Below are 136828 nucleotides of genomic sequence, written 5' to 3'. Positions count from 1 at the left end.
TTCACAAACCCATTATTATTGTAATCCGCACCCTGGACTCATGTTCTACTTGTCGTTCGCCAGACAGCATTCAAACCATAGCAGAGCAAAATTCAGAATTATTGCATTTCCTCTGCCTTAATGGGCTGCATCCCAATCTGCTTCAGTCATTATTAACTTTGTGGAAAGTACAGTCTTCCAATATGCCTTCATATGCCAATTCTGGGGCCTCAAAGTCAAGGTTTTGTCTGCTCCTCTCTCCTCGCCTTGATGTTCATAAGGCAGAAGTGCTAAAAACATGATTACAAGTAAATTATGAATTCCTTTCCTCAGTTGCTTTGTATCCAAGCTTAAGCGTGCCCAATAACTAATCCTCCAGGGAGAGAGCCCACTAATAATCAGGACTGCCAGTACATCTGTCAGATGCCATAGCACCAGTCTCCTGCAAGGCACTGCACTGCTGTTTAAATTAGTTCATGTGATCGGTCAATGAACACCCTCATCCCTCATATAGACAAATACATTAACACTATGGAAGTCCATATCAAGCACTAAGTATAGCACTGAATATAACATTGTCAACCTGCTTAAGAATATTTGTAATGCAAGATATTTCACTCACTCAGTAAATCAGAATTACCTTTGTGTCTCTGTCTTAAAAACAAAGGGCTCAAACCTGGATCTGTTGCTCCTCAGCGACATGGACCCAGACGACGCCGTCAACTGTGAACTAGACAGAAAAGAATTCATTTGAAACATTTTTCATCACAAATCTTCACAAATGCATTTGTCAGTCTTGGTTATTTCAACCCCCCAGAATGCAGCTGCAGTCCAACATGCTGGAGTCAGTGTACATTTGCAAGATGAGAGACTTAGTGCAGCAAGGACTGAATGGCAGTAATGACCTCCACAACAACAACCTCTCCACTGAAGATAGGATTAAATCAATAAACAACATGATAGGCTGAGAGTAGATAGTTAGGAGTGAGTGTTAGGTACTTTTAAAATAAATGAGAATTACCTTTGTGTCTTAAAACCGAGTGGCTCAAACTTGGATCTGTCGCTCTTCAATGACATGGACTCAGACGAAGCCGTCGACTGTGAACTAAACAGAAAATAATTCATATGAAACATTTTTTATAGCGATATCATTTCACTGAATGTGTCTCGTTGTGTCTTACTGTCTGACAGTTCAATCAAATTATGACAACAAACCCCAAACACACTTTTCATGGCTCATTCTTGTAGATATAAACATGTTCACAAATACATCACTCTTAGCAATTTCAACCCCCTGTACTAAAATGAAACAACGACCTCCACAACAACAACAACCTCTCCATTATGAAGATCGGCTTAAATCAATACACCACATGATGGGCTGAGAGTAGATAGGTAGTGGTGGCTGGAAAGTCCTTTTTTAATATAAATGAGAATTACCTTTGTGTCTTAAAACCAAGTGGCTCAAACTTGGATCTGTCGCTCTTTAAAGAAATATCGCTCGGAGCTGCAGGTCCCGTGGACTGTGAACTAAACAGAGAACAGTCTGTTTACTGACTGACATCAATTTATTAAATTTATACTGTTTGTCAGATATCAATTCACCAAAACTTTCAATATAATGAAGCATTGTAATTTTAATTTGAAGCATGTCCACAACTCCACATTCTTTTCAGAAGGTACAGTGACAAGACATTTGTTAGGGTTCATAGATTTACAACCTTTCAAAGCCGAGGGGCTCAAACTTGGATCTGTCGCTCTTACTCATGCTGGGAGTGGTACTCATCTGTGAACTAGAAGGAGATACGGTTTTAGGTCTCAAACATGCCACCCCCCCCAAGATGATCACTTTGATAAATGCCTTAATTCATAAATGTATGTTAGAGATAGATTTTTTTTGTGCTGGAGATGCTGGATGAGTTTCAGTAGGATTATCTATATTATAAGCTCTCTTTTTCAGCTGTAATAACACCAGCGAACAGCACAGATTGATTAATTCTCAACACACAATGTGCAACACCAATCTTACAATCTTACACCATAAAGTGAAGAACGGTTAATCAGAATTTGAAGAATCAGTACTTTTTTCAGACTGTTTCTCTATATGAAGATGCATTTGCTGAATACTGACAGTCTAATTACAAAAGGTCAAAATGGTGAGATCATCCATTAAGCTGTTTATTACCTGGTTGGAGTCTCACTGGACGACTCAACAGACACAGATCGCTTCCTTTTCTTCTCAGTCATTGTTGCTGCTGGGTTGGACAAACATGGCATTCATTGGAAATAGGTATGTAACACCTGTGCAGTTCTGTTCTTACCTGAGGTTTCGGCCACAGTCTTGTGGCCGAAATTTAGTGGTTTGCATTCTTGTGAATTCACAAGTAAATAATCAACTTGTAAAGCCCTTAAATCCAGAATCGTAAGTAATACTTTTGTTTATACTTTATCAGAATCTGTTCTCAAATGTTTTTGTACAATCTAGGGGGAAAAAGAATTAACCCCCCCCCCCCAAAAAAAAAAAAAAAAAGTCTGGTGAATCTACTGTTAATTGTGCAATAACAAATCACAAGCCAGAACAAACTGAGTAACAGCCAGGGTCTGATCCAGAAAGCATGTTTATCTAACAACTCTGACTTTGTTGATCAGATCTAGATCAAATCTGGTGGTTTCTTTTGCCCCGACACAATCTGTATTCATTATTTACAATGGCTCATGTTTCCCGAATTATACTGAAATATCTCAAATCTAGCCAAGTAACATGTAGACAGCCATATTAAAGCATTCACTTTCTCTAAAATGTTTGCCTTACTGATAAAACTTTACATTAAAGACTTGGTGCCTGCATGTGTTCTTTTAGTTTAATGTCTAACAGCTAATATTACTAAACTCTGACTGTTAACAGTGCCTCTGTTATCTGAGATCAGATCAAATTACAAACACTCACACTGGAGAACATTAAAGAAGTTCTTTTCTTTAAACCTCACAGGGGACTTTTTATCTACTAATGGCAGAAATAATGAAATCAGTAGATTTGATTTCTGCTGAACATTAATGAAACTGTCATGAACTGCAGCAAAAACAGCTCTTATTTAACAGAAAACTGACGTGAGCGTGGATCTGTCAGTGAACTGTGTTTCTCCATATTTTTATTTTTGGTTTCTGTTTCCTACATTTGTTTCTGTCAGGTTAGAGCCAAAAAATAACATTCAAAAATCAAATATGAAATTTGGATTCCAGCATTAAATAAACAAAATTCAATGAAACAGACAGCATAAAAACAAGTTACATGTTTTATTTAAAATTTTATTCATTCTATGGTACTAAAAAAGTAAACTTGAGTGATTAAAAAGACTCTTTTCTTCACTCTCGGCTTTTAAGATAAATATCATGGTCCTCACTGACACCTGTTTATATTCCCCGGTCTTCCCCTGTTCTTCATTTAAACACCTCGTCTGTAATCACACATGTCATTAACTCAGAGTTAATTGAGTTCACTCTAATCTGCCTTTTAGGAACATAAATATAAACAAGTCATCAAACAGGAAACTCGAAGTTATCAACCTCAGATTTTGTGTTTTGTTGAACTTGCTTCCTAGAATAGGGCCCAGTAGGATAAAGGCAATAAAATGCAGTCAGAAGGAGGAAAAGACAGGGAATCACTGAAGACAACAGGAAAATATAAACAGAAAAACTCAAGATTACAAATGAAACAAAAACATCATAAATACTGTGCAAAACCTGGAACCATGACACAGTTGTATGCTTCCTGTTACAACTGTTTCTCTGCTGGAGCATGACTCGATGATTGCGTTTACTCGTTTATATATGTTAATGCTAATTAATTCGCACATCCTAACTCATTATAGCTGTAAAAGTTCTAAAACAGATGAAAAATCTTGATGCGAATGTTCACAATGTCATGGCCCAACTGCAGGGAACCCTTATGAGGAGAAAAAAGTTCATAAAACTTAGGAGAAAAAAAATGCTATTTTTCTTTCTGGTGTTGCTCTTTCCTGAACGACTGATTTAAAGTGACTTAATTCAGTGTTTTACTTACCAGAGTTTGCCGGGTAGAAATAGGCAGATTAATCATCTAGGTACTGATGGAGTGTATTAGCTGGTTTCCTAGAAGAAAAAGAAGATCTGTATGATGATCCACAAAGAAAACTGAATATATGTCATATCAAATCGGAAACATATATTCTGATAGCTGAAACATTTGCACCTCTGCCTCACTTTATTCCTTATGAGGATAACATTAAGTAACGTGGTTGATTCTACAGGGTATCGAAAGGAACCTGCTTATTAAACGTGGCTTATCTCATTATTGCAGCTGCCTGATTTTATCAAAGGCAAACATACCCAGGAAAGCACCAAAAAAACAGAACTACAAGTCTAAATGCTGCACCATAAAAATAATGTACACAGAAAATATTAAATGCTCTGTCTGTAAGAATCGGATATGATGAAAACAGCTTAAAACAGAATTCTGTTGTTGTTTCTAAAGTTTATGTTACATAAAGTTTACTGACCACGTTAGATCTGAAGTCCTGTCCTCCTCTCTTTTCCTCTTTTAGTCTCAGAACTTATGAATTTTGATAAAAATGAGTTCAGAGTTTTGCAAAACACCTTCCTGTAACTGTTTCACAATAAAAGCTTTATAGTTACTCAAGCATTAAAAGAAATTGCATCTCTTCATAGGACTGAAATGGGGATATTTTGCTTTTTTGGTGAATGTGTAAACCGCTTTAGCTGAAGTAACTACAGTAAGTCACTGATTCTGAAAATTACTGCATTCTAACTGTGTTTTATACAGTATGAAACTGTAAATTCTACAGCGGTTTTCGATACAAACACTATTATCTAATTAATGCCTGTGCCTGTCTTCTCAATATATGAAATAGAATTAACAAATACAAAATTAGCATTATGATACTGTTAATCTGAATTACAGTAACTTAAATGTAAAAGGGAAAAAAACTAATCCTAGTAAAGTTCACATTTCCTTTTTATGCAGCATTCCAAACAATGAAAAGAATGAAAAGTTCTTTTAATTTGATTAACTAGTATGTAGATATGAAGAAAAAAAAAACAATTTGACTACAGAGGACAGCAGTTTTAATCCAAAATGTTTCAACTTGTGAAACAGCTCCAGCTTACAGGGTGCAGAAAATTCTCAGCCAGATCTGCTCCTTTGTGCAAGGAGCAACAGGATGAGCACTGACAGAGCTACAAAATGACCTCCAGCAGGTCACTGGTGTGAATGTCTCTGACCAAACGTTCTCTAGTGGGCCCTTCAGGCTAGGCAACGACACACTGACTGCCATTATGTATCCGGGTAAAATCCCCGGACCCACTGTCAGACTCTGGTGCAGTGGGTCCTGGGTTCCTCCTGGTGGCCTCATGTGGTGAGGGTATGTAGGCAGTACCTGGAGGATAAATTAATAGATACCACTCATGGCCTCCCACTCTCACCTGACCTAACACCTCTGAGACTTTTTGATTCTGTCCATCAAATGCAAGGTTGTACCTTAGACTGTCCAGCAGCTGAGTAATGCTTTGGTCCAGATCTAGGAGGAGATCCTCTAGGACACCACCCACAAGCACGTGGGGGCCACAGAAACTACTGAGTAGCATTCTGAGCTGCTGCAAATAAAATTGAGCACAATGCACAAGTCCACTGCAACCTTTTTTCAGTTTGATTTTCAGGGTGTCTGTAAATCGACTGGTTCGTATATACCGCTCATCCACCGATTCATGGAAACACTTTGCTTGCACAAGTACTTTCTATCTAACATTTAAACACATTTATACTCTGATAGATGCACTGGAGAGCTATTTGGACTAGAGAAGCCAGGGATCAAACCACCAACCTTACAATTAGTAGGTGACAATGCTTTACTTCCTGATCGTTTTACTTTCAATCAATGTGGCATCCTTTCATTTCTAACACATTACCTGGTACGTTCCAGTTCAGATATCCAGCTTGACTAATTTGAAGGCGACTTTACCAACGAGGAAATTCAATTGAGTGTCATGCAGTAGCATGAGGGAGAGGTCAGAAACCCCAAATTTCCCTAACCTCAGGTATTTTAGAGAAACCTGCCTCTTGAAATAAGGCTCTGGCCTACACTGAGAAGCCAACATATTAAATGTACCATGAGAAAAAATATAAGAAATAGATAAACAAAATACAATAAGAAAAACAACACTGGTTCAACCATGTTAAAATAAGCTGGGAGCAGGCATGCAGACGATGCCTTGATCGTGTAAATTGAGTACATAAACAGGGAAGTGGGAGGGCTCCCCGTATCTCTGCAGCAAATGCATGTGCGACACTGACATGGGTTTTTCCACATATCAGTCTCACGCTCAGTGTTGCCAACTCCACAGAAAGGAAAATCGCTATTGGCTGTCCTAAAAGTCGCTAAATGACCTCATCGCCTAATTTGCATAATTGGTCTTGCTAATGTAATTGTAACCTACGTTGTTGGAGAGTAAAAAATGTCCTAAATGCAATTTTTTTTTTAATGTAACAAGTCCAACCCTGCTCCTTTATCCGGGCTTGGACCTTGCAAAAGTGACCCGAAATTGGCACTCTGGTGGAGTTTGTGTGTTTATAAGTAGTTTTAAACCTTGTGATCCACAAAACAGCATAACAGTAAAAGAAGAACTGACTGCGTTACAGTCAGTGCGGGAGCAGCGGCTTCGCCCATGCGGGACTCATTTGCAGTTTGGACGCACAGGTGTGAAGGTCTCATGATAGCAGCTGGGGGAGGACTATCCTCCACCTGTGAGCGCTTTGGCACGGGTGAGGTGCACCGTGCTAAAGCACCGCTGCTTATTGAGAGTGAAAGCGATACACGCTTTCACGTCAAAAAGTCGTCATAAATAAGTCTCCAATAACACCAGAAAAAGTCGCCACATTTGTCGCTAGTCTCTTTTTAGAAAAAAAAGTCGCTAAGGGGGTCTGAAAACTCGCTAAATATAGCGACAAAGTCGCTAAGTTGGCAACACTGCTCACGTTTACCGCTGAAGACTTTTCACGCCTCGACTCTGTGCTGGTGACGCACTTTATAAAGCGCTCGCGAATGCAGGAAGCAAATCACGGAGGGATTTCCCGCGATCTTACCTCTTTGTTTACTATTTTTAATCCAAAACGTGCTCGTCTGCCTCTCTCTGCTCATCAGATAAGAAACGAAGGAGAATTCCGTGACGTGGGGAACAGTTCGCCTCGACTGCGTGTGACTGTTTGCAGCGGAGAGCCATCAAAAAGCCGTTCCGTTTATATACAGAGCTTTTGATAAAGAGAAGACAAAATCCCCCGAGGGAAACGAATAAAAAGCTCCAGTGTTGCTGGCTCGAGATGTCATCCTATGTTTACAAACGCCGCTCTGACGTATTGGCAAAACGCTAGTGATGTGACGTTCCGTAGTGATGGTCAGCTTGAAGCTGAAGCTCCGGTGCGTGTGTTAAAAAAATCAACACACTGCTTCAGAAGCACTGTGTCGAAGCTTGATTCGTTTGGCCAGAGTCACGTGATCAGTGACGTCCGAAGCTTCATTTAGAACCTAACTGCTTCGGTATCTGATTCAATGGTTTATAAGGAAGCGTTTGCTTTTGTTTTGTGCGTGTTTATTATATCTGAAAACTGGAAAAAGGTAAAATGTCAAAAATCTGCTTCCATAATATAAATATCATTAAATAACTTTAGAAAAACTTCCACTTAACTCTTTACATGTAATGTTGTAAAATATATATTTTATTGTTTAATTAATCTGAAAATGTTAGTCTGCCAAATGTGCAGCAATTGAATTTATTTATTCTCTTTAGCTGATAGTTTGTGGGGCCCAGGTAGACTGTATAACTGCATCTCTACCAGTTTCTCTGCACTCCAGCCTCCTCTGTGCCATGTGAAGGGATTTTCCTTAAGGCAGGAGAAATTATCTCCACGAAAAGGAACAGGTTCGGCCATCGCACACTAGAACAAATTCTCTTTTTAAATAAAAATGGAAAAGGGTTACCGTCAATGCATCATGTTTTTAATTTGCAAGTTCATAAGCATTTTCCTTTTCCATTTCACAATCAATTCTACCCCCAGCTCAAAAATATGTCTGGGAAAATGTCCTTAATATAATATTATTTATAAATACACCCCTCCGGCGATTAAATGCATACGTGCATGGAGGCAAGACCTCACAGCAGAAGCATACTCCATAATGTGTTGTACATTATTATATGTATATATAAGTAACGTGGTATTTTTCAATTATTGTATTTACCAACATCAAGAAGTCACAAGCAAAGAAAGACCACACCATGATGCATATTTAAACAAGGAGAGTTTACCAGTCAAAACTATTTATTAAACAAATAAAACACATTTTCTTAACCACCAAAAAATACACGTTCAAAGCAACACAACGGCGGCCCAATATCAGACAGGATTCCACTCTGTAGAGTGTGCAATCATAATGAAGCGGTTGGTTTTATTTTGTGGATTCAAGCTGCACTTCATATTTTTGGCCACCAGATGTCACCAGAGAGGACTGTGTTGAAAAGCTTCGAGTAATGAACCGTTTTTCAATACAAGCTTCAGTGCTTCAGAAAGCTTCATTTGGCCATCACTAACGTTCTGTATCGAGGCTTCGAAGCTTGTGCCGAGGAATGGAGGGGGCGTTTCCGCGATGCGCGTATCGAGGCTTGCTTCATTTATGGGAGGAGCTGAAAATGATGACGTCCGAAGCCTCGCTGCCCGGCTGTACCACGTGACTGGTTCATGAAGTGGTTCGAACTTTGTCGTGAGCTATGACAGCGATATAAACCCCTCAGACTTCAAAATGTGGGTGTTTGATGGAGAGTTGCGGTTAGTGAGAGTTTGGAGACAGTTTGGAGGTTTATGAGAGTGAGGAGAGAAAGTCAGGAGAGAATGGAGCCAGCTAAGAAGAGGAGGATGTCCTCCCCTGTGTGGGAACATTTTGATCTTATTCCTCCCAACAAGGTATGTAAATTTCTACAGAAGATGTATTTTCATAATACTGATGGTGCAATACAATTTATGTTAAGCTGTCTGTACTTTTGTACAAGGTGAAGTGTTTGCTCTGTGCCAGGGAGCTGGGATATAACAACAACACCTCATCCATGCTTAGGCACTACAGAGCTTTGCATGAGAATAAGGGGAACAGCGATTGTGGAGCAAGACCAGGTGAGCCATCAAATGCAATGATAATATAGCATGCAGTAATGTTACTAAATGATATAACAATATTATACAGCTGTAATAAGTTACGTGTGTGATATTTATATTTGTGCTTTATCTTTATTGTCTTTCCTCAGGAGAACAATCTCAAATAGATGAAGACCTGGTTAGCATGGTGATTGAGGACTCCCAGCCATTTAGCATTGTGGAGGACAAAGGATTCAAAAGATTTGTTAAATCATTAAATCCTAGCTATGTTCTCCCCACTAAAAAGGCCATAAAAGCAGTGAAAATTTAGTTTTTACAGAATAAAATATGGGCAGGACTGAGGCCTCAGTGTAGCTGTCCATACCTCAACGTTACAAAAGCACAACCACTGTCCACACCCCAACCACACCTCACCTCACAGTAAATGTAAATGATCATTTCCATTTTAAGCATTTCCAAATAATCATTTCCCATACTGCCAGTATAAATATACACAGTATGCTGCCATCACTACAATATACGTGTTTTACACACTCCTTTTGTTGTTGACATTTACAGGCTGTATGCAAAAGGCCACACTCTTCAAATTCATGCCAACTAATATTTTTACGTCCAGTAGGTGTCCTACTAGAGCAAATGAAGCTTCAAGAAGCTTTGCACTGGGGTGAACCAATTGGATGAAAAGCTTCAGTGCTTCATGAAGCTTCATCTGCCCATCACTACAAAACGCCCAGGTCACGTGATCACGCCATAGCTGGACTGGCCATCGGGCATACCGGGCATTTGCCCGGTGGGCCGCTGGCGATTTTTTGTTTTTATAGCCGATGGATTTATTTATTTATTTTTTTTTTTAGGAAGGGTTTAAATAATGAAAGGTGTTGGATTGGCCAATTGGTCATGATCGACTCTGGGCTGGACCAATTACAGCCGAGGAGGCTGGATGCACCCTCCCCCTTGTTTAGCAACCACGTGACTTTCGCGCATTGCATGCCGGGAACTCGTGGCAAAACAATCCAAGTACTGCATCAAATGCAAGCGTTTGCAGCACCGCAAAACGTTCATTCTCCTGTTACAATACCTTCTTGTTTTTTCTTTGCCGCACAAAAAAGGAATGTACAAAACAAAAGGAGAACAATGCCGGTCCGTAAAAAGACAGACTTGACGAAAAGACAAAGGAAAGATACGAGGAAAAAATCAAAGGAGTGAAAGGGTCAGACCCTTACGAGCACACAGAGTGGACAAAAGACGTCAGCGTGCTGCCCAACTTTCACCACGCTCATATTTATAATCATACGGTTCTTGGAGTGAGTGCATACACTCATGAAGTTTAGTAACTTCAGGTCACTGCAACAAGCCCAGGTACAGTTTACCGACGGATGGGTACAGGACCTTGAAATGTACCGTGTAGAACGAAAGACCATCGTACGAACAAAGGTAAGTTTTCCAGTCTCACAAATCGTCGTCATAAATACACATTCGTTAACCGTTTATTAATATAACCTTTGAGCTCAACGGTAATTAATTAGTAGTGGAAATAATTTCTGGTAGCATTACAGAAATGTAGCAGTGACAATAATATTGTATGTTGTAATCGTACTGGACAATTAGTGATACAAAACAACTGTTTTACCCTGTGAATAAAAGTATATGTTTTTGTCAATGTACCATAATAACAGAAGCGAAACGCAATATTGTGTCAGGACAATTCACTATTTATGCACAATAAATAAAGGAGCATAGCGCAACAATTTCTGTTCAGCGCCAGACTTGCTTGTAACCTATAACCTATAAGAAAAATGACATATTAACTACTACAAAACTCTGACCTTTGTGGGAATGCTTGGAGCAGACTAACATGTGAGCTGGAGTGTTCTGAGACGTTATATTTGGTATATCCAGACCATCCGTCGGCTCTTACTTCGGAAACATGGCTTAAAAAATTCCTCTTCAACGACGTAATCTCTTTATTGCAGTTAATAATACAACAGCTTCTTGGCATTTTTTGGGTTTCTTTTTATCGCTGTGTAACTGAGTTCAATTGAAAGCCTGCGTGCGCTAGTACCTCTTGCCACAAGTTCCCAGAATCCTTTGCAGTTTTACCCCTGAATGACGTCACATTTTCAATCTTTATCCTGGTGGGCCGGTCTCTAGTCAAAATGCCCGAGCCGATTTTTTGTCCCAGTCCAGCCTTGGATCACGCGTCACCCAGCTGCACCCACAGGCTGTGTCGCAATTCAGGGTCTGCACGCTTGAAGTACGCGCACTACTTTTCAGTCGGGCTACCAAAATCTATCTCTGCCCTGCCCGTCGGGCTATTGTAGGAAGGAAAAATATATGTCAATGCTTTTGCATTCTTTCAGAAATGTAGCTGGGTAATTATGTCATTTAATTTATTTTTGATTGAAATTGAATATTACTTAAACTCTCTTAAATTAACTTCCAATAAAAAAAGTTTATCATTGATTGAAGTTCATTCAGAAATGTTTAACGAATGAGCTGTCACAACTTTCAAGTACAAAGTTGTTATGAAGTCTGTCACATTCCCCTCCTTTTTTTTGTTTTTTTATCCTTTATTTATTTATCCTTCTTATTTCATTGTACTGTATATTGTTACTCTTATTTGCCTTGTATGTCTACTGTACAAACTGAACTGGAATGACTGACTGTTCGCTTTATAAGTTCAATAAAGTTTGGAAAAAAAAACCCTCTTCGGCCGCTCCCTTCTGCCGTATTTTGCGGCAAAATTATCCACACCCACCGCCGCGCTATGAATTGTGGGATATATGGGACCACGAAGCGTGCACCGGACCACGCTTGATATTTGGGGAAATCGACGGCGCCTTTGGAGTACGCATTTGAAGTACACTTCAAATTGGGACAGCCGTCGTCGCGTGGCGGTGACGTAACCGCACTTAAAATGCGTACTTCAAGCGTGCAGACCCTGAATTGGGACACAGCCACAGTCTTTCACAAAATGCATTATCAAACGTGATGACAACAAGAGTCCACTAGATGTCCCTGTGGAGACTGGTGTTTATTATTATTATTATTTTGAAGTGCTTATTTGGACTAAATAAATAAAATATAATATTTTGATGTTAATGGTTTTTATGTTAATATGATGAAAAGCAGATTTGTTCAGTGATTGTTTTCATGGTATTTTTATTGCAATAACACTAGTGCAGATTTAATCTCTATGACAGCGGCACACTAGACACACACACATAGACGCACACATGCAGGTGCTCTGAAATGTGTATGTTTGTGTGTGTTCATGCACACTGCACTCTCCAACTGACAAACCATCTGTTTCTTCCTCTGAGACTTTATCGGTTACCCACTCAGGAGATATTAGATGCCCCTAGAACCAAGTTTTAATTGAGTCTATTTGTGAATAAAACTAACGGCAGTAGGACTGCGCAGTGATTTTGTGGTCTGCATGCTTATTTAGGACAATTAAAAATAACATCAACAATCACATCAATGTACTTTGTTTTAAAAGCATCATGAGTTACAACACACTCCTTCCTTCCATGGGGCCCACTACTGGGGGTTTCAAAATGTCACATGAACATGCAACCAATTTACCCTCAAAATCACAGTTTTGTATGAGAATATCTCGCGCTGCCGGGAGTGAATTCTTGCACGAATGTGTTATCTCCCTGGGAGGCAGTCTTACTTGCTCGGGAACCCATAATAACAACAACAGCTGGCATCACAAACCATGTGTCTGACACAGACGTACACAAACAACACAAAATAGGCCTATAACTTTCCCCAGCCTGCGTGAATCCGCATGGCTGTTGCGCGCGTGGACTCGCGTGTGTACCCACGCAGTCACTGAGCTGCACCTGCCTGCGTGAAACCACACGGCATAGGCCCGTGTCAAACCGCGCGGCCGTACTAGCATGAACCCGCGCAATTAAGGAGCCATCGCTTTCTTTTGTTTATAAGCTTGCGATTAACCGCACGGCTCAGGTCCGTGTGAAACCGCGTGACCGTGCTCGCGTGAACCCGCACAGCTACAGCGCTCTTCTTTGTACAGTACTTACTTGGTGTTGCTCTTGCGTTAATCTCGAATCCCATCAATCATCATCCAGCGAGGAGAAAAAAAACAGACAGCTAATCCACCGGCCCGATGACGAATTCTCACGTCTCGGGACTTTACTACAGGAACTTCTATAAGTCCTGGCTGACGTCTTTCGGCGTGTCTCTTTTTCCCCTCGGTGAATGTCAATTCTAGGGATCCGGCTCGAAGGAACAATTAATGATGGGTTTGTAGCATAAACCCATTCACTGGAACGTTCAAGACAATTTACTACACAGCAAAAGCAAGACACAAGTAGGCAAAGTTCTTTGTGTTACTCATGCATGAGGGAGACCTGCCTGGAGCCAAGTCTCGTTCCACCCACTTGACCTCCGTCAGACTCTCAACCAGGTTCCCCATAGCACTCCTTTTATTGTAGTGACATGAATATGCATAGGTTCATTAACATATGACGTTTCATATAGGTACACATGTGGACAAAGAATACCTTGTCTGCATGTGTGTGTGGTCAGAGTGAGACCCTATAAAGACTTCCCTAAACCTGCTGGTCTGGAAGTCCAACAGTTCATCTAAACAAAAGGCACTTAGACTTAAACAGATATGCGTGTGTTTGCTATACCATATATCAGTAAGAGCAGATATAACCTCTCTCCTGACCTGAAGTTGTGTGTGCATGCCAGAGTGCTCTGGAAGGCACACAGAGTCTCCACAGACTACTAAGAATCAAACCTCTACCAACATGACATTGATTATAAAACTCTAAGTGTCATGGTCCGGAGTCTGCGACTCCGTGTTTATGTTTAGTTTATTAGTATTCTGTGGTTTTGGTTGCCTTGGGTGTTTGTACTCTTCTGTTTCATGGTTCATGTTCCTATGTTCTGTGTCCCCCAGTCTGTGTTAAGTTGGTGGGTTATGTCATTGCGTGTATGTGTTTCCTGTTTTATTGTGAAGGTCTGCGTCTTATGTGAGTGTTTTCAGTTTGCCTCCCTAGTCTCGTCACGTAATCACTCCCAGCTGTGTGTAATCTCCCTGTGTTCTCTGGTGTATTTAAGTTGTGTCTTCTGTCATGGTAGTTGCTGGTTTGTCTGTGTTGTTTCCCCACGGTCTCCCTGCATCTCTCCATGTGTATTTCCCCGGATCTCCCTGCATCTTCATTTCTGGTTTGTGTTGTTAGTTTACCCAGTTTAGGTTTCCGGTTTCATGTTCACCCACCATTGTTTGTACCCACTCCTGTAAGTAAATACTCACCTGCACCAGAGCTGCCGCCTTTTGGGTCCTTTCTCCAACTCCACACGGCTTGCCCCGGCAAACCGTGACAGTAAGCATATATGAGTAGACATTTCTAAGCATAAATGACAATCAACAATACAAATCTGACAAACGTGTTTGTGCAACACCTGGTACGGCGGTTTAGGAAGCAGTGCCTGACAATAGTTCTGCCACAAAGGTGCCACGGCAGGCTTAAGATTAAAGTAAATGAGTTGTTTTGCTCACTCTTTCTTTTGTAAATATGTGCTCAAATGATCTATAAATTTAAGACCATCGTGCTTCTCTGTAGTCAATGACGGACCCAGTGCTGTTGAGAACGCACAGGTAGTAGGATCTTTTTAAAAATAACACAAATAATGAAGAGAACAGAAAATGGCCAAACAACAACATTGGGAAAAAAAATCCTCTTCAGAAGACTGAAGTTTCACTGTACTTTTAACATAACTTTCACATCTAAAATGTTGAATATAAGCCCCTAAAAGTAGCAAGAAACTCAAATAAACATCAGTTTGCAATTTAAAAAAATGTTGTGGATACAACTACCAAATAGTTTCATAATACTTACAATAATATTGTTCATAAAAAAGAAAATACAAAGAAAATACTGGCAGCTGATTATGTTCCCTGATGTTAGTCCAATCTAGAGGGATGAACCTTAAATAATCCTTTATTTCTGCCTTAAAAACATCTTTGACAAAGCCGACCTGCCCCTGCTGCTATGGTTTGAAGTTCAAGGATGTTAATTATTTATTAAGGGTTCTTGAGGTAGCAACAAGGATACAAATGCTGATATAAAAGTACATCTATCCATCCATCTTCATCCGCTTTATCCGGGGCCGGGTCGCGGGGGCAGCAGTCTAAGCAGAGAGGCCCAGACCTCCCTCTCCCCAGCCACCTCCTCCAGCTTATCCGGGGGAACAACAAGGCGTTCCCAGGCCAGCCGAGAGATATAATCTCTCCAGCGTGTCCTGGGTCTGCCCCGGGGCCTCCTCCCAGTGGGACATGCCCGGAACACCTCACCCAGGGGGCATCCTTGTCAGATGCCCGAACCACCTCAGCTGGCTCCTTTCGATGTGGAGGAGCAGCGGCTCTACTCTGAGCCCCTCCCGGATGGCCAAACCTCTCACCCTATCTCTAAGGGAGAGGCCAGCCACCCTTCGGAGGAAGCCCATTTCCACCGCTTGTATCCGCGATCTCGTTCTTTCGGTCACTACCCACAGCTCGTGGCCATAGGCTTTTACACTCAGCTCCGTCTTCACGACGACAGACCAGTGCAGCGTCCGTATCACTGCAGCCGCCGCACCAATCCAAGTACATGATGAAGAAATACCAACAAATGACAGAGAGATGTGGATGAAGGAGGCTGTCGTTCTTTGATGATGAGACTAAAATGGTCAAAGTTTGCTTTTTTTGCTCTGACTCTATCTTGAATCACAACAGACTTCTGTAATCTGTATTTTAAAAAGCTGTTAGTGCATATCTGTTAACTGGTTTAATTTCCAGGATATGTAGAAACTCCCTACTAACCAACACTTTCGTTTTTCCGCTAAATGGTTTAACACACGGATAACTGATTGAATTATAGACTGTGCTGTTCTATGTGCTTCAGCAACTTGTTGCCTCTGTGTTTTTTTTTATCTGAACATCAGTGTTTGTAATGATCATTTGTAGTGAGTTATGCTTGAGAAAAACATCTTAAATAATGTGAACGCCCTCTAAGAGTTTGTTAGCACATTTCATTATACTTCAACTCAGTGTGTTAAAAACTTTATTTACCACTGGAAGACAATCACTTCAGATGGACAAACATTGATGAGGTTTAAAGCCAGCATTAACCTGATAGTACCTGAAAGGCACTGAGAGGAGACGTGCAAATAAACATTTGCCAAAGGAAGCCACATACATGCATTTGAGACGCTCACTAGCAAAACTTCAAATGGAGAATGGACACTCACACTAAGCAAGCACTCTACAATTTGAGCTAACTCCCCTGTGTCCTATGTGCTAGTTTGTACAGTCTACACTTTGCCCACACTTGATGTACCATCATATTAGGGAAGCGGCACAAATCCTGAAATCTGCAATTCGCCTAGTAGGGAGCTGAGAGCCTGACAAGACAGATCGCTGACAATCCACTCTGATGGAAACGTGACTGAATGCCATCAGCCGTAGAGACAGACTAAGGAGCTTCGACATCCAAGGGACTGTAGACTACAGCCACTGCTCTTTTACATTGAATGAAGCCAGCTGAGGGAGGTGGTTCTAATCAAGGTGCTTCCCGAGTTGCTTCCCTTGGTTTTCAGGGTAGGGCAAGTGGGCCATAAGGAACATTGCTATTCTGGAATCAGGATATCTTTTTTGCTATAGTATTAGCCGACCATTCTCTTTAACGTAACCTGTGCAACATTTGTGCAACATGTATCTTTATTTGAAGCCTGATGCTGGCTTAAGGGCTTCTTTAATGACTTTAACTCAAATCTAAACTAACTAATATCTGAACAAATCTGAAATGACGAGAAGCTAACAAGAAGCTGATCTTATCATGGTAAGGCGCTTTGTTGTCTTGATGTCAGTGGCTTCTGTCTCTCCTTTTGGCTTTCTTATTATCCCAGCAGGGTACCTGATCACATGCTGGGTGCAGGTGATGATTGACCAGATCTTGTTCTTCCCATTTAGCTGGTGGTTGCAGTTTTCCTCGCAGCCTCTTTGTAACTCCTATTTGCTGTGTGATTCCCAGGTACTTGTAGCTGTCCTCAGTGTCTGCTATGTGTCAGGGTTCCTGGGTCGGTGACCCAGTATTTTCAGTTCACGTTCACTGTTTATCTTCTGCCTGTTCCACTTCCTGTTTTATTGTGTTAGCCTTGGTCCATGTGCATTATGTTCCGTCCTCTTCCCGTTTATCATTAGTTCATTATGTTCAGCTGTGTACTCACCAGGTTCTAATCTCTCATCACTCAGCCTGTGTATTTATGTCCCTCAGTTCAACCAGTCCAATGTCGTGTCATTGATGTTATTGTGATGTTGTCTCTCCGTCTGTATGTTCAGTTAGTCAGTCAGTGCTTCAGTCAGTCGTCCAGCCAGCCATTTTCTCCCTTTGTTCTGTTCATCCACTCCTTATAATAAATCGTCACCTACCTGCGAGCCCTGCGTTTGGGTTCCTTCTTCCTTGCCTCCACCCAACCACTGACAGAATGACACGACCCGTGCCACGAAGACACGTTTGGAACCCAGCGGACTCGGACCTCTACGAGCGGCAGGAGGTAGCGCTCTCCTTGTGGGCGGAAAAGCTCAAGGAGAGACAGCGGCTCTTCGCGGAGCGAGAGCACGTCTTCGAGGGCACTCGCTTGGCTCTGGGCGGGCCTCGGAGACGCCGCGTTCCCCCACCTGCTGCCTCACCTGTACCGGAGCATTTGCCGTGGAGAGTGGACGTTCCACGCCGCGCTTCGGCCACTCCCTCTCTCGCCACTCCGCTCCTCGCTCCCACACCCGCCGCCTCATCCGCCGGACCTCCACCATCGCCGCGGCACAACGGCTACGCCTCCCACCTCGGCTCAACGGAGGCTACCGCGCCAGAGGCTCTGCTGTTTTCCCCGGCCGCTTCCGCTTCCCAGAGAAAGCGGCGCACACGCCGCCATAGAACGGACTACTTTCAGCCACTCCCGATGGTCCAGTGACTGTTTTTCGCACTCACCATCTGATTATTCACTTAAAACGCAGAATAAACCCATCTCTCATTCATGGGATGTTTCCCTCCTGGAGGATTCTGTGGACTGGGAAGATTTGTTCTGCTCTGCTCCCCCAAAGACTGTAAATAGTGGTGGCAGAAAAATCAGAACAATCTCCAATAAACCTGCCAGTAACACACACACCGTCACTATTTCCACACCCAGTATTCAGCCATTTCCCACCAGCACAGGGGCCCAGTCTACGCCCACACCAGTGCCAGCTCCCAGGAGGAGGGCAGCTGCGACCCGGTCTACCTCCACACCCGCTTCTGTTTCTCAGGTGGGGGTGACTGGTGTCCAGCCACCTTCCGTGCCCGTCCCAGTGCCCAGGTTGAGGGCAACCAGAACCCAGCTTGACCTCCCTGGAGGCTTGGAGGAGCTAACCGGTCCACCTGCTACTTCACCACTTCATCCACCTCCTGACCCAGCCTTTCACGCCCTCGCACTATCCCTAGTTAGATTAGCTGAACTGTCCCCTGCCCAGGCACCAGCCTTACGAGCCCAAGCCGTAATTTTATCTCCGTCACTAGCTCAATCTGTAGCTCAGCCAGCAGCCACGCCTGCCTCTGTTCCTCCCTTAGCATCTCCACTCCAGTCAGTTCCCTCACCTGCTGTTCAGCTTTCCCTCCAGTCAGTTCCCTCACCTGCTGTCCAGTCTCCTCCTGTCCTCCAGTCACCTCCTGTAGCTCAGTCCCCTCCTGTCCTCCAGTCAAATAATGAAGAGAACAGAAAATGGCCAAACAACAACATTGGGAAAAAAAATCCTCTTCAGAAGACTGAAGTTTCACTGTACTTTTAACATAACTTTCACATCTAAAATGTTGAATATAAGCCCCTAAAAGTAGCAAGAAACTCAAATAAACATCAGTTTGCAATTTAAAAAAATGTTGTGGATACAACTACCAAATAGTTTCATAATACTTACAATAATATTGTTCATAAAAAAGAAAATACAAAGAAAATACTGGCAGCTGATTATGTTCCCTGATGTTAGTCCAATCTAGAGGGATGAACCTTAAATAATCCTTTATTTCTGCCTTAAAAACATCTTTGACAAAGCCGACCTGCCCCTGCTGCTATGGTTTGAAGTTCAAGGATGTTAATTATTTATTAAGGGTTCTTGAGGTAGCAACAAGGATACAAATGCTGATATAAAAGTACATCTATCCATCCATCTTCATCCGCTTTATCCGGGGCCGGGTCGCGGGGGCAGCAGTCTAAGCAGAGAGGCCCAGACCTCCCTCTCCCCAGCCACCTCCTCCAGCTTATCCGGGGGAACAACAAGGCGTTCCCAGGCCAGCCGAGAGATATAATCTCTCCAGCGTGTCCTGGGTCTGCCCCGGGGCCTCCTCCCAGTGGGACATGCCCGGAACACCTCACCCAGGGGGCATCCTTGTCAGATGCCCGAACCACCTCAGCTGGCTCCTTTCGATGTGGAGGAGCAGCGGCTCTACTCTGAGCCCCTCCCGGATGGCCAAACCTCTCACCCTATCTCTAAGGGAGAGGCCAGCCACCCTTCGGAGGAAGCCCATTTCCACCGCTTGTATCCGCGATCTCGTTCTTTCGGTCACTACCCACAGCTCGTGGCCATAGGCTTTTACACTCAGCTCCGTCTTCACGACGACAGACCAGTGCAGCGTCCGTATCACTGCAGCCGCCGCACCAATCCAAGTACATGATGAAGAAATACCAACAAATGACAGAGAGATGTGGATGAAGGAGGCTGTCGTTCTTTGATGATGAGACTAAAATGGTCAAAGTTTGCTTTTTTTGCTCTGACTCTATCTTGAATCACAACAGACTTCTGTAATCTGTATTTTAAAAAGCTGTTAGTGCATATCTGTTAACTGGTTTAATTTCCAGGATATGTAGAAACTCCCTACTAACCAACACTTTCGTTTTTCCGCTAAATGGTTTAACACACGGATAACTGATTGAATTATAGACTGTGCTGTTCTATGTGCTTCAGCAACTTGTTGCCTCTGTGTTTTTTTTTATCTGAACATCAGTGTTTGTAATGATCATTTGTAGTGAGTTATGCTTGAGAAAAACATCTTAAATAATGTGAACGCCCTCTAAGAGTTTGTTAGCACATTTCATTATACTTCAACTCAGTGTGTTAAAAACTTTATTTACCACTGGAAGACAATCACTTCAGATGGACAAACATTGATGAGGTTTAAAGCCAGCATTAACCTGATAGTACCTGAAAGGCACTGAGAGGAGACGTGCAAATAAACATTTGCCAAAGGAAGCCACATACATGCATTTGAGACGCTCACTAGCAAAACTTCAAATGGAGAATGGACACTCACACTAAGCAAGCACTCTACAATTTGAGCTAACTCCCCTGTGTCCTATGTGCTAGTTTGTACAGTCTACACTTTGCCCACACTTGATGTACCATCATATTAGGGAAGCGGCACAAATCCTGAAATCTGCAATTCGCCTAGTAGGGAGCTGAGAGCCTGACAAGACAGATCGCTGACAATCCACTCTGATGGAAACGTGACTGAATGCCATCAGCCGTAGAGACAGACTAAGGAGCTTCGACATCCAAGGGACTGTAGACTACAGCCACTGCTCTTTTACATTGAATGAAGCCAGCTGAGGGAGGTGGTTCTAATCAAGGTGCTTCCCGAGTTGCTTCCCTTGGTTTTCAGGGTAGGGCAAGTGGGCCATAAGGAACATTGCTATTCTGGAATCAGGATATCTTTTTTGCTATAGTATTAGCCGACCATTCTCTTTAACGTAACCTGTGCAACATTTGTGCAACATGTATCTTTATTTGAAGCCTGATGCTGGCTTAAGGGCTTCTTTAATGACTTTAACTCAAATCTAAACTAACTAATATCTGAACAAATCTGAAATGACGAGAAGCTAACAAGAAGCTGATCTTATCATGGTAAGGCGCTTTGTTGTCTTGATGTCAGTGGCTTCTGTCTCTCCTTTTGGCTTTCTTATTATCCCAGCAGGGTACCTGATCACATGCTGGGTGCAGGTGATGATTGACCAGATCTTGTTCTTCCCATTTAGCTGGTGGTTGCAGTTTTCCTCGCAGCCTCTTTGTAACTCCTATTTGCTGTGTGATTCCCAGGTACTTGTAGCTGTCCTCAGTGTCTGCTATGTGTCAGGGTTCCTGGGTCGGTGACCCAGTATTTTCAGTTCACGTTCACTGTTTATCTTCTGCCTGTTCCACTTCCTGTTTTATTGTGTTAGCCTTGGTCCATGTGCATTATGTTCCGTCCTCTTCCCGTTTATCATTAGTTCATTATGTTCAGCTGTGTACTCACCAGGTTCTAATCTCTCATCACTCAGCCTGTGTATTTATGTCCCTCAGTTCAACCAGTCCAATGTCGTGTCATTGATGTTATTGTGATGTTGTCTCTCCGTCTGTATGTTCAGTTAGTCAGTCAGTGCTTCAGTCAGTCGTCCAGCCAGCCATTTTCTCCCTTTGTTCTGTTCATCCACTCCTTATAATAAATCGTCACCTACCTGCGAGCCCTGCGTTTGGGTTCCTTCTTCCTTGCCTCCACCCAACCACTGACAGAATGACACGACCCGTGCCACGAAGACACGTTTGGAACCCAGCGGACTCGGACCTCTACGAGCGGCAGGAGGTAGCGCTCTCCTTGTGGGCGGAAAAGCTCAAGGAGAGACAGCGGCTCTTCGCGGAGCGAGAGCACGTCTTCGAGGGCACTCGCTTGGCTCTGGGCGGGCCTCGGAGACGCCGCGTTCCCCCACCTGCTGCCTCACCTGTACCGGAGCATTTGCCGTGGAGAGTGGACGTTCCACGCCGCGCTTCGGCCACTCCCTCTCTCGCCACTCCGCTCCTCGCTCCCACACCCGCCGCCTCATCCGCCGGACCTCCACCATCGCCGCGGCACAACGGCTACGCCTCCCACCTCGGCTCAACGGAGGCTACCGCGCCAGAGGCTCTGCTGTTTTCCCCGGCCGCTTCCGCTTCCCAGAGAAAGCGGCGCACACGCCGCCATAGAACGGACTACTTTCAGCCACTCCCGATGGTCCAGTGACTGTTTTTCGCACTCACCATCTGATTATTCACTTAAAACGCAGAATAAACCCATCTCTCATTCATGGGATGTTTCCCTCCTGGAGGATTCTGTGGACTGGGAAGATTTGTTCTGCTCTGCTCCCCCAAAGACTGTAAATAGTGGTGGCAGAAAAATCAGAACAATCTCCAATAAACCTGCCAGTAACACACACACCGTCACTATTTCCACACCCAGTATTCAGCCATTTCCCACCAGCACAGGGGCCCAGTCTACGCCCACACCAGTGCCAGCTCCCAGGAGGAGGGCAGCTGCGACCCGGTCTACCTCCACACCCGCTTCTGTTTCTCAGGTGGGGGTGACTGGTGTCCAGCCACCTTCCGTGCCCGTCCCAGTGCCCAGGTTGAGGGCAACCAGAACCCAGCTTGACCTCCCTGGAGGCTTGGAGGAGCTAACCGGTCCACCTGCTACTTCACCACTTCATCCACCTCCTGACCCAGCCTTTCACGCCCTCGCACTATCCCTAGTTAGATTAGCTGAACTGTCCCCTGCCCAGGCACCAGCCTTACGAGCCCAAGCCGTAATTTTATCTCCGTCACTAGCTCAATCTGTAGCTCAGCCAGCAGCCACGCCTGCCTCTGTTCCTCCCTTAGCATCTCCACTCCAGTCAGTTCCCTCACCTGCTGTTCAGCTTTCCCTCCAGTCAGTTCCCTCACCTGCTGTCCAGTCTCCTCCTGTCCTCCAGTCACCTCCTGTAGCTCAGTCCCCTCCTGTCCTCCAGTCACCTCCTGTAGCTCAGTCCCCTGTCCAGTCAGTCCAGTCGCCCCCTGTTTCCCAGTCGCCGGTCTACCATCCTGTTCAGTTCCCGGACCTGCAGCCACAGCACCCAGAGCCAGCTGTGAGCCTTCCTGCTTCTCAGCCAGGGGTTTCCGCACCCGCTGGCCCGGCCGCTCCTCAGCCAGGGGTTTCCGCACCCGCTGGCCCGGCCGCTCCTCAGCCAGGGGTTTCCTCACCCGCTGGCCCGGCCGCTCCTCAGCCAGGGGTTTCCGCACCCGCTGGCCCGGCCGCTCCTCAGCCAGGGGCCTCCGCGCCTACTGGCCCGGCCGCTCTCCAGCCAGAGGCCACCGCGCCTACTGGCCCTGCCTGTCTCCAGCCAGAGGCCTCCGCGCCTACTGGCCCTGCCTGTCTCCAGCCAGAGGCCTCCGCGCCTGCTTCGCCTGGTCAGGCCTCTGCCTCAGCTGCATCCACGCCCGGTCCGGCCTCTGCATCAGCTGCACCCACGCCCGGTCCGGCCTCTGCATCAGCTGCACCCACGCCCGGTCCGGCCTCTGCATCTGCTTCTGCTCCGCCTGGTCCGGCTCCAGAGTCTTCGTCCTCGTCTGGCCCAGCCTCAGAGTCTTCGTCCTCGTCTGGCCCAGCCTCAGAGTCTTCGGCTTTTGTTTCGCCTGCTGCAGCTCCAGCCTGTGCTTCGCCTGGTCCGGCCCCGCCGTCGCCTGGTCCGGCCCCGTCGTCGCCTGGTCCTGCCTCGTCTGGTCCTGTGCCCACCAGGCCATGGCCAGCACGCCTAACACTGGAGAGCCGCCGCTGCCTTCCGCGCGGTCGGCCCCCTGAACTGCTCCGTCGTCTCCTTCGCCGCCGCCGTTGCCTTCCGCACGGCCGGCCCCCGGACCGCCTTCGCCTGAGTGGCCGCCGTTGCCTTCCGCACGGCCGGCCTCCCGAACTGTGTCCACGTCGCCGCCGTTGCCTTCCGCGCGGTCGGCCCCCGGACCAGTGCTGTCGCCGTTGCCTTCCGCACGGTCGGCCCCCGGACCAGTGCTGTCGCCGTTGCCGTCCGCACGGTCGGCCCCCTGAACTGTCTCGTCTCGGCCACGGGCCGCGTGGACGCCCACCTGAACTGTCTCGTCTCGGCCACGGGCCGCGTGGACGCCCACCTGCACTGTCTCGTCTCGGCCACGGGCCACGGGGGCGCCCACCTGAACTGTCTCGGTGTGGACTCCGTCCCTCCGTCCTGGGCCCCCTCCGCCCGCCCTGTTCTGGGGTTTTTTTCTTTCTCTTTTGGCCGTCGGGTGCCGGCCTTTGGAGGGGGGGTACTGTCAGGGTTCCTGGGTCGGTGACCCAGTATTTTCAGTTCACGTTCACTGTTTATCTTCTGCCTGTTCCACTTCCTGTTTTATTGTGTTAGCCTTGGTCCATGTGCATTATGTTCCGTCCTCTTCCCGTTTATCATTAGTTCATTATGTTCAGCTGTGTACTCACCAGGTTCTAATCTCTCATCACTCAGCCTGTGTATTTATGTCCCTCAGTTCAACCAGTCCAATGTCGTGTCATTGATGTTATTGTGATGTTGTCTCTCCGTCTGTATGTTCAGTTAGTCAGTCAGTGCTTCAGTCAGTCGTCCAGCCAGCCATTTTCTCCCTTTGTTCTGTTCATCCACTCCTTATAATAAATCGTCACCTACCTGCGAGCCCTGCGTTTGGGTTCCTTCTTCCTCGCCTCCACCCAACCGCTGACACTATGTTGCCTTCTGACAATGCAATCCCCTCAGTTCTGACTAGCTTCACTCTCTTTGTTAGCATCAAACTACCGTTTGATCTGCAGTATGCTAATGTCAAAGACACTTATGGAGCTAATGCCTTACCAAAACTTGGCAGATCAGACCATAACTTGTTTTGTTTTTGCAGACCTGTAATAATCCCTGTGTGCAGAGACAGCTTGCAGCTAAACCTATGGTAGGGAAATAGATACCCGATGGTACTGAGGCTCTACGGACCTCCTTTGAATGCACAGATTGGAATGTGTTTTTGGAAACAGATAAGAACAGAATGGACACTGGCAGGCAGGTTGCTTATTTTAGTACATCAGCTTCTATAGAGACACAGTCATATCTACAAAGACTGTACGCTGTTTTCACAATAACAAACCCTAGATCACAAGTGGCACAAGGCAATCCTCAACCATAAAAAGATATACAAAGAAGATAGAAAGGAATCTACAAGTTCATGTTCAAATTTTATTCGCCACATGCAGTGGCAGGTTGCCCTGCAGTGGAATGAACCTGCTCCCCGACCAGACACACACAACACATACATCACATGGGGATACAAGTCAGAGAACGGTTGCATTACAGAAAAAAACACTGAAATGTACACTACAATGGGAAAGTACAAGAGGAAAAAAAGAGACATCTACTCATGCTGGGCTCATGGGAGGACAGCATGAGAACAGGAAACAAAAAAAACCCTCCTCTGCACATAAAGCACATAAATGTCCACATCACAACATTATAGAGCACGTGACCAGCAACAGGGTTGGGTAGAGGATAAAGAGTAATCCCAGGCAACACAGCAGCCATCCTGCCACTGCACTGACTCTCCAGCGCGGGCCCAGACCCGCCTCGTGTTCCCAGGAGGCAACAAGCATCGAAGGCATTGGAAGGGGAGGGGGATGTGTGAGTGCTTATCAGTGTAAATGTATGTGTGTGCGTGTCCATAGTTCAGCTGAGACGGTGTTCTTCGCCCTATCAGGCTAAGTAAACAGTCTACCAGCCAACCCAGGTGGCCTTGCATAGAGTGGGAAGAACAGTCAACACACAGTCGTTATCAGGGAGTTTTTGTTCGGCTCCAGCCTTGAGCCCAAAGCTGGCGCCGAAGGGGTATCCGCATTGATGTTGATGTTGATTTTTACAATAAAGCAATACCTGTAAGGTGTGGAAAGGAATCAATACCATCATTGGCTACAACAACAACAAAAGACAATGACTTATGGGTGATGTGGAGGACTGTGCTGCCCAGCTGTGTCAAGTTCTCCACAGTATGTTCAGTCTAAGTTTAGGGGCAGGTGCCAGCACCGAAAAACATTCTGTATTGTGCCACTACCAAAAATAAAGTATCCAGCTAAATGAAACAACTGCAGAGCACTTATCCTTACATTGGCAAAAACCTTGGAATAGTGGATTCTTCACAGAGGTCAAAGACCAATTGATACCCTGATTTTTGTCATTGCAGTTCACCTTAGCCATTTCTGGAGATCAGGACTGTCCGTTCTTTGGTTGGGCATCCTGGGTGCATCTTCTCCACTAGCAGCTGGTTAATTTGTGCTGCCAGGTGCTGTTAGCTTCTTAGCTAGTATGTGTGAATCTTGTCAGGGTCTGGTGCTATATCGTAGAGCTTGTATTTTATTATATCACCTTTGTAACAATGAACTGAATAAAACAGCTAGACAAGGAAGTCAGAGAAACCAAGTGTTAATCAGTCCAACAATAGGAAAGAAAAATCCATCACAAACAAGCATGCAGTTCAAAGTTCCTTTATTATCTGATAGTATCACTGTCCCAGGGTGTAGTTTGTGGCCCAGGATGCCATGACCTGATGGGAGAGCTGTGTATGGGGCGCTGAACGAAGCAGATCCTCAAGCAGGAAACCAAAACACTGTAAAGAAAACATTCACTAACCTGCAACACTGTGGTCGTCAGGCTGTTTAGTATTGCAATCACTTACAGAAAAAGAATAAAAAGCTGCATTTAACAGAGGGACCGTATCCTGATTCTTTTTGGTCACAAGTCATCATTTCTACTCAGTGAGGCATGGTCATCAGAGAAGAGCAAAACATTCAAACCTAATAAAATAACTCAAATATAAGCAATGGATGTAAAAATAATAATAAATACAAACAGCTCTGGATCTCAAATCTGAAAACAGTTCGACGGCACAAAAATAATCAAAATTAGAAAGAAGATAGTTCGAATATCCTAAAAGTCACCTTCTTATTGTTTACTGTAGAAATGTTTTATACTAACTGCTAACTTTAGGGCAGTTTGATGAAACTGTGAGATAGAAAAATATGGGTCTTGTTCAAGACATAAGGCAAAACACAAAAAAGCTGTGCAAGAGTTTGTGGAATTCTAAGATACAATTTATAAGTACATATTAATTGTAGTTTTACATACCAAATCATATCACTTTAGCACAATTACTTATTTCAATGCAACAAAATCTATAGAAGTGGCTCAGTCTGTCAGTGGCAGAAATGTGAATTTATTAAAAGCAGGTCCATCTAATGATAGAACAGATGCATCTCAAAGTACAAACTGCTTCATGCTGATTATTTCACATTTACCTCCTGAAAGCAGCTCAGAAAAGTTTACAATTCAACTCAGCTTCAGAGAGAGCAATTTAAAATCTGAGCTCCATTTGGTAATGATGTTCAATTATCAGAGAAAACTGAAAACCTAGTAAACCTCAGAAATTGGCCTGTAATGAAACCTTCATGCAGTGAAGTTTCATAATGAGGATTTTGTTACATGTTTTACACTCAGTTATTGTATATATTCTGTAAATTAGGCCAATTATGTTATTTATGTTATTTGTTTGTAATGTATGGATCTTTTAAAAAGGATTCTTATGTTCACATAAAGGTACCTAAACAGTTAATGAGTGTCTACACTTCTACACCACAACACTTTGGCTAAAAACTATTGTTGCACTGCTGAAAGCTCACCAGCTGTTGATTGGCTTCACTTAAACTATGCTTTTGTAAAGTAAAGATCCTGCAATAATACAAAGAACATGGAGAAAACCTCAACAGTCAGATGAAGCTGTTTGAGCAAGCCAGTTGCTCACAACGGGAAACTCCCTTTTAAACAGAAAAAAACCTTTGGAAGAACCTGGCTCAGGGAGGGGCGGCCATCTGCCACAGGTGTTTGGGGATTGTGTATTTTTCTTATGTTATTTTACGATGTAGCATTTTATTTCGAGATGTTGGCAACTCCATGCTGTACATAAAGAATTCAATGAGAAACTCCAGTTTTGACCATTTTGGTGCCAAATGTCTTCACCATTGGTGGTTTGCTTGAGTGCAGTTCTAATTTTTTTTTTAATGTTACCTAACAAAACAGTGCAGAGGAATGAGTGTGAAGTGCAACAGCAGGGTAGAGAACATCAGTGAAGGTTGATTTGAAGGTGTGGAGGTGAACGAGACTGCCAGAGGAAATTCTGTAAAAGGACAAAATTTTGTCCTCCGAATCCAGATACACCCCGACACGACTGGAGCGCAAACACTGAGAAGATACACAGACCTTCTCTTTGTTGTGCTGAACAAAACAACCATCATCAGAGCAAATCAGACACCAAGACTTGTTGTTTTGTCCCAGCTTGCAGGCATCAACATCTCCTTTCCTGCCAATGTTTCTGTATGTTAACCCAACGCAGAAGGGCTCTGACACCTCCAACTCAAAGTAACAGCGTCCTTTTAGTCCCTGTTTACACAGAACCTGCTGACAGCAATCAAACCTCTCTGTATGATCAGGATATGGCTGCTCCTCCTCCACCCAGGTCACCTTTCTGTTCCCTTCAGAGAGCAGCAGGTTCTTGTGAGCTGTGCTGGAGTTCAGACTGAGCTCACAGGCATCTGGAGGTAAGAAAACACTTTATTCACAAATAGCACTGATTTCTAAGGTCAATCATCTAAAGCGGTTTTCAAAAAATTTAATTTCACACCTTCACTTTTAGGGGATGTGGGTTAGAATATTCTTTTCTTTTCTCTTCTACATTTCTTGAACTCATCAGTAAACAGTCACAGTGACAGGTTTCGTGTCTGAATGTTACCTGTGCAAGTAGCACAGGTAACATTCAGACATGAAAGCAACAAGTTGAAAACCCGCTAATGCCCAAAGCCACTGGACATTTGCATTTTCTTATGTACCTTTGTCAGGTAAATCCTAAACAGTTCAGACCTGACCAGAGTAATTAATATTAATAATTCAATCTTTCTATTTTTATTATTTTTATTTTCTGGTAAATGATCTAATTTACATAAAGAAAACCCAGTCAGGCAAATGATGAACACATTATTATATTTATTCATAAATTTATTAAAGAAATTATACAGTTTTACATTTCTGTGAGGGTCACATTTACTTCAATTTCAAGGATTAGCAGTTAAATGAAATATAAAATTAGTTTCAATCAGAGGAGTATGGGCACTCCTACAAGCTTATTAGGCATGTAGATTTTTTTAAACTGTGCAAAAACTGTGATGCAAACAATGAAGTAGAAAACCTCCTATTTTTTTTGTTTTTTTGTTTATTTTTTATATCCATAAAATGTTGACGGTAGGAACTTTTTTTTAAATAATCTACAAAATAGAGAAAACATAGATGACTAATTTCAAACTTCTGAGTGGTATGATATTATTGGTTATTAAGTAAATAAATATCCTGTTTGCACTTTCTTACTTGATCACAGCTTTCAGTCAAAAGCATTTTCACAGGTACTCACATTTCTTGAATCCTGGTTTCATCCGGTGATGTCCACCATGTTCAAAACTGAAAAAATATAGTTGAGAATTAGATGAAGCATATTAGCAATAGCCAAAATTTATAGATGCCATTTATAGCCTAAAACAAAAATGTTTTCATTGTTGCTTTTGACATTAATAATAATAATAATAATAATAATAATAATAAAAAAACATGCAGTTTTGCTATAGCTCAATAGTATTATATTTAGTTCTGTAGAAAATCAAAAAGATGGCACTCTTTGATCATGATCTGGAACGCTTATGAGAAAGGTCAGTGAAATAGCTGTGCACTGACAGGTGTTAAACCACAAAAACCACAAGTTCTAATAAGCTGCTTGCCTTTTTTCCCAGTGAGCCACAAGAGGCAATTATGAGCATATGTGTCTTTATAAGGTAGATACAGATGTCAAAGATAAAATAGTGAGCAGTGTGTGCGTGTTGTTTCTGAGCAATATTTCTTTTAAAAACACAATGTTTAAGGGTCAAAAATAAATTTCCAGTTTGACCCGCTAACCTGCCCACCTACATTAACGAGCCATACAAACATAGGTTCCGAGATTTCCTTTTTTCTCTTTGGTATTTGGGGGCTGTTTCTGAAACAGTGGATGACACAGGGCCAGAATTAAAATTACTTGAGTTGGCTGAGGTTGTATTTTGGATCATCCTTCAGCTCAGAGAGCTTCTTTTTCCCAACTCCTCCTGGATGGTTATAGCTCAGGTCCAGCTCTTTGAGATGAGAAGGATTAGCCTTAATGGATGTGGCCAAAAACCCACAGCCTTTTTCTGTCACCAGACAACCAGATAACCTGAGAAAACAATGTTTGGTATATATCAATGCAGGTTTTAAAAGTTATTTTAGAACTACATCAGCAGTAGTAAAATTGAAAGCATAAATTACAAGCACAAGAAAATTATGTGGATTGAGATGGGGGTTATAGTATTTCTCAAAACAAAATAAATAAAAAGATTTTACATTAACAGATGTTGGTTTTCAAAAATTTAGACAGAAAAACCTTAAACTGTCCAAAGAACATTTTCTGTGGACAGAGTTGAGTTGTAACTTGCAGCTGGTTTGGTGGGTTGTCCATCTATTTGTAAAATGGCACGGTATTTTAAACATGTACCTCAAAGTTTTCAGTCTGCAGCACTGATTCGACAGTCCTTTACACAGCAGCTCTACTCCTGAATCTTTCAGGTCATTGTTGCTCAGGTCCAGATGTCGTAGAGGTGAGAAGGGGAAGGTGAGACCAAAGGCCAGATGCTCAACCCACTCTTCAGTCACTTTACAGTCTGCTAGTCTAAAAGGGGTAATAAGGTTTTTTTATTTAAATAGAAATGAAGAATAAGTATGTAATTGCCACTGGGGGCAGATAGGATTTGTACCTTTCTTTTTGTATTATATCCTGTTCAACAGTATTGTTGATTCAGCTTTAAAGATGAACAAATAACAATGAAATAAAACTTACAAGGCTTTTCCGCTGCTCCTCACTGCTGGTATCAGCCTCCGTCTGCCCTCCTCTGATGTGTTGTAACTCTTCAAGTCCAAGACTTCCAGATCATTCTTCGATGCCTGCAGCATGTAGGCCAGTGCAGAGCAGTGCAGGGGAGTCAACTCTGTTTTTGAACGATCTGACAGTGCGAGATATTCCTGAATCTCATCTTTGACTTTGTGATCTCTCATCTCGACCATAGTCTGGAAAAGGTTGATGCAGCTGTCTGGAGAGAGGTTCTTCCTTCGCATAGACTTGAGGTAAGTCAAGATTTTCTTTTCAGTATCTTGACTTTGATCTGGTGAAGGCAGCAGACCATGAAGGACTCTGCGATTTGGTTCAACCAGGAGGCCAAGAAGGAATCTCAGGAAGAAGTCCAGGTGACCATTTTTCTTCTCCAGCACTTTGTCAACCATCATCTTTAAAAGATCAAGTAATGTATGTTCTTGGCTCTTTAGATCGAGGAAGCTGCTGAGCTCTCTGGTATCATTATTTATGAAACAGTCATAGATGTGGAGCGCTGCAAAGAACTCCTGCAGAGTCAGATGTACAAAGAAGAAGACCTTTTTCTGGGAAATGATTTCTTCTTCACGAAGTACTGTGGTGCAAAATCCAGAGTACATGGAGGCTTCTTTAATGTCAATGCCAAAGTCTTCCAGGTCTTCCTCATAGAAGATGAGGTTGCTCTTCAGCAGCTGCTCAAATGCAAGCTTGCCGAGTTTCAGAAGAAATTCTTTGTGTGTCTTCAGAAGCTTTTCTTTGTTTGTCTCAACCTTCTTGTCATATTTTCTGTTTCTACGCTTTGTTTGTGCAAACAGGAAGTGTGACATCATCTCTGTAAGAGTTTGAGGAATTGCAGTTTCAACATCTCCTCCAAAGACTTCCTGGAATAACACTGCAGAAATCCAGCAGAAGATCGGGATCTGACACATGATGTCGAGACTCTGTGAAGACTGAATATGTTTAATGATCCTGTCAGCAAGATCTGGATCGTGACTAAATCTCTTCCTGAAGTATTCAGCTTTTTGAGGATCATTGAACCCTCTTATTTCTGTCACCATGTCAACATGCTCAGCAGGGATCTGATTGGCTGCTACTGGACGGGAAGTAATCCAGAGGTTTGCATCAGGAAGAAGGTTACCCTGGATGATGTTTGCTAGGAGATCCCTCACAGGTGCTGCTTCCTTGACAGATGTTATAGTCTTAATGCCTTCAAAGTCCAGCTGAAACCTGCTTTCATCCAGACCGTCCAGGATCAGGACAAGCTTGGTTTTGGTATAATCCACTGAATCTTTGAGTTCAGACAGTGTGGGATGAAATAAAGTCAGGAGCTCATGTAGGCTTTTCTCACCTGTAATCAAATTCAGCTCTCTGAAAGCAAGACTGAAAACAAAGTCAAGATCCTGGTTTGCCTTCTCTTCGGCCCAGTCAAGAATGAATTTCTGCACAGAAAATGATTTGCCAATTCCTGCGACGCCCTTCGTCACAACTGTTCTGTGAGGTTTGTCTTGATCAGGCAACGGTTTCAACACATCATTTAGGTTGATTATTTGCTGTTCTGAAGTGTGTCTTATCCGTTTATGTTCGAGCAGCCTGACTTCATGCTCTTCACGTAACCTTTCACTCTCTCCAGTGGTTATGTGAAGCTCTGTGTAGATGTTGTTCAGTGAACTCGGCTTGTCACCATTACCTTCAGAGACTGAGGAATATTTCTCTTTCATTGCTTCTTTTAATTTCTTCTTTGCCTCTAAAAGATGAATTTTACCTGTAATGCAGTGAAACGCATCAAAGATGCTCAGGTGGTTAATACCAGATCGCTTTAATTTGGTCAGAGAAAAATGCAGGATAAGAAATTCCTGACCTGATTTGGGGACTTCCATTTTTCATTTTAAGTACTGGTTTGCAGATTGCTTTAAATGAGCAATAAGGTATAAAAGTTCTTTATAAATGCACCCAACTTAGCAAAACCCTGATACTCTTGCACTTAATGCATGTTTTCAGAATATAACTGCTTTTAAGCTCCCTAACAAACTTAACTTTATCATTAAAAGTTAAATTTAATAAAAGATTCCAACACTGACTCACTCTTGTCTGTAGCAAGTTTTTTTTTTCTTTTTTTGCAGTAGTAGAGATAGTAGTGATCTTAAGTATGTAAGCTTACCTGTGTCTCCCTCCTTGTCTTTCTCTTGTTTTAATGTTTTTCTGGATTTCTTCCCACACTGAGGACAAGGACAGTCTGCTGGTGACACAGACTCATCCAGGTCTGAGCTGAGACACAGTTTGCAGCACCAGTGTTCACAGCTGAGCTGAACTGGATTCTTCATAACATCTTTGCAAACTGGACAGGTGGATGGCTTCTCAGTTACTGGTCTGTAGGAGGGTTTACAAATTAGACCTTAATTTAATTACTATAGCACAATAATGGATATTTTTTCTCTGTTTTTCCATAACAATAAGTTGTCTGCATAGATTCTCAGTCATCCAGGTCATGGTAGTCTAAGACACGATCCCTGGTGGACCTGAGGTTAGGTAATTGATTGGAGCTTCATGTATAGAAGCTTTTTAATCTCTTCAAGCCTTTTAAAATACGGTTTTGCAGTGCGGTAGCTGAGTAACTGTAGTCCAAATACTCTTTTTTTAAAGCAGGATACACATACTCCAGCACACAGGTCATTTGAACAGGCAATTCTGCATTAAGTCAGTCAGAAGCACTGTGTCAGCAGACCATCAGTGTTCAAAACCTTCAGAATCTTGGAGGTAATATGATCAAACCCTGCTGCCTGGGTACATGATTAACACTCATCCCCTACTTGTCCTTCCTCAGTCATCATCGTTTGCCAGAACTTGCCTCCAAAAGTCCCCGATCCATGGCCTTCACAAACTGCTCTCCCACCTGGGTTACCCAATTTGAATCACTTCTGATCACCTGGTACTACTGCTGGAGATCCTTAAGGTTTGCTTTTAACTGCCTCACAGGGACAAATGCCCTGACTATGTTCATGACTATAATTATGATAGAAAGACCCATGTTCACAAATTGTCACAAATGGTTCAAAACTCAACTATTTCAAACCACAGTTCAAAATTTAGGATTTCTGTTTTAACCTTTCATCTTTAAAGTTGACTGGCTCGAACTTGGATCTGTTGCTCCTGAGGGACATCTTGCTAGGAGCAGTACTCATCTGTGAACTAGAGGGAAAGAAAGTTTTATGAGATCAAAACTTGTTAGAAGTTAATGTCACTCTTTAAAGAAATCTTCCTGGGAGCTGCAGATCTAGACGCCGTAGACTGTGAACTAGGCAAAGAATAATCTATTTACGGACTGACATTGACATTACTTAATTAGTTTTGTTTGTCAGGACTTTCAATATAATAGCACAAATGGGACATTTACGATCTTACTTAGAGTAACTTTTCAGAAAACAGTTTAGCATCAATTTCAGCAGTAAGGAATAACAAGACATTTCAGTTGAAGGAGAGATGTTTTTTTATCACTTTATTTTTCTCCTCTTACTGAAACTTCAACTTTAAATAGGATTGTCTGTTTTATAAGCTCTCTTAACCCTCTCAGGCTCAAATTAAGTTTTTGTTGCAAATGCACAACCAAGTCCTGCAGTGGTACTTCTGAGTTAAAAAAAAGTAAAAAAAAACCCATAAAATATGTATGTGGGGTAATCAGGTTGTTAGTTTTTAACTGTTGCAAATCGGCAACGCCTGCCTTGAGAGGGTTAATCAGCTTTAACAGCATGACCCAACAGCAAACTGACTATTTCTCAAAACACAATAATAAGGACTGATGCTTTTTCAGACTGTTTCTCTTAATTAAGATTAAATTACTGAAGACCAAAATGACCAAAGTTAAACATGTGAAATAACAAAGAAGAACAGACAATGTAAGAACTAATTTTTGTTAGTGACACTGTTCTCTCTCTCTCTCTCTCTCTCTCTCCCCCTCTCTCTCTCGCCCTGTGTGTGTGTGTGTGTGTGTGTGTGTGTGTGTGTGTGTGTGTGTGTGTGTGTGTGTGTGTGTCCCCTATACGGGTCATTTTTACCTGGCTTCAGTCTCACTGGATGACTGTCTGAATGTAGATCGCTTCCTTTTCTCCTCATCCATTTTTGCTGCTGATCTGAACAAACATAACAGTCATTGGAGATAAGAATGTAACACATACAGCGATACCTCAGTTTTTGGCTATAGTGTTGACTCATAGTCGGTCTCACCAACTGAGCAAATATGCAACTACTGGCATTTATCTAGTCCATCACTTGTTTTGTTTGTTTGTTTTGTTGTGGTTTTGTGGGATTTATGAATTTTATTTAGCTGATTTAGAGGTTTGACCTTTGTGAATTCAACAGTGTAAATAATCAACCTGTATTCAATTCAACTTTATTAATATCAATCAAAATAGCCGTCACCTCGGGGCACTCTATATTGTAAGGTAGTCCCTACAATAATAAAAATACAAATGGAGAAAAACCCAGCAATCATATGACCCTCTGTGAGCAAGCGCTTTGGTGACAGTGGTAAGGAAAAACTCCCTTTTAACAGGAAGAAACCAGGCTCAGGGCGGGGCGGCCATCTACTGTGACCAGTTGCCTCGAAGTGAGGCCAAAACCTATGCTGCATCCTTCGGAGGACCCAGCCTTCCCGGTCTATGTGGGCTTGGTCCTCGAAGACCGAAAAGGCTGGAAGTTCGAGGCTATGAAATGGGATGGTCTAGCATTCAGATTTGCATCACCGCTGTCTCTGTGAAGTTTAAAAAACTCAGCTGTCTGCTCCTTGCTATCTAAACTATAACAGGACATTGGAGTAAATTCTCTACCATCTCACACTTCTGATTAATCAGTTTTCTTTTTGACGTTTATTCAGCTGTGTGAAAACTCTAACTTTAGTCTCAGCCAAACCAATTTACTCAGGATCAAATAAAACACTGAAAAAAGCCAAACAATAAAGTTTTTAAGTTATCTGAATGACTCATAAATCACGTTCAACCTGAGAAGCGAAAGACCGTGGGGGTCTGAAAACTAGTCCACTATTCTCGCCGGCTTTAGTAAGCCTTGAACCCCGGCTAGCTGGTGGTAACACACGTCTCCAAAAACATCAGAGGCACTTTAACAAATATGTGATGTCTTGATAAACCAAGCAGATATTTGAAGTTTACACAGCTACATTGTTGCCTGAAAATATCTTAAAAGTTTATTTTGTGACCGAGAAAGAGTAATAAGAGTAATAGCTGTCGCCATTGTTGGAAAACTGGAATCGGCTGGGATATGGTGGGACATGAGAGATACCCCTGATCCATCCTTCAAATCTAGGGAAGGAGGACGCATGTGCTGGCTACATGTGGAGAAGTCTACGAATTTGGACAGCCTTCGTCGCGTCCCTTGTCCTTTGTCCCTCTTTGGGGGGAAACTCCCACTGGGTCTAAATCTGGGACTCCCCACCATTTGACCTTAGAACTGAAGAAGCTTCTCGGATGAGAGGTGAAACGTCTTCAAGCAACTTAAAGAAGTTCAGACGCTTTTCTTTCCAAGCTCCTTTGACTACTGCACGGAAACCCCAAACTGGTACTGGTGAAGGCTGACTGATATAGAAAGGAAAACAATGTTACACACCCCTTATATTATCACTGCAGCTGTCTGATTTCACAAACACACCCAGGGACAGCACATAAAATCAATGGTAGAAGTCTCCACTCTGTAAAACAAAGAAGGAAAGAAAAGGGTCCATTTATAAAACATATTTTATCCAGGACAAATTCTGCAATTGCATCATTGTAAATTTGCAGTTCATCATAAACATTTTCAATAGTCAATGTTTGGCCTCATATTGGAATAAATCCTTTTCAATATAAAAAAAACAGAAACAAAACAACAGAAATAGTTACAGTAAGGTATATGTGAATTAAAGTATTGCCAAAGTTGGTGTAGATCTCTGATAGTGTATTCATGTGAGTGTGATATATATATATATATATATATATATATATATATATATATATATATATATATATATATATATATATTCATTTATTATGCAAATGAATGTTATTGTTCATTCTCGGTGTCCTTTGTTCTAGTAGCTGCAGTCACCGCGGTGTAGAACAGACTGAGCAGCAGCTGAGAATCAAGTACAGCAGTATTTCTACATTTCTACCACAAACTTGTGGTGCTTTTTTCAGTGTTAGTCGTGTACAGCTTTGAACATGAAACGTTTTCCCCCAGCAGAGAATCTACGCTACATTTAAAACATGTGGCTCCTGCCTGCTTGGATTATTGCACATAAACAGCTTACCTCTCGGTTTGTTGTTGAGAGGAGCCCATTCAGCGACAGGTTGCTTCTCCCAAAGTCAAGAACCAACAGACTTAAAAACTCCTTTGTTCCCCCACGCCATCAGGGGACAAAGGAGGGCGGGAACAACTAAGCTGTAGTGCTTTTTTACACTGTGCAATATTTGCAATATTTTTTCTTATATTCGACTGTGCAACAGACTCACTCAAATGTGCAATCCTATGTATCCATATGATATATTCTGTATTTATATATATGTACAAGTGTATATATGGTATATTTATTTTATATCCTTACCATCATTCCCCTTATTGTATCTGTAACATGCAACTTCTGTCGGTGCTACTGGAAACGGAATTTCCTGGAGGAACCCACCCAGTGATTAATAAAGTTCCATCTAATCTAATCGAAAACCCGCTTCTTTCTCCCAGTTAGATCAGAAACTTCGGCGATTTCCGTGCTTTAATTTCCCTCCTCCTAGTCCGTAAAACGCAGCATTGCACTCGATTGACCAGATTTATTACCGAGCATGGAAAGAGGAGCCAAAGTCCTTAAATGAAGAATTGCCACACCTGAAACGATCCCTCAGCGCAAGATGAAATACAGTCAAAACGAATTTGGACAAAATGGAATTATTTTATAAAAACAAACATTGACAGTTACAGTCTGTTTTTAATTTTTTTAAGTTTCACTTTCGTTTTTATGCTCCTTTTCTGTCAGCTCAATTGCTGTAATTTGGAGCATTAGAGCCAGCAATCGAAATTCGGTTTGTTGTTTCAGGACAAACTGCCACAGCTGCTCATCTGTCTACAAAATGCCTTGTTTAGATGAGTTAGTGAAATCCTACTTCATAGTACGTTTTTCCAACAAGAAAAGAAATTATTTCTCTTTTAGCACATACCATACCATACCATACCAACTTTATTTCTAAAGCACTTTAACATAAAACCAGAGTTTCACAAAGTGCTGTACATGTTAATAGCATACGTAAAGAAAATTAAAATGAGATACGATAAAATAAATAGATACAATAATTGTGCTGATCAGTATAAAGACTTTGAAAAGAAAAACTGCAGAAAGATGCATCTTGGAAGAGTGGATTTGTACAAAATGAAAAGTCTGGTAATAGACAGATGCAAGTTTATCGATAATGAGGATCGTTAAACTCTCAGACAATAAAGAGAATGTTTGTTGCATCACAGACATGATCGTATGTTTTACTAACTAAACACAGCATGTTGTGGAGGGCATATCAGTTTGTCTTGAAACAATTTTACTGCACAAAGCAAAGGATTTTTGGAAAGTGCATTCACCCCTGTAATTTGTCCATACTGTAAATTATTTTTGCAGCAGTGATCCAACTGGGAAAAACTGACCAAAAGCAACAGCGATTTCTTTCAAACTTCCTTTTTGTCAGGGTCCCTGTGCCTACCCGGTCGGCTCAGTACGGCTACATATGTTTTGTATTCCTTTTTTTATTTTTTTCCTGCTCTCTCCTTTCCCCTCTTTCCCTCCTCCCTCTGCCTGGGCGGAGCTTACCTGCGGGCTCCTGCCCTTGGCCCACGCACCTGTGGCTCATCACGAGTGATCCAGCTCCTTTATAAGACGGCAGCCCTGTGTTTCTCGTCGCTGGACCGTTGCCGACCCTCGTCAGTGTAACCCCAGCTCAATGACTTCAGAAGTGTTTCATAGCGATTTACCTAACTACCCATTCGTGTCTCTGTGTACAGATTCCCTGGACCTACCCCTGTGTTACCCGAGTGCGTGGAGTGTGAGGAGGAGTGGACGGAGAGTGTGCGTGTCTTTCCCGTTCGTGTGTGGACCCCCGGAGCCCGGCTTTCCCCTCACTTTTGTAAATAATCACCTGGTGCATCATAATAAAGACTCTTGTGCTTTCAAGACCTAGAGCCTGCGCGTGAGTCCGTTCAGTCCCGTTGTGACACTTTTTTTTTTTTTTAACCGTTTGGTGGAACTGGCGATAAAAGGAAAAAAGGATTGTTTTCTGGAGAAAACATTAACTCAACAAAAGGTTAGTAGGTTCTTATTATGTTCTAGAAAACTAAGCTATTTTCTAGATTACTTCTAAACTGATTGGCTTTCTATCAACATTTTACAGTAGAATCTTTAGTCGTGGAACAGCCTTGTGTCACCCATGAAACATCTATGTCACCAGAAGCAAACATAATTTATTTATTTATTTATTAAGTTTTATTGTAAAAACGATCTCTTAATCACAGCAAATGCTTACTTCCATTGTTATGACAGCATACATGACCAAACAGTGATGATGCCTCATTGCCTGTTATTTGTCAAAGGTGTATTTAAACAAATCAACTTGTGTTCACGAGATTTTTGGTAAACTTCAGAGATGTGAAATCCTTTGAGATTTTCAGTAGCAGCACCTTTGCTATCAGTTTCAAAATCCTGCACCACTTTGTTCTTGAGTTTTTGTGTTTACAGAATTGGATTTCCACTCAGCCCACCCACCTGCCCGCAGTGTGGGGTGAAATACCCCTTAATAATAATAATAATAATAATTATAATAATACGACTAACACCACCCTGAATTTATACCCTTTCTTTTAAGTCCCAAACATCTCTTTGAAATTAGTTACTGGGCCTCATATTACATGTATGTACATGTATTACATGTATGTACCCAGCATTTCCGTGTTGTTGCTTCATTTCTGAATAAATTCACTAGATGCAGACCACTGTGTATTTTACATTTTCCTCTGTTCTTCATAATTCAGTTCTTGCTTTAACTTCGACTACTTTTTTTGTTTTCAGTGACAACTGGACCAGCAGTTCGTTAACTCCATCTGAGTAAAATGGCACTAACTTGTACGATACCTGCTATAGACTCTGCACTATGTGTTGATCAGTATAATGACACTGAAAAGAAAAACTGGTGCAGACAGCTGCATCTTGAAAGAGTGGAGTTGAACAAAATGAAAAGTCTGGTAATGGACAGATGCAGGTTTATCCATAATGAGGATGGTTAAAACAGGCAATAAAGAGGATGTTTGTTGCATCACAGACATGATAGGATGTTTCACTAATTCATCTAGACACGGCATGTTGTGGAGGGCATAGCAGTTTGTCTTGAAACAACTTTAATCTCGAAATTTTGACTTTATTCTCTTTTTTTGGGGGGGGGCTTAATACTCGGCCATAGTACACTGTAAATGGTTTTAGTAAATTTAACAGTATTTTTACAGGAATATGTATGTATAAGATACTCTAAGATGTTTTTACATTATTTTACTGCACAAAGCAAAGGATTGTGGGAGAGTGTACATTCACTGCTGTAATTTGTCTGTACTGTAAATTATTTTGCAGCAGTGATCCAACGCAGGAAAAACTGACCAATAACAACAGAGATTTCTTTCAAACTTCTTTTTTTTTTAAAAAAAAGTTTGGTGGAACCAACAGTAAAAGGAAAAAAGGATTATTTTCTGGAGAAAACATTAACTCAACAAAAGGTTAGTAGATTCTTATTATGTTTTAGAAAACGAAGCTATTTTCTAGAATCATTTACTTCTAAGCTGATTTCAACTTTTCACAGTAAACACTAAAGTAGTGTATAGTGGAGTAGTGCATTGTCATACACTGGTCATAGCTTACATTTGTTATTGAGACCATCAAATGTTTAAATAATAGTTTTTGGCCTTATTCTCTTCTGAAAATTTTTTTTTTTTTTAATGCCGTATTCCTACATGATGCTATAAAATATTTATATTTATAATTTTATATTAAGAAACAGAAACTAGCAGGAGTTGTGCAAGTGCAAGTGGCAAGGGAGGAGTTATGTAAGCATATTTTATATTTTCAAAAGCATCTTTTTTTTTTCCCTTCAAGCTTTTAGCCGACTCATCATTAGTGAGGTGTTCACTGGAGCCTTTTGTGGCTGGACTGGGTTGGGAACTCGATAAGCTAACATGACTGAATTAACTGAAGTAAACTGAAACTAATGACAAATCAAAAGTGCATCTGTGTTCTTTGCCTAATGAGTGTAGATGCTTTCTGCAAAAATGTAATTTGTCAAATAACTTTCATTCATTTCTGAATAAATTCACTAGATGCAGACCACTGTGTGTTTTACATTTTCTTCTGTTCTTCATAATTCAGTTCTTGCTTTAACTTCGACCTCTTTTTCTGTTTTCAGTGAAAACTGGACCAACACGTTTCTTAAGCACCATAAGCCATAGCAACCTTTAGCAGTTCATTAATGTCACCAACTTGCTCGATACCTGCTATAGACTCTGCACACATGGAAGCCAATCAGAGATCGTATACTGTTAAACTTCCAACATCTGAGTTCATTATTAGCTGTTGAGGTTAAGCATTCAGTCAACACAGAAACACTGAGGATGTTTTCTGTACTCTGTAAGGACCAGCGATGGATGTGGGGCTGAAGCCTTTAGGTTTATATTGTTAAAAAGTAATTATGAGAGAATTTGTTTCAGGTCGTTTTTCAGAGTAACATGAAAGTAACATAATGAATAATGTAACAAATTAACTTTTAGTAAACTACTGCATTACTTCTAAGAAAGGTGTTCTGTGTAATATGTTTATTTATTTCTCGAGTAATAACCTCAACAGCGGTAAGCACAGATAATTTTGTTGATAATGAGAACGCACTGCTCATTAAGTTTTAAAATTACATTTTAAAAGTCAAATGAACAAAATGTGTGTCAAAACAAGCATTTAGCTCGATTTCAACTTCTCTGGTCTCTGCAGTAACCTCTTTGTGGTGTATTTTTTTCCACTTTAACAGTCAAATATTAACCACAGGCACTAAAACTGTGTCCTTTACATCTGCTTCCTCTCTATTTTATGGCCTCACAGAGAGTAGTAGTAACATGTGGTGTAGCTTACTGATGGCCACTTTAACATGAATTCAAATTGAAATTTCCACAAGTCATAATAGCTAAACCCAGAGATTTAAATTCTTTTGGTACTTACAATCAAGGCCTGTGAGCACCAGTCAATTTACATGAAAGTAAATGAAGTGTAAAATATAACTGTGCACAGTTTGTAGATTTTCTGTGAGTTCCTTATTTTTTTCATTTCTTAGCAGTCATATAATGCTTATTTTCTTTGTCACTTATTTGTGTATTTACTGTGTAAATGTTTGTAATAGATAAGTCAGGGCAAGTTTGTTGACGGTGTAAGCCTCATTTATTCTCCAGGTTTCAGTACTGTTGTTTACTGTGGCTTGATTTTCTGTAGAAAGTGTAATGAAGAAAACTTCTGTTATGAAACAGCACATTCCTCATTTCAAAAGCGCAAATTAAAAAAATTATACAATTCATTTTTTTAAATTTATTTTTTAGAAAATAACATAATTAAATACAGAAATAAGACTGAGACTTTGCAGAGCTCTGCACAGAATCCAACATGAGCTCGGTTAGCACCAAAGAAAAAACCCTTGATATGGGCCCCCTGTTATGCTTCTATGTTCCTGTTTAAACTTGCCCTGTTTTCATTTCCTTTCCTTTCTTTTCACTTCATTTCAACATGTCTGAACACAAACGTTTTTTCTTTATTTCTAATTTCTCTTTTCTGTCATTCTTGCACACCCTTAAATCATTGCCGCACAGCAGAATGGCTGATTTTAGGTGGACATGGTTTTACAGTAAACTTTGTGCAGAATATTAACAAAACTATTAAATTTAGAAAAAACTGAAAAGAGGAAGTAAAAATAAAACCGTGCAGGGGAAAGAAGCTGTGGGGCCCAGTGCAAGAGGACCCCGATGTGAAACGTGAAGTAAAACTAAGGTGATTTTTTTAAGGTGAAATACACAGAAAATTCTCAAAGTTATTGATAATTTTTTTAAATTCTTCACAGAGAAATTCCTTGTGATGAAAGTTTTTAGAGTCTGACCTGGGTCAGATTATTCTGGTTACACTGGCCCACAGTTGGGCCCCCATCCAGGAAGCAAGAAAGAAAACTTTTTTTTTTTTTAAGGCACCAGGATTATATTTCCTTAAATATTCAGTTTTAAAACCAATTGGAGGACAGAATTTAGCAGTCTGTTACTAAACTGTCCAGACTGTCTGCCAGACTCAGCTGAGTTTCTGGTAAAACTTCTAGAATCAATGAAACAAGAAAATGAAAGAGGAATAAGACACCGACCTGCCTCCTTTAAGGAAAAAACACACCCTAAAAATGTATTTAATTTCTGAGTTACTGTTCAACAAGATTGAATGACGGCTGACCCAGAGGCTGCAGCAGCACATGTGCTCAGACTGCTTCATTTTCAGTTTTGAGATGTGATGGTTGCTTTTATTTTCCAGTGAGGTGGAAAAGGTTTGAGAAGCAGCATTTCAGAGGGAGTTAACCTTAAACACACTTTTATTCTAAAAGAACGAAACAGTTTAAACAATGTCAGAGGAGGTCTTCATTTTTATGGCAATGACTCACTGACAAGAAAACTTAATTTGAATAAAATATTTTGTGCGAACACTCGCTTTGGAAACTGCACATTTACAGCTGGCAAGTTCACAAATGTTGCACGAAATTTGGCAAAGTACGAAACAGTAATTATAGCTACAGGTAAAACTAGTTTTTGGTTAATGAAAATATCTAAAACATGTTTGCAGCAGTATGTGTTTATATGATGATTTTATATTTAATTTTTACAGTGAAAAAGATCATCTGTAATTAAATATTAATAACATTTACCATTATGTCCTCTCTCCTTTCCCTGCCAGTGTACTGAGCTGTACAACACGGCCTGTGGCTGTAATCTGGGGGAGTAAAACGTGACTAAATAATACAACAACTGCCATATGTGTGCACACGCATGGAAGGTCAGACACAGCATCCCATTAAGCTGCACAAATTTTATTGTAATTAGAGCTTTTGAGGTGAGTATTCGGGTTGCAGGACTTATTCTGGCACAGCTCCATACTGAAATATATTGAGGGTTGACCGCGTGCTGAACTGAAATACACTGCATGTGTCAACGTGCTCTGTGTGACTCTGACAAAGTATTTGTGGGAAATATTTTTTAAGCATTTTTTTTTTTAGTTAACTGAACAGCAACATGACAAAGACACAAAACACACCCCTAACATGCACCAAAAAGAATAAACTGCCTTCAAGTTTTAAGATCATCTTCTTAAAGTTGTAAAAGTGTACTTACGTCTTCAACAAGAGGCCTTCAGCTTGAGCTTTGTGGCTTTTCAAAGCGCGGTAATTTCTGCTTATCTCACATGAACACATTAACTGACATTTCCTTCTTCATGTTCAGTTTTTTTACTGTCTAAACTTTTCAGAGATCCTGCCGCACAGTGGACAAAGGGTTAACGGGTAATGTCACTGCTGAGACTCATAGCTAATCAAAAATCTTGGATTACAAAGATGATGTAATCTTGGTAGTTTGTAAAAAGTCTTCATATTGAAAAAACACACTAGGAATATCATAAAGATTTATTGACCTTTGATTTTTTTTTAAACATTAAAACCAGTTTGTTACTTTTTGTTCAAACGCCAGTTTGGTTCCTATTGACGATGCAAATCTCCTTAAAATAGTTCAAATGAAAAGATCTCGGTGCTTATTTAATCTTGTTCTTGTTCAAATCTAAGAATCTGAGGACTTTTCTCATAGATGTAAACATTTACAGTTGCTGGCCCCTTCATTAGGCACACCTTGCTGGTACATCCATGATGTGAATCTCCCGTTCCAGTAAATACTCTACTGGATTTAAATCTGGTGACAGTAGAAGCTGTTTGGGTACAGCGAGCTCATTGTCATGTTCAAGAAAGCACTTTGAGATAATTTGAGCTTTGTGACATGGTTTTTTATCCTGCTGGAAATAGCTGTCAGAAGATGGCAGTGCTGTGGTCATAAAGGGATGGACATGGACGCAAAGCGTGTGGAAATATCCCCCACACCATTACTATAGCCTGAGACGGTTAAACAAAGCAGGCTGGATCCATGCGTTCATCTTCTTTACACCAAATTCTGACCATCTCAAAGTTGTAGCAGGAACCTCTACTGTGCAGTTTTGGTGATGCCTCAGTTTCTTGCTCTTATTTGAGAGAAGCAGCACACATGGTTTCCTGCTGCCGTAGCACATTTGATTGAAGGTTCAACATTAAGTGGTTATTTGAGTTACTACCGCCTTCTGTTAAGCTCGAAGCAGTCTGCCCATTCTCCTTTGACCTCTGACATCAACAAAGGTGTTTTCTCTGCTGCACATGGGATAGTTTGTCCTTTTTCAGACCCTAGATTCCCATTAAAATCACTTCAGTCATCCATCTTCCTCATTCCGATGCTCACTTTGAACTTCAGCAGAATAAATGCACTGATTTTCTGCCTTGTGATTGGCTGATTAAATGTTTGATTTAGGAAGCAGTTGAACAGGGGTCCGAACAAAGTGAACAGCAAGCACAGACGCCAGAATCGTGTCTACATGGCCACCAGGATGCTCAGGGGGAGCCCGGCTTCATAATGCCTACATGTCTATGGAGCCAGGGGTCTACACACAAATTACAAATTATCTGAACTCGCTGAATTTTTGGCTGATTTTACAGAACTTTAGTTTATCACAAATATTAAAGTGTAGGCTATGGTTACGTTTCATATTTTAATGTGGACTTTAATACCAAAATGTTTATTTTTGTTGATAATTAGAGCTGCAGTTAGAAAGTGGAAGCTATGGACATTTGATGAAGAAGTGATTGATCTAAATGATAAATGACACATGAACTGGATTCATATTAACCACTGAAAGAAGCTCAAACCTGAGCTGGAGTGAAACTCTGTTTATGTGTGCATGTGTGAAGCACGTGCTCATATGGGTGGTTAGTGTAAACAGTGAAGTTCACAGAAAGGTGAGGTCATTAGAATAGAATAGAATAGAATAGAACAGAATTCAACTTTATTGTCATTGCACATGTCACAGGTACAGGGCAATGAAATGCAGTTTGCATCCATCCAGAAGTGCTTTAGCCATGATACAGATATATTACAATATATATTAGCAATAATATAGATATGAAATGGGTCTGTTATGGTATGTTATAATGTACATGGTATGAAGTATGTTATGAATATGAATATATGACTATAAGTATGTACAGGCTATGAACAGGATATAAATATGAAAAACTATACAGAAATATGAGATATACAGCTATACAGAAATGTGAACTATGCAAGTAATAAACAGCTGTAGAATTAAAATTATTGTATTTTACAGAATGATTATTTATACAGAATTATACAGTAGTGCAGTTAAGATAAGCAAGATATGTGGATAATTTCTACATTACTTCTCTGACTATCAAAGGGTTTGTGTCGGTGCTTCCTCATTCAGCTGGAGTCAGTGTGGAGAGAAAGTACACAGAGAGGTAAACTGGTAAACACACTGAGGAGATTTAAGCCAACTACACACTTCATATCTAACCAGGTCTTCCCATTAACCTCTGGCCTATCCAGAGGTTCAGTCAATGAGCTCGTCAATAGCTTCAATGCTAAAATGTTAAATGTAATGGACACTATTGCTCCCATTAAGGTGAAGGTTATCTCTGGAAGGAAGAAGTCTCCAAAACTCCATGGAGACTCCTCCTGTGTCAGTGGCAGCTGAACTTCATTCGACCATGGCCTGCAATGACTTTGCCAAATTCTTCACAGAAAAAATCCAAAAGATTAGACAAGCAATTGGTACATCAACAGCAGATCCAGGATATGTACTGTGTCCACCAAAAAACTGTTTAAACACCATGAAACAGTTTCACCCGATTAACAGCAAAGACCTGGAGGACATCTTTAGTCAACTGAACTCCTCCTCCTGCTGTTTAGATGTCCTGCCAACAAGTTTTTTCAAAAAGGTCTCAAAGACTTTAGAATCAGACCTGTTACAGATCGTCAACTTTTCCTTAATGTCAGGTGTGTTTTTAGAACAACTAAAAACTGCTGTAATTAAACCTATACTGAAAAAGGACAATCTTGACAAGACACAAATGAACAACTACAGGCCGATCTCAAATCTCCCATTTTTAAGTAAGATCATTGAAAAAGCAGTTTCTCAACAGCTCAGTTACTTCTTAAAACAGAATAACTGCTACGATGCCTTCCAGTCAGGTTTTAGACAGAACCACAGCACTGAAACCGCTCTGACCAAAGTGTTTAATGACATATGTCTGAATACAGACAGTGGAAAAATGTCAGTCCTAGTTTTACTGGATCTCAGTGCAGCATTTGATACAGTTGACCACAACATATTACTCAAACGACTGGAGAACTGGGAAGGTGTTTCAGGAACTGTACTAAACTGGTTCAAACATACTTAGAAAACAGGAAATACTTTGTATCAATAGGTAACTTCACATCTGAGCAGACAAGTATCACATGTGGAGTTCCCCAAGGTTCCATCTTGGGACCCCCTCTGTTTAACATTTACATGCTCCCACTGGCACAGATTATAAAGAACAACAAAATAAACTACCACAGCTATGCAGATGACACACAAATATATATCACAATGTCACCAGGAGACCAAGGCCCTGTGCAGGCTCTTGGTAAATGCATTGAGGAAATCAATGACTGGTTGTGCCAAAATTTTCTCCAGCTAAACAAAAACAAAACTGAGGTAATAGTCTTTGGCGCCAAAGAAAAACGATTACAGGTCACCAGAGAACTTCAATCTATACACGTGAAAACCACAAACCAGGCGAGAAATGTGGGTGTAGTGATGGATGCAGACCTAAACTTAGAAAAACACATTAAGACAATAACAAAGTCAGCTTACTATCACCTCAAGAATATTTCAAGGATAAAAGATCTGATGTCTCAACAGGACCTGGAAAAACTAGTCCATGCATTCATCTTTAGTAGGCTTGATTACTGTAACAGCATCTTTACAGGTCAACCTAAAAATACAGTCAGAAAACTACAGCTCATTCAGAACTCTGCTGCTCGAGTCCTCACTAAGACCAAAAAAGTGGACCACATCAGTCCAGCTCTGAGGTCCTTACACTGGCTGCCTGTCCGTCAGAGGATAGACTTTAAAGTTCTGATGCTGGTCTATAAAGCTCTGAATGGTTTAGGACCAAAATGCATCAGTGACCTCCTGACCCAGTATGAACCTTCCAGATCCCTCAGGTCATCTGGATCCGGTCTTTTATCAGTTCCCAGAGTCAGAACCAGACACGGAGAAGCTGCATTCAGCTTTTATGCTCCTTATATCTGGAACAAACTCCCAGAAAGCCTCAGATCAGCTGAAACACTCAGTTTATTTAAATCCAGGTTGAAGACTCACCTGTTCTCAGCTGCATTTGAATAAAGCACCAAATCCACACTTTTAAGCTTAAATTTCAAAACTAACATTTTAACTACTGATTTTATCTACTGTTCTGATTTTATCTGTTTTGATTTCATACACTGTTTTGTTTGTTTGTTTGTTAATTAGTTAGTTAGTTAGTTTGATTGTTTTAATCAATTTTAAATCATGCTTTTATTTGTTTTTGTTTCTAATGTCTCTGTAAAGCACTTTGAATCACCTTGTTGTTGAATTGTGCGATACAAATAAACTTGCCTTGCCTTACTGTATATAGTAACTGTTAAGTCTAATATACCCTAGTAAGCTATAGTATAGTACACTTTACAATAAGATAAAACACTTAGTAAAACAATGGCAGAATAAGAACAATAAAACAAAAGCACAAGATAAAATTAACAAACAGTGGGTTCACAGTGAATATGCAGATTTGAACAGATGAGTTTTGAGTTGGGATTTAAACTAAAATACCAGAATAGGGAGGATGGAGTAGGTTTAAGTTTATTAGATTATCAGCATTATTAGCATTATTAGCATGTCAGTGTTGCTGAACTATGAAATATTTTGGGTGCAGTGTATTTTTTGCATACAGGTATAACAGAATAGCTTTAGTGGTTTTTTTTTTATTTTTATTTTTTTAACTTGAGTATGAACTTATACAAAAAGCAGCAAGATATTTTAAAACAAAACAGTTTTATTGATTAAAAAAAACACACTATATCGGATTCATATCGGTATTGGCCGATATCCAAATTTATGATATCGGTACCGGTATCGGACATAAAAAAGTGGTATCGTGATTTTCTGTTAGCTGTTTTCATGCTTTAAATTTTGCCAGTTGCTGTTAAAACCCCAGAGAAGAAGAAAAAAGAAGACAAACTTTTGCCAGAGTAAAGAGTAAAGAAGCTCAGTTTTTATTATTTATTTATTTTTTATTTTGCCGTAGCAAAGATGAGGGTCTTTATCTCTCTTTTGATGTCAGCAGTGTTGGTCAAGTTACTTGAAAAAAGTAATCAGTAACTAATTACTGATTACTTCCCCAAAAAAGTAATCCCCTTACTTTACTGATTACTTATTTTCAAAAGTAATTAATTACTTAGTTACTTAGTTACTTTTTAAAAACACGATTTACAACCTGAATAGGTGATAAAGCGATAGATCTTTCAGCCCAATTCTACTTTTTCTACATAATCCATCATACAAAATGTAATCAAATGGAAAAGTCTCTTTTTTTAACTTGTTTTATCAGTTTTAATCTTTTAACTTTATGCATCAAGCAAAAATTTAATTATATGCAACATTCTCTGAGTTGAATAAATTAGTTTAACATTTAAACCTATTTTCTGCACATTCCAGCACATAAAATAAAATATTTTTTGTGTTTACACTCAGTCTTTCAAATAGATGCAAGTAAAACACAGCAGAAAATAAATAAAGTCAAAGACTCAGCGGTCCTGTTGCTCTATTTTCACCTGTAAAGCAGGACTGCGGTAGGCGGAGGTTTACCCTGGTGCAGGTGTGCCGCGGTCAGTTGAAGAATCCGCGAGTTTCTCTGTGAATTTCCCATTACGTCGTTGCGCACTCGGTGCTTGCTCGGAAGTTTAGGGGTTTTTCTCGCTGTAAAAAGAAGTTTTCTTCCCACGCACGACGGACGCTAATGTTTTTGTCACTTTTTATGGAATCAAACTCAAAGTAAGGTCAGTACTTCCACGCTTTAAACGCTGCACGCTCATACTCTCTCCCACAATCGATATGTGATCCATTGTTGATCTGCACACAGCTGTTGTCACTAACGGCGCACTCGCTTACGTCACTGTCGTGAGACATTCTCGCAAAAAATCACGGTTTTAGTAACGCAGTAATGCAGCGTTCCTACGGGAAAGTAACGGTAATCTAATTACCGTTTTTGCAATAGTAATCCCTTACTTTACTCGTTACTCGAAAAAAGTAATCAGATTACAGTAACGCGTTACTTGTAATGCGTTACTGCCCATCTCTGGATGTCAGACTTTCTATTGTGTTAGTTTTTGATATCCAGTTTGCTTCTGCGACTTTATTTAATTTTTTGACTTTATAGACTTTGTTTCATGGACTTTTGATACCTCAAACAAAGGTAGTTTAAAGATTCATCTTTTGCCTATTATGTGGAGTCTTGTACTTGAACCCAAAATATAACTAAATGTGGTCAGGACCTGAAAGTTCAGTCACTGCCAGCCAGAATCTCTCTCCTCATGTTTCTTTGCTTTAATGCTGGTTGCTATTCTGGTGATCTTCTCTTTCATTTAGTTGCCTCTTCATGGAGTCATTAATCAGACCCTGCCCCATGCCAAGTAAAAACTCTCCACCTCTTTTTATCAGAATCTAAGACATATAGCTGCTGTGGGTGCTGAAGGAAAAATGTCCATCCCGGTTTTCCCTCCAAGGCACGAGCGATAAGCAGAGTTCTGTCCTTTCCTTCTAAGATTCCTAATTATTTAAAGTAACACTCAGGTATGCCATTCAGCGTGTTAGTACGAGCTCGGGAGCAGCTTGGGAGAACAAGAAAACAGATACTGCTTTAGGTTGCCTTCCCAATCGACTCAAAGGTTTATTTAGTACATAACAGCTTATATAGAGGAAAAAAAGGTTCGTGTGTCAGCAAGTTCTCAGTTCAAACCGGTACAGACCAAATAAGGAAACGTCTTCCTGCCTTGTGAGCAAAGAAGTATCCTGTGTGTAGTTTATCAGTTCAGCTACAATTTATGATCATCCCAGCAAAATACACTCCTAGACATAGAATACAGAGTTCTTTCATTAGTGAATTCTGAAACAAACCACCTGGCCTTTAACGAGCCTTTTTCTAAGAGATAAAGAAAAAGGGAGGATGGGAGTAAGGAAGTGGTCTCGTCTCTGTGGTATTTTCGACCAGCTTGTACCAGCTTGTGAGTCTTACACATCAATTCTTGGGTCAGAGAGAAAGAGAAAAACAACTATTAAATGGGCCTTATTGAGTAACTCTTTTCTGTATAATATCACAATAAAACAATATCCTGTAAATGCTACCATGGTATCAAAATATCACAACAGGTGCTTCTGGCACTTGCCTATTAGTGTGACGAGTGTTTTCTTTATAAATCAGGTTACAAGGTGCCTGTGGATCCTCCTTATTGTGATCCCAACTTAGTTTTGGAGAGGTGCTGGCTTTTGCTCATGATAAACTGATCCCAGCCTCACAAAGACTCACAATCTCCTTGAGAGGCCAATATTTCTTTGTTTCTTTATAAGAGTCTCTTTAGATTACTGAGTAATATCTTACAGTAACAAAGACTTTCTCCTGCCTCATCATTAGCCTCAGATTAATCCATCAGCAATTTAAGATATTTTCCCTTACAGAAGAAATTAGACTTACCTTCTTGTCTCCATCTCAAACCCGAGTGGCTCAAACTTGGATCTTTCAGTCTTTAACGACATCTTACTGGGAGCTGCAGATCCTGAAGCATTTGACTGTGAACTAGAAAGTTGACATTGATGTAACCAATCAAAAAACACACTTTGATGAGTTATTTATTGTTAAACTCCATATATAAGCATGTTCACAAATTCATTCTTGGCCATTTCAGTGACCTGCAGTTACAGGACATTTCCATTATGTCCATTATGTACATTCCCATTAAACTGCTAAGTGCTGCATAAACTTAATGTCTAACCACAATGCTGGCATCTGTGTGACTTCCACTCATTTAAAAAAAAAAAAATTTTATTTTTGCTTTTACAACTGAACACAACATACTTATACAGATTTAATTGTAAACAATTACTACAATTAGCGTATGTGAACTTGTAAGCATGGAGAACAATGAATAAATGAAAAATAAAATAACTGAGGAAGTAAAGAAATTTAGAAAGAAACTATAACAATGATAAATAAATAAGTAATTAAATAAAATGGGGAAGTGCACGCGGAGGGGGAGGTATAAAATTAAGATCAATTAATTTTTAAAAATTATAGAAATGGCTGCCAAATCATGCAAAAACGCAATGTTTTCCCTTCCCTGTCAAATCTTATCTGTTCCACTCTGGCCACAGACACCATCTCATTAAGCCACCTCTTAAAACACAGAGCCGAAGGAGACCACCACTGTAAGAAAACACGTTTCTTTGCAGCAAGCATACCCATTGTAGTTATCTGTTTTTGTGAGCAGGAAAAGGATTCGATTGAGGCAGAAGATCCAAATATAGCCAGTGTAACATGAAGTGGTACTTTTTTCCTAAATTGGTTTGAAAGCCACGTAAAAATCTGGCACCAAAATACATTTAAGGCTGGGCAGTGCCAAAATAGATGTGCAAGGGAACCTTCATCAACATTACAACTATCACATAGAGGAGATACAGACTTATAAATCTGTTTAAGTTTGAGTTCAGAAAAATGTAGTCTGTGGATGACTTAAACTGAATTTGTTTGTATCTGGTGTTTATTGAGCCTTTCTGAATGCTGGACAAACAGTTTGACCATTGGTCATCAGACTGAGAGACACCGAGGTCTTCAGCCCATCTATTCCTGATTCGATCGGATTCTACTGAAATTGTAAAGCACTTAACAAACTGGGAAATCAGATGTTTAGAGTTTGATTTCAGAATTGTTTCAAGGTAAGTATGATTTAGTGGTTTCGGTGGAAAGTCTGAAAAGTTTCGTTGAACAAAATTCTTTATTTGTAGATAGCGGAAAAAATGTGATTGAGGTAGCTGAAAGTTTTGTTGAAGTTGAAGGAAAGAAGCAGTTTTCTCATCTATATATAAGTCCTTGATATGTTTCAATCCCTTTTCCCCCAATCTAAAAACACCCTGTCCATTTTTAAACAACTGGTTAGGTGTTATTGGCATTCTTACTGAGAGGTTAGGTAATTTAAGAAATTTCCTGATTTGACTTAATATCTTTAGAGAATGTTTAACAACAAAATTACAACTGATCCATTTATTAAAGGAGGTGTTAGAAAACAATAAGGCCGGTAATGAGGTTCCAGATACTGTTGCTGTATCTGAAGCCAGAGCGGGAGATTCTCATAACGGTGGTCATAGGCAAACCCCACTGCCAGTATAATAGAGCTCTTAAATTTGCAGCCCAGTAATAGTGTCTAAACACAGGGAGACCCAACCCCACCCACTGGAAGTACTTTGTTGAAGATGAGCTTTAGATATCTTTGGAGGTTTTCCTGTCCAGATAAATGGGAGAATTTAAGTGGCAAGTAAATAGGAAGGTTTTGAAAAAGATATAGAAATTGTGGCAAAGACATCATTCTAATTATTTATTCAACCAATCAAAGACAAAGGGAGCAATTTCCATTTTCTAATATCCTCTTTGAGCTTGTCCAGCATTTCCAAGAAGTTCAGTTTATAAAGGAGTTTGGGATTTTTAAGAATTTTGAGGCCAAGATAGGTAAAGGATATAGTCACTAATTTAAATGTGAGTGAGCTGAGAAACTTTGGGCAGAAATTATCTGTTATCGGCATGAATTCAGATTTCTCCCAATTAATCATAAATCCTGATAATTTCACGAAGTGTTTAATACAATTTAAAAGGTTAGGAAATGAAATTTCTGGTTCAGAAAGACAGATCAATAAATCATCTGTATACATATTAACAAGACTTTCAGCATTCCCAAATTTGACTCCCTGTATTCCTGGGTTGATTTCTTATGTTGATAGCAAGGGGCTCCAGAGCTATGTCAAAAAGAAGAGGTGAGAGGGGTTCCTCCTGTCTCACTCCGCGTTGTAATTGAAGGGGGGAAGATTTATCTGCATTTGTGAGGATGCAGGACACCGGACACAAATAAATCATTTTAATCCAATCCATGAAATATTCCCCGTTTAAGGGTTTCAAATATATAAAACCATTCAATCTGGTCAAACACTTTTTGGGTGTCAAGAGAGAGCATAGCTATTTTTGCCTCTTTTCCATAGCTTGAATACATTGTGTTTAGTAATAAACGAATGTTCTTAAATGACCATCTACCAGGAACAAATCCTGTTTGGTTGGGGTGTATAATTGGTGAAATGTTTTTTTTTTTAATCTTGTAGCTAAAACTTTGGTTATGATTTTATGATCACCATTTAAAAGAGCAATGGGTCTGTAATTTGCTGGGTCACCTTCTTCCTTTCCAGTTTTGTGAAGCAAGCAGATATTTGCATCATAAACTGAAGTCGGTAACCTTTTATTTTTAGTTGTGCAGCACTTTGTTCAGTGATTGTGGTTTAGACTTCATTATGCACCCATGGTTCCTGGTATTAGAAAAGAAATCTGTCCGACACATGAAAGAACACGTCTTTCATGTGTCGGACATGTTCTCAAGTACAAACTTTGCACTTACCATTTTATTTCTCATCTTTAAAGTGGAGAGAATACATCTTGGATCGATCACTCTTAATGGAGACACAGCTGGGATGTGCAACACTTTTCTGTGAACTAAAGCCCCTTTTCCATTAGTACCTACTTATAATATACAGAGATCGGCCAGGCAAACAAGTACAAACTTTACACTCACAATTTGGATTTCTGATCTCTAAAGATGGGCGGTTCCATCCTGGATCGATCACGTTTCATGGAGTCAGAGCTGGGACCCATGGACTCTTCTATAAGCTAAGAGGAAAGGTTGAGTTATTTAACATCACCTTTAGAGAGAAGCTGCTTACAAACTTAATTTACACATTTAATACAAACACTACAGGGGAAAAACAGAGAATCATTCAAGTATACTGCAAACATAAGCTGTGCCCCAGATTTCACACTTGAAATATGCTGTAAGCAAAACACACAGCGTACACATCACACGTACAATACTCATTATTTACTAAACGCTAATAAGTAAAACTTTAAAACTGACAGATAAAACATGCAGAGAGTATCCTCCATGGAGAAAAAAGGTTCAAAACCAATGTCAAGAATATGAGCTGGCGAAGTCCTGTCATGAAAGAGCTTCTAAGTGAGACACTGAACCGGAAACTGAAAGGAGAGATCATCTTACTCCCATATAACCTTTGCATCCACTCACTAGGACACTTAGGATAGTAGTATACTTTAAAAAAAAACCCTCTAGGTTATGTTTTTAGGGCTCAGAAGTGCTGATACAGACTGCATTTAACACATGTTAAGACACCCACTTTCATATTAGCTTCTTTTTTGCTTAACCATTTTTGTCCCTTAACTAAACATGAACATCACCTTTGTGTCTCCACGGAGTTGACTCGAATGTCGACAGATAAATCGCTCCTCATGGAGAAAATACTGGCAGCGCTGCACTCAGCTCTGCTGAATAAAGAGATCTTTTTACTCATGTACAACACTGACAACTAGTCAGCTAATCATTCACGATCAAACAAATCTGATTGGTTTCCAAGCTGAGTAAAAGAAGATGACCTCTCCATCCTTCCATCTCACCTGACCACCTGACTCCTCTTGTGCAATAGTTTTAGCATTTTTAATTAACTTGTGCTAAAATGATCTGTTTTACTGAGTGGACGTGCAGGCCTTCAGGTAGGACTAAGTTGAAATTTGGTGTTTTTTTTAAGTTGACAGCATTTTTGAGCCCTCTGAACTTCACAATTACAGAAACATGACATTTTTTAAAAGGCACCGAACTAGGACATCGACGTATGTGTGTATCGACGCAGGGAAATCTACTCCAGATCCCCCACGAGGGGCTGCGTAACACTTTGGTAGAAGCCTGGAGTGATGCTGGCTTCTTCTTTGAGCCTGTTCTTCTTGGGGGTTGCCAGAGTGGATCATCTGCCTCCATCTCACCCTGCCCCTAGCATTCTCCTCTGTCACAGCAACCCTCTTCATGTCCTCCTCAACTAGATCCATGAACTTTCTCTTCTGTATTTTTCTTTTCCTCCTGCCTAGCAGCTCCATATTTTACACCCTTTTCCCAGTATATCTTATTTTCCTCCTCTGCACATTTCCAAACCACCGCAGCCTTACCGGTCTAACTTTGTCTCCAAACCGCTCAACCCCAGCTGTCCCTCTGACATAGTCAGTTCTAATCTTTTTCCATCCTGGACACTCCCAACATAAAAAAACTTACCATCTTCAACTCTGACAACTCCATCTCGGCCTCTCGTCTTTTCCTCCGTGCCACAGTCATAAAACAATACATCAGAGCAGTTCTCACCACCGTCCTGTAAAGCTTGCCTTTCACACCTGCTGCTATCCTGGTGTCACAAATCACCCCTTTATTTGGTCTCCACCCACATCTTCCCTTCAAAGTACTCCTTCCCTTGTTAGCACATTACCATTTCCACCCTTAATGACTTTAAACTGCTGTCCATCCTTTCCAGCTTCATCTCTCTGCCATACCAATTGGTACAAGTCCCTTTCTCCATGCTTAGTGTCAAGGATCACCTTGAACTCACTATAAGGCTTTTCCTTTGCCATTGGTCTAGCACCCCTAGCATTCTTATTTACACGACAACATTACTTTTTCTTTTCCTTTGAATGCTTCCCTGAAGTGATGACACAAAGCCTTGAAAAGTGAGTATAATTAGTAAAGTCATAGACATAATGAGACAAAACCAATGGACTGGCTACAGAACCTGCTGGGGGGCTGCTCGGGGATGTGCAAAGGGTCACTGGAGAATGCGGGTATCGATCCCGCTACCTCTCGCATGCAAAGCGAGCGCTCTCCCATTTGAGCTAATTCCCCTTTGTCGGTTGGGGATTGTAGCTTCATCTTGTCATATGGACCTTTAACTCCGGCGGATCTAAAAAGGACGCCTCGCCTTCATGGGTTTCTGGGCATGCCAACTACAACAAGACCCCGTGGTAGAATCACTGCGCATACGAGACATTAAGGACCAACTCTAGTCTGGGCACTACACATTATGCTGGGAGACTGTCACCGTTTGTGGAAGCACCTTTCAGCTGCTTCTGGAGAAAAAGAGATGTCAGACTGGACTGGGGGCATTGCTGCGTGACTCTTGGCTGCCATCGGCCAGTATTGTGAAGGTAAGAGGGGAGACAATCACCTCAGATGGACAAACACTGATGAGGTTTAAAGCCAGCGTTAGCCTGACAGTACCTGAAAGGTACTCAGAGGAGACGTGCAAATAAACATTTGCCAAAGGAAGCCACATGCGTTCGTTTGGAGCACTGACTATTCTGGAAACAAAGTATCTTTTGGCCATTGTATTAGCAGACCATTCTCTTTAACGTGACCTGTGCAACAAGACACATGGTGAACTATAGGGAGTACTGAGCCAAAGAAGAGCTGAGGCATTGCATCATGCCTACTTTGGTAGCCAATCTCACAACATGCATTAAGATAAGTAGAAAGAGGACTCGACGAGGATGGGATTCGAACCCACGCGTGCAGAGCACAATGGATTAGCAGTCCATCGCCTTAACCTCTCGGCCACCTCATCTCGTGGCTGCAGTTTCTTTGCCAGCAGAATTGGGAATTTATTCTAGGACCATGTAGTCTGGATGGACAAAATGCGAGCTGAGCGCTAGTGTATCGACGCAGGGAAATCTACTCCAGATCCCCCACGAGGGGCTGCGTAACACTTTGGTAGAAGCCTGGAGTGATGCTGGCTTCTTCTTTGAGCCTGTTCTTCTTGGGGGTTGCCAGAGTGGATCATCTGCCTCCATCTCACCCTGCCCCTAGCATTCTCCTCTGTCACAGCAACCCTCTTCATGTCCTCCTCAACTAGATCCATGAACTTTCTCTTCTGTATTTTTCTTTTCCTCCTGCCTAGCAGCTCCATATTTTACACCCTTTTCCCAGTATATCTTATTTTCCTCCTCTGCACATTTCCAAACCACCGCAGCCTTACCGGTCTAACTTTGTCTCCAAACCGCTCAACCCCAGCTGTCCCTCTGACATAGTCAGTTCTAATCTTTTTCCATCCTGGACACTCCCAACATAAAAAAACTTACCATCTTCAACTCTGACAACTCCATCTCGGCCTCTCGTCTTTTCCTCCGTGCCACAGTCATAAAACAATACATCAGAGCAGTTCTCACCACCGTCCTGTAAAGCTTGCCTTTCACACCTGCTGCTATCCTGGTGTCACAAATCACCCCTTTATTTGGTCTCCACCCACATCTTCCCTTCAAAGTACTCCTTCCCTTGTTAGCACATTACCATTTCCACCCTTAATGACTTTAAACTGCTGTCCATCCTTTCCAGCTTCATCTCTCTGCCATACCAATTGGTACAAGTCCCTTTCTCCATGCTTAGTGTCAAGGCTCACCTTGAACTCACTATAAGGCTTTTCCTTTGCCATTGGTCTAGCACCCCTAGCATTCTTATTTACACGACAACATTACTTTTTCTTTTCCTTTGAATGCTTCCCTGAAGTGATGACACAAAGCCTTGAAAAGTGAGTATAATGAGTAAAGTCATAGACATAATGAGACAAAACCAATGGACTGGCTACAGAACCTGCTGGGGGGCTGCTCGGGGATGTGCAAAGGGTCACTGGAGAATGCGGGTATCGATCCCGCTACCTCTCGCATGCTAAGCGAGCGCTCTCCCATTTGAGCTAATTCCCCTTTGTCGGTTGGGGATTGTAGCTTCATCTTGTCATATGGACCTTTAACTCCGGCAGATCTAAAAAGGACGCCTCGCCTTCATGGGTTTCTGGGCATGCCAACTACAACAAGACCCCGTGGTAGAATCACTGCGCATACGAGACATTAAGGACCAACTCTAGTCTGGGCACTACACATTATGCTGGGAGACTGTCACCGTTTGTGGAAGCACCTTTCAGCTGCTTCTGGAGAAAAAGAGATGTCAGACTGGACTGGGGGCATTGCTGCGTGACTCTTGGCTGCCATGGGCCAGTATCATGAAGGTAAGAGGGGAGACAATCACCTCAGATGGACAAACACTGATGAGGTTTAAAGCCAGCGTTAACCTGACAGTACCTGAAAGGTACTCAGAGGAGACGTGCAAATAAACATTTGACAAAGGAAGCCACATGCGTTCGTTTGGAGCACTGACTATTCTGGAAACAAGGTATCTTTTGGCCATTGTATTAGCAGACCATTCTCTTTAACGTGACCTGTGCAACAAGACCACATGGTGAACTATAGGGAGTACTGAGCCAAAGAAGAGCTGAGGCATTGCATCATGCCTTCTTTGGCAGCCAATCTCACAACATGCATTAAGATAAGTAGAAAGAGGACTTGACGAGGATGGGATTCGAACCCACGCGTGCAGAGCACAATGGATTAGCAGTCCATCGCCTTAACCTCTCGGCCACCTCATCTCGTGGCTGCAGTTTCTTTGCCAGCAGAATTGGGAATTTATTCTGTGACCATGTAGTCTGGATGGACAAAATGCGAGCTGAGCGCTAGTGTATCGACGCAGGGAAATCTACTCCAGATCCCCGACGAGGGGCTGCGTAACACTTTGGTAGAAGCCTGGAGTGATGCTGCCTTCTTCTTTGAGCCTGTTCTTCTTGGGGGTTGCCAGAGTGGATCATCTGCCTCCATCTCACCCTGCCCCTAGCATTCTCCTCTGTCACAGCAACCCTCTTCATGTCCTCCTCAACTAGATCCATGAACTTTCTCTTCTGTATTTTTCTTTTCCTCCTGCCTAGCAGCTCCATATTTTACACCCTTTTCCCAGTATATCTTATTTTCCTCCTCTGCACATTTCCAAACCACCGCAGCCTTACCGGTCTAACTTTGTCTCCAAACCGCTCAACCCCAGCTGTCCCTCTGACATAGTCAGGTCTAATCTTTTTCCATCCTGGACACTCCCAACATAAAAAAACTTACCATCTTCAACTCTGACAACTCCATCTCGGCCTCTCGTCTTTTCCTCCGTGCCACAGTCATAAAACAATACATCAGAGCAGTTCTCACCACCGTCCTGTAAAGCTTGCCTTTCACACCTGCTGCTATCCTGGTGTCACAAATCACCCCTTTATTTGGTCTCCACCCACATCTTCCCTTCAAAGTACTCCTTCCCTTGTTAGCACATTACCATTTCCACCCTTAATGACTTTAAACTGCTGTCCATCCTTTCCAGCTTCATCTCTCTGCCATACCAATTGGTACAAGTCCCTTTCTCCATGCTTAGTGTCAAGGCTCACCTTGAACTCACTATAAGGCTTTTCCTTTGCCATTGGTCTAGCACCCCTAGCATTCTTATTTACACGACAACATTACTTTTTCTTTTCCTTTGAATGCTTCCCTGAAGTGATGACACAAAGCCTTGAAAAGTGAGTATAATGAGTAAAGTCATAGACATAATGAGACAAAACCAATGGATTGGATGCAGAATTTGCTGGTGGGCATCTCGGGGATGTGCAAAGGGTCACTGGAGAATGCGGGTATCGATCCCGCTACCTCTCGCATGCTAAGCGAGCGCTCTCCCATTTGAGCTAATTCCCCTTTGTCAGTTGGGGATTGTAGCTTCATCTTGTCATATGGACCTTTAACTCCGGCGGATCTAAAAAGGACGCCTCGCCTTCATGGGTTTCTGGGCATGCCAACTACAACAAGACCCCGTGGTAGAATCACTGCGCATACGAGACATTAAGGACCAACTCTAGTCTGGGCACTACACATTATGCTGGGAGACTGTCACCGTTTGTGGAAGCACCTTTCAGCTGCTTCTGGAGAAAAAGAGATGTCAGACTGGACTGGGGGCATTGCTGCGTGACTCTTGGCTGCCATCGGCCAGTATCGTGAAGGTAAGAGGGGAGACAATCACCTCAGATGGACAAACACTGATGAGGTTTAAAGCCAGCGTTAACCTGACAGTACCTGAAAGGTACTCAGAGGAGACGTGCAAATAAACATTTGCCAAAGGAAGCCACATGCGTTCGTTTGGAGCACTGACTATTCTGGAAACAAAGTATCTTTTGGCCATTGTATTAGCAGACCATTCTCTTTAACGTGACCTGTGCAACAAGACCACATGGTGAACTATAGGGAGTACTGAGCCAAAGAAGAGCTGAGGCATTACATCATGCCTACTTTGGCAGCCAATCTCACAACATGCATTAAGATAAGTAGAAAGAGGACTCGACGAGGATGGGAGTCGAACCCACGCGTGCAGAGCACAATGGATTAGCAGTCCATCGCCTTAACCTCTCGGCCACCTCATCTCGTGGCTGCAGTTTCTTTGCCAGCAGAATTGGGAATTTATTCTGTGACCATGTAGTCTGGATGGACAAAATGCGAGCTGAGCGCTAGTGTATCGACGCAGGGAAATCTACTCCAGATCCCCCACGAGGGGCTGCGTAACACTTTGGTAGAAGCCTGGAGTGATGCTGGCTTCTTCTTTGAGCCTGTTCTTCTTGGGGGTTGCCAGAGTGGATCATCTGCCTCCATCTCACCCTGCCCCTAGCATTCTCCTCTGTCACAGCAACCCTCTTCATGTCCTCCTCAACTAGATCCATGAACTTTCTCTTCTGTATTTTTCTTTTCCTCCTGCCTAGCAGCTCCATATTTTACACCCTTTTCCCAGTATATCTTATTTTCCTCCTCTGCACATTTCCAAACCACCGCAGCCTTACCGGTCTAACTTTGTCTCCAAACCGCTCAACCCCAGCTGTCCCTCTGACATAGTCAGTTCTAATCTTTTTCCATCCTGGACACTCCCAACATAAAAAAACTTACCATCTTCAACTCTGACAACTCCATCTCGGCCTCTCGTCTTTTCCTCCGTGCCACAGTCATAAAACAATACATCAGAGCAGTTCTCACCACCGTCCTGTAAAGCTTGCCTTTCACACCTGCTGCTATCCTGGTGTCACAAATCACCCCTTTATTTGGTCTCCACCCACATCTTCCCTTCAAAGTACTCCTTCCCTTGTTAGCACATTACCATTTCCACCCTTAATGACTTTAAACTGCTGTCCATCCTTTCCAGCTTCATCTCTCTGCCATGCCAATTGGTACAAGTCCCTTTCTCCATGCTTAGTGTCAAGGCTCACCTTGAACTCACTATAAGGCTTTTCCTTTGCCATTGGTCTAGCACCCCTAGCATTCTTATTTACACGACAACATTACTTTTTCTTTTCCTTTGAATGCTTCCCTGGAGTGATGACACAAAGCCTTGAAAAGTGAGTATAATGAGTAAAGTCATAGACATAATGAGACAAAACCAATGGATTGGATGCAGAATTTGCTGGTGGGCATCTCGGGGATGTGCAAAGGGTCACTGGAGAATGCGGTTATCGATCCCGCTACCTCTCGCATGCTAAGCGAGCGCTCTCCCATTTGAGCTAATTCCCCTTTGTCAGTTGGGGATTGTAGCTTCATCTTGTCATATGGACCTTTAACTCCGGCGGATCTAAAAAGGACGCCTCGCCTTCATGGGTTTCTGGGTATGCCAACTACAACAAGACCCCGTGGTAGAATCACTGCGCATACGAGACATTAAGGACCAACTCTAGTCTGGGCACTACACATTATGCTGGGAGACTGTCACCGTTTGTGGAAGCACCTTTCAGCTGCTTCTGGAGAAAAAGAGATGTCAGACTGGACTGGGGGCATTGCTGCGTGACTCTTGGCTGCCATGGGCCAGTATTGTGAAGGTAAGAGGGGAGACAATCACCTCAGATGGACAAACACTGATGAGGTTTAAAGCCAGCGTTAACCTGACAGTACCTGAAAGGTACTCAGAGGAGACGTGCAAATAAACATTTGCCAAAGGAAGCCACATGCGTTCGTTTGGAGCACTGACTATTCTGGAAACAAAGTATCTTTTGGCCATTGTATTAGCAGACCATTCTCTTTAACGTGACCTGTGCAACAAGACCACATGGTGAACTATAGGGAGTACTGAGCCAAAGAAGAGCTGAGGCATTACATCATGCCTACTTTGGCAGCCAATCTCACAACATGCATTAAGATAAGTAGAAAGAGGACTCGACGAGGATGGGAGTCGAACCCACGCGTGAAGAGCACAATGGATTAGCAGTCCATCGCCTTAACGTCTCGGCCACCTCATCTTGTTGCTGCAGTTTCTTTGCCAGCAGAATTGGGAATTTATTCTGTGACCATGTAGTCTGGATGGACAAAATGCGAGCTGAGCGCTAGTGTATCGACGCAGGGAAATCTACTCCAGATCCCCCACGAGGGGCTGCGTAACACTTTGGTAGAAGCCTGGAGTGATGCTGGCTTCTTCTTTGAGCCTGTTCTTCTTGGGGGTTGCCAGAGTGGATCATCTGCCTCCATCTCACCCTGCCCCTAGCATTCTCCTCTGTCACAGCAACCCTCTTCATGTCCTCCTCAACTAGATCCATGAACTTTCTCTTCTGTATTTTTCTTTTCCTCCTGCCTAGCAGCTCCATATTTTACACCCTTTTCCCAGTATATCTTATTTTCCTCCTCTGCACATTTCCAAACCACCGCAGCCTTACCGGTCTAACTTTGTCTCCAAACCGCTCAACCCCAGCTGTCCCTCTGACATAGTCAGTTCTAATCTTTTTCCATCCTGGACACTCCCAACATAAAAAAACTTACCATCTTCAACTCTGACAACTCCATCTCGGCCTCTCGTCTTTTCCTCCGTGCCACAGTCATAAAACAATACATCAGAGCAGTTCTCACCACCGTCCTGTAAAGCTTGCCTTTCACACCTGCTGCTATCCTGGTGTCACAAATCACCCCTTTATTTGGTCTCCACCCACATCTTCCCTTCAAAGTACTCCTTCCCTTGTTAGCACATTACCATTTCCACCCTTAATGACTTTAAACTGCTGTCCATCCTTTCCAGCTTCATCTCTCTGCCATACCAATTGGTACAAGTCCCTTTCTCCATGCTTAGTGTCAAGGCTCACCTTGAACTCACTATAAGGCTTTTCCTTTGCCATTGGTCTAGCACCCCTAGCATTCTTATTTACACGACAACATTACTTTATCTTTTCCTTCCTTTTCCTTTGAATGCTTCCCTGAAGTGATGACACAAAGTCTTGAAAAGTGAGTATAATGAGTAAAGTCATAGACATAATGAGACAAAACCAATGGATTGGATGCAGAATTTGCTGGTGGGCATCTCGGGGATGTGCAAAGGGTCACTGGAGAATGCGGGTATCGATCCCGCTACCTCTCGCATGCTAAGCGAGCGCTCTCCCATTTGAGCTAATTCCCCTTTGTCGGTTGGGGATTGTAGCTTCATCTTGTCATATGGACCTTTAACTCCGGCGGATCTAAAAAGGACGCCTCGCCTTCATGGGTTTCTGGGCATGCCAGCTACAACAAGACCCCGTGGTAGAATCACTGCGCATACGAGACATTAAGGACCAACTCTAGTCTGGGCACTACACATTATGCTGGGAGACTGTCACCGTTTGTGGAAGCACCTTTCAGCTGCTTCTGGAGAAAAAGAGATGTCAGACTGGACTGGGGGCATTGCTGCGTGACTCTTGGCTGCCATCGGCCAGTATTGTGAAGGTAAGAGGGGAGACAATCACCTCAGATGGACAAACACTGATGAGGTTTAAAGCCAGCGTTAACCTGACAGTACCTGAAAGGTACTCAGAGGAGACGTGCAAATAAACACTTGCCAAAGGAAGCCACATGCGTTCGTTTGGAGCACTGACTATTCTGGAAACAAAGTATCTTTTGGCCATTGCATTAGCAAACCATTCTCTTTAACGTGACCTGTGCAACAAGACCACATGGTGAACTATAGGGAGTACTGAGCCAAAGAAGAGCTGAGGCATTGCATCATGCCTACTTTGGAAGCCAATCTCACAACATGTATTAAGATAAGTAGAAAGAGGACTCGACGAGGATGGGATTCGAACCCACGCGTGCAGAGCACAATGGATTAGCAGTCCATCGCCTTAACCTCTCGGCCACCTCATCTCGTTGCTGCAGTTTCTTTGCCAGCAGAATTGGGAATTTATTCTGTGACCATGTAGTCTGGATGGACAAAATGCGAGCTGAGCGCTAGGGTATCGACGCAGGGAAATCTACTCCAGATCCCCCACGAGGGGCTGCGTAACACTTTGGTAGAAGCCTGGAGTGATGCTGGCTTCTTCTTTGAGCCTGTTCTTCTTGGGGGTTGCCAGAGTGGATCATCTGCCTCCATCTCACCCTGCCTCTTGCATTCTCCTCTGTCACAGCAACCCTCTTCATGTCCTCCTCAACTAGATCCATGAACTTTCTCTTCTGTATTTTTCTTTTCCTCCTGCCTAGCAGCTCCATATTTTACACCCTTTTCCCAGTATATCTTATTTTCCTCCTCTGCACATTTCCAAACCACTGCAGCCTTACCGGTCTAACTTTGTCTCCAAACCGCTCAACCCCAGCTGTCCCTCTGACATAGTCAGTTCTAATCTTTTTCCATCCTGGACACTCCCAACATAAAAAAACTTACCATCTTCAACTCTGACAACTCCATCTCGGCCTCTCGTCTTTTCCTCCGTGCCACAGTCATAAAACAATACATCAGAGCAGTTCTCACCACCGTCCTGTAAAGCTTGCCTTTCACACCTGCTGCTATCCTGGTGTCACAAATCACCCCTTTATTTGGTCTCCACCCACATCTTCCCTTCAAAGTACTCCTTCCCTTGTTAGCACATTACCATTTCCACCCTTAATGACTTTAAACTGCTGTCCATCTTTTCCAGCTTCATCTCTCTGCCATACCAATTGGTACAAGTCCCTTTCTCCATGCTTAGTGTCAAGGCTCACCTTGAACTCACTATAAGGCTTTTCCTTTGCCATTGGTCTAGCACCCCTAGCATTCTTATTTACACGACAACATTACTTTTTCTTTTCCTTTGAATGCTTCCCTGAAGTGATGACACAAAGTCTTGAAAAGTGAGTATAATGAGTAAAGTCATAGACATAATGAGACAAAACCAATGGATTGGATGCAGAATTTGCTGGTGGGCATCTCGGGGATGTGCAAAGGGTCACTGGAGAATGCGGGTATCGATCCCGCTACCTCTCGCATGCGAAGCGAGCGCTCTCCCATTTGAGCTAATTCCCCTTTGTCGGTTGGGGATTGTAGCTTCATCTTGTCATATGGACCTTTAACTCCGGGGGATCTAAAAAGGACGCCTCGCCTTCATGGGTTTCTGGGCATGCCAACTACAACAAGACCCCGTGGTAGAATCACTGCACATACGAGACATTAAGGACCAACTCTAGTCTGGGCACTACACATTATGCTGGGAGACTGTCACCGTTTGTGGAAGCACCTTTCAGCTGCTTCTGGAGAAAAAGAGATGTCAGACTGGACTGGGGGCATTGCTGCGTGACTCTTGGCTGCCATCGGCCAGTATCGTGAAGGTAAGAGGGGAGACAATCACCTCAGATGGACAAACACTGATGAGGTTTAAAGCCAGCGTTAACCTGACAGTACCTGAAAGGTACTCAGAGGAGACGTGCAAATAAACATTTGCCAAAGGAAGCCACATGCGTTCGTTTGGAGCACTGACTATTGTGGAAACAAAGTATCTTTTGGCCATTGCATTAGCAGACCATTCTCTTTAACGTGACCTGTGCAACAAGACCACATGGTGAACTATAGGGAGTACTGAGCCAAAGAAGAGCTGAGGCATTGCATCATGCCTACTTTGGCAGCCAATCTCACAACATGCATTAAGATAAGTAGAAAGAGGACTCGACGAGGATGGGATTCGAACCCACGCGTGCAGAGCACAATGGATTAGCAGTCCATCGCCTTAACCTCTCGGCCACCTCATCTCTTTGCTGCAGTTTCTTTGCCAGCAGAATTGGGAATTTATTCTGTGACCATGTAGTCTGGATGGACAAAATGCGAGCTGAGCGCTAGTGTATCGACGCAGGGAAATCTACTCCAGATCCCCCACGAGGGGCTGCGTAACACTTTGGTAGAAGCCTGGAGTGATGCTGGCTTCTTCTTTGAGCCTGTTCTTCTTGGGGGTTGCCAGAGTGGATCATCTGCCTCCATCTCACCCTGCCCCTAGCATTCTCCTCTGTCACAGCAACCCTCTTCATGTCCTCCTCAACTAGATCCATGAACTTTCTCTTCTGTATTTTTCTTTTCCTCCTGCCTAGCAGCTCCATATTTTACACCCTTTTCCCAGTATATCTTATTTTCCTCCTCTGCACATTTCCAAACCACCGCAGCCTTACCGGTCTAACTTTGTCTCCAAACCGCTCAACCCCAGCTGTCCCTCTGACATAGTCAGTTCTAATCTTTTTCCATCCTGGACACTCCCAACATAAAAAAAACTTACCATCTTCAACTCTGACAACTCCATCTCGGCCTCTCGTCTTTTCCTCCGTGCCACAGTCATAAAACAATACATCAGAGCAGTTCTCACCACCGTCCTGTAAAGCTTGCCTTTCACACCTGCTGCTATCCTGGTGTCACAAATCACCCCTTTATTTGGTCTCCACCCACATCTTCCCTTCAAAGTACTCCTTCCCTTGTTAGCACATTACCATTTCCACCCTTAATGATTTTAAACTGCTGTCCATCCTTTCCAGCTTCATCTCTCTGCCATACCAATTGGTACAAGTCCCTTTCTCCATGCTTAGTGTCAAGGCTCACCTTGAACTCACTATAAGGCTTTTCCTTTGCCATTGGTCTAGCACCCCTAGCATTCTTATTTACACGACAACATTACTTTTTCTTTTCCTTTGAATGCTTCCCTGAAGTGATGACACAAAGCCTTGAAAAGTGAGTATAATGAGTAAAGTCATAGACATAATGAGACAAAACCAATGGATTGGATGCAGAATTTGCTGGTGGGCATCTCGGGGATGTGCAAAGGGTCACTGGAGAATGCGGGTATCGATCCCGCTACCTCTCGCATGCAAAGCGAGCGCTCTCCCATTTGAGCTAATTCCCCTTTGTCAGTTGGGGATTGTAGCTTCATCTTGTCATATGGACCTTTAACTCCGGGGGATCTAAAAAGGACGCCTCGCCTTCATGGGTTTCTGGGCATGCCAACTACAACAAGACCCCGTGGTAGAATCACTGCGCATACGTGACATTAAGGACCAACTCTAGTCTGGGCACTACACATTATGCTGGGAGACTGTCACCGTTTGTGGAAGCACCTTTCAGCTGCTTCTGGAGAAAAAGAGATGTCAGACTGGACTGGGGGCATTGCTGCGTGACTCTTGGCTGCCATCGGCCAGTATTGTGAAGGTAAGAGGGGAGACAATCACCTCAGATGGACAAACACTGATGAGGTTTAAAGCCAGCGTTAGCCTGACAGTACCTGAAAGGTACTCAGAGGAGACGTGCAAATAAACATTTGCCAAAGGAAGCCACATGCGTTCGTTTGGAGCACTGACTATTCTGGAAACAAAGTATCTTTTGGCCATTGTATTAGCAGACCATTCTCTTTAACGTGACCTGTGCAACAAGACCACATGGTGAACTATAGGGAGTACTGAGCCAAAGAAGAGCTGAGGCATTGCATCATGCCTACTTTGGCAGCCAATCTCACAACATGCATTAAGATAAGTAGAAAGAGGACTCGACGAGGATGGGATTCGAACCCACGCGTGCAGAGCACAATGGATTAGCAGTCCATCGCCTTAACCTCTCGGCCACCTCATCTCGTTGCTGCAGTTTCTTTGCCAGCAGAATTGGGAATTTATTCTGTGACCATGTAGTCTGGATGGACAAAATGCGAGCTGAGCGCTAGTGTATCGACGCAGGGAAATCTACTCCAGATCCCCCACGAGGGGCTGCGTAACACTTTGGTAGAAGCCTGGAGTGATGCTGGCTTCTTCTTTGAGCCTGTTCTTCTTGGGGGTTGCCAGAGTGGATCATCTGCCTCCATCTCACCCTGCCCCTAGCATTCTCCTCTGTCACAGCAACCCTCTTCATGTCCTCCTCAACTAGATCCATGAACTTTCTCTTCTGTATTTTTCTTTTCCTCCTGCCTAGCAGCTCCATATTTTACACCCTTTTCCCAGTATATCTTATTTTCCTCCTCTGCACATTTCCAAACCACCGCAGCCTTACCGGTCTAACTTTGTCTCCAAACCGCTCAACCCCAGCTGTCCCTCTGACATAGTCAGTTCTAATCTTTTTCCATCCTGGACACTCCCAACATAAAAAAACTTACCATCTTCAACTCTGACAACTCCATCTCGGCCTCTCGTCTTTTCCTCCGTGCCACAGTCATAAAACAATACATCAGAGCAGTTCTCACCACCGTCCTGTAAAGCTTGCCTTTCACACCTGCTGCTATCCTGGTGTCACAAATCACCCCTTTATTTGGTCTCCACCCACATCTTCCCTTCAAAGTACTCCTTCCCTTGTTAGCACATTACCATTTCCACCCTTAATGACTTTAAACTGCTGTCCATCCTTTCCAGCTTCATCTCTCTGCCATACCAATTGGTACAAGTCCCTTTCTCCATGCTTAGTGTCAAGGCTCACCTTGAACTCACTATAAGGCTTTTCCTTTGCCATTGGTCTAGCACCCCTAGCATTCTTATTTACACGACAACATTACTTTTTCTTTTCCTTCCTTTTCCTTTGAATGCTTCCCTGAAGTGATGACACAAAGCCTTGAAAAGTGAGTATAATGAGTAAAGTCATAGACATAATGAGACAAAACCAATGGATTGGATGCAGAATTTGCTGGTGGGCATCTCGGGGATGTGCAAAGGGTCACTGGAGAATGCGGGTATCGATCCCGCTACCTCTCGCATGCGAAGCGAGCGCTCTCCCATTTGAGCTAATTCCCCTTTGTCGGTTGGGGATTGTAGCTTCATCTTGTCATATGGACCTTTAACTCCGGGGGATCTAAAAAGGACGCCTCGCCTTCATGGGTTTCTGGGCATGCCAACTACAACAAGACCCCGTGGTAGAATCACTGCGCATACGAGACATTAAGGACCAACTCTAGTCTGGGCACTACACATTATGCTGGGAGACTGTCACCGTTTGTGGAAGCACCTTTCAGCTGCTTCTGGAGAAAAAGAGATGTCAGACTGGACTGGGGGCATTGCTGCGTGACTCTTGGCTGCCATCGGCCAGTATTGTGAAGGTAAGAGGGGAGACAATCACCTCAGATGGACAAACACTGATGAGGTTTAAAGCCAGCGTTAACCTGACAGTACCTGAAAGGTACTCAGAGGAGACGTGCAAATAAACATTTGCAAAAGGAAGCCACATGCGTTCGTTTGGAGCACTGACTATTCTGGAAACAAAGTATCTTTTGGCCATTGTATTAGCAGACCATTCTCTTTAACGTGACCTGTGCAACAAGACCACATGGTGAACTATAGGGAGTACTGAGCCAAAGAAGAGCTGAGGCATTGCATCATGCCTACTTTGGCAGCCAATCTCACAACATGCATTAAGATAAGTAGAAAGAGGACTCGACGAGGATGGGATTCGAACCCACGCGTGCAGAGCACAATGGATTAGCAGTCCATCGCCTTAACCTCTCGGCCACCTCATCTCGTGGCTGCAGTTTCTTTGCCAGCAGAATTTGGAATTTATTCTGTGACCATGTAGTCTGGATGGACAAAAGGCGAGCTGAGCGCTAGTGTATCGACGCAGGGAAATCTACTCCAGATCCCCCACGAGGGGCTGCGTAACACTTTGGTAGAAGCCTGGAGTGATGCTGGCTTCTTCTTTGAGCCTGTTCTTCTTGGGGGTTGCCAGAGTGGATCATCTGCCTCCATCTCACCCTGCCCCTAGCATTCTCCTCTGTCACAGCAACCCTCTTCATGTCCTCCTCAACTAGATCCATGAACTTTCTCTTCTGTATTTTTCTTTTCCTCCTGCCTAGCAGCTCCATATTTTACACCCTTTTCCCAGTATATCTTATTTTCCTCCTCTGCACATTTCCAAACCACCGCAGCCTTACCGGTCTAACTTTGTCTCCAAACCGCTCAACCCCAGCTGTCCCTCTGACATAGTCAGTTCTAATCTTTTTCCATCCTGGACACTCCCAACATAAAAAAACTTACCATCTTCAACTCTGACAACTCCATCTCGGCCTCTCGTCTTTTCCTCCGTGCCACAGTCATAAAACAATACATCAGAGCAGTTCTCACCACCGTCCTGTAAAGCTTGCCTTTCACACCTGCTGCTATCCTGGTGTCACAAATCACCCCTTTATTTGGTCTCCACCCACATCTTCCCTTCAAAGTACTCCTTCCCTTGTTAGCACATTACCATTTCCACCCTTAATGACTTTAAACTGCTGTCCATCCTTTCCAGCTTCATCTCTCTGCCATACCAATTGGTACAAGTCCCTTTCTCCATGCTTAGTGTCAAGGCTCACCTTGAACTCACTATAAGGCTTTTCCTTTGCCATTGGTCTAGCACCCCTAGCATTCTTATTTACACGACAACATTACTTTTTCTTTTCCTTTGAATGCTTCCCTGAAGTGATGACACAAAGCCTTGAAAAGTGAGTATAATGAGTAAAGTCATAGACATAATGAGACAAAACCAATGGATTGGATGCAGAATTTGCTGGTGGGCATCTCGGGGATGTGCAAAGGGTCACTGGAGAATGCGGGTATCGATCCCGCTACCTCTCGCATGCGAAGCGAGCGCTCTCCCATTTGAGCTAATTCCCCTTTGTCGGTTGGGGATTGTAGCTTCATCTTGTCATATGGACCTTTAACTCCGGGGGATCTAAAAAGGACGCCTCGCCTTCATGGGTTTCTGGGCATGCCAACTACAACAAGACCCCGTGGTAGAATCACTGCACATACGAGACATTAAGGACCAACTCTAGTCTGGGCACTACACATTATGCTGGGAGACTGTCACCGTTTGTGGAAGCACCTTTCAGCTGCTTCTGGAGAAAAAGAGATGTCAGACTGGACTGGGGGCATTGCTGCGTGACTCTTGGCTGCCATCGGCCAGTATTGTGAAGGTAAGAGGGGAGACAATCACCTCAGATGGACAAACACTGATGAGGTTTAAAGCCAGCGTTAGCCTGACAGTACCTGAAAGGTACTCAGAGGAGACGTGCAAATAAACATTTGCCAAAGGAAGCCACATGCGTTCGTTTGGAGCACTGACTATTCTGGAAACAAAGTATCTTTTGGCCATTGTATTAGCAGACCATTCTCTTTAACGTGACCTGTGCAACAAGACCACATGGTGAACTATAGGGAGTACTGAGCCAAAGAAGAGCTGAGGCATTGCATCATGCCTACTTTGGAAGCCAATCTCACAACATGCATTAAGATAAGTAGAAAGAGGACTCGACGAGGATGGGATTCGAACCCACGCGTGCAGAGCACAATGGATTAGCAGTCCATCGCCTTAACCTCTCGGCCACCTCATCTCGTTGCTGCAGTTTCTTTGCCAGCAGAATTGGGAATTTATTCTGTGACCATGTAGTCTGGATGGACAAAATGCGAGCTGAGCGCTAGTGTATCGACGCAGGGAAATCTACTCCAGATCCCCCACGAGGGGCTGCGTAACACTTTGGTAGAAGCCTGGAGTGATGCTGGCTTCTTCTTTGAGCCTGTTCTTCTTGGGGGTTGCCAGAGTGGATCATCTGCCTCCATCTCACCCTGCCCCTAGCATTCTCCTCTGTCACAGCAACCCTCTTCATGTCCTCCTCAACTAGATCCATGAACTTTCTCTTCTGTATTTTTCTTTTCCTCCTGCCTAGCAGCTCCATATTTTACACCCTTTTCCCAGTATATCTTATTTTCCTCCTCTGCACATTTCCAAACCACCGCAGCCTTACCGGTCTAACTTTGTCTCCAAACCGCTCAACCCCAGCTGTCCCTCTGACATAGTCAGTTCTAATCTTTTTCCATCCTGGACACTCCCAACATAAAAAAACTTACCATCTTCAACTCTGACAACTCCATCTCGGCCTCTCGTCTTTTCCTCCGTGCCACAGTCATAAAACAATACATCAGAGCAGTTCTCACCACCGTCCTGTAAAGCTTGCCTTTCACACCTGCTGCTATCCTGGTGTCACAAATCACCCCTTTATTTGGTCTCCACCCACATCTTCCCTTCAAAGTACTCCTTCCCTTGTTAGCACATTACCATTTCCACCCTTAATGACTTTAAACTGCTGTCCATCTTTTCCAGCTTCATCTCTCTGCCATACCAATTGGTACAAGTCCCTTTCTCCATGCTTAGTGTCAAGGCTCACCTTGAACTCACTATAAGGCTTTTCCTTTGCCATTGGTCTAGCACCCCTAGCATTCTTATTTACACGACAACATTACTTTTTCTTTTCCTTCCTTTTCCTTTGAATGCTTCCCTGAAGTGATGACACAAAGTCTTGAAAAGTGAGTATAATGAGTAAAGTCATAGACATAATGAGACAAAACCAATGGATTGGATGCAGAATTTGCTGGTGGGCATCTCGGGGATGTGCAAAGGGTCACTGGAGAATGCGGGTATCGATCCCGCTACCTCTCGCATGCTAAGCGAGCGCTCTCCCATTTGAGCTAATTCCCCTTTGTCGGTTGGGGATTGTAGCTTCATCTTGTCATATGGACCTTTAACTCCGGCGGATCTAAAAAGGACGCCTCGCCTTCATGGGTTTCTGGGCATGCCAGCTACAACAAGACCCCGTGGTAGAATCACTGCGCATACGAGACATTAAGGACCAACTCTAGTCTGGGCACTACACATTATGCTGGGAGACTGTCACCGTTTGTGGAAGCACCTTTCAGCTGCTTCTGGAGAAAAAGAGATGTCAGACTGGACTGGGGGCATTGCTGCGTGACTCTTGGCTGCCATCGGCCAGTATTGTGAAGGTAAGAGGGGAGACAATCACCTCAGATGGACAAACACTGATGAGGTTTAAAGCCAGCGTTAACCTGACAGTACCTGAAAGGTACTCAGAGGAGACGTGCAAATAAACATTTGCCAAAGGAAGCCACATGCGTTCGTTTGGAGTACTGACTATTCTGGAAACAAAGTATCTTTTGGCCATTGTATTAGCAGACCATTCTCTTTAACGTGACCTGTGCAACAAGACCACATGGTGAACTATAGGGAGTACTGAGCCAAAGAAGAGCTGAGGCATTGCATCATGCCTACTTTGGCAGCCAATCTCACAACATGCATTAAGATAAGTAGAAAGAGGACTCGACGAGGATGGGATTCGAACCCACGCGTGCAGAGCACAACGGATTAGCAGTCCATCGCCTTAACCTCTCGGCCACCTCATCTCTTTGCTGCAGTTTCTTTGCCAGCAGAATTGGGAATTTATTCTGTGACCATGTAGTCTGGATGGACAAAATGCGAGCTGAGCGCTAGTGTATCGACGCAGGGAAATCTACTCCAGATCCCCCACGAGGGGCTGCGTAACACTTTGGTAGAAGCCTGGAGTGATGCTGGCTTCTTCTTTGAGCCTGTTCTTCTTGGGGGTTGCCAGAGTGGATCATCTGCCTCCATCTCACCCTGCCCCTAGCATTCTCCTCTGTCACAGCAACCCTCTTCATGTCCTCCTCAACTAGATCCATGAACTTTCTCTTCTGTATTTTTCTTTTCCTCCTGCCTAGCAGCTCCATATTTTACACCCTTTTCCCAGTATATCTTATTTTCCTCCTCTGCACATTTCCAAACCACCGCAGCCTTACCGGTCTAACTTTGTCTCCAAACCGCTCAACCCCAGCTGTCCCTCTGATATAGTCAGTTCTAATCTTTTTCCATCCTGGACACTCCCAACATAAAAAAACTTACCATCTTCAACTCTGACAACTCCATCTCGGCCTCTCGTCTTTTCCTCCGTGCCACAGTCATAAAACAATACATCAGAGCAGTTCTCACCACCGTCCTGTAAAGCTTGCCTTTCACACCTGCTGCTATCCTGGTGTCACAAATCACCCCTTTATTTGGTCTCCACCCACATCTTCCCTTCAAAGTACTCCTTCCCTTGTTAGCACATTACCATTTCCACCCTTAATGACTTTAAACTGCTGTCCATCTTTTCCAGCTTCATCTCTCTGCCATACCAATTGGTACAAGTCCCTTTCTCCATGCTTAGTGTCAAGGCTCACCTTGAACTCACTATAAGGCTTTTCCTTTGCCATTGGTCTAGCACCCCTAGCATTCTTATTTACACGACAACATTACTTTTTCTTTTCCTTCCTTTTCCTTTGAATGCTTCCCTGAAGTGATGACACAAAGTCTTGAAAAGTGAGTATAATGAGTAAAGTCATAGACATAATGAGACAAAACCAATGGATTGGATGCAGAATTTGCTGGTGGGCATCTCGGGGATGTGCAAAGGGTCACTGGAGAATGCGGGTATCGATCCCGCTACCTCTCGCATGCTAAGCGAGCGCTCTCCCATTTGAGCTAATTCCCCTTTGTCGGTTGGGGATTGTAGCTTCATCTTGTCATATGGACCTTTAACTCCGGCGGATCTAAAAAGGACGCCTCGCCTTCATGGGTTTCTGGGCATGCCAGCTACAACAAGACCCCGTGGTAGAATCACTGCGCATACGAGACATTAAGGACCAACTCTAGTCTGGGCACTACACATTATGCTGGGAGACTGTCACCGTTTGTGGAAGCACCTTTCAGCTGCTTCTGGAGAAAAAGAGATGTCAGACTGGACTGGGGGCATTGCTGCGTGACTCTTGGCTGCCATCGGCCAGTATTGTGAAGGTAAGAGGGGAGACAATCACCTCAGATGGACAAACACTGATGAGGTTTAAAGCCAGCGTTAACCTGACAGTACCTGAAAGGTACTCAGAGGAGACGTGCAAATAAACATTTGCCAAAGGAAGCCACATGCGTTCGTTTGGAGTACTGACTATTCTGGAAACAAAGTATCTTTTGGCCATTGTATTAGCAGACCATTCTCTTTAACGTGACCTGTGCAACAAGACCACATGGTGAACTATAGGGAGTACTGAGCCAAAGAAGAGCTGAGGCATTGCATCATGCCTACTTTGGCAGCCAATCTCACAACATGCATTAAGATAAGTAGAAAGAGGACTCGACGAGGATGGGATTCGAACCCACGCGTGCAGAGCACAACGGATTAGCAGTCCATCGCCTTAACCTCTCGGCCACCTCATCTCTTTGCTGCAGTTTCTTTGCCAGCAGAATTGGGAATTTATTCTGTGACCATGTAGTCTGGATGGACAAAATGCGAGCTGAGCGCTAGTGTATCGACGCAGGGAAATCTACTCCAGATCCCCCACGAGGGGCTGCGTAACACTTTGGTAGAAGCCTGGAGTGATGCTGGCTTCTTCTTTGAGCCTGTTCTTCTTGGGGGTTGCCAGAGTGGATCATCTGCCTCCATCTCACCCTGCCCCTAGCATTCTCCTCTGTCACAGCAACCCTCTTCATGTCCTCCTCAACTAGATCCATGAACTTTCTCTTCTGTATTTTTCTTTTCCTCCTGCCTAGCAGCTCCATATTTTACACCCTTTTCCCAGTATATCTTATTTTCCTCCTCTGCACATTTCCAAACCACCGCAGCCTTACCGGTCTAACTTTGTCTCCAAACCGCTCAACCCCAGCTGTCCCTCTGACATAGTCAGTTCTAATCTTTTTCCATCCTGGACACTCCCAACATAAAAAAACTTACCATCTTCAACTCTGACAACTCCATCTCGGCCTCTCGTCTTTTCCTCCGTGCCACAGTCATAAAACAATACATCAGAGCAGTTCTCACCACCGTCCTGTAAAGCTTGCCTTTCACACCTGCTGCTATCCTGGTGTCACAAATCACCCCTTTATTTGGTCTCCACCCACATCTTCCCTTCAAAGTACTCCTTCCCTTGTTAGCACATTACCATTTCCACCCTTAATGACTTTAAACTGCTGTCCATCCTTTCCAGCTTCATCTCTCTGCCATACCAATTGGTACAAGTCCCTTTCTCCATGCTTAGTGTCAAGGCTCACCTTGAACTCACTATAAGGCTTTTCCTTTGCCATTGGTCTAGCACCCCTAGCATTCTTATTTACACGACAACATTACTTTTTCTTTTCCTTCCTTTTCCTTTGAATGCTTCCCTGAAGTGATGACACAAAGCCTTGAAAAGTGAGTATAATGAGTAAAGTCATAGACATAATGAGACAAAACCAATGGATTGGATGCAGAATTTGCTGGTGGGCATCTCGGGGATGTGCAAAGGGTCACTGGAGAATGCGGGTATCGATCCCGCTACCTCTCGCATGCGAAGCGAGCGCTCTCCCATTTGAGCTAATTCCCCTTTGTCGGTTGGGGATTGTAGCTTCATCTTGTCATATGGACCTTTAACTCCGGGGGATCTAAAAAGGACGCCTCGCCTTCATGGGTTTCTGGGCATGCCAACTACAACAAGACCCCGTGGTAGAATCACTGCGCATACGAGACATTAAGGACCAACTCTAGTCTGGGCACTACACATTATGCTGGGAGACTGTCACCGTTTGTGGAAGCACCTTTCAGCTGCTTCTGGAGAAAAAGAGATGTCAGACTGGACTGGGGGCATTGCTGCGTGACTCTTGGCTGCCATCGGCCAGTATTGTGAAGGTAAGAGGGGAGACAATCACCTCAGATGGACAAACACTGATGAGGTTTAAAGCCAGCGTTAACCTGACAGTACCTGAAAGGTACTCAGAGGAGACGTGCAAATAAACATTTGCAAAAGGAAGCCACATGCGTTCGTTTGGAGCACTGACTATTCTGGAAACAAAGTATCTTTTGGCCATTGTATTAGCAGACCATTCTCTTTAACGTGACCTGTGCAACAAGACCACATGGTGAACTATAGGGAGTACTGAGCCAAAGAAGAGCTGAGGCATTGCATCATGCCTACTTTGGCAGCCAATCTCACAACATGCATTAAGATAAGTAGAAAGAGGACTCGACGAGGATGGGATTCGAACCCACGCGTGCAGAGCACAATGGATTAGCAGTCCATCGCCTTAACCTCTCGGCCACCTCATCTCTTTGCTGCAGTTTCTTTGCCAGCAGAATTTGGAATTTATTCTGTGACCATGTAGTCTGGATGGACAAAAGGCGAGCTGAGCGCTAGTGTATCGACGCAGGGAAATCTACTCCAGATCCCCCACGAGGGGCTGCGTAACACTTTGGTAGAAGCCTGGAGTGATGCTGGCTTCTTCTTTGAGCCTGTTCTTCTTGGGGGTTGCCAGAGTGGATCATCTGCCTCCATCTCACCCTGCCCCTAGCATTCTCCTCTGTCACAGCAACCCTCTTCATGTCCTCCTCAACTAGATCCATGAACTTTCTCTTCTGTATTTTTCTTTTCCTCCTGCCTAGCAGCTCCATATTTTACACCCTTTTCCCAGTATATCTTATTTTCCTCCTCTGCACATTTCCAAACCACCGCAGCCTTACCGGTCTAACTTTGTCTCCAAACCGCTCAACCCCAGCTGTCCCTCTGACATAGTCAGTTCTAATCTTTTTCCATCCTGGACACTCCCAACATAAAAAAACTTACCATCTTCAACTCTGACAACTCCATCTCGGCCTCTCGTCTTTTCCTCCGTGCCACAGTCATAAAACAATACATCAGAGCAGTTCTCACCACCGTCCTGTAAAGCTTGCCTTTCACACCTGCTGCTATCCTGGTGTCACAAATCACCCCTTTATTTGGTCTCCACCCACATCTTCCCTTCAAAGTACTCCTTCCCTTGTTAGCACATTACCATTTCCACCCTTAATGACTTTAAACTGCTGTCCATCCTTTCCAGCTTCATCTCTCTGCCATACCAATTGGTACAAGTCCCTTTCTCCATGCTTAGTGTCAAGGCTCACCTTGAACTCACTATAAGGCTTTTCCTTTGCCATTGGTCTAGCACCCCTAGCATTCTTATTTACACGACAACATTACTTTTTCTTTTCCTTTGAATGCTTCCCTGAAGTGATGACACAAAGCCTTGAAAAGTGAGTATAATGAGTAAAGTCATAGACATAATGAGACAAAACCAATGGATTGGATGCAGAATTTGCTGGTGGGCATCTCGGGGATGTGCAAAGGGTCACTGGAGAATGCGGGTATCGATCCCGCTACCTCTCGCATGCGAAGCGAGCGCTCTCCCATTTGAGCTAATTCCCCTTTGTCGGTTGGGGATTGTAGCTTCATCTTGTCATATGGACCTTTAACTCCGGGGGATCTAAAAAGGACGCCTCGCCTTCATGGGTTTCTGGGCATGCCAACTACAACAAGACCCCGTGGTAGAATCACTGCACATACGAGACATTAAGGACCAACTCTAGTCTGGGCACTACACATTATGCTGGGAGACTGTCACCGTTTGTGGAAGCACCTTTCAGCTGCTTCTGGAGAAAAAGAGATGTCAGACTGGACTGGGGGCATTGCTGCGTGACTCTTGGCTGCCATCGGCCAGTATTGTGAAGGTAAGAGGGGAGACAATCACCTCAGATGGACAAACACTGATGAGGTTTAAAGCCAGCGTTAGCCTGACAGTACCTGAAAGGTACTCAGAGGAGACGTGCAAATAAACATTTGCCAAAGGAAGCCACATGCGTTCGTTTGGAGCACTGACTATTCTGGAAACAAAGTATCTTTTGGCCATTGTATTAGCAGACCATTCTCTTTAACGTGACCTGTGCAACAAGACCACATGGTGAACTATAGGGAGTACTGAGCCAAAGAAGAGCTGAGGCATTGCATCATGCCTACTTTGGAAGCCAATCTCACAACATGCATTAAGATAAGTAGAAAGAGGACTCGACGAGGATGGGATTCGAACCCACGCGTGCAGAGCACAATGGATTAGCAGTCCATCGCCTTAACCTCTCGGCCACCTCATCTCGTTGCTGCAGTTTCTTTGCCAGCAGAATTGGGAATTTATTCTGTGACCATGTAGTCTGGATGGACAAAATGCGAGCTGAGCGCTAGTGTATCGACGCAGGGAAATCTACTCCAGATCCCCCACGAGGGGCTGCGTAACACTTTGGTAGAAGCCTGGAGTGATGCTGGCTTCTTCTTTGAGCCTGTTCTTCTTGGGGGTTGCCAGAGTGGATCATCTGCCTCCATCTCACCCTGCCCCTAGCATTCTCCTCTGTCACAGCAACCCTCTTCATGTCCTCCTCAACTAGATCCATGAACTTTCTCTTCTGTATTTTTCTTTTCCTCCTGCCTAGCAGCTCCATATTTTACACCCTTTTCCCAGTATATCTTATTTTCCTCCTCTGCACATTTCCAAACCACCGCAGCCTTACCGGTCTAACTTTGTCTCCAAACCGCTCAACCCCAGCTGTCCCTCTGACATAGTCAGTTCTAATCTTTTTCCATCCTGGACACTCCCAACATAAAAAAACTTACCATCTTCAACTCTGACAACTCCATCTCGGCCTCTCGTCTTTTCCTCCGTGCCACAGTCATAAAACAATACATCAGAGCAGTTCTCACCACCGTCCTGTAAAGCTTGCCTTTCACACCTGCTGCTATCCTGGTGTCACAAATCACCCCTTTATTTGGTCTCCACCCACATCTTCCCTTCAAAGTACTCCTTCCCTTGTTAGCACATTACCATTTCCACCCTTAATGACTTTAAACTGCTGTCCATCTTTTCCAGCTTCATCTCTCTGCCATACCAATTGGTACAAGTCCCTTTCTCCATGCTTAGTGTCAAGGCTCACCTTGAACTCACTATAAGGCTTTTCCTTTGCCATTGGTCTAGCACCCCTAGCATTCTTATTTACACGACAACATTACTTTTTCTTTTCCTTCCTTTTCCTTTGAATGCTTCCCTGAAGTGATGACACAAAGTCTTGAAAAGTGAGTATAATGAGTAAAGTCATAGACATAATGAGACAAAACCAATGGATTGGATGCAGAATTTGCTGGTGGGCATCTCGGGGATGTGCAAAGGGTCACTGGAGAATGCGGGTATCGATCCCGCTACCTCTCGCATGCTAAGCGAGCGCTCTCCCATTTGAGCTAATTCCCCTTTGTCGGTTGGGGATTGTAGCTTCATCTTGTCATATGGACCTTTAACTCCGGCGGATCTAAAAAGGACGCCTCGCCTTCATGGGTTTCTGGGCATGCCAGCTACAACAAGACCCCGTGGTAGAATCACTGCGCATACGAGACATTAAGGACCAACTCTAGTCTGGGCACTACACATTATGCTGGGAGACTGTCACCGTTTGTGGAAGCACCTTTCAGCTGCTTCTGGAGAAAAAGAGATGTCAGACTGGACTGGGGGCATTGCTGCGTGACTCTTGGCTGCCATCGGCCAGTATTGTGAAGGTAAGAGGGGAGACAATCACCTCAGATGGACAAACACTGATGAGGTTTAAAGCCAGCGTTAACCTGACAGTACCTGAAAGGTACTCAGAGGAGACGTGCAAATAAACATTTGCCAAAGGAAGCCACATGCGTTCGTTTGGAGTACTGACTATTCTGGAAACAAAGTATCTTTTGGCCATTGTATTAGCAGACCATTCTCTTTAACGTGACCTGTGCAACAAGACCACATGGTGAACTATAGGGAGTACTGAGCCAAAGAAGAGCTGAGGCATTGCATCATGCCTACTTTGGCAGCCAATCTCACAACATGCATTAAGATAAGTAGAAAGAGGACTCGACGAGGATGGGATTCGAACCCACGCGTGCAGAGCACAACGGATTAGCAGTCCATCGCCTTAACCTCTCGGCCACCTCATCTCTTTGCTGCAGTTTCTTTGCCAGCAGAATTGGGAATTTATTCTGTGACCATGTAGTCTGGATGGACAAAATGCGAGCTGAGCGCTAGTGTATCGACGCAGGGAAATCTACTCCAGATCCCCCACGAGGGGCTGCGTAACACTTTGGTAGAAGCCTGGAGTGATGCTGGCTTCTTCTTTGAGCCTGTTCTTCTTGGGGGTTGCCAGAGTGGATCATCTGCCTCCATCTCACCCTGCCCCTAGCATTCTCCTCTGTCACAGCAACCCTCTTCATGTCCTCCTCAACTAGATCCATGAACTTTCTCTTCTGTATTTTTCTTTTCCTCCTGCCTAGCAGCTCCATATTTTACACCCTTTTCCCAGTATATCTTATTTTCCTCCTCTGCACATTTCCAAACCACCGCAGCCTTACCGGTCTAACTTTGTCTCCAAACCGCTCAACCCCAGCTGTCCCTCTGACATAGTCAGTTCTAATCTTTTTCCATCCTGGACACTCCCAACATAAAAAAACTTACCATCTTCAACTCTGACAACTCCATCTCGGCCTCTCGTCTTTTCCTCCGTGCCACAGTCATAAAACAATACATCAGAGCAGTTCTCACCACCGTCCTGTAAAGCTTGCCTTTCACACCTGCTGCTATCCTGGTGTCACAAATCACCCCTTTATTTGGTCTCCACCCACATCTTCCCTTCAAAGTACTCCTTCCCTTGTTAGCACATTACCATTTCCACCCTTAATGACTTTAAACTGCTGTCCATCCTTTCCAGCTTCATCTCTCTGCCATACCAATTGGTACAAGTCCCTTTCTCCATGCTTAGTGTCAAGGCTCACCTTGAACTCACTATAAGGCTTTTCCTTTGCCATTGGTCTAGCACCCCTAGCATTCTTATTTACACGACAACATTACTTTTTCTTTTCCTTTGAATGCTTCCCTGAAGTGATGACACAAAGCCTTGAAAAGTGAGTATAATGAGTAAAGTCATAGACATAATGAGACAAAACCAATGGATTGGATGCAGAATTTGCTGGTGGGCATCTCTGGGATGTGCAAATGGTCACTGGAGAATGCGGGTATCGATCCCGCTACCTCTCGCATGCTAAGCGAGCGCTCTCCCATTTGAGCTAATTCCCCTTTGACGGTTGGGGATTGTAGCTTCATCTTGTCATATGGACCTTTAACTCCGGCAGATCTAAAAAGGACGCCTCGCCTTCATGGGTTTCTGGGCATGCCAACTACAACAAGACCCCGTGGTAGAATCACTGCGCATACGAGACATTAAGGACCAACTCTAGTCTGGGCACTACACATTATGCTGGGAGACTGTCACCGTTTGTGGAAGCACCTTTCAGCTGCTTCTGGAGAAAAAGAGATGTCAGACTGGACTGGGGGCATTGCTGCGTGACTCTTGGCTGCCATCGGCCAGTATTGTGAAGGTAAGAGGGGAGACAATCACCTCAGATGGACAAACACTGATGAGGTTTAAAGCCAGCGTTAACCTGACAGTACCTGAAAGGTACTCAGAGGAGACGTGCAAATAAACATTTGCCAAAGGAAGCCACATGCGTTCGTTTGGAGTACTGACTATTCTGGAAACAAAGTATCTTTTGGCCATTGTATTAGCAGACCATTCTCTTTAACGTGACCTGTGCAACAAGACCACATGGTGAACTATAGGGAGTACTGAGCCAAAGAAGAGCTGAGGCATTGCATCATGCCTACTTTGGCAGCCAATCTCACAACATGCATTAAGATAAGTAGAAAGAGGACTCGACGAGGATGGGATTCGAACCCACGCGTGAAGAGCACAATGGATTAGCAGTCCATCGCCTTAACCTCTCGGCCACCTCATCTCGTGGCTGCAGTTTCTTTGCCAGCAGAATTGGGAATTTATTCTGTGACCATGTAGTCTGGATGGACAAAATGCGAGCTGAGCGCTAGTGTATCGACGCAGGGAAATCTACTCCAGATCCCCCACGAGGGGCTGCGTAACACTTTGGTAGAAGCCTGGAGTGATGCTGGCTTCTTCTTTGAGCCTGTTCTTCTTGGGGGTTGCCAGAGTGGATCATCTGCCTCCATCTCACCCTGCCCCTAGCATTCTCCTCTGTCACAGCAACCCTCTTCATGTCCTCCTCAACTAGATCCATGAACTTTCTCTTCTGTATTTTTCTTTTCCTCCTGCCTAGCAGCTCCATATTTTACACCCTTTTCCCAGTATATCTTATTTTCCTCCTCTGCACATTTCCAAACCACCGCAGCCTTACCGGTCTAACTTTGTCTCCAAACCGCTCAACCCCAGCTGTCCCTCTGACATAGTCAGTTCTAATCTTTTTCCATCCTGGACACTCCCAACATAAAAAACTTACCATCTTCAACTCTGACAACTCCATCTCGGCCTCTCGTCTTTTCCTCCGTGCCACAGTCATAAAACAATACATCAGAGCAGTTCTCACCACCGTCCTGTAAAGCTTGCCTTTCACACCTGCTGCTATCCTGGTGTCACAATCACCCCTTTATTTGGTCTCCACCCACATCTTCCCTTCAAAGTACTCCTTCCCTTGTTAGCACATTACCATTTCCACCCTTAATGACTTTAAACTGCTGTCCATCCTTTCCAGCTTCATCTCTCTGCCATACCAATTGGTACAAGTCCCTTTCTCCATGCTTAGTGTCAAGGATCACCTTGAACTCACTATAAGGCTTTTCCTTTGCCATTGGTCTAGCACCCCTAGCATTCTTATTTACACGACAACATTACTTTTTCTTTTCCTTCCTTTTCCTTTGAATGCTTCCCTGAAGTGATGACACAAAGCCTTGAAAAGTGAGTATAATGAGTAAAGTCATAGACATAATGAGACAAAACCAATGGATTGGATGCAGAATTTGCTGGTGGGCATCTCGGGGATGTGCAAAGGGTCACTGGAGAATGCGGGTATCGATCCCGCTACCTCTCGCATGCTAAGCGAGCGCTCTCCCATTTGAGCTAATTCCCCTTTGACGGTTGGGGATTGTAGCTTCATCTTGTCATATGGACCTTTAACTCCGGCGGATCTAAAAAGGACGCCTCGCCTTCATTGGTTTCTGGGCATGCCAACTACAACAAGACCCCGTGGTAGAATCACTGCGCATACGAGACATTAAGGACCAACTCTAGTCTGGGCACTACACATTATGCTGGGAGACTGTCACCGTTTGTGGAAGCACCTTTCAGCTGCTTCTGGAGAAAAAGAGATGTCAGACTGGACTGGGGGCATTGCTGCGTGACTCTTGGCTGCCATGGGCCAGTATTGTGAAGGTAAGAGGGGAGACAATCACCTCAGATGGACAAACACTGATGAGGTTTAAAGCCAGCGTTAACCTGACAGTACCTGAAAGGTACTCAGAGGAGACGTGCAAATAAACATTTGCCAAAGGAAGCCACATGCGTTCGTTTGGAGTACTGACTATTCTGGAAACAAAGTATCTTTTGGCCATTGTATTAGCAGACCATTCTCTTTAACGTGACCTGTGCAACAAGACCACATGGTGAACTATAGGGAGTACTGAGCCAAAGAAGAGCTGAGGCATTGCATCATGCCTACTTTGGCAGCCAATCTCACAACATGCATTAAGATAAGTAGAAAGAGGACTCGACGAGGATGGGATTCAAACCCACGCGTGCAGAGCACAATGGATTAGCAGTCCATCGCCTTAACCTCTCGGCCACCTCATCTCGTGGCTGCAGTTTCTTTGCCAGCAGAATTGGGAATTTATTCTGTGACCATGTAGTCTGGATGGACAAAATGCGAGCTGAGCGCTAGTGTATCGACGCAGGGAAATCTACTCCAGATCCCCCACGAGGGGCTGCGTAACACTTTGGTAGAAGCCTGGAGTGATGCTGGCTTCTTCTTTGAGCCTGTTCTTCTTGGGGGTTGCCAGAGTGGATCATCTGCCTCCATCTCACCCTGCCCCTAGCATTCTCCTCTGTCACAGCAACCCTCTTCATGTCCTCCTCAACTAGATCCATGAACTTTCTCTTCTGTATTTTTCTTTTCCTCCTGCCTAGCAGCTCCATATTTTACACCCTTTTCCCAGTATATCTTATTTTCCTCCTCTGCACATTTCCAAACCACCGCAGCCTTACCGGTCTAACTTTGTCTCCAAACCGCTCAACCGCAGCTGTCCCTCTGACATAGTCAGTTCTAATCTTTTTCCATCCTGGACACTCCCAACATAAAAAAACTTACCATCTTCAACTCTGACAACTCCATCTCGGCCTCTCGTCTTTTCCTCCGTGCCACAGTCATAAAACAATACATCAGAGCAGTTCTCACCACCGTCCTGTAAAGCTTGCCTTTCACACCTGCTGCTATCCTGGTGTCACAATCACCCCTTTATTTGGTCTCCACCCACATCTTCCCTTCAAAGTACTCCTTCCCTTGTTAGCACATTACCATTTCCACCCTTAATGACTTTAAACTGCTGTCCATCCTTTCCAGCTTCATCTCTCTGCCATACCAATTGGTACAAGTCCCTTTCTCCATGCTTAGTGTCAAGGCTCACCTTGAACTCACTATAAGGCTTTTCCTTTGCCATTGGTCTAGCACCCCTAGCATTCTTATTTACACGACAACATTACTTTTTCTTTTCCTTTGAATGCTTCCCTGAAGTGATGACACAAAGCCTTGAAAAGTGAGTATAATGAGTAAAGTCATAGACATAATGAGACAAAACCAATGGATTGGATGCAGAATTTGCTGGTGGGCATCTCTGGGATGTGCAAATGGTCACTGGAGAATGCGGGTATCGATCCCGCTACCTCTCGCATGCTAAGCGAGCGCTCTCCCATTTGAGCTAATTCCCCTTTGACGGTTGGGGATTGTAGCTTCATCTTGTCATATGGACCTTTAACTCCGGCAGATCTAAAAAGGACGCCTCGCCTTCATGGGTTTCTGGGCATGCCAACTACAACAAGACCCCGTGGTAGAATCACTGCGCATACGAGACATTAAGGACCAACTCTAGTCTGGGCACTACACATTATGCTGGGAGACTGTCACCGTTTGTGGAAGCACCTTTCAGCTGCTTCTGGAGAAAAAGAGATGTCAGACTGGACTGGGGGCATTGCTGCGTGACTCTTGGCTGCCATCGGCCAGTATTGTGAAGGTAAGAGGGGAGACAATCACCTCAGATGGACAAACACTGATGAGGTTTAAAGCCAGCGTTAGCCTGACAGTACCTGAAAGGTACTCAGAGGAGACGTGCAAATAAACATTTGCCAAAGGAAGCCACATGCGTTCGTTTGGAGTACTGACTATTCTGGAAACAAAGTATCTTTTGGCCATTGTATTAGCAGACCATTCTCTTTAACGTGACCTGTGCAACAAGACCACATGGTGAACTATAGGGAGTACTGAGCCAAAAAAGAGCTGAGGCATTGCATCATGCCTACTTTGGCAGCCAATCTCACAACATGCATTAAGATAAGTAGAAAGAGGACTCGACGAGGATGGGATTCGAACCCACGCGTGCAGAGCACAATGGATTAGCAGTCCATCGCCTTAACCTCTCGGCCACCTCATCTCATTGCTGCAGTTTCTTTGCCAGCAGAATTGGGAATTTATTCTGTGACCATGTAGTCTAGATGGACAAAATGTGAGCTGAGCGCTAGTGTATCGACGCAGGGAAATCTACTCCAGATCCCCCACGAGGGGCTGCGTAACACTTTGGTAGAAGCCTGGAGTGATGCTGGCTTCTTCTTTGAGCCTGTTCTTCTTGGGGGTTGCCAGAGTGGATCATCTGCCTCCATCTCACCCTGCCCCTAGCATTCTCCTCTGTCACAGCAACCCTCTTCATGTCCTCCTCAACTAGATCCATGAACTTTCTCTTCTGTATTTTTCTTTTCCTCCTGCCTAGCAGCTCCATATTTTACACCCTTTTCCCAGTATATCTTATTTTCCTCCTCTGCACATTTCCAAACCACCGCAGCCTTACCGGTCTAACTTTGTCTCCAAACCGCTCAACCGCAGCTGTCCCTCTGACATAGTCAGTTCTAATCTTTTTCCATCCTGGACACTCCCAACATAAAAAACTTACCATCTTCAACTCTGACAACTCCATCTCGGCCTCTCGTCTTTTCCTCCGTGCCACAGTCATAAAACAATACATCAGAGCAGTTCTCACCACCGTCCTGTAAAGCTTGCCTTTCACACCTGCTGCTATCCTGGTGTCACAAATCACCCCTTTATTTGGTCTCCACGCACATCTTCCCTTCAAAGTACTCCTTCCCTTGTTAGCACATTACCATTTCCACCCTTAATGACTTTAAACTGCTGTCCATCCTTTCCAGCTTCATCTCTCTGCCATACCAATTGGTACAAGTCCCTTTCTCCATGCTTAGTGTCAAGGCTCACCTTGAACTCACTATAACGCTTTTCCTTTGCCATTGGTCTAGCACCCCTAGCATTCTTATTTACACGACAACATTACTTTTTCTTTTCCTTCCTGTTCCTTTGAATGCTTCCCTGAAGTGATGACACAAAGCCTTGAAAAGTGAGTATAATGAGTAAAGTCATAGACATAATAAGACAAAACCAATGAATTGGATGCAGAATTTGCTGGTGGGCATCTCTGGGATGTGCAAAGGGTCACTGGAGAATGCGGGTATCGATCCCGCTACCTCTCGCATGCAAAGCGAGCGCTCTCCCATTTGAGCTAATTCCCCTTTGTCGCTTGGAAATTGTAGCTTCATCTTGTCATATGGACCTTTAACTCCGGGGGATCTAAAAAGGACGCCTCGCCTTCATGGGTTTCTGGGCATGCCAACTACAACAAGACCCCGTGGTAGAATCACTGCGCATACGAGACATTAAGGACCAACTCTAGTCTGGGCACTACACATTATGCTGGGAGACTGTCACCGTTTGTGGAAGCACCTTTCAGCTGCTTCTGGAGAAAAAGAGATGTCAGACTGGACTGGGGGCATTGCTGCGTGACTCTTGGCTGCCATCGGCCAGTATCATGAAGGTAAGAGGGGAGACAATCACCTCAGATGGACAAACACTGATGAGGTTTAAAGCCAGCGTTAACCTGACAGTACCTGAAAGGTACTCAGAGGAGACGTGCAAATAAACATTTGCCAAAGGAAGCCACATGCGTTCGTTTGGAGCACTGACTATTCTGGAAACAAAGTATCTTTTGGCCATTGTATTAGCAGACCATTCTCTTTAACGTGACCTGTGCAACAAGACCACAAGGTGAACTATGGGGAGTACTGAGCCAAAGAAGCGCTGAGGCATTGCATCATGCCTACTTTGGAAGCCAATCTCACAACATGCATTAAGATAAGTAGAAAGAGGACTCGACGAGGATGGGATTCGAACCCACGCGTGCAGAGCACAATGGATTAGCAGTCCATTGCCTTAACCTCTCGGCCACCTCATCTCGTGGCTGCAGTTTCTTTGCCAGCAGAATTGGGAATTTATTCTGTGACCATGTAGTCTGGATGGACAAAATGCGAGCTGAGCGCTAGTGTATCGACGCAGGGAAATCTACTCCAGATCCCCCACGAGGGGCTGCGTAACACTTTGGTAGAAGCCTGGAGTGATGCTGGCTTCTTCTTTGAGCCTGTTCTTCTTGGGGGTTGCCAGAGTGGATCATCTGCCTCCATCTCACCCTGCCCCTAGCATTCTCCTCTGTCACAGCAACCCTCTTCATGTCCTCCTCAACTAGATCCATGAACTTTCTCTTCTGTATTTTTCTTTTCCTCCTGCCTAGCAGCTCCATATTTTACACCCTTTTCCCAGTATATCTTATTTTCCTCCTCTGCACATTTCCAAACCACCGCAGCCTTACCGGTCTAACTTTGTCTCCAAACCGCTCAACCGCAGCTGTCCCTCTGACATAGTCAGTTCTAATCTTTTTCCATCCTGGACACTCCCAACATAAAAAAACTTACCATCTTCAACTCTGACAACTCCATCTCGGCCTCTCGTCTTTTCCTCCGTGCCACAGTCATAAAACAATACATCAGAGCAGTTCTCACCACCGTCCTGTAAAGCTTGCCTTTCACACCTGCTGCTATCCTGGTGTCACAATCACCCCTTTATTTGGTCTCCACCCACATCTTCCCTTCAAAGTACTCCTTCCCTTGTTAGCACATTACCATTTCCACCCTTAATGACTTTAAACTGCTGTCCATCCTTTCCAGCTTCATCTCTCTGCCATACCAATTGGTACAAGTCCCTTTCTCCATGCTTAGTGTCAAGGCTCACCTTGAACTCACTATAAGGCTTTTCCTTTGCCATTGGTCTAGCACCCCTAGCATTCTTATTTACACGACAACATTACTTTTTCTTTTCCTTTGAATGCTTCCCTGAAGTGATGACACAAAGCCTTGAAAAGTGAGTATAATGAGTAAAGTCATAGACATAATGAGACAAAACCAATGGATTGGATGCAGAATTTGCTGGTGGGCATCTCTGGGATGTGCAAATGGTCACTGGAGAATGCGGGTATCGATCCCGCTACCTCTCGCATGCTAAGCGAGCGCTCTCCCATTTGAGCTAATTCCCCTTTGACGGTTGGGGATTGTAGCTTCATCTTGTCATATGGACCTTTAACTCCGGCAGATCTAAAAAGGACGCCTCGCCTTCATGGGTTTCTGGGCATGCCAACTACAACAAGACCCCGTGGTAGAATCACTGCGCATACGAGACATTAAGGACCAACTCTAGTCTGGGCACTACACATTATGCTGGGAGACTGTCACCGTTTGTGGAAGCACCTTTCAGCTGCTTCTGGAGAAAAAGAGATGTCAGACTGGACTGGGGGCATTGCTGCGTGACTCTTGGCTGCCATCGGCCAGTATTGTGAAGGTAAGAGGGGAGACAATCACCTCAGATGGACAAACACTGATGAGGTTTAAAGCCAGCGTTAGCCTGACAGTACCTGAAAGGTACTCAGAGGAGACGTGCAAATAAACATTTGCCAAAGGAAGCCACATGCGTTCGTTTGGAGTACTGACTATTCTGGAAACAAAGTATCTTTTGGCCATTGTATTAGCAGACCATTCTCTTTAACGTGACCTGTGCAACAAGACCACATGGTGAACTATAGGGAGTACTGAGCCAAAAAAGAGCTGAGGCATTGCATCATGCCTACTTTGGCAGCCAATCTCACAACATGCATTAAGATAAGTAGAAAGAGGACTCGACGAGGATGGGATTCGAACCCACGCGTGCAGAGCACAATGGATTAGCAGTCCATCGCCTTAACCTCTCGGCCACCTCATCTCATTGCTGCAGTTTCTTTGCCAGCAGAATTGGGAATTTATTCTGTGACCATGTAGTCTAGATGGACAAAATGTGAGCTGAGCGCTAGTGTATCGACGCAGGGAAATCTACTCCAGATCCCCCACGAGGGGCTGCGTAACACTTTGGTAGAAGCCTGGAGTGATGCTGGCTTCTTCTTTGAGCCTGTTCTTCTTGGGGGTTGCCAGAGTGGATCATCTGCCTCCATCTCACCCTGCCCCTAGCATTCTCCTCTGTCACAGCAACCCTCTTCATGTCCTCCTCAACTAGATCCATGAACTTTCTCTTCTGTATTTTTCTTTTCCTCCTGCCTAGCAGCTCCATATTTTACACCCTTTTCCCAGTATATCTTATTTTCCTCCTCTGCACATTTCCAAACCACCGCAGCCTTACCGGTCTAACTTTGTCTCCAAACCGCTCAACCGCAGCTGTCCCTCTGACATAGTCAGTTCTAATCTTTTTCCATCCTGGACACTCCCAACATAAAAAACTTACCATCTTCAACTCTGACAACTCCATCTCGGCCTCTCGTCTTTTCCTCCGTGCCACAGTCATAAAACAATACATCAGAGCAGTTCTCACCACCGTCCTGTAAAGCTTGCCTTTCACACCTGCTGCTATCCTGGTGTCACAAATCACCCCTTTATTTGGTCTCCACCCACATCTTCCCTTCAAAGTACTCCTTCCCTTGTTAGCACATTACCATTTCCACCCTTAATGACTTTAAACTGCTGTCCATCCTTTCCAGCTTCATCTCTCTGCCATACCAATTGGTACAAGTCCCTTTCTCCATGCTTAGTGTCAAGGCTCACCTTGAACTCACTATAAGGCTTTTCCTTTGCCATTGGTCTAGCACCCCTAGCATTCTTATTTACACGACAACATTACTTTTTCTTTTCCTTCCTTTTCCTTTGAATGCTTCCCTGAAGTGATGACACAAAGCCTTGAAAAGTGAGTATAATGAGTAAAGTCATAGACATAATGAGACAAAACCAATGGATTGGATGCAGAATTTGCTGGTGGGCATCTCGGGGATGTGCAAAGGGTCACTGGAGAATGCGGGTATCGATCCCGCTACCTCTCGCATGCTAAGCGAGCACTCTCCCATTTGAGCTAATTCCCCTTTGACGGTTGGGGATTGTAGCTTCATCTTGTCATATGGACCTTTAACTCCGGCGGATCTAAAAAGGACGCCTCGCCTTCATGGGTTTCTGGGCATGCCAACTACAACAAGACCCCGTGGTAGAATCACTGCGCATACGAGACATTAAGGACCAACTCTAGTCTGGGCACTACACATTATGCTGGGAGACTGTCACCGTTTGTGGAAGCACCTTTCAGCTGCTTCTGGAGAAAAAGAGATGTCAGACTGGACTGGGGGCATTGCTGCGTGACTCTTGGCTGCCATGGGCCAGTATTGTGAAGGTAAGAGGGGAGACAATCACCTCAGATGGACAAACACTGATGAGGTTTAAAGCCAGCGTTAACCTGACAGTACCTGAAAGGTACTCAGAGGAGACGTGCAAATAAACATTTGCCAAAGGAAGCCACATGCGTTCGTTTGGAGCACTGACTATTCTGGAAACAAAGTATCTTTTGGCCATTGTATTAGCAGACCATTCTCTTTAACGTGACCTGTGCAACAAGACCACATGGTGAACTATAGGGAGTACTGAGCCAAAGAAGAGCTGAGGCATTGCATCATGCCTACTTTGGCAGCCAATCTCACAACATGCATTAAGATAAGTAGAAAGAGGACTCGACGAGGATGGGATTCGAACCCACGCGTGCAGAGAACAATGGATTAGCAGTCCATCGCCTTAACCTCTCGGCCACCTCATCTCATTGCTGCAGTTTCTTTGCCAGCAGAATTGGGAATTTATTCTGTGACCATGTAGTCTGGATGGACAAAATGCGAGCTGAGCGCTAGTGTATCGACGCAGGGAAATCTACTCCAGATCCCCCACGAGGGGCTGCGTAACACTTTGGTAGAAGCCTGGAGTGATGCTGGCTTCTTCTTTGAGCCTGTTCTTCTTGGGGGTTGCCAGAGTGGATCATCTGCCTCCATCTCACCCTGCCCCTAGCATTCTCCTCTGTCACAGCAACCCTCTTCATGTCCTCCTCAACTAGATCCATGAACTTTCTCTTCTGTATTTTTCTTTTCCTCCTGCCTAGCAGCTCCATATTTTACACCCTTTTCCCAGTATATCTTATTTTCCTCCTCTGCACATTTCCAAACCACTGCAGCCTTACCGGTCTAACTTTGTCTCCAAACCGCTCAACCCCAGCTGTCCCTCTGACATAGTCAGTTCTAATCTTTTTCCATCCTGGACACTCCCAACATAAAAAAACTTACCATCTTCAACTCTGACAACTCCATCTCGGCCTCTCGTCTTTTCCTCCGTGCCACAGTCATAAAACAATACATCAGAGCAGTTCTCACCACCGTCCTGTAAAGCTTGCCTTTCACACCTGCTGCTATCCTGGTGTCACAAATCACCCCTTTATTTGGTCTCCACGCACATCTTCCCTTCAAAGTACTCCTTCCCTTGTTAGCACATTACCATTTCCACCCTTAATGACTTTAAACTGCTGTCCATCCTTTCCAGCTTCATCTCTCTGCCATACCAATTGGTACAAGTCCCTTTCTCCATGCTTAGTGTCAAGGCTCACCTTGAACTCACTATAACGCTTTTCCTTTGCCATTGGTCTAGCACCCCTAGCATTCTTATTTACACGACAACATTACTTTTTCTTTTCCTTCCTGTTCCTTTGAATGCTTCCCTGAAGTGATGACACAAAGCCTTGAAAAGTGAGTATAATGAGTAAAGTCATAGACATAATAAGACAAAACCAATGAATTGGATGCAGAATTTGCTGGTGGGCATCTCTGGGATGTGCAAAGGGTCACTGGAGAATGCGGGTATCGATCCCGCTACCTCTCGCATGCAAAGCGAGCGCTCTCCCATTTGAGCTAATTCCCCTTTGTCGCTTGGAAATTGTAGCTTCATCTTGTCATATGGACCTTTAACTCCGGGGGATCTAAAAAGGACGCCTCGCCTTCATGGGTTTCTGGGCATGCCAACTACAACAAGACCCCGTGGTAGAATCACTGCGCATACGAGACATTAAGGACCAACTCTAGTCTGGGCACTACACATTATGCTGGGAGACTGTCACCGTTTGTGGAAGCACCTTTCAGCTGCTTCTGGAGAAAAAGAGATGTCAGACTGGACTGGGGGCATTGCTGCGTGACTCTTGGCTGCCATGGGCCAGTATCATGAAGGTAAGAGGGGAGACAATCACCTCAGATGGACAAACACTGATGAGGTTTAAAGCCAGCGTTAACCTGACAGTACCTGAAAGGTACTCAGAGGAGACATGCAAATAAACATTTGCCAAAGGAAGCCACATGCGTTCGTTTGGAGCACTGACTATTCTGGAAACAAAGTATCTTTTGGCCATTGTATTAGCAGACCATTCTCTTTAACGTGACCTGTGCAACAAGACCACATGGTGAACTATGGGGAGTACTGAGCCAAAGAAGCGCTGAGGCATTGCATCATGCCTACTTTGGAAGCCAATCTCACAACATGCATTAAGATAAGTAGAAAGAGGACTCGACGAGGATGGGATTCGAACCCACGCGTGCAGAGCACAATGGATTAGCAGTCCATTGCCTTAACCTCTCGGCCACCTCATCTTGTTGCTGCAGTTTCTTTGCCAGCAGAATTGGGAATTTATTCTGTGACCATGTAGTCTGGATGGACAAAATGCGAGCTGAGTGCTAGTGTATCGACGCAGGGAAATCTACTCCAGATCCCCCACGAGGGGCTGCGTAACACTTTGGTAGAAGCCTGGAGTGATGCTGGCTTCTTCTTTGAGCCTGTTCTTCTTGGGGGTTGCCAGAGTGGATCATCTGCCTCCATCTCACCCTGCCCCTAGCATTCTCCTCTGTCACAGCAACCCTCTTCATGTCCTCCTCAACTAGATCCATGAACTTTCTCTTCTGTATTTTTCCTTTCCTCCTGCCTAGCAGCTCCATATTTTACACCCTTTTCCCAGTATATCTTATTTTCCTCCTCTGCACATTTCCAAACCACCGCAGCCTTACCGGTCTAACTTTGTCTCCAAACCGCTCAACCGCAGCTGTCCCTCTGACATAGTCAGTTCTAATCTTTTTCCATCCTGGACACTCCCAACATAAAAAAACTTACCATCTTCAACTCTGACAACTCCATCTCGGCCTCTCGTCTTTTCCTCCGTGCCACAGTCATAAAACAATACATCAGAGCAGTTCTCACCACCGTCCTGTAAAGCTTGCCTTTCACACCTGCTGCTATCCTGGTGTCACAATCACCCCTTTATTTGGTCTCCACCCACATCTTCCCTTCAAAGTACTCCTTCCCTTGTTAGCACATTACCATTTCCACCCTTAATGACTTTAAACTGCTGTCCATCCTTTCCAGCTTCATCTCTCTGCCATACCAATTGGTACAAGTCCCTTTCTCCATGCTTAGTGTCAAGGCTCACCTTGAACTCACTATAAGGCTTTTCCTTTGCCATTGGTCTAGCACCCCTAGCATTCTTATTTACACGACAACATTACTTTTTCTTTTCCTTTGAATGCTTCCCTGAAGTGATGACACAAAGCCTTGAAAAGTGAGTATAATGAGTAAAGTCATAGACATAATGAGACAAAACCAATGGATTGGATGCAGAATTTGCTGGTGGGCATCTCTGGGATGTGCAAATGGTCACTGGAGAATGCGGGTATCGATCCCGCTACCTCTCGCATGCTAAGCGAGCGCTCTCCCATTTGAGCTAATTCCCCTTTGACGGTTGGGGATTGTAGCTTCATCTTGTCATATGGACCTTTAACTCCGGCAGATCTAAAAAGGACGCCTCGCCTTCATGGGTTTCTGGGCATGCCAACTACAACAAGACCCCGTGGTAGAATCACTGCGCATACGAGACATTAAGGACCAACTCTAGTCTGGGCACTACACATTATGCTGGGAGACTGTCACCGTTTGTGGAAGCACCTTTCAGCTGCTTCTGGAGAAAAAGAGATGTCAGACTGGACTGGGGGCATTGCTGCGTGACTCTTGGCTGCCATCGGCCAGTATTGTGAAGGTAAGAGGGGAGACAATCACCTCAGATGGACAAACACTGATGAGGTTTAAAGCCAGCGTTAGCCTGACAGTACCTGAAAGGTACTCAGAGGAGACGTGCAAATAAACATTTGCCAAAGGAAGCCACATGCGTTCGTTTGGAGTACTGACTATTCTGGAAACAAAGTATCTTTTGGCCATTGTATTAGCAGACCATTCTCTTTAACGTGACCTGTGCAACAAGACCACATGGTGAACTATAGGGAGTACTGAGCCAAAAAAGAGCTGAGGCATTGCATCATGCCTACTTTGGCAGCCAATCTCACAACATGCATTAAGATAAGTAGAAAGAGGACTCGACGAGGATGGGATTCGAACCCACGCGTGCAGAGCACAATGGATTAGCAGTCCATCGCCTTAACCTCTCGGCCACCTCATCTCATTGCTGCAGTTTCTTTGCCAGCAGAATTGGGAATTTATTCTGTGACCATGTAGTCTAGATGGACAAAATGTGAGCTGAGCGCTAGTGTATCGACGCAGGGAAATCTACTCCAGATCCCCCACGAGGGGCTGCGTAACACTTTGGTAGAAGCCTGGAGTGATGCTGGCTTCTTCTTTGAGCCTGTTCTTCTTGGGGGTTGCCAGAGTGGATCATCTGCCTCCATCTCACCCTGCCCCTAGCATTCTCCTCTGTCACAGCAACCCTCTTCATGTCCTCCTCAACTAGATCCATGAACTTTCTCTTCTGTATTTTTCTTTTCCTCCTGCCTAGCAGCTCCATATTTTACACCCTTTTCCCAGTATATCTTATTTTCCTCCTCTGCACATTTCCAAACCACCGCAGCCTTACCGGTCTAACTTTGTCTCCAAACCGCTCAACCGCAGCTGTCCCTCTGACATAGTCAGTTCTAATCTTTTTCCATCCTGGACACTCCCAACATAAAAAACTTACCATCTTCAACTCTGACAACTCCATCTCGGCCTCTCGTCTTTTCCTCCGTGCCACAGTCATAAAACAATACATCAGAGCAGTTCTCACCACCGTCCTGTAAAGCTTGCCTTTCACACCTGCTGCTATCCTGGTGTCACAAATCACCCCTTTATTTGGTCTCCACCCACATCTTCCCTTCAAAGTACTCCTTCCCTTGTTAGCACATTACCATTTCCACCCTTAATGACTTTAAACTGCTGTCCATCCTTTCCAGCTTCATCTCTCTGCCATACCAATTGGTACAAGTCCCTTTCTCCATGCTTAGTGTCAAGGCTCACCTTGAACTCACTATAAGGCTTTTCCTTTGCCATTGGTCTAGCACCCCTAGCATTCTTATTTACACGACAACATTACTTTTTCTTTTCCTTCCTTTTCCTTTGAATGCTTCCCTGAAGTGATGACACAAAGCCTTGAAAAGTGAGTATAATGAGTAAAGTCATAGACATAATGAGACAAAACCAATGGATTGGATGCAGAATTTGCTGGTGGGCATCTCGGGGATGTGCAAAGGGTCACTGGAGAATGCGGGTATCGATCCCGCTACCTCTCGCATGCTAAGCGAGCACTCTCCCATTTGAGCTAATTCCCCTTTGACGGTTGGGGATTGTAGCTTCATCTTGTCATATGGACCTTTAACTCCGGCGGATCTAAAAAGGACGCCTCGCCTTCATGGGTTTCTGGGCATGCCAACTACAACAAGACCCCGTGGTAGAATCACTGCGCATACGAGACATTAAGGACCAACTCTAGTCTGGGCACTACACATTATGCTGGGAGACTGTCACCGTTTGTGGAAGCACCTTTCAGCTGCTTCTGGAGAAAAAGAGATGTCAGACTGGACTGGGGGCATTGCTGCGTGACTCTTGGCTGCCATGGGCCAGTATTGTGAAGGTAAGAGGGGAGACAATCACCTCAGATGGACAAACACTGATGAGGTTTAAAGCCAGCGTTAACCTGACAGTACCTGAAAGGTACTCAGAGGAGACGTGCAAATAAACATTTGCCAAAGGAAGCCACATGCGTTCGTTTGGAGCACTGACTATTCTGGAAACAAAGTATCTTTTGGCCATTGTATTAGCAGACCATTCTCTTTAACGTGACCTGTGCAACAAGACCACATGGTGAACTATAGGGAGTACTGAGCCAAAGAAGAGCTGAGGCATTGCATCATGCCTACTTTGGCAGCCAATCTCACAACATGCATTAAGATAAGTAGAAAGAGGACTCGACGAGGATGGGATTCGAACCCACGCGTGCAGAGAACAATGGATTAGCAGTCCATCGCCTTAACCTCTCGGCCACCTCATCTCATTGCTGCAGTTTCTTTGCCAGCAGAATTGGGAATTTATTCTGTGACCATGTAGTCTGGATGGACAAAATGCGAGCTGAGCGCTAGTGTATCGACGCAGGGAAATCTACTCCAGATCCCCCACGAGGGGCTGCGTAACACTTTGGTAGAAGCCTGGAGTGATGCTGGCTTCTTCTTTGAGCCTGTTCTTCTTGGGGGTTGCCAGAGTGGATCATCTGCCTCCATCTCACCCTGCCCCTAGCATTCTCCTCTGTCACAGCAACCCTCTTCATGTCCTCCTCAACTAGATCCATGAACTTTCTCTTCTGTATTTTTCTTTTCCTCCTGCCTAGCAGCTCCATATTTTACACCCTTTTCCCAGTATATCTTATTTTCCTCCTCTGCACATTTCCAAACCACTGCAGCCTTACCGGTCTAACTTTGTCTCCAAACCGCTCAACCCCAGCTGTCCCTCTGACATAGTCAGTTCTAATCTTTTTCCATCCTGGACACTCCCAACATAAAAAAACTTACCATCTTCAACTCTGACAACTCCATCTCGGCCTCTCGTCTTTTCCTCCGTGCCACAGTCATAAAACAATACATCAGAGCAGTTCTCACCACCGTCCTGTAAAGCTTGCCTTTCACACCTGCTGCTATCCTGGTGTCACAAATCACCCCTTTATTTGGTCTCCACGCACATCTTCCCTTCAAAGTACTCCTTCCCTTGTTAGCACATTACCATTTCCACCCTTAATGACTTTAAACTGCTGTCCATCCTTTCCAGCTTCATCTCTCTGCCATACCAATTGGTACAAGTCCCTTTCTCCATGCTTAGTGTCAAGGCTCACCTTGAACTCACTATAACGCTTTTCCTTTGCCATTGGTCTAGCACCCCTAGCATTCTTATTTACACGACAACATTACTTTTTCTTTTCCTTCCTGTTCCTTTGAATGCTTCCCTGAAGTGATGACACAAAGCCTTGAAAAGTGAGTATAATGAGTAAAGTCATAGACATAATAAGACAAAACCAATGAATTGGATGCAGAATTTGCTGGTGGGCATCTCTGGGATGTGCAAAGGGTCACTGGAGAATGCGGGTATCGATCCCGCTACCTCTCGCATGCAAAGCGAGCGCTCTCCCATTTGAGCTAATTCCCCTTTGTCGCTTGGAAATTGTAGCTTCATCTTGTCATATGGACCTTTAACTCCGGGGGATCTAAAAAGGACGCCTCGCCTTCATGGGTTTCTGGGCATGCCAACTACAACAAGACCCCGTGGTAGAATCACTGCGCATACGAGACATTAAGGACCAACTCTAGTCTGGGCACTACACATTATGCTGGGAGACTGTCACCGTTTGTGGAAGCACCTTTCAGCTGCTTCTGGAGAAAAAGAGATGTCAGACTGGACTGGGGGCATTGCTGCGTGACTCTTGGCTGCCATGGGCCAGTATCATGAAGGTAAGAGGGGAGACAATCACCTCAGATGGACAAACACTGATGAGGTTTAAAGCCAGCGTTAACCTGACAGTACCTGAAAGGTACTCAGAGGAGACATGCAAATAAACATTTGCCAAAGGAAGCCACATGCGTTCGTTTGGAGCACTGACTATTCTGGAAACAAAGTATCTTTTGGCCATTGTATTAGCAGACCATTCTCTTTAACGTGACCTGTGCAACAAGACCACATGGTGAACTATGGGGAGTACTGAGCCAAAGAAGCGCTGAGGCATTGCATCATGCCTACTTTGGAAGCCAATCTCACAACATGCATTAAGATAAGTAGAAAGAGGACTCGACGAGGATGGGATTCGAACCCACGCGTGCAGAGCACAATGGATTAGCAGTCCATTGCCTTAACCTCTCGGCCACCTCATCTTGTTGCTGCAGTTTCTTTGCCAGCAGAATTGGGAATTTATTCTGTGACCATGTAGTCTGGATGGACAAAATGCGAGCTGAGTGCTAGTGTATCGACGCAGGGAAATCTACTCCAGATCCCCCACGAGGGGCTGCGTAACACTTTGGTAGAAGCCTGGAGTGATGCTGGCTTCTTCTTTGAGCCTGTTCTTCTTGGGGGTTGCCAGAGTGGATCATCTGCCTCCATCTCACCCTGCCTCTTGCATTCTCCTCTGTCACAGCAACCCTCTTCATGTCCTCCTCAACTAGATCCATGAACTTTCTCTTCTGTATTTTTCCTTTCCTCCTGCCTAGCAGCTCCATATTTTACACCCTTTTCCCAGTATATCTTATTTTCCTCCTCTGCACATTTCCAAACCACCGCAGCCTTACTGGTCTAACTTTGTCTCCAAACCGCTCAACCCCAGCTGTCCCTCTGACATAGTCAGTTCTAATCTTTTTCCATCCTGGACACTCCCAACATAAAAAAACTTACCATCTTCAACTCTGACAACTCCATCTCGGCCTCTCGTCTTTTCCTCCGTGCCACAGTCATAAAACAATACATCAGAGCAGTTCTCACCACCGTCCTGTAAAGCTTGCCTTTCACACCTGCTGCTATCCTGGTGTCACAAATCACCCCTTTATTTGGTCTCCACGCACATCTTCCCTTCAAAGTACTCCTTCCCTTGTTAGCACATTACCATTTCCACCCTTAATGACTTTAAACTGCTGTCCATCCTTTCCAGCTTCATCTCTCTGCCATACCAATTGGTACAAGTCCCTTTCTCCATGCTTAGTGTCAAGGCTCACCTTGAACTCACTATAACGCTTTTCCTTTGCCATTGGTCTAGCACCCCTAGCATTCTTATTTACACGACAACATTACTTTTTCTTTTCCTTTGAATGCTTCCCTGAAGTGATGACACAAAGCCTTGAAAAGTGAGTATAATGAGTAAAGTCATAGACATAATGAGACAAAACCAATGGACTGGCTACAGAACCTGCTGGTGGGCATCTCGGGGATGTGCAAAGGGTCACTGGAGAATGCGGGTATCGATCCCGCTACCTCTCGCATGCTAAGCGAGCGCTCTCCCATTTGAGCTAATTCCCCTTTGTCGCTTGGGGATTGTAGCTTCATCTTGTCATATGGACCTTTAACTCCGGGGGATCTAAAAAGGACGCCTCGCCTTCATGGGTTTCTGGCCATGCCAACTACAACAAGACCCCGTGGTAGAATCACTGCGCATACGAGACATTAAGGACCAACTCTAGTCTGGGCACTACACATTATGCTGGGAGACTGTCACCGTTTGTGGAAGCACCTTTCAGCTGCTTCTGGAGAAAAAGAGATGTCAGACTGGACTGGGGGCATTGCTGCGTGACTCTTGGCTGCCATCGGCCAGTATTGTGAAGGTAAGAGGGGAGACAATCACCTCAGATGGACAAACACTGATGAGGTTTAAAGCCAGCGTTAGCCTGACAGTACCTGAAAGGTACTCAGAGGAGACGTGCAAATAAACATTTGCCAAAGGAAGCCACATGCGTTCGTTTGGAGCACTGACTATTCTGGAAACAAAGTATCTTTTGGCCATTGTATTAGCAGACCATTCTCTTTAACGTGACCTGTGCAACAAGACCACATGGTGAACTATAGGGAGTACTGAGCCAAAGAAGAGCTGAGGCATTGCATCATGCCTACTTTGGCAGCCAATCTCACAACATGCATTAAGATAAGTAGAAAGAGGACTCGACGAGGATGGGATTCGAACCCACGCGTGCAGAGCACAATGGATTAGCAGTCCATCGCCTTAACCTCTCGGCCACCTCATCTTGTTACTGCAGTTTGTTTTCCAGCAGAATTGGGAATTTATTCTGTGACCATGTAGTCTGGATGGACAAAATGCGAGCTGAGTGCTAGTGTATCGACGCAGGGAAATCTACTCCAGATCCCCCACGAGGGGCTGCGTAACACTTTGGTAGAAGCCTGGAGTGATGCTGGCTTCTTCTTTGAGCCTGTTCTTCTTGGGGGTTGCCAGAGTGGATCATCTGCCTCCATCTCACCCTGCCCCTAGCATTCTCCTCTGTCACAGCAACCCTCTTCATGTCCTCCTCAACTAGATCCATGAACTTTCTCTTCTGTATTTTTCTTTTCCTCCTGCCTAGCAGCTCCATATTTTACACCCTTTTCCCAGTATATCTTATTTTCCTCCTCTGCACATTTCCAAACCACCGCAGCCTTACCGGTCTAACTTTGTCTCCAAACCGCTCAACCCCAGCTGTCCCTCTGACATAGTCAGTTCTAATCTTTTTCCATCCTGGACACTCCCAACATAAAAAAACTTACCATCTTCAACTCTGACAACTCCATCTCGGCCTCTCGTCTTTTCCTCCGTGCCACAGTCATAAAACAATACATCAGAGCAGTTCTCACCACCGTCCTGTAAAGCTTGCCTTTCACACCTGCTGCTATCCTGGTGTCACAAATCACCCCTTTATTTGGTCTCCACCCACATCTTCCCTTCAAAGTACTCCTTCCCTTGTTAGCACATTACCATTTCCACCCTTAATGACTTTAAACTGCTGTCCATCCTTTCCAGCTTCATCTCTCTGCCATACCAATTGGTACAAGTCCCTTTCTCCATGCTTAGTGTCAAGGCTCACCTTGAACTCACTATAAGGCTTTTCCTTTGCCATTGGTCTAGCACCCCTAGCATTCTTATTTACACGACAACATTACTTTTTCTTTTCCTTTGAATGCTTCCCTGAAGTGATGACACAAAGCCTTGAAAAGTGAGTATAATGAGTAAAGTCATAGACATAATGAGACAAAACCAACGGACTGGCTACAGAACCTGCTGGTGGGCTGCTCGGGGATGTGCAAAGGGTCACTGGAGAATGCGGGTATCGATCCCGCTACCTCTCGCATGCGAAGCGAGCGCTCTCCCATTTGAGCTAATTCCCCTTTGTCGCTTGGGGATTGTAGCTTCATCTTGTCATATGGACCTTTAACTCCGGGGGATCTAAAAAGGACGCCTCGCCTTCATGGGTTTCTGGGCATGCCAACTACAACAAGACCCCGTGGTAGAATCACTGCGCATACGAGACATTAAGGACCAACTCTAGTCTGGGCACTACACATTATGCTGGGAGACTGTCACCGTTTGTGGAAGCACCTTTCAGCTGCTTCTGGAGAAAAAGAGATGTCAGACTGGACTGGGGGCATTGCTGCGTGACTCTTGGCTGCCATCGGCCAGTATTGTGAAGGTAAGAGGGGAGACAATCACCTCAGATGGACAAACACTGATGAGGTTTAAAGCCAGCGTTAACCTGACAGTACCTGAAAGGTACTCAGAGGAGACGTGCAAATAAACATTTGCCAAAGGAAGCCACATGCGTTCGTTTGGAGCACTGACTATTCTGGAAACAAAGTATCTTTTGGCTATTGTATTAGCAGACCATTCTCTTTAACGTGACCTGTGCAACAAGACCACATGGTGAACTATAGGGAGTACTGAGCCAAAGAAGAGCTGAGGCATTGCATCATGCCTACTTTGGCAGCCAATCTCACAACATGCATTAAGATAAGTAGAAAGAGGACTCGACGAGGATGGGATTCGAACCCACGCGGGGAGAGCACAATGGATTAGCAGTCCATGGCCTTAACCTCTCGGCCACCTCATCTCGTGGCTGCAGTTTCTTTGCCAGCAGAATTGGGAATTTATTCTGTGACCATGTAGTCTAGATGGACAAAATGCAAGCTGAGCGCTAGTGTATCGACGCAGGGAAATCTACTCCAGATCCCCCACGAGGGGCTGCGTAACACTTTGGTAGAAGCCTGGAGTGATGCTGGCTTCTTCTTTGAGCCTGTTCTTCTTGGGGGTTGCCAGAGTGGATCATCTGCCTCCATCTCACCCTGCCCCTAGCATTCTCCTCTGTCACAGCAACCCTCTTCATGTCCTCCTCAACTAGATCCATGAACTTTCTCTTCTGTATTTTTCTTTTCCTCCTGCCTAGCAGCTCCATATTTTACACCCTTTTCCCAGTATATCTTATTTTCCTCCTCTGCACATTTCCAAACCACCGCAGCCTTACCGGTCTAACTTTGTCTCCAAACCGCTCAACCCCAGCTGTCCCTCTGACATAGTCAGTTCTAATCTTTTTCCATCCTGGACACTCCCAACATAAAAAAACTTACCATCTTCAACTCTGACAACTCCATCTCGGCCTCTCGTCTTTTCCTCCGTGCCACAGTCATAAAACAATACATCAGAGCAGTTCTCACCACCGTCCTGTAAAGCTTGCCTTTCACACCTGCTGCTATCCTGGTGTCACAAATCACCCCTTTATTTGGTCTCCACCCACATCTTCCCTTCAAAGTACTCCTTCCCTTGTTAGCACATTACCATTTCCACCCTTAATGACTTTAAACTGCTGTCCATCCTTTCCAGCTTCATCTCTCTGCCATACCAATTGGTACAAGTCCCTTTCTCCATGCTTAGTGTCAAGGCTCACCTTGAACTCACTATAAGGCTTTTCCTTTGCCATTGGTCTAGCACCCCTAGCATTCTTATTTACACGACAACATTACTTTTTCTTTTCCTTTGAATGCTTCCCTGAAGTGATGACACAAAGCCTTGAAAAGTGAGTATAATGAGTAAAGTCATAGACATAATGAGACAAAACCAACGGACTGGCTACAGAACCTGCTGGTGGGCTGCTCGGGGATGTGCAAAGGGTCACTGGAGAATGCGGGTATCGATCCCGCTACCTCTCGCATGCGAAGCGAGCGCTCTCCCATTTGAGCTAATTCCCCTTTGTCGCTTGGGGATTGTAGCTTCATCTTGTCATATGGACCTTTAACTCCGGGGGATCTAAAAAGGACGCCTCGCCTTCATGGGTTTCTGGGCATGCCAACTACAACAAGACCCCGTGGTAGAATCACTGCGCATACGAGACATTAAGGACCAACTCTAGTCTGGGCACTACACATTATGCTGGGAGACTGTCACCGTTTGTGGAAGCACCTTTCAGCTGCTTCTGGAGAAAAAGAGATGTCAGACTGGACTGGGGGCATTGCTGCGTGACTCTTGGCTGCCATCGGCCAGTATTGTGAAGGTAAGAGGGGAGACAATCACCTCAGATGGACAAACACTGATGAGGTTTAAAGCCAGCGTTAACCTGACAGTACCTGAAAGGTACTCAGAGGAGACGTGCAAATAAACATTTGCCAAAGGAAGCCACATGCGTTCGTTTGGAGCACTGACTATTCTGGAAACAAATTATCTTTTGGCCATTGCATTAGCAGACCATTCTCTTTAACGTGACCTGTGCAACAAGACCACATGGTGAACTATAGGGAGTACTGAGCCAAAGAAGAGCTGAGGCATTGCATCATGCCTACTTTGGCAGCCAATCTCACAACATGCATTAAGATAAGTAGAAAGAGGACTCAACGAGGATGGGATTCGAACCCACGCGTGCAGAGCACAATGGATTAGCAGTCCATCGCCTTAACCTCTCGGCCACCTCATCTCGTGGCTGCAGTTTCTTTGCCAGCAGAATTGGGAATTTATTCTGTGACCATGTAGTCTGGATGGACAAAATGCGAGCTGAGCGCTAGTGTATCGACGCAGGGAAATCTACTCCAGATCCCCCACGAGGGGCTGCGTAACACTTTGGTAGAAGCCTGGAGTGATGCTGGCTTCTTCTTTGAGCCTGTTCTTCTTGGGGGTTGCCAGAGTGGATCATCTGCCTCCATCTCACCCTGCCCCTACCATTCTCCTCTGTCACAGCAACCCTCTTCATGTCCTCCTCAACTAGATCCATGAACTTTCTCTTCTGTATTTTTCTTTTCCTCCTGCCTAGCAGCTCCATATTTTACACCCTTTTCCCAGTATATCTTATTTTCCTCCTCTGCACATTTCCAAACCACCGCAGCCTTACCGGTCTAACTTTGTCTCCAAACCGCTCAACCCCAGCTGTCCCTCTGACATAGTCAGTTCTAATCTTTTTCCATCCTGGACACTCCCAACATAAAAAAACTTACCATCTTCAACTCTGACAACTCCATCTCGGCCTCTCGTCTTTTCCTCCGTGCCACAGTCATAAAACAATACATCAGAGCAGTTCTCACCACCGTCCTGTAAAGCTTGCCTTTCACACCTGCTGCTATCCTGGTGTCACAATCACCCCTTTATTTGGTCTCCACCCACATCTTCCCTTCAAAGTACTCCTTCCCTTGTTAGCACATTACCATTTCCACCCTTAATGACTTTAAACTGCTGTCCATCCTTTCCAGCTTCATCTCTCTGCCATACCAATTGGTACAAGTCCCTTTCTCCATGCTTAGTGTCAAGGCTCACCTTGAACTCACTATAAGGCTTTTCCTTTGCCATTGGTCTAGCACTCCTAGCATTCTTATTTACACGACAACATTACTTTTTCTTTTCCTTTGAATGCTTCCCTGAAGTGATGACACAAAGCCTTGAAAAGTGAGTATAATGAGTAAAGTCATAGACATAATGAGACAAAACCAATGGACTGGCTACAGAACCTGCTGGTGGGCTGCTCGGGGATGTGCAAAGGGTCACTGGAGAATGCGGGTATCGATCCCGCTACCTCTCGCATGCGAAGCGAGCGCTCTCCCATTTGAGCTAATTCCCCTTTGTCGCTTGGGGATTGTAGCTTCATCTTGTCATATGGACCTTTAACTCCGGGGGATCTAAAAAGGACGCCTCGCCTTCATGGGTTTCTGGGCATGCCAACTACAACAAGACCCCGTGGTAGAATCACTGCGCATACGAGACATTAAGGACCAACTCTAGTCTGGGCACTACACATTATGCTGGGAGACTGTCACCGTTTGTGGAAGCACCTTTCAGCTGCTTCTGGAGAAAAAGAGATGTCAGACTGGACTGGGGGCATTGCTGCGTGACTCTTGGCTGCCATCGGCCAGTATTGTGAAGGTAAGAGGGGAGACAATCACCTCAGATGGACAAACACTGATGAGGTTTAAAGCCAGCGTTAACCTGACAGTACCTGAAAGGTACTCAGAGGAGACGTGCAAATAAACATTTGCCAAAGGAAGCCACATGCGTTCGTTTGGAGTACTGACTATTCTGGAAACAAATTATCTTTTGGCCATTGCATTAGCAGACCATTCTCTTTAACGTGACCTGTGCAACAAGACCACATGGTGAACTATAGGGAGTACTGAGCCAAAGAAGAGCTGAGGCATTGCATCATGCCTACTTTGGCAGCCAATCTCACAACATGCATTAAGATAAGTAGAAAGAGGACTCAACGAGGATGGGATTCGAACCCACGCGTGCAGAGCACAATGGATTAGCAGTCCATCGCCTTAACCTCTCGGCCACCTCATCTCGTGGCTGCAGTTTCTTTGCCAGCAGAATTGGGAATTTATTCTGTGACCATGTAGTCTGGATGGACAAAATGCGAGCTGAGCGCTAGTGTATCGACGCAGGGAAATCTACTCCAGATCCCCCACGAGGGGCTGCGTAACACTTTGGTAGAAGCCTGGAGTGATGCTGGCTTCTTCTTTGAGCCTGTTCTTCTTGGGGGTTGCCAGAGTGGATCATCTGCCTCCATCTCACCCTGCCCCTAGCATTCTCCTCTGTCACAGCAACCCTCTTCATGTCCTCCTCAACTAGATCCATGAACTTTCTCTTCTGTATTTTTCTTTTCCTCCTGCCTAGCAGCTCCATATTTTACACCCTTTTCCCAGTATATCTTATTTTCCTCCTCTGCACATTTCCAAACCACCGCAGCCTTACCGGTCTAACTTTGTCTCCAAACCGCTCAACCCCAGCTGTCCCTCTGACATAGTCAGTTCTAATCTTTTTCCATCCTGGACACTCCCAACATAAAAAAACTTACCATCTTCAACTCTGACAACTCCATCTCGGCCTCTCGTCTTTTCCTCCGTGCCACAGTCATAAAACAATACATCAGAGCAGTTCTCACCACCGTCCTGTAAAGCTTGCCTTTCACACCTGCTGCTATCCTGGTGTCACAATCACCCCTTTATTTGGTCTCCACCCACATCTTCCCTTCAAAGTACTCCTTCCCTTGTTAGCACATTACCATTTCCACCCTTAATGACTTTAAACTGCTGTCCATCCTTTCCAGCTTCATCTCTCTGCCATACCAATTGGTACAAGTCCCTTTCTCCATGCTTAGTGTCAAGGCTCACCTTGAACTCACTATAAGGCTTTTCCTTTGCCATTGGTCTAGCACTCCTAGCATTCTTATTTACACGACAACATTACTTTTTCTTTTCCTTTGAATGCTTCCCTGAAGTGATGACACAAAGCCTTGAAAAGTGAGTATAATGAGTAAAGTCATAGACATAATGAGACAAAACCAATGGACTGGCTACAGAACCTGCTGGTGGGCTGCTCGGGGATGTGCAAAGGGTCACTGGAGAATGCGGGTATCGATCCCGCTACCTCTCGCATGCGAAGCGAGCGCTCTCCCATTTGAGCTAATTCCCCTTTGTCGCTTGGGGATTGTAGCTTCATTTTGTCATATGGACCTTTAACTCCGGGGGATCTAAAAAGGACGCCTCGCCTTCATGGGTTTCTGGGCATGCCAACTACAACAAGACCCCGTGGTAGAATCACTGCGCATACGAGACATTAAGGACCAACTCTAGTCTGGGCACTACACATTATGCTGGGAGACTGTCACCGTTTGTGGAAGCACCTTTCAGCTGCTTCTGGAGAAAAAGAGATGTCAGACTGGACTGGGGGCATTGCTGCGTGACTCTTGGCTGCCATCGGCCAGTATTGTGAAGGTAAGAGGGGAGACAATCACCTCAGATGGACAAACACTGATGAGGTTTAAAGCCAGCGTTAACCTGACAGTACCTGAAAGGTACTCAGAGGAGACGTGCAAATAAACATTTGCCAAAGGAAGCCACATGCGTTCGTTTGGAGCACTGACTATTCTGGAAACAAAGTATCTTTTGGCTATTGTATTAGCAGACCATTCTCTTTAACGTGACCTGTGCAACAAGACCACATGGTGAACTATAGGGAGTACTGAGCCAAAGAAGAGCTGAGGCATTGCATCATGCCTACTTTGGCAGCCAATCTCACAACATGCATTAAGATAAGTAGAAAGAGGACTCGACGAGGATGGGATTCGAACCCACGCGTGCAGAGCACAATGGATTAGCAGTCCATCGCCTTAACCTCTCGGCCACCTCATCTCGTGGCTGCAGTTTCTTTGCCAGCAGAATTGGGAATTTATTCTGTGACCATGTAGTCTGGATGGACAAAATGCGAGCTGAGCGCTAGTGTATCGACGCAGGGAAATCTACTCCAGATCCCCCACGAGGGGCTGCGTAACACTTTGGTAGAAGCCTGGAGTGATGCTGGCTTCTTCTTTGAGCCTGTTCTTCTTGGGGGTTGCCAGAGTGGATCATCTGCCTCCATCTCACCCTGCCCCTAGCATTCTCCTCTGTCACAGCAACCCTCTTCATGTCCTCCTCAACTAGATTCATGAACTTTCTCTTCTGTATTTTTCTTTTCCTCCTGCCTAGCAGCTCCATATTTTACACCCTTTTCCCAGTATATCTTATTTTCCTCCTCTGCACATTTCCAAACCACCGCAGCCTTACCGGTCTAACTTTGTCTCCAAACCGCTCAACCCCAGCTGTCCCTCTGACATAGTCAGTTCTAATCTTTTTCCATCCTGGACACTCCCAACATAAAAAAACTTACCATCTTCAACTCTGACAACTCCATCTCGGCCTCTCGTCTTTTCCTCCGTGCCACAGTCATAAAACAATACATCAGAGCAGTTCTCACCACCGTCCTGTAAAGCTTGCCTTTCACACCTGCTGCTATCCTGGTGTCACAATCACCCCTTTATTTGGTCTCCACCCACATCTTCCCTTCAAAGTACTCCTTCCCTTGTTAGCACATTACCATTTCCACCCTTAATGACTTTAAACTGCTGTCCATCCTTTCCAGCTTCATCTCTCTGCCATACCAATTGGTACAAGTCCCTTTCTCCATGCTTAGTGTCAAGGCTCACCTTGAACTCACTATAAGGCTTTTCCTTTGCCATTGGTCTAGCACCCCTAGCATTCTTATTTACACGACAACATTACTTTTTCTTTTCCTTCCTTTTCCTTTGAATGCTTCCCTGAAGTGATGACACAAAGCCTTGAAAAGTGAGTATAATGAGTAAAGTCATAGACATAATGAGACAAAACCAATGGATTGGATGCAGAATTTGCTGGTGGGCATCTCGGGGATGTGCAAAGGGTCACTGGAGAATACGGGTATCGATCCCGCTACCTCTCGCATGCGAAGCGAGCGCTCTCCCATTTGAGCTAATTCCCCTTTGACGGTTGGGGATTGTAGCTTCATCTTGTCATATGGACCTTTAACTCCGGGGGATCTAAAAAGGACGCCTCGCCTTCATGGGTTTCTGGGCATGCCAACTACAACAAGACCCCGTGGTAGAATCACTGCGCATACGAGACATTAAGGACCAACTCTAGTCTGGGCACTACACATTATGCTGTGAGACTGTCACCGTTTGTGGAAGCACCTTTCAGCTGCTTCTGGAGAAAAAGAGATGTCAGACTGGACTGGGGGCATTGCTGCGTGACTCTTGGCTGCCATCGGCCAGTATTGTGAAGGTAAGAGGGGAGACAATCACCTCAGATGGACAAACACTGATGAGGTTTAAAGCCAGCGTTAACCTGACAGTACCTGAAAGGTACTCAGAGGAGACGTGCAAATAAACATTTGCCAAAGGAAGCCACATGCGTTCGTTTGGAGCACTGACTATTCTGGAAACAAATTATCTTTTGGCCATTGTATTAGCAGACCATTCTCTTTAACGTGACCTGTGCAACAAGACCACATGGTGAACTATAGGGAGTACTGAGCCAAAGAAGAGCTGAGGCATTGCATCATGCCTACTTTGGCAGCCAATCTCACAACATGCATTAAGATAAGTAGAAAGAGGACTCAACGAGGATGGGATTCGAACCCACGCGTGCAGAGCACAATGGATTAGCAGTCCATCGCCTTAACCTCTCGGCCACCTCATCTCGTGGCTGCAGTTTCTTTGCCAGCAGAATTGGGAATTTATTCTGTGACCATGTAGTCTGGATGGACAAAATGCGAGCTGAGCGCTAGTGTATCGACGCAGGGAAATCTACTCCAGATCCCCCACGAGGGGCTGCGTAACACTTTGGTAGAAGCCTGGAGTGATGCTGGCTTCTTCTTTGAGCCTGTTCTTCTTGGGGGTTGCCAGAGTGGATCATCTGCCTCCATCTCACCCTGCCCCTAGCATTCTCCTCTGTCACAGCAACCCTCTTCATGTCCTCCTCAACTAGATCCATGAACTTTCTCTTCTGTATTTTTCTTTTCCTCCTGCCTAGCAGCTCCATATTTTACACCCTTTTCCCAGTATATCTTATTTTCCTCCTCTGCACATTTCCAAACCACCGCAGCCTTACCGGTCTAACTTTGTCTCCAAACCGCTCAACCCCAGCTGTCCCTCTGACATAGTCAGTTCTAATCTTTTTCCATCCTGGACACTCCCAACATAAAAAAACTTACCATCTTCAACTCTGACAACTCCATCTCGGCCTCTCGTCTTTTCCTCCGTGCCACAGTCATAAAACAATACATCAGAGCAGTTCTCACCACCGTCCTGTAAAGCTTGCCTTTCACACCTGCTGCTATCCTGGTGTCACAATCACCCCTTTATTTGGTCTCCACCCACATCTTCCCTTCAAAGTACTCCTTCCCTTGTTAGCACATTACCATTTCCACCCTTAATGACTTTAAACTGCTGTCCATCCTTTCCAGCTTCATCTCTCTGCCATACCAATTGGTACAAGTCCCTTTCTCCATGCTTAGTGTCAAGGCTCACCTTGAACTCACTATAAGGCTTTTCCTTTGCCATTGGTCTAGCACCCCTAGCATTCTTATTTACACGACAACATTACTTTTTCTTTTCCTTTGAATGCTTCCCTGAAGTGATGACACAAAGCCTTGAAAAGTGAGTATAATGAGTAAAGTCATAGACATAATGAGACAAAACCAATGGATTGGATGCAGAATTTGCTGGTGGGCATCTCGGGGATGTGCAAAGGGTCACTGGAGAATGCGGGTATCGATCCCGCTACCTCTCGCATGCGAAGCGAGCGCTCTCCCATTTGAGCTAATTCCCCTTTGACGGTTGGGGATTGTAGCTTCATCTTGTCATATGGACCTTTAACTCCGGGGGATCTAAAAAGGACGCCTCGCCTTCATGGGTTTCTGGGCATGCCAACTACAACAAGACCCCGTGGTAGAATCACTGCGCATACGAGACATTAAGGACCAACTCTAGTCTGGGCACTACACATTATGCTGGGAGACTGTCACCGTTTGTGGAAGCACCTTTCAGCTGCTTCTGGAGAAAAAGAGATGTCAGACTGGACTGGGGGCATTGCTGCGTGACTCTTGGCTGCCATCGGCCAGTATTGTGAAGGTAAGAGGGGAGACAATCACCTCAGATGGACAAACACTGATGAGGTTTAAAGCCAGCGTTAACCTGACAGTACCTGAAAGGTACTCAGAGGAGACGTGCAAATAAACATTTGCCAAAGGAAGCCGCATGCGTTCGTTTGGAGTACTGACTATTCTGGAAACAAAGTATCTTTTGGCCATTGTATTAGCAGACCATTCTCTTTAACGTGACCTGTGCAACAAGACCACATGGTGAACTATAGGGAGTACTGAGCCAAAGAAGAGCTGAGGCATTGCATCATGCCTACTTTGGCAGCCAATCTCACAACATGCATTAAGATAAGTAGAAAGAGGACTCGACGAGGATGGGATTCGAACCCACGCGTGCAGAGCACAATGGATTAGCAGTCCATCGCCTTAACCTCTCGGCCACCTCATCTCGTGGCTGCAGTTTCTTTGCCAGCAGAATTGGGAATTTATTCTGTGACCATGTAGTCTGGATGGACAAAATGCGAGCTGAGCGCTAGTGTATCGACGCAGGGAAATCTACTCCAGATCCCCCACGAGGGGCTGCGTAACACTTTGGTAGAAGCCTGGAGTGATGCTGGCTTCTTCTTTGAGCCTGTTCTTCTTGGGGGTTGCCAGAGTGGATCATCTGCCTCCATCTCTCCCTGCCCCTAGCATTCTCCTCTGTCACAGCAACCCTCTTCATGTCCTCCTCAACTAGATCCATGAACTTTCTCTTCTGTATTTTTCTTTTCCTCCTGCCTAGCAGCTCCATATTTTACACCCTTTTCCCAGTATATCTTATTTTCCTCCTCTGCACATTTCCAAACCACCGCAGCCTTACCGGTCTAACTTTGTCTCCAAACCGCTCAACCCCAGCTGTCCCTCTGACATAGTCAGTTCTAATCTTTTTCCATCCTGGACACTCCCAACATAAAAAAACTTACCATCTTCAACTCTGACAACTCCATCTTGGCCTCTCGTCTTTTCCTCCGTGCCACAGTCATAAAACAATACATCAGAGCAGTTCTCACCACCGTCCTGTAAAGCTTGCCTTTCACACCTGCTGCTATCCTGGTGTCACAATCACCCCTTTATTTGGTCTCCACCCACATCTTCCCTTCAAAGTACTCCTTCCCTTGTTAGCACATTACCATTTCCACCCTTAATGACTTTAAACTGCTGTCCATCCTTTCCAGCTTCATCTCTCTGCCATACCAATTGGTACAAGTCCCTTTCTCCATGCTTAGTGTCAAGGCTCACCTTGAACTCACTATAAGGCTTTTCCTTTGCCATTGGTCTAGCACCCCTAGCATTCTTATTTACACGACAACATTACTTTTTCTTTTCCTTTGAATGCTTCCCTGAAGTGATGACACAAAGCCTTGAAAAGTGAGAATAATGAGTAAAGTCATAGACATAATGAGACAAAACCAATGGATTGGATGCAGAATTTGCTGGGGGGCTGCTCGGGGATGTGCAAATGGTCACTGGAGAATGCGGGTATCGATCCCGCTACCTCTCGCATGCTAAGCGAGCGCTCTCCCATTTGAGCTAATTCCCCTTTGTCGGTTGGGGATTGTAGCTTCATCTTGTCATATGGACCTTTAACTCCGGCGGATCTAAAAAGGACGCCTCGCCTTCATGGGTTTCTGGCCATGCCAACTACAACAAGACCCCGTGGTAGAATCACTGCGCATACGAGACATTAAGGACCAACTCTAGTCTGGGCACTACACATTATGCTGGGAGACTGTCACCGTTTGTGGAAGCACCTTTCAGCTGCTTCTGGAGGAGATAGAATCTATAATAGGGAACTCAAAACTGGATTATAGATAGCATCTATAATCCAGTTTTGAGTTCCCTCCCCAGACGCCTTAACGCCCACTCATATCCTGGGCCATCTGACCTCAGGAATTCGCATGATAAGGTGGGGCCAGGTTTCACAAAGAGCTCACCCGAAACGCTGGCTGATTGGGACCCACACCCAGTTTCACACCTTGGCTCAGCCGATTAGAGGATCATCGGGGGGTCCTTTTGTCCCTCTGCGGGGGGATACTCCCACTAGGTTTAAATCTGGGACTCTCCACCATTTGACCTTAGAACTGAAGAAGCTTCTCCGATGAGAGGTGAAATGTCTTCAAGCAACTTAAAGAAGTCCAGATGCTTTTCTTAGCAAGCTCCTTTGACTACGATGACCTGGATGACTGAGAACCTTCACAGACATATTACTATGCTGATGTTTGTTCTTCAGATAGTTAAGGGATGTTTTTGAGTTATCAGAGGTACAGGACTACACTTGTGATTGCTCATAGCACAGTCTGTTTATTTATGTATAATAAGTTAGAAGAAATAGTCAAAGCTAGCTCGAATAACCTGCTGAAAACTCTCCAATCCTTTTCCTTCACACGCGACAGATACATTTATCAAAATTACATCATTTGACATCAAAATACATATTCAGACATTGAAATCTGAGTAGTTATTTTTAAATACCAAAGATTTCCAACAAACATGGCTTTAACGTTACAGTATGCTTGTATGCTTGGCTTCCTTTTTTTTTTTAAACGTAAGTGCAGAAAGTTCAGAAGAGTTCATGTTTATAGTTTGTTTTAGATTTGAATACAGAAACTGAGAGTCTCTTTCTCTCCTCTTTGCTGTACGTCCCTGTTGTTATTGGGCTCCACCCGCCTGTGGAGGAGAACCTTCGCTGTCTTCATCCCAAGACGAGGACGTGAACCCAGCAGGAGCAGAGATAGAGTGGGGTGCCGTGGTGTGGCCGAGCCCTTGATAGCGCCCACTTGATGAAGGGGAGGTGGGCATCGACGTGGCTGCCACGGCGATGGGGTCCTGCGAGGTGGCTGCGAGGAGGCCGGTGTGCTCAGTGTGCTCGGGTCGAGCCGCAGCACCGAAATACATCTTGTTGGGACGACCCAGGAACGTCCGACCTGAGCGGGGAGGGAGGAAACAAACATGTAACAGCTGCAGTGTCTTTTTTCCCTTTTTCTACACTCAAAATTACAGTTTTTCTCAGTCGCTTTGGTGCGTTTCTCAGATCAGAATTGAAATTCTCATAACTATTAGTTCAACCTCCACAACACTCAGTCATTTGTGCACATCATAGTAGCAATTTCTCCTCTCTCTGAACAAACTGCAAATGATTTTGGACATGAATCAGTTGCTTCCATACATTTCCCTGCTGCTTTCTGACATTTCCATTTGCTTATGTCATGTCAGTCAAAAGTAATCATACCTATGGATGCTGAATAGTCGTTCCCAATAAAACTAATAGTCATACATCCATTGCTTGAGTCATCACACACAAAATTGTTGAACTAGTTATCACATGCCAAATATTGGCCATCTGTCAAGCAAATCCTATACCTTTCTGTATCATTTTTCCTGGAAATGTCTCCGAAATCGAACAATTGATCTCAGGTGAATTACAGCTGTCACTCATGAGGAGGCGTGTGAAAGTTTAGTTGTAACCAATGACAAACAACTTGTTCACTGTCAATTATGGATGAATCCTGTGAATCCCCAATTGGCAAGCATATATAAACTGCGCAGGAGCTAGTGTGTACCATCTACACTTCTGTGACACAAAATGGAAGATCAGCACCGTGGAAGAGGGGTGAGGATGCGGGGAGGAAGGGGAAGGGGAAGAGGGAGAAGAGGCAGATATAGGCGGATTCCTAATGAAATAAGGGCTACAATTGTGGACCATGTTGTCAATCACGGCCTCACCATGGAAGAGGCTGGTCGAAGGGTGCAACCCAATATTGGAAGAACTACTGTCAGTTCAATCATTCAAACATTCCGTAGGGAAAACAGGTATGCAAACAGTAATACACTGTACTGTACTGTGCCATCTCAGACACATCACATGTTACTGTACTGTATTTGCAATTTCACAAAAAGTTCACTCTGCACCACATAGGATTGTAAGACAACCTCGCGGAGGCGGAAGAGGGCCCCTTTTTACCCCACAGCAAGAAGAAGCCATTTGTGCAATGGTCATTGCAAACAATGCAATAAAGCTGAGAGACATACAAAGCGCTGTCATAGAGAATTACACGGTATTTGGCCATATTGAATCTGTTTCAATTTCAACAATTGACAGAGTACTCAAGAAAAATGAAATCCACATGAAGCAATTGTATAAAGTGCCATTTGAACGAAACAGTGACAGGGTGAAGGAGATCCGTCACCAGTATGTGCAGGTAAAGCTGGTCTTCTATGTTCTGCACTGCAAACTGTTTTACAGTACTTCGTAGTTTCATGCAGTACACTTGCAATTCCACAGCACATACTCTACAATGTGTTTTACCAAATGCATGCATTACTGTTTGTTACTGTACACAGGCATATTGTGACATTGCATTTCTGTCTCTCTCTAAAGCGTGTACTGGAGCTGGAAGCCAGGGAAACACTGCACACATTCATATATGTTGATGAGGCAGATTTCAATCTGGCCAAAGGCAGAAGGCGTGGAAGAAATCGCATCGGACAGAGGGCAACCACTGAAGTCCCTGGTCAGCGCGGAGGGAATATTACCATGTGTGCAGCCATCTCAGACAACGGCGTCCTCACCCATGTCCCCCTTCTTGGTCCATACAATACCCAACATCTCCTGACATTTTTAGACACTCTTTACAGGGACCTAGTCCCTGAGAATGAGAGAGGTGGAGGCCAACTCAGCAAGTATGTTGTTGTCTGGGATAATGTCCGTTTTCACCACTCCCATCAGGTCAGAGAGTGGTTTGCAGCACATGACAGAATTCTGGTTGAATATCTCCCTCCATATTCCCCATTCCTTAATCCAATAGAGGAGTTTTTCTCTGCCTGGAGGTGGAAAGTTTATGACCGGCATCCACATGAGCAAATGGCCCTGCTAGCAGCCATGAATGCAGCATGTGACGACATCACAGCAGGGTCCTGCAGAGGATGGATTCGCCACTCCAGGAGATACTTTCCTCGCTGCATTGCGAGGGATAACATCTGTTGTGATGTAGATGAAAATATGTGGCCAGACAGACAGGAACGTCTGGATGTGCCAGAATGATTTACTGTACTGTTACATGTGCTGTTTATTGTTCACATTAGTGCACAGCTCTACTAAATGGGTGATTTTATGTTTACATGTATTCTACAGTGAACAAGTGACTGTAGCATATTTTTCTTTTGCACAATTCTGTAGGATTACAAACACTTCTACACAATGGAAATGTGAAACGTACGTATTCAGTGTCTCAGTTACTCCCAAGACTCCCATAACATCTACAGTGACTTAAATGCACATTTCAGATGGCTGTACAGGTAGGCCATAGTGCTGTCGTCAGCATTTTCAGGTGTCACCAATTGTTTTTGCAATGGGAAACACTGAAATTATAAACTGTCATAGTGGAAACATGACAATGCCATTTGACTATCTTGTTCATAAAGATGGTGTCAAGACTTTTCATTTTGATGGCACTGACAGTTTCATTGACATGGATACTTGCTTTTGAGGTATGGATAATCAATTCTGTGCATGTGACGTGCTTTTGCAGGCTATCCACTAGGTTTTGCAGTTTGCACTAATTGTTTTGGGAAATGCACTAACTGCTGTGCAAATGTTAATGGTGTTCTGAGGAACGCACCAAAGCAACTGAGAAAAACTGTAAGAACATCTAAAACAGAGAGAACAGTAGCACCAAAAGCAGTTTAGCCCCATTTCCAATCACTGATGTGTTCCTCAACAAACTGCTTCAGTGTCATTTCCACATACTGTGATGATTTCTGAGTCAGACACTCACCAACATGGCGGACCTGCTCACTGACATCAGCTCTGATATCAGAGAAATCCCACATGGCCAAAAAGCTGTCAAAACACGACCCCTCCTCTGCTTCCTGATGGACAGAAACAGATAGACAGATAGACAGATAGATAGATAGATAGATAGATAGATAGATAGATAGATAGATAGATAGATAGATAGATAGATAGATAGATAGATAGATAGATAGATAGATAGATAGATAGATAGATAGATAGATAGATAGATAGATAGATAAGGTTACCTGTACATAGGGCTTGTAGGTGAAGGTATAGTGGTGAGCGATGGCAGCCAGAAACATCTCTATGCAGATGATGAAGTCCTATATGAGTAAAAACTCAGTTATCTTTCAGAATAGAAACAGCAGCGTAAAATGTGTTTAACTGTTTTAAAAAAAAATTGATTTCCTTATTTTGTGCCTTGTGTTTTTGTGTGCCTCTTGCAGTCATTTCACCTTAAGAAGTCAGTTTTTCTGATGTTTCATCCTGTTTCATTTTAGCTGTTCCATCAATTCATGCAGAAAGACCAGAAATATATACAAATTTGTACTGAATGGTTTACTTTTCCATCATCTTTTGTGTTGGTTTGATTCCAGATGTGAGAGTCAGAGTTCTGTCTGATATCAGGCAGCTTTTCTGTCATATTTTGAGGATGTACCTGTTTAAATCCCTCCCTGCTGCTCAGTCTTCTTCTTCTTCTTCCTGGACCCTCAAAGTTTTCAGTGTACCTTACTGTTTTCACAAAGTGCCTTAGGAAACACTGCACTGCTGCTGAGTGTGATCCTAATATCACACTAATGATGTTTACAGTACTTCATTTCACCTAATTCTCCATATTATTTTGTGACTTTGCTTCTGTTTTTGGTGTGATACTTCATTTTTTGCATTTTTAGTTCAACTCCTTGATGTTTGGGCTATTGTTGGTTTCTTGCCAGTTTTTCTGCAGCACCCATCAGCAAGTGTCATTAAAGTCCTCTTTTTATTCTGCTACTCAGTTTTCATGCTTTATCTGAACACTGTGGCATTTATTTTCATCGCTTTTACTGTTTTTAGTTCATTTGTCTTCTAATCTGTACAGAAAGCTGAATGTTGCTAAATTTTAATCTCTGCTAAAAGTCCAGGAAATCTCACCTGTTATCTAAACATGAAGACAAATAAATCAAAGGTCAGCTGACTGATGCAGCAGTATGATCTGTACCTGCAGACCAGTAGCCACGGCCTCCACGCTGTCCCAGTCCCAGGTGTGTTTGTCAGAGATCACACCAACCTTCACCAGCAGTGCTATTAAAACCGCCTGCCTGGAGACAAAATGAATGTATCAGCACTGCATGTGTTTAAAGGGAAAAATGAAACGGCTCAAAACCCAAAGCTATTACAATCACACTCCCATTCTTACCAGAAGGAGACGAACACGACCAGTTTGACACAGAGGAACTTCCCCACAGGCCTGATGGGCATCAGCTCCTCCCTGAGAGCTCGATAGAGCAACACCAGACAATACATGGCAAACTGCAGATAAAGAAACAAAAATATAATTTTGGAATTTTACTTGATCTCTTGTTCACAGAAATCATAGATTTTAAATTTAGTATTAACTGAGATAACCTAAAAAAAAAAGCCTCAGCGATCAGTTTTCACTTTTTCTGAAGGATACTGGCTTAAAAAAAACTGTGTAAAGGTTAAACAGGGTTCAGGTAAGTTTCGGGCTGGGGGCTAATGTTTGTACTACATGCTCTGATGTAATGCAGTCTCATACCAGATGTTCAAATACAAAAAACCCCACAATAATCCAGATGTAACCAGGTGTGCTAACAACCAGAAACAGGTGTATTTGACACACTGGGAATGCGAAACTGCTGCTCTGTGATGATGACGCTGAGTCTTTACCAGCTGTGATATGTTGTTGATTATGACCAGGTAGGACCAGGCGTTTCTGAAGCTGAAGTTTGCTTCATCATAAACCCCACAGAGCTGACAGATGCTGCACACAAAAGCAATCAGTCACTTTAGCAGGTCACAAACTTCACTGTTTTTTCAGTTTGCTCTCAGATTACAAAACATATGAAAACATCTACACTTTCCCAAACTGAGGTAGAAAAATAAAGAAAATGGTGTACAGTACTCTACTGTTCCATGTGGATATCGCTGTGAATACATACGTGGGAAAAACAAGTTACTGTAAATTTTTACAGTAGAAAAAACGGCTTTTATTTTCATTTTCAGTCAAGTCAGAGGTGATTTTCATTCTGTTTTTTTTTTAAATATTACTGATTTTGAACATTATTTTCTAGTTCAAGTAAAAATATCAAGACAGTGATGTTTATAAAATAATATATAATGAAAACATTTTGTTTCACTTATAAATCAAAACTGTTGAATGAGGTTTGAATAAAAATGTCATGGTTGCTAACAGCAGGATTCTGTACAGCCTTAACAAGCAGAAGATCAGTGAAAACGCAGTAAAGAAAATACTTTCTGTTAGGCTCATGTGATGAGCACAGCTCTGAGTAAAGGTCTGTTTGGACCACAGGAGAGTTTTAGGTGATAAAATGGGCCACGGCTGCTCTAAGTAGGTTAGCAGTGATTGAATTATCACACTAAACACAAGGAGAGGTTTCATCCTGCATTACTAATCATGTTGGAAAAAATAGATATATTTCAACAGCTAACAGAAAGACTACAGCCAATAGCTGGAATCAACATCAAGTATTACTGCTACAGTTACAAACATTAGGCTATAAAACATTACAGTTATAGCACAAAACTCACAGCGCTATCACTGTGGTAACTGGTCTGACCACAGTGTACTGCAGGACTCCCAGCTTACACCTGAACAGCAGCACCCTGACAGAGAGAGAAAAAACTTAACATGCATCCATTCATCACACACTTTGAACTCCCTCTCTGTGACCTCCCTTCTTCTTACTCTCCCATGGGCCATGGTGGGCAGCAGCACAGCGGGGGCAGATGTGGCTGCTGCTGCTGGACCTCCAGCATGAGCACCAGGCTGGGGTACTGGTTACTCAGGAAGTTCAGCAGGAAAACCAGGAAGTTGTAAATGACGTAGGCCTCGTAGCACTCCCTGCACGTGTCCACATAGATGGCCAGGTTGGGATATCGCAGGGCCAGCCACTGAAAGACGTTCAACAAGCAGAAATCATAAAGGTCACATGAGGGAAAGAATTTGATGAATTTCATTAAGTGTAAAAGAGTTATAAACACGGCAAAGGAAGAAAATACTGAAGGGTCTGTGTCGCTGGATGTCTGTGTTCGTTTGTGTGTAACAATGACTCACACTGTCCAAACTGTAGATCGGCACCATCCACAGTATCCTGTTGAAAAGAGACAGAGCAAGCTAACTTTAGCTCATAAGTTAGCACTCCACTAAACATCACACAGCCACTTATAGTCCCAAAAACAACATGGCAACAACCATAATGCTAAAGTTAACGCTTCAGAACAAGAGATTAAAAAATAGTGGGTGAAGTCAAAGTGGCTACATCCAACGTTTATATGCAGTCTGTGTAAGTTATGCCACATAGTCCAACCACTGCAAGCTCTGGAGACCAGCAGCTCTGCTCAGAGTTGTTCTTATCATTTTTTTTCAAACTCCTGTTTGACTAAAAAAATCTTAATATAGTGTGGAGTAAGTAATTCTAACAATTTCACATCTACTGATACATTTGGATTTAGACTTTTATTTTGAAAGGTAGACTCATAAATGTTCCAAGTTTGTTTTAATTAAAAATCAAATGCTGAGGCAGGTTTATCTTGCTGTAATCATCCCTGCTGCTCACATTGGCCTTTCTGAAGTGTTCCCAGCATAACAGATGGAGGAAAACATCCTCAGAGCTTCACTGCTGAAGCTAATTTTAGACTTTTCAAATTAGATTAAATTTAATAGCTACCAACAAGAGTAGGCTTTTAGGCACAAAATACCCACTTTCTGCTTTTTCCTTCAACTTCAGCATCCAGCTTGAAATCTGCAGCTTATTTCATTTTTACACCTGACGCCTCGTTGCTGACGTCAAATACAACAGTCCTAAAGTCAGACTCTGTCAGACCTGCTTCAGTGTATCTGTGGAGATATTTAGAGTGTTTGAAGACAGAACTGAAGTGCATGTGTGTGTGTGTGTGTTTACCTGATGATGGGCTTCTGCAGCTCAGGCTGTGTGTAGTGCACCATGTGCTGCAGGATCCCCCACAGCGAGATCGGGATGGTCAGAAACACAAAGATGCCAGCGATGAACCAGGCTTTACTGTGAGTGCCGACCTGCACGCAGACACAGACCGCAGGCTTTAAAGTGTATCCAACATCCTTCCTGCAACATCACAGTTAGTCACTGCAGGACTGTTGTGTTTTTTTGTGCAGTGAGAACACTGCATAAATAAAACTCCACCCTTTTTATACATTAAAGATAAAAAACAGATAAACTACTAAAGATGAGTCCATCTTTTATATACAGTCTGCTTATTACAGCATGAACAGGGGGCTACGAGATCATGCGACTATGTTTGGTCCACAGATGAGCACAGGTGGAGGTGTCAGTACTTTGTCCTTCTGCAGCTCCCAGATGCAGAGCGGCAGCACAGCGACCAGCAGGAGGGCATAAAGCACCAGAACCAGCGGGCGGATCCACCTCCTCCACTCTGCACATGTACACGGCATGACGGCAGCTTCACCCTCAACGCAGACTACAGGCACACATCCTAAACCACAGACCACAGGCAGGTTGTTAAGGCGGACAATTAAAATTGCTGCAGCATGTGTAATTAACCCGTTCATTTCATTACACACTCTTTATTTGACCTGAAAATCACAATTTTGAGCAAATGATTGCATAAAAATCTTAGCAAACTGCACAAAAAGAGCACAGATTTACTTTATGATGGCATTTGTCTGGATTAATAATGACAAAAGGATGTGTAATTTGACTTGTGCTTACTTAACAACTTAACACTCTGCAAGCTGGCACTGATTCCAACCAGATAAACAGACATTTCTGGAGAATATCTCTGTGAAAAACCCTCCACACAATCTTTCAAATTGGAGTTTTTAGTATTTAAAACACCTGTTAATTAGCCCATAAACAAACTAAAGTATGACACTAGTGTTGAGCGGAGAAAACTGCCTTATATTTATTTATTCTGTCAGTAAAAGCCAATAAAATATCAATAAAACTTTGTAAAACGCAACCTTGGACTTAAAATCTCCACTAACTGCATACAAAGTTTGGATTTTGCCAAATTAGAACTGATAGAATACATTTTAAAAAATCTAGCTTATGTTTAAATAAGTAAAAAGTAATTATTTATGGGTCCTACTCTTGAAGTTAGACTGATTTATAGCACTAAAACTCAAATAAACTGAAATCTGTGGGTAATATTTTGGTAAACAGTGCACTATGTGATCCCTATTATACCAAAAAACACATAAGTTTAATATCTTAAGGGCTTTAGGAACCACCACTGTATCCATCCATATTAATTAGGTATATTAGCCTTAAACGTGTTAAAATGACCGTTGGGGTTAAAGCATCCCTCATGTAGCCTCTTAAAGGCGTATTACAGCTTTAAAATGTCGTAAAAATCTTAAATGCCCAGCGTGTAATGAGGTCAGTACACGGTGTATTCTTCAGGCATCACCACCTTTATCCGCTGATCAGTTAAAAAGCTGCTGGTTCGATACAATAGATTTAAACCGAACTGTTAAAAGAAGAAAATGTGGACCGTTACGGCGGAAGACGTTCACTCAGAGCGACGGTTGGCCTGCTTTCATCCTCACTCCGTTCTCTGTTACCAGGCAACGCATCCTTCCTCCGCCCAACCACACGCTGCAAAATGAAGCCCAGCTGATCCCCTTTGATGTTTTCAGTAGACCCCAGATCACTGTCAGACCACCGGACTGATCCGGATCGATCGACCACACACACCGATGTCCGTGTTCGCCCTTTCCCGTGTTTACGCGCCCACGTCATAGGCTGGGACCTCACCCAGCTCCCCGCTGTCCGTCAGTCACGTGGTCAGCGGAAAAGCGCCACAAACAGGGCGTGAACTTTCAAATTAAATTACCTCTGCTCAAGGACATGTTTTTCGTATGTATGGAAGCTCGTTGACGCCAATAAAAAAATATTTCTTAAAATATTTTTAGACTTAAACAATATTGTAAACATTATTAGTAATAATGCAGAAAAAAAATCAAAATGCTAAATTACAATTATGAGATTAAAAGTCAGAATGATGAATCAACTAATTCAAACTATGAGACATATTATGAAATTAAAAACTAGGTTACAAAGTAGCAGAGTAAAATAATAAAAGTATCTGAAAACAATAAAGTTATGAGACAAAGAAAATGTATGAGAGTCAGATTAAATATTTTTGTAAAATTTCAATATATAATTTGAAATATGTAAAATAAAATTGCCTCACAGAGCTGACAGCATGATGCGTGTCCCTCTGAAAGCCCTATCTGGGAACCAAAGGACTGAGTGCATTTACAGAAGCTCTTAACTGCAGTGCACTGGAAAAAAATCAGACATTTAGCACTCACACACACATATAAAAAGCAAAGCAGAGCTTCATGAGCATGTGGAGAATATACTTTTATTAACAAACACGTGTAATACTTATTAAACAAGTCACAGTAAGTATAGATATAAAACAGATGAATAGTTCAACACTAGTAACTTCAGTCCATGTGCTGACATGTTTAGAGACTTTGGTGGAAGTCAGATTGTTGGTCTGATCGCTGCTCCACAGCACACACAGGTTTTATATTTCACTTCATTTAAATTTCAGCTTCAGCTGCGAAAGCAGAAAGACCCTGACGTTTGCATTTACCATCACGTGTGACGTTTGATTTTGTGCGATGTGATGCAAAATTTCAGCCTCTAGAGGACGCTATTGTACCATTTGACATCACAATTGTTTCTGTTTGCACTAACTGAATATTATTTTACATGTTTAAACAACAATAAATAGGATGCATAAAAGAAAAAAGAAAAAATGGCTGCGTGCAACTCAGACACATCTAAGATCTAGAAAAATGAAACGTTTCTGTTAATTCAGAGACAATGCACTGTTTTTGTGGACACACTTCAAAATCTACAGAAAAAAATATCAAAACAAGATATTTTTTTTTATCAAGTATGAAAATAAAACAAGAAATTCTCTCTTGTTTTAGATGGTTTTTCAATCATGAAAAAATATTGCTATTTCAAATTGATCTGATAAAATAAGATTTTGTTAATTTTCTTTTCTTTAGTAAAAACAAAGATTTGCTGTCATTTAACAGCTTATCTGCAGTAAAAGTTAAAGGGCACAAAAACACATTATTTACGTTATCATAATTAATGTAATACTTTGTTTAGCCACAAGAGGCCCAACACAGACCGTGGGTGATGAGGTCCGGCTCATTTGGCTTTCCAATTCATCCCAAAGATGTTGGATGAGGTTGAATTCGGAGCTCAGGGTTTGAGGAAAACCTTTTCTTTTCTTTTTTTCGAAGGAACTCGAACTTGTCACTAAACATTTAAACGTCACTACACTGCAGCTATAAGGTCTGACACATAGTATAACTATATCACATATAATACACATAATATAATACAGAATTGAATAAATGCACTAATAAAGGTAAAGACTACACATGAAAGCGCTGGTGTACTCTGTGCTGTATTTCACACACAGTCAGTGTCTCTGTGTGGCTGCTGGTTCAGCGCTCAGAGCTGCAGATGCAGGCGAGTGTCCTGCTCGCTCAGTGGTCAGTGTGTTTGTACTGCAGGCTCGTCCCATGGTGGAGAGGCAGCATGCTGTTAGAGAGAGAGCCAGAGTAACACCAGCAGCACAGACAGGACTGCAGAGAGACAGACAGACAGACAGACAGAGGGGAGTCAGGTTAAAGGCGTACCTCTTTCAGCGACTCACAGGAGACACATTGTTGAAAGAGCAGAGAACCACCTCAGCACCTTTAGTATCCTGATATAGCATTATCATCAGCTTGACCTTCAGATCAATCTATTGACCTTGAAGAGGAGGTCAGTGGTCAAATGTGGCATGATATTTTAAGTCTTTATAGGGTATTTTCTCCTGTATGTGTTGCATACACACCACACGTGTAGGGATCATAGTTCTTAAGTTAAGGCTTTAATTCAACCATTAATTCGTTGAGTTGACCTTGAAGGTGTTGGTGGATGTGAGCTAAAATTTAATGGATTGTTAACATGACCTCACTCACACCCCTTTATGTGCTAATTCGGTGGAGTGCCTCTTTAACCCTACAGAACTAACTTCCCATAAGTCTCCTATCATAGGTCACGACCTTTCCATGTTTATACATCTCCCCTCTCATTCTGTCCTCTAGATAATTCCATTCTGGGAGCATCTGATAAGTTTCTGTTTCTCTGTTATATCTATCTCACGCCCTTTGACCCCGTGACCTTGCTGCGATGCTACGCTGGCACAGAAACAAGCAGATTCTTGGCAGTCTAGATTAAAAACTCGCTCTCACACAGTGCAGCCATGTTCAGTGTTTACCTTGAAGCAGTTTTTGAACTTCTTGGACACAAAGAAGAGGATTATGGGATTGATGCAGGAGTTGATGGTGGCCATGTTGATGCCGATGTAGTCGAGGACCAGCAGGAAACTAGAAAATGTAGACACGTGTAAACAGCCAGAAAAAAACAAACAGAAAAAGCTTTGTTTTCCCAGCAGTGCATGATGGTTGGCCTACTTCAGGAGTTCACATCGCTGCTCACTGAGGTCTCGATCATAGATGATCTTCTTCAGCAGGCGACCCAGATGGAGAGGAAACCAGCACAATGCGAAGATCAACACCAGGCAGAACACGACCTTAGCGACTTCTCTCCGCTGCAGAGAGGACTTTGCATAAGAAGCTTGTTTGTGTGTTAAAGATAAACAGCCTTTTTTTTCAGTGTTGGTGATCACCTGCTTGAGGTGCTCGGTCAGCGAGATCTTCAGACTTTCTTTCTCGTGTTGGATCATCTCGCAGGTCATGAGGCTGTAGAAAATGGCTGAGCAGGCCAGAGGGATGCAGAAGTAGAAACCAAAAAACCACCAGTCCTTGGCTTCGATGTAGTGCTGAAAAACACAGAGACAACCACATTACACCCACAGACTGTACATAAAGGATGGACATAGTAATGTTGGTTTTGGAAACTTCAGCTTTAACATCCTGGCCACCATCGTCTTGTTTTTGGAGACACGAGTGACCATATTTCAATGCTAGCCTGTATTCACGGTTTTTTTCTCGATGTAAAAACTTTCTAGAATCTGTTGGTTCACATCACAGTGCTCTAGAGCCAACAGCTGACACATGCAGCACAGACCTGAAACAGCTTTACTACATAGCATCCTGCAGGTGTTTTATACCCATCTCTCTGTGCTCTCGTTTTTTCTCTCAGCAGATGGTTACCCGTCATAAAACCCTCCTCACAGGCAACTGTCTGGTTGTTCCCCATAAACGTGCCCGTGTTGGCCCACCATGGGTAGCTGTGGGTAAATGAGCCCCTGCATGGCCTCGTCCGGGGTCACTGACCCAGTGTTTTTGAGTTTGGGGGCTTTCAAGTTTTGTTTATTTAAGTATTCTGCTTGTTTCTGAGTTTGCTTTTTGTTTAAATTTTCTTCATGTGTTTTCTTTAGAGTGTTTAGTCTCATTCTTAGTTTCTGGTTGTATTACAGTTTAGTTACCCTCGGTGTATTTGTTCCATCCTCTCCTGTTAGTTTCCTAGTATTACGTTAATTTGTTTCTGCATGCTGCTATTTAGATTTCACTTCCTGCTTTATTTTGATAGTTATGTGTCCTTTTTTTTTTACTTTGTTTATGGATTTTGCATAATATTTATTTGCCAATAAAGGTGGGGGTTTTTTCTGTTTAATTCTAACTGCCTCCACACATCTGCATCTGGATCCTCAGTTTCACTCTCCACACAGTCTGTAAAATCCACAGACTGCAGCAGTGTGGGCAGGACAAACCCACGTTTATCTCCCGTGATCCTCAAATGAGTGCACATACACAGAGTCGACAGCAGTTTAGCCCCTTTGGGTTTTCTATAGACATACCCACTATGGGCTTGTCCAAAGAAAACACGTGGGCCCCATAGCTGTTGTCCTTTTGGGCCTCCATATGAGCCTCAAGGGGGCATGTGTCAGCTCTGAGGCTTTTTATCTTACATTATAAAGGGTATTGTTTGCGGTTCTGTATACTATATAAAATTGATCCTGGATTTGAGTTCAGCTGGGACCTTTATGTCAGCAATTTAACCCCCCCTCCTTGCGTAAATCTCTCCTGACTGTACATAGATGTGCTTGGTAGGTTAACTGATGATTCCAAATTGGCTGTAGGTATGCATATGAGTGTGAACAGTTATCTATCTCTCTGTGTTGGCACCATGATGTTCTGGCCTCCTGTCCAGGTGTACACCACCTCTCACCCTAAGTCTACTGTGATAGGCTCCTGAAAATCTGCAGCATACTGTAATTGGCAGCTGGATGTTGGTGTAGGTGGAGGGGTTGAAACAGCAATCACTGACATGGTGCATTGACATGTTGGAGGAAGAGATGGGAAATTAAATAGACTGACAGTTTGCGAGGGTGTGTTTGGTTTTCTGTTAGTTATACTAATTTTGCACTTGTTTTCCAGAGATTCAGGAAAAGGAGGAGCACAACAAACACCAGCTGGCTGATAAATCAAATTAGTGTGTGTGGATAAATATGCTGGTGATTTGATTTCAGCTCCCTTCTGTGTCTGATCCAAAACATGTTGGAAATGACTCATTAATTAATCCATGTTCCTTGAATGCTGCAGGAAGCTGGCATTACCATCATGAATCAAAACTTTTCCATGTAGGAGAGTGCAACATTAGAGTGGACCAAGCCCACAGCCACACTAATGGGAAATGAACTGGGTTAAAATAAACCCACACTATCCTTTAATAAGCCCATGTGAACATGTTCGTCTTTCTAAATTTTGCTTTTTGTTTATGACCATGATTGTGATCTGTGTTTGGAGCTGGTAGCTTGTACTTGAACCCAGCTGCTTTGTTACGTCAAAGATTCAGTTTTAATATGCAAACACAACACCGATGCAAACACAACACCTGATAGCAGGTCAGCTGACCCAGGTTCAGATTCAAGTGCCTGTGCTGTTTGTTTGTGCTACTCATGACCTGGAGACATAAACAGGAAATGTTGTCCTAAACGTCTGAGTTAAAGAGGCCTCGCCCAGAGACGTAAAAACCACGAGTCCATGGAAATGGACGAAAGTGGCCACTTATTTCCCGTCCATGGAGACCATTCATCTTAAAGTGGCATCATGATCAAACCTGACACACGGCTTCTTGCTTTTACCTGATATCTGTTAAACTGTAGCACAAAGTACCAAAGTGCCATGTCTAATGTTTGTGCAAACACTCACACTGGTGCCTCTGGTTCAGTATGTTTCCCAAGGATACTCTGGCATGCAGACTGGGATAGCTAAGAATTGATAAATCTTTACCACTCCCTACCAGCTCATTCTCTCATTCTCTTATTGTTTTACCTTCAATTTTCTATTTGACATACCACTTAAAAAAGCTTCCTTACAGGTGAAAATACTATTAAGAGACACGTGAGAGCTGTGGAGGATGTGAAGAAACTGTTGTAGCAGCCACTAGTCAGTTTTGAGGGTTAAATATTTATCAGATGTTCCCATAAACACACACACGCCCACATACGCAAGCTCTCAGAGTGCAGACTCACTTTCAGGAAGGGTGTGTTCCTGTGTGACAACATGCAGACATTGAAGCTATGGTTGTTGTATGTGGAAGGGACCATAGTGAAGGTGACAGCATCCGGCACAGCCAGCACCACCGACAGCACCCAGATCACCATAATCTCCACCGCTGTTACCGTGGGGAGACCCGTGCCCTGCACCCGTGACCAGGATGCCACAGCTCGGTACCTGGAAGTAAGATGGAACAGTTTGAAAAATACGTCTTCTGTTAATGTTCATGAAAAATATTCATTCCATAAATGTTAGTTTCACACATAGTTTTAGCACAATGACAGATTTAAATCTAATCTGATGCAGATCTTGTTTCCTTTTCATATTTTCACACTTAGAAAGTAGATAAACCTCCTGATTTCTTAGTTTTTTGCATATTTCTCACACTTACATGTCTCACATCATCAAACCAATTTTAATGTTTGACAAAGATACCAGAGCAAATGCAAAATTCAGCTTTTAAATGATGATTTAATTTAATAAGGATGAAAGTAATCCAAACCTACCCAGCCCTCCTAAACGTCATAACTGGTTGGGCCTCCGTTGGCAACAAAATTAGCTAGATAACTGGCAATGAGTCTTTCTAATCACTGTACAGGAACTCTGGCCCACTGTTCTTTCTAGAATTGGTTTAATTTGGTCACATGAAGGTTTAAGGTCATGTCAACACATCTCAATCTAATCTAACTCCAGACTTTGACTAAACCACCCCAAAAAACCTCTCCTTCTTCTTCTTTTTATTTATTTTTTGAGGTGCACTTAACCCAAGTTTACTTGTCTCCTAGTATTCAGTATTTTCTGGTAGAAAGCAGAATTCATGTTTCCATCTATTATGGCAAGTTGTGAAGTTAGTTTTATGCCAGATGTAACTCAAACCTTCCAAAAGATTTCGCCTCGTCAGGTCACAGAATATTTTCCCAAAGGTTTTGGCGATCATTAGAATGTAGAAGGCTTTTTGTTGTTTTTGGTCAGCAGGGGTTTTCTGCTGGACTCTCCAATGGATGCCATTTTTGCCCAGTTTCTTTATTGTTGAATCATAAACTTTGACCTTAACTGAGGCATGTGAGGCCTGCAGTTCTTTGGATGTTGTTCTGGACTATTTTGTAACCTCCTCGACGAGTCGTCAATGTTCCAAGTTTTCTCTGTTTGTGGATAATTGCCTTCAGTGTGGTCCAGTTGAGTCCAAAAACCCTCAGAAATCACTTTTTAACCCTTTTCAGATTGACAGATGTCACTGACTTTGTTTCTCAGCTGTCTCTTTAGACTATAGCATGATGTGCTGTCTTTTGATATCTTTTTGCCTGCTTGACTTTATCAGACAGGTTCTATTTAAGTGATTTCTTAATTCAGCTGGTCTGGCAGTAATCAGACCTGGGTGTGACTGGTAAAAATTAAACTGAGCTTTCCAAAATATTTGGATAATCACAGTTAATTTGTGATTTAACAAGGGTGGACGATTAATAGGGTTTTTTGTGTGGTTTTTTTACTAGGTAGGTAAGTTTGGATTTTTTTTCCCTCAATGAATGAAATCATCATTCAAAATGTAATAATAATGTATAGTTATTGTAATGTATTGTTTATAAGATTGGAAACCTGCAGTCAGCTGAGACTGAAGAAGTCACTTGGATGAGTGACGAAACGTTTCTCCCACAAAACGCTACATCCAGATGAACAGAATCAACTTTTGGAGATTTACTTTCCTGGATGATTGAGAATGCACCAAGAAGATCATCAGCATAGTAAAATTTGTATTACCTGTCCACACTCAGAGCACACAGGCTGAGGACGGTGATGCCGGCTGAAGCTTTCTGCACAAAGGGGACCAGCTTGCAGAGGAACAGCCCAAAGTCATTCTCGGCAAAGGGCCACCTCATCGCCAAGGGCTGCACACACACACACACACACACGGACAAACCGAGAGAGCTTTAAAACAGTGTGTGAGCAATCACAATCAGCAGGATATTTTTGGGTTGTTATCAGTACGACACTCAACTTCCTGATAGAGACACTCAGCTAGGAAGTGGTTTTGTTCCCCATCATATTGTCCATGTTAGTGCTACACAGGTCATAAATATTAAACCTCCTGATATTGTCAAATGTACTATTAGAGTTAGGCTTTGATGTTATTTTAGCCACATGCTAAACTGGCAACTTTTCAGAAAAAGATTCTTTGGCTTCCAGTAAATCTTTGAACTAATTTTAAAAGCTTTGTGAGGTCAGACTCCCGCTGATATCCCAGATCCACTGAGACCTCGTTCCAACAGTTGACCTCTCCCACCATCTGATCAGAGCCTTTTAACTCTTCTACTCTTTTGAGCTTCTTGCACTTAAATTTTCTTCAGGACTTCAGGTAAAAACCTATTAAAGGTCACATGTTTCTTAAATGCTACCTTTTGGGATTTTCAAGTCAGTAGATTATGAAAGCTATTGAGGTGTTAAAAGGATTAATACATATAAACTTAAGTCCGGTACCTTATAGACATGGATCGGCATGACTATTGTGATGTATATCAGGTCCCCGAGGGCGAGGCTGGCTATGAGAGCGTTGGGTCCATTCCTCATGCTTTTGTTTTGGGAGATAATCCTCAGCAGGGTGGCGTTGCCAATGATTCCCACAATAAAGATCAAACAGGAAAGCACGACATTGATGTACCTGAAGGTTGCTTTCATTTTCACATTGACTGAGCACCTAACCACCGTAGATGTATTGGTGGACAGTTGTTGTTCTTTGTGTTGCTTCAGCTTTTGGAAGTGTTGCTTTCCGTGACCACTCTTCTTCTCATTATTTTGCAAATGATGCGAGCCTGGGTCTAGAGGTTGGTCAGTGCTGTGGAAGCCTGGCAGATCAGACATCACCAGATTTGAGAAAGATGGCTCTGATGTGGGGTTATGTTGGCAGACAGCTGGATCAATAAATGACAAACACCAGACAATCAGCAGCAGGATGAACCCAAAGGGCATGGAGGAAATTCTGTGTCCCATCCTGGAACCCTTCACCGAATCTGCTACTGCGACTCCAAAAATTCTTATGGACTGCTACTTCTAAACCACTTCCCAAATTTAGAGAAAAATCTGGAGGTAGTAGTGTTTCTAAAACTTTCTGTAGCTTCAAAACTGATTCCAGAAGATCCCTGTTTGGCTGCTCAGATTCAGAAACTTGTTCAAAAGTCCTGAATTCTGGGACTCCAGAATCTTTGTTTCTCTTTGTGAAGCTGGGCTGAAAGGGGACGTGAAAGTGATCGTGGTCCTCAGATGAATCTGCTGTTTTTGGTCTGTGGAGAGGGTAGAATGAACGTGACAGGTGATTGGTTAGTAAAGGCCACTTTTGAGGATTTTAGTTGTATATTTAAAGATATTAATCCTATAAGATGTTAATATTTGGCTAGATATTTCTACATTGAGATAATTCACAGGGCTTGCAGAGGTAATCTCCAAGGAGCAACCTCCAGGACTGGAAAATGAAGCCTGTGAAGTTGCAAATTCCAGTTCTTCTGATGTCCTCTTGAGGCTGACTTCAGCAGTGAGTAAAGCCCCATAGACTCCCATGGTAAAATGTTTTACAGCAACTTTACAGCATTACATTTTTTTAATAACTCACCTATCTGGATACTGGAGTAAGGAGCTGACTAAAGTCTGCTGCACTCAAAAAAGGAAATTGGTGGTTTTTACATTTACAAAAATGGAACTTTTAATTTGTACAAAATAATTTAATGTTTATGGTGAACCTAATTAAATCATGTAGTATCTGTATGAAATTCAACAACTTAATTTATTCCTGCTGAGATGACAGGATGCAATCTAGTATGAGTGGTTAGTTGCCTGGGCTCATGAAATTCACAAGATCACACAAAATTTCAAACCGCAGGGAAAACACTGGAGTTATAAACGCAGACAACTACACACACCACGTATTGAACTTTATTGTTTGAGAATGTACTTCTTGACACTTTATCTGGTTTTACTTGTTTGGGCCACCTCAGATCAGACTGGGCTCAGTGAACTCTCACTTTACTCCTAAACCACAGACATAACAGAGACGTGTTTGAAGGACAGAACAGTCAGCTGGTGTCAATAAGGCATAAAAAAATTAAAGACAGATCAGAGGTGTGAACTCGTCAGAATGCACTGCTGGCTCACAATTCAAATTTACGTCTGTATAAATGTATGAAATATGAAAAGAAGTTTAAAAATCTCACCTGTTTGAGTTTTTCTGTCTTTGTCTGTCACTTCCTCTTAAAATAAATCCTTCCAAAGTCAACGAAGAAGAAGAAGAAGATTAGTTCCTTCTGCTCAGTCCAGACTAAACTGACTAAAATCAAACTGAGTTCAGTTTTCACTTCCTCGCTCCCTCTTTATCTCTCTCTCACTCTGATTGCTGTAAATGCTCGGGCGTCCCCCTCCTCCCTCCCTCCTTCCTTCCTTCTCGTCTCCCTGTTCACTTGCTGTCCTCCTCCCCTCCTCTCTTCTTTTCAGGTCTCAGTGGAACATCTCATAAAGAAGACACGAAGTCTTTTACCGTCAGTGAGCGTAACTGAAACCGAGCCAGATTTCCCACTTGAGAGCTTGTTGATAAAACAATGTTGTGGAAATTGAAGCTGTAAAAATTTACGACTGCGTCACGAGTGTTTGAACACGAGCGATTCCAGACTCCAGAGTCGGTTTATTACTGTTACAGCGTTAATCCCTGAACTCGTTTTACTGACTGATTCAAACAGTAATTCAACAAAGCTCCACTCCAGCCCCAGTCTTCACAGCCATCACAGGAACGTGCTGAAAACATATCAGGACAGTTTACAGAGTTTTTTATTTTTATGAGTGAGAAACACAAAGTAAACTGTGTTTAACTCAAAGCTTGAACAGTCATGGTGGTCACAAATTAATTAACTGATTTATTAAATGGAAATTATTCAGCTCAGTGCTCAGACTGCACACGTGAATTTAGAAGAAAGCGGTGCAGCTGTCCTGGATTTGAACCTTCCCTGCACCTTTGTTCCCATTGTTTCCACCTACAGTTATAAATACAGATAGACCAGAAAATTGCTACACAAATGCCCAAATGAATCAACACATGCCTAATTCTGCACCTTACAAAACTGTCACCAAAAGTTCAAGCCTGGTTTCTGTAAGGCACCAATCAGGGTGACCATGGATCTCTACTGACGTCCAGACATGATAAGCACACAGCTGAAATATTATTAACCGAGGAAACACTCAGTGGACAAAAGAGTTCCTATTTATGATTTTAATAAAAATGGAATAGATTTTTTAATCAGGAAGTACCATTAATCTCAAATCTCTTTCACAAGGGAGACCTGGCCAAAGTGATTGCTATAAACCAAAGATCCAATAAATAAAGCACAAAATAGAAGAATTTATGTATTTAAAAGGGACAGTGCTGTTTAACATAGTCCAGTCCAGCACATAAGTTTATAGCTATTGCTAATTATCAGTTGCTATCTACAACATAATATACAAACAATCAGCACCGTAGTCTCTCAAGCACCAATCCGTCTGTCGATCTACTGAGATAATTACAGAAAAAAGTCAATTTCTTGTGACAGCCTTCCAAACATCTGGTCATGTTTATTTTTTAAGGTGGATTTTTCTTCTTCTTTTAGCTGTTCCCTTTGTAGGTCTCCACCGCAGATCATCTGCCTCCATCCCTGTCACACCAACCCTCCGTCTGTCCTTGTTCACTACTTCCATGAACCTTCGTGATGTTCCTCTTTTCAGCTCTAACAGCTTCCTGTCTAGTTGTCAGTGCCGCCACCACCAACCCAAACATCACAGCAGGTCTCACTACCATCTTGTAAAGCTTCCCTTTCACTCTTGCTCCTATCCTTCTGCTACAAATCACCCCTGACACTCATCTCCACCCACTCCACCCACTACCTGCACGCTCTTCTCCACCTCTCATGTGCACATAGTGGGTGGACGCAGGTATTTTAACTCATCAACCTTCACTGCCTCTGCTCCTTGCATGTTCATGTTTCCACCTGTCTTCCCCTCATTCACACAC

The 136828-nt window shown here is 43.7% G+C and overlaps 4 protein-coding genes, 1 long non-coding RNA gene and 59 other non-coding genes across 70 annotated transcripts in view; 1 reads left to right on the top strand and 63 right to left on the bottom strand.

The window, feature by feature from the left end:
- Positions 1-7561, bottom strand: part of LOC146713835 (NLR family CARD domain-containing protein 3-like) — a 17611-nt gene extending 10050 nt beyond the window's left edge. Inside the window, exons 1-6 of one of the 3 annotated variants that reach the window (XM_085450286.1) lie at positions 7115-7561; positions 4040-4107; positions 2165-2234; positions 1701-1772; positions 1420-1509; positions 1001-1084 (exon numbers count right to left, since the gene is read on the bottom strand). In XM_085450286.1, the coding sequence (XP_085306412.1) occupies positions 1001-1084; positions 1420-1509; positions 1701-1772; positions 2165-2226 (308 nt within the window). In that variant the 5' untranslated portion in view covers positions 2227-2234; positions 4040-4107; positions 7115-7561. Of the gene's footprint in view, positions 1-1000; positions 1085-1419; positions 1510-1700; positions 1773-2164; positions 2235-4039; positions 4108-4207; positions 4331-7114 lie in introns of those variants that run through there. The other 2 variants (XM_085450291.1, XM_085450295.1) reach the window with 2 other exon arrangements.
- Positions 7562-26523: 18962 nt separating this feature from the next.
- LOC146713834 (NLR family CARD domain-containing protein 3-like) lies at positions 26524-33361 on the bottom strand. Its single transcript, XM_085450277.1, has 6 exons — positions 33172-33361; positions 30987-32775; positions 30645-30818; positions 30153-30326; positions 29499-29545; positions 26524-28629 (listed from the first exon to the last, which is right to left on the bottom strand). The coding sequence occupies exons 1-6, from the start codon at positions 33332-33334 to the stop codon at positions 28106-28108; spliced, it is 2871 nt and encodes a 956-aa protein (XP_085306403.1). The 5' UTR covers positions 33335-33361; the 3' UTR covers positions 26524-28105.
- A 5361-nt stretch (positions 33362-38722) lies between these two features.
- On the top strand, positions 38723-42590 carry LOC146713833 (uncharacterized). Its single transcript, XR_014918579.1, has 4 exons — positions 38723-38951; positions 39033-39331; positions 40093-40787; positions 41471-42590. It is a non-coding gene; the product is annotated as an uncharacterized LOC146713833 (long non-coding RNA).
- Positions 42591-57199: 14609 nt separating this feature from the next.
- trnaa-ugc (transfer RNA alanine (anticodon UGC)) lies at positions 57200-57272 on the bottom strand. Its single transcript has one exon. It is a non-coding gene; the product is annotated as a tRNA-Ala (tRNA).
- Positions 57273-57908: 636 nt separating this feature from the next.
- On the bottom strand, positions 57909-57990 carry trnas-gcu (transfer RNA serine (anticodon GCU)). Its single transcript has one exon. It is a non-coding gene; the product is annotated as a tRNA-Ser (tRNA).
- Positions 57991-59049: 1059 nt separating this feature from the next.
- On the bottom strand, positions 59050-59122 carry trnaa-agc (transfer RNA alanine (anticodon AGC)). The gene has a single exon. It is a non-coding gene; the product is annotated as a tRNA-Ala (tRNA).
- Positions 59123-59759: 637 nt separating this feature from the next.
- trnas-gcu (transfer RNA serine (anticodon GCU)) lies at positions 59760-59841 on the bottom strand. The gene has a single exon. It is a non-coding gene; the product is annotated as a tRNA-Ser (tRNA).
- Positions 59842-60900: 1059 nt separating this feature from the next.
- Positions 60901-60973, bottom strand: trnaa-agc (transfer RNA alanine (anticodon AGC)). The gene has a single exon. It is a non-coding gene; the product is annotated as a tRNA-Ala (tRNA).
- Positions 60974-61610: 637 nt separating this feature from the next.
- Positions 61611-61692, bottom strand: trnas-gcu (transfer RNA serine (anticodon GCU)). Its single transcript has one exon. It is a non-coding gene; the product is annotated as a tRNA-Ser (tRNA).
- A 1769-nt stretch (positions 61693-63461) lies between these two features.
- On the bottom strand, positions 63462-63543 carry trnas-gcu (transfer RNA serine (anticodon GCU)). Its single transcript has one exon. It is a non-coding gene; the product is annotated as a tRNA-Ser (tRNA).
- A 1069-nt stretch (positions 63544-64612) lies between these two features.
- Positions 64613-64685, bottom strand: trnaa-agc (transfer RNA alanine (anticodon AGC)). The gene has a single exon. It is a non-coding gene; the product is annotated as a tRNA-Ala (tRNA).
- A 637-nt stretch (positions 64686-65322) lies between these two features.
- On the bottom strand, positions 65323-65404 carry trnas-gcu (transfer RNA serine (anticodon GCU)). Its single transcript has one exon. It is a non-coding gene; the product is annotated as a tRNA-Ser (tRNA).
- Positions 65405-66463: 1059 nt separating this feature from the next.
- trnaa-cgc (transfer RNA alanine (anticodon CGC)) lies at positions 66464-66536 on the bottom strand. Its single transcript has one exon. It is a non-coding gene; the product is annotated as a tRNA-Ala (tRNA).
- Positions 66537-67173: 637 nt separating this feature from the next.
- Positions 67174-67255, bottom strand: trnas-gcu (transfer RNA serine (anticodon GCU)). The gene has a single exon. It is a non-coding gene; the product is annotated as a tRNA-Ser (tRNA).
- A 1060-nt stretch (positions 67256-68315) lies between these two features.
- trnaa-ugc (transfer RNA alanine (anticodon UGC)) lies at positions 68316-68388 on the bottom strand. The gene has a single exon. It is a non-coding gene; the product is annotated as a tRNA-Ala (tRNA).
- A 637-nt stretch (positions 68389-69025) lies between these two features.
- Positions 69026-69107, bottom strand: trnas-gcu (transfer RNA serine (anticodon GCU)). Its single transcript has one exon. It is a non-coding gene; the product is annotated as a tRNA-Ser (tRNA).
- A 1069-nt stretch (positions 69108-70176) lies between these two features.
- trnaa-cgc (transfer RNA alanine (anticodon CGC)) lies at positions 70177-70249 on the bottom strand. The gene has a single exon. It is a non-coding gene; the product is annotated as a tRNA-Ala (tRNA).
- A 637-nt stretch (positions 70250-70886) lies between these two features.
- Positions 70887-70968, bottom strand: trnas-gcu (transfer RNA serine (anticodon GCU)). The gene has a single exon. It is a non-coding gene; the product is annotated as a tRNA-Ser (tRNA).
- A 1059-nt stretch (positions 70969-72027) lies between these two features.
- Positions 72028-72100, bottom strand: trnaa-cgc (transfer RNA alanine (anticodon CGC)). Its single transcript has one exon. It is a non-coding gene; the product is annotated as a tRNA-Ala (tRNA).
- A 637-nt stretch (positions 72101-72737) lies between these two features.
- trnas-gcu (transfer RNA serine (anticodon GCU)) lies at positions 72738-72819 on the bottom strand. Its single transcript has one exon. It is a non-coding gene; the product is annotated as a tRNA-Ser (tRNA).
- A 1069-nt stretch (positions 72820-73888) lies between these two features.
- On the bottom strand, positions 73889-73961 carry trnaa-agc (transfer RNA alanine (anticodon AGC)). The gene has a single exon. It is a non-coding gene; the product is annotated as a tRNA-Ala (tRNA).
- A 637-nt stretch (positions 73962-74598) lies between these two features.
- On the bottom strand, positions 74599-74680 carry trnas-gcu (transfer RNA serine (anticodon GCU)). The gene has a single exon. It is a non-coding gene; the product is annotated as a tRNA-Ser (tRNA).
- A 1069-nt stretch (positions 74681-75749) lies between these two features.
- On the bottom strand, positions 75750-75822 carry trnaa-agc (transfer RNA alanine (anticodon AGC)). Its single transcript has one exon. It is a non-coding gene; the product is annotated as a tRNA-Ala (tRNA).
- Positions 75823-76459: 637 nt separating this feature from the next.
- trnas-gcu (transfer RNA serine (anticodon GCU)) lies at positions 76460-76541 on the bottom strand. Its single transcript has one exon. It is a non-coding gene; the product is annotated as a tRNA-Ser (tRNA).
- Positions 76542-77610: 1069 nt separating this feature from the next.
- trnaa-cgc (transfer RNA alanine (anticodon CGC)) lies at positions 77611-77683 on the bottom strand. The gene has a single exon. It is a non-coding gene; the product is annotated as a tRNA-Ala (tRNA).
- Positions 77684-78320: 637 nt separating this feature from the next.
- trnas-gcu (transfer RNA serine (anticodon GCU)) lies at positions 78321-78402 on the bottom strand. The gene has a single exon. It is a non-coding gene; the product is annotated as a tRNA-Ser (tRNA).
- Positions 78403-79461: 1059 nt separating this feature from the next.
- Positions 79462-79534, bottom strand: trnaa-cgc (transfer RNA alanine (anticodon CGC)). Its single transcript has one exon. It is a non-coding gene; the product is annotated as a tRNA-Ala (tRNA).
- Positions 79535-80171: 637 nt separating this feature from the next.
- trnas-gcu (transfer RNA serine (anticodon GCU)) lies at positions 80172-80253 on the bottom strand. Its single transcript has one exon. It is a non-coding gene; the product is annotated as a tRNA-Ser (tRNA).
- Positions 80254-81322: 1069 nt separating this feature from the next.
- Positions 81323-81395, bottom strand: trnaa-agc (transfer RNA alanine (anticodon AGC)). Its single transcript has one exon. It is a non-coding gene; the product is annotated as a tRNA-Ala (tRNA).
- Positions 81396-82032: 637 nt separating this feature from the next.
- Positions 82033-82114, bottom strand: trnas-gcu (transfer RNA serine (anticodon GCU)). The gene has a single exon. It is a non-coding gene; the product is annotated as a tRNA-Ser (tRNA).
- Positions 82115-83173: 1059 nt separating this feature from the next.
- trnaa-agc (transfer RNA alanine (anticodon AGC)) lies at positions 83174-83246 on the bottom strand. Its single transcript has one exon. It is a non-coding gene; the product is annotated as a tRNA-Ala (tRNA).
- Positions 83247-83883: 637 nt separating this feature from the next.
- Positions 83884-83965, bottom strand: trnas-gcu (transfer RNA serine (anticodon GCU)). The gene has a single exon. It is a non-coding gene; the product is annotated as a tRNA-Ser (tRNA).
- A 1067-nt stretch (positions 83966-85032) lies between these two features.
- Positions 85033-85105, bottom strand: trnaa-agc (transfer RNA alanine (anticodon AGC)). The gene has a single exon. It is a non-coding gene; the product is annotated as a tRNA-Ala (tRNA).
- Positions 85106-85742: 637 nt separating this feature from the next.
- On the bottom strand, positions 85743-85824 carry trnas-gcu (transfer RNA serine (anticodon GCU)). Its single transcript has one exon. It is a non-coding gene; the product is annotated as a tRNA-Ser (tRNA).
- A 1058-nt stretch (positions 85825-86882) lies between these two features.
- trnaa-agc (transfer RNA alanine (anticodon AGC)) lies at positions 86883-86955 on the bottom strand. The gene has a single exon. It is a non-coding gene; the product is annotated as a tRNA-Ala (tRNA).
- A 637-nt stretch (positions 86956-87592) lies between these two features.
- On the bottom strand, positions 87593-87674 carry trnas-gcu (transfer RNA serine (anticodon GCU)). The gene has a single exon. It is a non-coding gene; the product is annotated as a tRNA-Ser (tRNA).
- Positions 87675-88742: 1068 nt separating this feature from the next.
- trnaa-ugc (transfer RNA alanine (anticodon UGC)) lies at positions 88743-88815 on the bottom strand. The gene has a single exon. It is a non-coding gene; the product is annotated as a tRNA-Ala (tRNA).
- Positions 88816-89452: 637 nt separating this feature from the next.
- trnas-gcu (transfer RNA serine (anticodon GCU)) lies at positions 89453-89534 on the bottom strand. The gene has a single exon. It is a non-coding gene; the product is annotated as a tRNA-Ser (tRNA).
- A 1058-nt stretch (positions 89535-90592) lies between these two features.
- Positions 90593-90665, bottom strand: trnaa-agc (transfer RNA alanine (anticodon AGC)). Its single transcript has one exon. It is a non-coding gene; the product is annotated as a tRNA-Ala (tRNA).
- Positions 90666-91302: 637 nt separating this feature from the next.
- Positions 91303-91384, bottom strand: trnas-gcu (transfer RNA serine (anticodon GCU)). The gene has a single exon. It is a non-coding gene; the product is annotated as a tRNA-Ser (tRNA).
- Positions 91385-93162: 1778 nt separating this feature from the next.
- Positions 93163-93244, bottom strand: trnas-gcu (transfer RNA serine (anticodon GCU)). Its single transcript has one exon. It is a non-coding gene; the product is annotated as a tRNA-Ser (tRNA).
- A 1069-nt stretch (positions 93245-94313) lies between these two features.
- On the bottom strand, positions 94314-94386 carry trnaa-ugc (transfer RNA alanine (anticodon UGC)). Its single transcript has one exon. It is a non-coding gene; the product is annotated as a tRNA-Ala (tRNA).
- A 637-nt stretch (positions 94387-95023) lies between these two features.
- trnas-gcu (transfer RNA serine (anticodon GCU)) lies at positions 95024-95105 on the bottom strand. Its single transcript has one exon. It is a non-coding gene; the product is annotated as a tRNA-Ser (tRNA).
- A 1058-nt stretch (positions 95106-96163) lies between these two features.
- On the bottom strand, positions 96164-96236 carry trnaa-agc (transfer RNA alanine (anticodon AGC)). Its single transcript has one exon. It is a non-coding gene; the product is annotated as a tRNA-Ala (tRNA).
- A 637-nt stretch (positions 96237-96873) lies between these two features.
- Positions 96874-96955, bottom strand: trnas-gcu (transfer RNA serine (anticodon GCU)). Its single transcript has one exon. It is a non-coding gene; the product is annotated as a tRNA-Ser (tRNA).
- A 1778-nt stretch (positions 96956-98733) lies between these two features.
- Positions 98734-98815, bottom strand: trnas-gcu (transfer RNA serine (anticodon GCU)). The gene has a single exon. It is a non-coding gene; the product is annotated as a tRNA-Ser (tRNA).
- A 1069-nt stretch (positions 98816-99884) lies between these two features.
- On the bottom strand, positions 99885-99957 carry trnaa-ugc (transfer RNA alanine (anticodon UGC)). The gene has a single exon. It is a non-coding gene; the product is annotated as a tRNA-Ala (tRNA).
- A 637-nt stretch (positions 99958-100594) lies between these two features.
- On the bottom strand, positions 100595-100676 carry trnas-gcu (transfer RNA serine (anticodon GCU)). Its single transcript has one exon. It is a non-coding gene; the product is annotated as a tRNA-Ser (tRNA).
- A 1059-nt stretch (positions 100677-101735) lies between these two features.
- On the bottom strand, positions 101736-101808 carry trnaa-agc (transfer RNA alanine (anticodon AGC)). Its single transcript has one exon. It is a non-coding gene; the product is annotated as a tRNA-Ala (tRNA).
- A 637-nt stretch (positions 101809-102445) lies between these two features.
- On the bottom strand, positions 102446-102527 carry trnas-gcu (transfer RNA serine (anticodon GCU)). Its single transcript has one exon. It is a non-coding gene; the product is annotated as a tRNA-Ser (tRNA).
- A 1059-nt stretch (positions 102528-103586) lies between these two features.
- trnaa-cgc (transfer RNA alanine (anticodon CGC)) lies at positions 103587-103659 on the bottom strand. The gene has a single exon. It is a non-coding gene; the product is annotated as a tRNA-Ala (tRNA).
- Positions 103660-104296: 637 nt separating this feature from the next.
- trnas-gcu (transfer RNA serine (anticodon GCU)) lies at positions 104297-104378 on the bottom strand. Its single transcript has one exon. It is a non-coding gene; the product is annotated as a tRNA-Ser (tRNA).
- Positions 104379-105437: 1059 nt separating this feature from the next.
- trnaa-cgc (transfer RNA alanine (anticodon CGC)) lies at positions 105438-105510 on the bottom strand. Its single transcript has one exon. It is a non-coding gene; the product is annotated as a tRNA-Ala (tRNA).
- Positions 105511-106147: 637 nt separating this feature from the next.
- trnas-gcu (transfer RNA serine (anticodon GCU)) lies at positions 106148-106229 on the bottom strand. The gene has a single exon. It is a non-coding gene; the product is annotated as a tRNA-Ser (tRNA).
- Positions 106230-107287: 1058 nt separating this feature from the next.
- Positions 107288-107360, bottom strand: trnaa-cgc (transfer RNA alanine (anticodon CGC)). The gene has a single exon. It is a non-coding gene; the product is annotated as a tRNA-Ala (tRNA).
- A 637-nt stretch (positions 107361-107997) lies between these two features.
- On the bottom strand, positions 107998-108079 carry trnas-gcu (transfer RNA serine (anticodon GCU)). Its single transcript has one exon. It is a non-coding gene; the product is annotated as a tRNA-Ser (tRNA).
- Positions 108080-109137: 1058 nt separating this feature from the next.
- On the bottom strand, positions 109138-109210 carry trnaa-cgc (transfer RNA alanine (anticodon CGC)). Its single transcript has one exon. It is a non-coding gene; the product is annotated as a tRNA-Ala (tRNA).
- Positions 109211-109847: 637 nt separating this feature from the next.
- On the bottom strand, positions 109848-109929 carry trnas-gcu (transfer RNA serine (anticodon GCU)). Its single transcript has one exon. It is a non-coding gene; the product is annotated as a tRNA-Ser (tRNA).
- A 1778-nt stretch (positions 109930-111707) lies between these two features.
- Positions 111708-111789, bottom strand: trnas-gcu (transfer RNA serine (anticodon GCU)). Its single transcript has one exon. It is a non-coding gene; the product is annotated as a tRNA-Ser (tRNA).
- Positions 111790-112847: 1058 nt separating this feature from the next.
- On the bottom strand, positions 112848-112920 carry trnaa-cgc (transfer RNA alanine (anticodon CGC)). Its single transcript has one exon. It is a non-coding gene; the product is annotated as a tRNA-Ala (tRNA).
- Positions 112921-113557: 637 nt separating this feature from the next.
- On the bottom strand, positions 113558-113639 carry trnas-gcu (transfer RNA serine (anticodon GCU)). Its single transcript has one exon. It is a non-coding gene; the product is annotated as a tRNA-Ser (tRNA).
- A 1058-nt stretch (positions 113640-114697) lies between these two features.
- On the bottom strand, positions 114698-114770 carry trnaa-agc (transfer RNA alanine (anticodon AGC)). Its single transcript has one exon. It is a non-coding gene; the product is annotated as a tRNA-Ala (tRNA).
- Positions 114771-115505: 735 nt separating this feature from the next.
- Positions 115506-125040, bottom strand: LOC146713773 (transmembrane protein 184C-like). Of its 5 annotated transcripts, none has more exons than XM_085450272.1 (12): positions 125018-125040; positions 123577-123734; positions 123167-123297; positions 122320-122356; positions 121951-122156; positions 121794-121868; positions 120912-121005; positions 120421-120533; positions 120223-120322; positions 119270-119347; positions 119005-119098; positions 115506-116154 (listed from the first exon to the last, which is right to left on the bottom strand). In XM_085450272.1, the coding sequence occupies exons 2-12, from the start codon at positions 123691-123693 to the stop codon at positions 115880-115882; spliced, it is 1320 nt and encodes a 439-aa protein (XP_085306398.1). In that variant the 5' UTR covers positions 123694-123734; positions 125018-125040; the 3' UTR covers positions 115506-115879. The 5 variants fall into 5 exon arrangements, with proteins under 5 accessions (XP_085306398.1, XP_085306385.1, XP_085306394.1 ...); XM_085450259.1 differs by lacking the exon at positions 125018-125040 and adding an exon at positions 124674-125011; XM_085450268.1 differs by lacking the exon at positions 125018-125040 and adding an exon at positions 124732-125011.
- A 572-nt stretch (positions 125041-125612) lies between these two features.
- On the bottom strand, positions 125613-135173 carry LOC146713772 (endothelin receptor type B-like). The gene is made up of 8 exons (XM_085450251.1): positions 135006-135173; positions 133282-134081; positions 132565-132692; positions 130785-130986; positions 127974-128126; positions 127759-127895; positions 127563-127671; positions 125613-126882 (listed from the first exon to the last, which is right to left on the bottom strand). Exons 2-8 carry the CDS (start codon positions 133789-133791, stop codon positions 126784-126786), a joined length of 1338 nt encoding a protein of 445 aa, XP_085306377.1. The 5' UTR covers positions 133792-134081; positions 135006-135173; the 3' UTR covers positions 125613-126783.
- Positions 135174-136828: the final 1655 nt, after the last annotated feature.

Source organism: Copadichromis virginalis, linkage group LG3, assembly GCF_057382275.1.
Source record: "Copadichromis virginalis isolate Kocher_CV1m ecotype Utaka linkage group LG3, C_Virginalis_male_GT1.1, whole genome shotgun sequence".
Classification (NCBI taxonomy): domain Eukaryota; kingdom Metazoa; phylum Chordata; class Actinopteri; order Cichliformes; family Cichlidae; genus Copadichromis; species Copadichromis virginalis.
This window is presented reverse-complemented; position numbering and strand designations above follow the sequence as displayed.

Excerpts from the sequence above, each read along its gene's own strand:
- LOC146713773 (XM_085450272.1), bottom strand. The coding sequence starts at position 123,693 with ATGCCGTGTACATGTGCAGAGTGGAGGAGGTGGATCCGCCCGCTGGTT. Across the intron at positions 121,869-121,950 it reads CCACCATGGCCCATGGGAGA|GGTGCTGCTGTTCAGGTGTA; the intron begins GTAAGAAGAAGG and ends TCTCTCTGTCAG. Across the intron at positions 116,155-119,004 it reads TGAGCAGGTCCGCCATGTTG|GTCGGACGTTCCTGGGTCGT; the intron begins GTGAGTGTCTGA and ends CTCCCCGCTCAG.
- LOC146713772 (XM_085450251.1), bottom strand. The coding sequence starts at position 133,791 with ATGGGACACAGAATTTCCTCCATGCCCTTTGGGTTCATCCTGCTGCTG. Across the intron at positions 127,896-127,973 it reads TGACCGAGCACCTCAAGCAG|CGGAGAGAAGTCGCTAAGGT; the intron begins GTGATCACCAAC and ends TCCTCTCTGCAG. Across the intron at positions 127,672-127,758 it reads CAGCGATGTGAACTCCTGAA|TTTCCTGCTGGTCCTCGACT; the intron begins GTAGGCCAACCA and ends TACATTTTCTAG.
- LOC146713834 (XM_085450277.1), bottom strand. The coding sequence starts at position 33,334 with ATGAAGAATCCAGTTCAGCTCAGCTGTGAACACTGGTGCTGCAAACTG. Across the intron at positions 29,546-30,152 it reads TACAACCTCAGCCAACTCAA|TTTTGAACATGGTGGACATC; the intron begins GTAATTTTAATT and ends ATATTTTTTCAG. Across the intron at positions 28,630-29,498 it reads GAAACCAGGATTCAAGAAAT|ATGCCTGTGAGCTCAGTCTG; the intron begins GTGAGTACCTGT and ends TCTTACCTCCAG.